The 144,179-nt window shown below is 43.3% G+C and overlaps 1 protein-coding gene, 1 long non-coding RNA gene and 1 pseudogene across 3 annotated transcripts; 1 reads left to right on the plus strand and 2 right to left on the minus strand.

The window, feature by feature from the left end:
• Nucleotides 1-6,133: 6,133 nt before the first annotated feature.
• On the minus strand, nt 6,134-58,541 carry LOC137350673 (tetraspanin-3). Its single transcript, XM_068015521.1, has 7 exons — nt 58,300-58,541; nt 38,843-39,034; nt 37,433-37,507; nt 35,511-35,612; nt 32,977-33,129; nt 29,125-29,208; nt 6,134-6,786 (listed from the first exon to the last, which is right to left on the minus strand). Exons 1-7 carry the CDS (start codon nt 58,360-58,362, stop codon nt 6,694-6,696), a joined length of 762 nt encoding a protein of 253 aa, XP_067871622.1. The 5' UTR covers nt 58,363-58,541; the 3' UTR covers nt 6,134-6,693.
• LOC137350674 (uncharacterized) lies at nt 58,211-61,727 on the plus strand. Of its 2 annotated transcripts, XR_010969472.1 has the most exons (4): nt 58,211-58,275; nt 59,905-60,003; nt 60,558-60,700; nt 61,231-61,727. It is a non-coding gene; the product is annotated as an uncharacterized lncRNA (long non-coding RNA). The 2 variants fall into 2 exon arrangements; XR_010969471.1 differs by having other exon boundaries at nt 60,558-61,727.
• Nucleotides 61,728-113,284: 51,557 nt separating this feature from the next.
• On the minus strand, nt 113,285-116,833 carry LOC137350540 (histone H2B 1.2-like; annotated as a pseudogene).
• Nucleotides 116,834-144,179: the final 27,346 nt, after the last annotated feature.

The raw sequence follows: 144,179 nt of genomic DNA on the forward strand, positions 1-144,179 counted from the left end.
TGGTGACCATGAAATCATTGTCGATTGCTGTAAAAACCCATCTGGTTCACTAATGTCCTTTCGGGAAGGAAATCTGCGGTCGTTACCTACATATGACTCCAGGCCCACAGCAACATGGTTGACTCTTAACTGCTCCCTGAAAAGGCCTAGCAAGCCACTCAGTTGTCAAGGGCAATTAGGGATGGGCAACAAATGTGCACATCCCACAAACGAATTTTAAAACAAAGGTGTGCTACAGTCAGCCACAGCACACCCAGGGCTAGGAATGGGTGATTAAAAACAAGTCAGCCAGAATTCCTACTCCTGATCACACCCCTATGCTGGAATGTGCACAGTGTGTACACAGGATTATACTTGGCTAAGGTGCGAGCCCCACCACCGCCCCTGCCAAATAGACTGACATCATTCATTGGTGAGGTTCAACCTAACTTGCTCTTATAATAGTGTCTTTTATGCAGTGAAATGGCCCAAAGTGCTTTAGCAGAAGCAAAATACTGACATCAAGTAACACTAAGGGAAGAATTAAGGGAGATGCAGGCAGGAATAAAGAAAAGGATGATTTGCATTTATATAGTGCCTTTCACAACCTCAGGATATCCCAAAGGGCTTTACAGCCAATGAATTATTTTTTTGAGATGTAGTCATTGTTGTAATGTAGGAAAGATGACAGCCAATTTATTTTTTTTTATTTCGAGATACAGCACTGAAACAGGCCCTTCAGCCCACCGAGTCTGTGCCGACCAACAACCACCCATTTATACTAACCCTACAGTAATTCCATATTCCCTATCACCTCCCTACGCTAGGGGCAATTTACAACGGCCAATTTACCTATCACCTGCAAGTCTTTGGATGTGGGAGGAAACCAGAGCACCCGGCGAAAACCCACGCAGACACAGGGAGAACTTGCAAACTCCGCACAGGCAGTACCCAGAATCGAACCCGGGTCCCTGGACCTGTGAGGCTGCGGTGCTAACCACTGCGCCACCCATAATTTACACACAGCAAGCTCCCACAAACAGCAATGTGATAATGACACCAGATGACCTGCCTTTGGTGATGTTGATTGAGGGATACATATTTGCCAAGACACTGGGAGAACTGCCCTGCTCTTATTCAAAATACTACCATGGGATTTTCTTTGTCCATGGCCAGACAGGGCCTCAGTTTAACATCTCATTTAAAAACTGCACCTCTGACCATGCAGCACTCCCTCAGAACTATGCTGGAGTGTCTGTCCAGATCTGGGAATTTATATCTCTGGAGTAGGACTTGAACCCACAACCTTCTAACTCAGAGACAAGAGTACTACCTACTGAGCCACAGTCAGGGAAAGGCTGGAATAATCAAATTCTATGCAGGCTAGAATGAGTAGCCTTTAGAGATTAGCAGGGTCAGGGGAATTGGGGAAGCAAAACTCACTGCAGTCCATTGGGCTGAGTATTGGCATTTGTGGAACCATAACTTAAGGAGTTAGCGTATTCAGGAAAAAAGGGCAGAATGGAAGGTAAATAGATGGGCTGAATGGCCTCCTGTGCTGTAACAATTCTGTGATCATGACACATACTTGAGAGCAAAGGAAGGAACCTGTATTAGGTCATAGTGCGTGTACAGTTAATCATTATGGGGCATCTTCATGACTGCCTGATAGAAGCAACGCTACTGAGACAGTCACAAAATCAGCCCGAGCATAACAACCTAACATCATTCAGTTACATACCAACTGTTTCAATTTCACGAGCAACCCTTTCTTATGCCAATAAGAACATATGGGTTAACAGCTCTGATGACGTCAAAAAAAGATTGTCATTGGTTAACAAATGCTGCAGTGTTTGCATACTTCTCACAGACATGAAATAAAACCCACTATGAACAATATACTTATAGCAAAGCAATGGAACAAATGGCCTCAGGATTGCTTGGTTGTACAAGACATCTGTTATTTTAGAATACAATATCTTGTATTGGATTACTGCAGTGACACCAAAGTGCCTGCAAGGATGCTCTTGATTGTTCTTACTGTGGTACCAAATGTAAAGTGTTGCATACTATGCATACAAGCTATGATCCATTCTTCTGTTTCTGTCCCATCTTCTCCCATGACCCTGTGAAGGTTCCGGGCACCGTTGCACTGGCACCAGCCACTGTCCCTTACCTTGCTCAAGTCATTTGTCCAGTGTGAGCTCAGTGACAGACTAGTTGACTGAGCAGTGCATCACAGCAGAGTGCAACCAGCTCCTCGCCTGATGCCCTTTCCCGCAAGTGTCAATGGATAGTGAACAGGAGCTGAAGCTCTGCTTGATTTTCTCTCCCACTACCACATAAACCATATTGAAGCTCCCATATTGCTGGCTCTATTGAGACCAATTAACTCAGTACAGAATGGTAATCAAACCTTGAAGCTTTCTGGTCCAAATGGCTCAATTTCAGAGTAAATAGTAGGAGTAGAATCAAAATGCATGAGATACAAGGGGAAGCTGGTGGAGGGGGCAAAGAAACATTTGATACTTGAAGGAGACAAACCCTACAGCAAAAAAAATGTACCAGAATTTCTTTTGAATGTGAAAGATTAACACAACTGCTGAAAATAATGAACTTGCCTGAGGCTCGAACATTATAGGTAGTGACTGTGGCTCATTAATAAGGGGTTACTCTATATCACAACATACGGTACTTGGCAAATCATTTATTTAGGACCTTGGCAATACCATGACTACAAATACGAAAAATACCACAGACAGGTGGAATGTTTAGTATAAATGGGTGGTTGATGGTCGGCACAGACTCGGTGGACCGAATGGCCTGGTTCAGTGCTGTATGACTCTACGACTCCAAGTTCCTGATGGACTGGTTGTTATATCCAGCTGGTGACTTTTCCAAAGACCGACCTGTATTTATATAGCGCCTTTCCCCACCTTTGGCATTAAAACACTTTGGAACGTCCTATGAAGTACTTTTGAAGTGGTCGCTGGTGTAATGTCGGAAATGTGGCAGTCAATTTGCGCACAGCAAGGTCCCACAATTGAAATAATTGACAAGATAATGTTTTAATGATGTTGGTTGAGGTTAAATATTGGCAGGGATACTGGTGCAAACTCACCTACTCTTCTTTGATTAAGCCAGATAAAAGAAGCCCAGATTAAATTCTGGGAAGTGTTGAGTTAGCTCATCTCAGCCAGGATGACAGTAGGGAGACTGTCAATGGCACTAATATAGAGGAAGAGTTTCCATTGCTGTTCACTGACTCTTGCACAGGTCAGATCACTGAGTACAGCACTCCATTTTGGACACTACACCACACAAAAAAAAAACTGATGTGGAACGGGTGCAAAAGAAAAGACTCAACCCAACTACAAAGCAAAGGACATGCGAAAGGATGGAGAAGCTTGAGGAAAGGCAATCACGATGGACAGCAAAGCATTAAGTGATGTAGATGAGATGCACACAGAATACAAGCCAGCCAGGAAAATAGGACACATTCACAACAGCTTGCAACAGCATTGCACACAGAAAAACATCCCAAGGCGCTTTACAGGAAAATGTAAGGAAAATGAAATGTCAAGCCGAGGAAGGAATAAGTAGGGTTTGGTGAAAGACGCGGGTTTTATAGAGGGTATCAAAGGAGCAGTGGGCTTTATGGATGCAATACCAGAGCATGTGGCCAAGGTGACTGAAAGCACAGCCATCAATAGTGGACGAAGGAAGGGAGGGAAGCACAAGAGGCTGAGCTAGATTCTTGATTAACAAGGGAGTCAACAGTTATAGCAGGTAGACAGGAAAGTAGAGTTGAGGCCACAAACAGATCAGTCACGATCTTATCAAATGGCAGAACAGGCTCAAGGGGGCAAATGGCCTACTCCTGCTGCTAATTCATAATGCATGTCCATATGAAAGTAGAAGGGCACAGATGCATTTAAGGAAAGCTGGATAAGTGCATGAAAGAGAAAAAAATAGGAGATGTTGATAGAATGAGGCTCAGGTGGAGCATAATATATGTCCACATGGGCTGAATCGCCTTTATGCTGTAATATTCTATGTAACTGTGTTTTGAGGATGTTGAAGGTCTGGAAGAGATAGGGATAGGAGAAGCCAACGAGGGATTTAAACAAAAGAATGTGAATTCACAAAGTTAATTTTTTTAATAATTGAGGGCATTGGAGATCCAATTAGTTTTTAAACAAAAGTAGGGACGGAGAACATAATTGAAAAATTAGCAAAAACTAAATTCAGATCTGATAACACTTCACTTAGTGATAAATGCTTGGAATAATTTACCAAACAGGGCAAGAACGTTGGGATTATTCAATACAAAGTGGCTAAGGCAAGAGTGTTAACATACTGAGGATGAACTTTGATGAGACAAATGGCCTTTTGTCCTGTTACTTCAAGTGATAAACTTTCTGAATAATCTGCCGACAGAGGAGCAGAGGCAAAAACAGTGGGATCTTCAAATTACAATGGAGGTTGTGGTGAGAGTTAGAATACTGGAGTAGAATGGGCCTATATTCTCTGGAGTTTAGAAGAATGAGGTGATCTCATTGAAACGTATAAAATTCTGAGGGTAGATACTGAGAGGTTGTTTTCCCTGGCTGGAGAGCCCAGAACTGGGAGTCTCAGTCTCAGAATAAAGGGGTCAGCCATTTAGCACAGAGATGAGGAGAAACATCTTCACTCAGAGGGTTGTGAATCTTTGGAATTCTCCACCCCAGAAAGCTGTGGATGCTCGGTTGTCGAGTATATTTAAGATTGAAATAGATCTTTGGACACAAAGGGAATCAAGAGATAGGGGGACAGGGTGATAAAGTTAAGTTGAGGTAGATCAGCCATGATCTCATTGAATGGTGGAGCAGGCTTGAGGGCCTGCATGGCCTATTCTTGTTCCTATTATGGTCTTCCAGAGATTTCAGTGGCAACTGGCTTTCCTATGCTGTGCAATTCCAACCTTAGTAAAACACTCCTATTGCTCCAGTGTAAGATTTCCATTCTGTAGAGAAACTACCCTTTATGGTAGTTTACATCATTGGCAATTAATTGGCGTATGGAGGGTCTTACTGACCTGCTAAAAAGCTAGAATGAATGTTTTCTGCTATTGAGATGAGTCTCGTTTTTATATGAACTGATACACAGAGAACTAAATGGGGACTGAACAAACTAATTCACTTAGTACTATTACTCATTAGAGAGGAGGCTTTCATTTCACCAATGCTGATTGCATTAAACCCAGATCATCTGAGATTAAAAAGTCAGTATTCCAACACATTGCATCACACACGCTGGCTGTAAACTGTTCCACCGTTCTGCTGGTGGGCTCCAACATGTGGGTCCTGTGCAGGTGACAGTGACACCAAAGATAGACTTACCCAATTCATTGTCAGCCACAGCAAACCTGGCAAGTTTAATCTTTGATGTTGCCATCAACTTAAGAATCTGTGGCACTTCAGTAATACAAAAGTGTCTCAAGGGTTTGATTGAAACGGTAACAAGAAAATCAAATGGCATTGAACACTAGTTAATGATACCTCCAAGTAGATTCCAAAATAGTCATCCGGCCTTTGCTTGAAACTCCTTCCTACACGGATTTGAAATGTAATTTAACTAGTTTAGATTTGCCATTTTTGGTTTGATGATCTTGTCTTATTTTGAAGTAATATTTAGGTTTTTCCTATTTAAACTTGCATTTATACAGCATCTTTCACAACATGGGGATGCCTCATTTCTCTTCACAGCCAATGAAGTATTGTTGATATATCATCAGTAACATAGGAAATGTAGCAGCTAGTTTGTGCCCACAAACAGCATTGAGAGAAATGACTAAATAACCTATTTTGGCAGTATTAGTTGTTGGCCAGGACACAGAGCTCCCCATCTCTTCTTTGAAAAGTGCCGTGGAGTATTTTACCTGCCATTGATTAGGAGCAGGAGTGAATAAATTTCCCCCCTCCTTAGGCGATGGATAGTGAAACCAATTGTGATACTTCAACATGTACCCTAGATGAGATCTGCCAAGTCAACAGAGCCCTGGAAACAAACCTGGGTTCACACGAGCTTCCCGGCTTAGTGCAGAGCAATCCTTTTTGGAAAGGTATGGCTTTTGCTCGTCCAATCACATTTAAACCAAAAAAAAAAAAACAACTTCAGTTTCAACAATCTTTATTTTCATTAATTCAGTTCACATACCCTATACTTGCTAAAAGGCTGCATTATTTCAACAGCCAACTTCAAACTTCATCAGATTTCGCTACACAGACAGCAAACTGGAAAAAATACTATACAATGCAAAATATCTTGATAGTACACACAGTAAAACTAAAACAAAATTCAGTTTATAGGCTAAGGACAATAAAGTTAATGCTTAAATCTTGGAAGATCAGGCTCACATACACTTGTCAGTTACTAGTGATTAGTTTCCTTGATTGCTACAGTATTAGTAGTCATTTTTTGTACAGTTTAATCTCTACTAGTTATACAGGGTCTCAGGTACACCCATCAAATGCGTACTTTCGTGCGACTATCCCCAGCAGTTCAGACCGTGTAAGATGTGCTTTAGGCTTACTTGCTATATACAAAAAGGAGAATGACTTTAGTGTCATAGACTGGTCTCTGAGCTTTCCAGTAGTGAAAATGGCAGGCTTGAGGATGGGGGTTGAGAAGGCAGGGGAGGAAAAAAAACGAACAGAACATTTAGGAAGCAGTTTATGCGTAGGTTCCTGCAGTGATGAGGAGCTCGTAGGCAGGGTCCCTACTCCTCCTGCACAGCACAACGAAGGCACACAGCATGCCCAGCAACTAGGAAGAAAACAGTAAACATTACTGGGGTGAACTGAAAAGCACCTTCTGCTTAAGGTACACTCAAATACCAAACTCAGTGGCCACCAGACCTTGCCTTCCATTACAGTGGCCTGCTGCTTAATTAGCATAAAACCCACCCCCCAAAAAAGTAATTTCCATAAAACTTCAAGAGTGAGATGAGCAAAAACAAATTACACAGCTTAATTTCACACCTGGCCAAACAAGATCACATTAACAGGTGAGGAAGGCCATTCGGCTCATCTTAGTTCAACCAACCTAAAGTTCGTCCACTGAAGCATCTAATTAGTTCCATGTGCTGATCATGATCAGTGGGAAGAGCCTTCCAATAGAATCGGTCTGAGATTTGCCTTTTACATGACCAACGTTGCAGAAATTTAGTTTTGCCAGTGGAAATGTGTGGGCCAGATGGATTCTCGCCCTGAATAGCACTGCCCAAGGGACTGGGTTGACGTTACCAGGTGATGTAATCATCTGCCAATTATGCATACAACAGGCACTCTGTCCAGCATGCAAATACTTGCAGAAAATGTAAAATATCAAATGTTTCAAACACAAGTGCCCTTAAAAAAAGTAATGGGGCTGTTGGAGATAAAAGACAAGTTTTTAGCAATATGCAGTATTTGCATGTAGAGTTTCCCTTCAATTTTTGCAACTCTACATCTGTACATGGCCTGGAGAGCTCATTATCTAACAGCATAATGCAAAAGGACAAGGTTTCCAAGTGTTAAATATAAACAATACACAGGGGAGTGTTCATCAGAAGAATGTAATTAACAGCATTGGCACTAAGCAGCAGCTCCAATATACAATTGCATCCATTATGTACTGAACTGGAGGATGGCCAATAAAAGGAGACACTTGTACGTTCTTTACTTTTATTCCAACATGGAGAAGGGGGCAAATTATGTAACTGAAGAAAGGCCATCAACCGATCTCCTTCTCTGAAATGATTGCATAGAATTTGCACCACCAGACTCTTCTCAGCTACACAATCCTTAAAGAGTATCTCCAAAATATAATGCAACCCAGAAGTTTGGCTTGAAATATTTCACTGAGCATGCTCAAGACAGAAATCAATAGATTTCTGGAGACAAATAAATAAAGGGAAATGGAGATAGCGCAGGAAAGTGGCGTTGAGGTAGATGATCAGCCATGATCTAATTGAATGGCGGAGCAGGCTCGATGGGCTGAATGGTCTACACCTGTTCCTATGCTCCTAAATTCGTAAAATCTGAGGCATGGAAACAGCTTGCATTTTATTGCATCTTTAATCGCAGTAAAACATCCCAGGGCGCTTCACGAGAACATTAAATAATTCAACACCAAGCACAATAGAGACAGGTGACCAACAGCTTGGTCTAAGAGGTAGGTTTTAAGGAAAGCCTTAAAAGGAGAGAGAGGGGTACTGAGGTAGCGAGGTTTGGAGAGGGTATTCCAGAGCTTAGGACCTAGACAGAGGAAGGCACGCCAAAAAGGTGGAGCAAAGGGGATCAGAATTGCGCGAGACCAGAATTGGAGGTTTTTTTTTTTAAATTCATTCATGGGATGTGGGTGTCACTGGCCAGGCCAGCATTTATTCCATCCAGGATGGCCCTTGAGAAGGTGGTGGTGAGCTGCCTTCTAGAACCACCACAGTCCTTGGGGTGTAGGTACAGCCACAGTGCTGTTAAGAAAGCAGCTCCAGGATTTTGACCCAGCAACAGTGAAGGAACAGCAATATTGTTCCAAGTCAGGATGGTGTGTGGCTTGCAGGGGAACTTGCAGGTGGTGGCTTTCCGCACACCATTAACATATTGTTTGCCTTTGCTCCATGACCTTCTGGTCAGCTATTCTGTGACCTTGTCCTATCAACACCTCTTGCATTATCTCTTTACTTGCTTAAAATCTTTTACATTTCTTATATCTGCCAGTTCTGAAGAAGGGTCACTGATCTGAAACGTTAACTCTGCTTCTCTCTCCACAGATGCTGCCAGACCTGCTGAGTATTTCCCCAGTGTTTCTGGTTTTTATTTCAGATTTCCAGCATCCTCAGTATTTTGCTTTTATTGCAGGTGGTGGTGTTCCTATGCATCTGCTGCCCTTGTCCTTCTAGGTGGTCGAGGGCGTGGGTTTGGAAGGTGCTGTCGAAGGAGACTTGGTGAGTTGCTGCAGTGCATCTTGTAGATGGTGCACAATGCTGCCACTGTGCGTCACTGCCATTGGTGAATGGACTGAATGTTGAAGGTGGTGGATGGGATGCCAATCAAGCAGACTACTTTGCCCTGGATGCTGCCCTCGAACCTCGAGTGTTGTTGGAGCTGTACTCATCCAGACAAGTGGAGAGTATTCCATCACACTCTTGACTTGTGCCTTGTGGACAGGCATTGGGGAGTCAGGAGATTAGTTACTCGGCGCAGAATTCCTACCCTCTGATCTGTTCTTGTAGCCACAGCGTGTGTGTGGCTGGTCCAGTTCAGTTACTGGTCAATGGTGACCCCCAGGATGTTGGTGGGGGAATTCAGCGATGGTAATGCCATTGAACGTCAAGGAGAGATGGTTAGATTCTCAGATTCTCTTTTTTGAGATGGTCTTTGCGTGGCACATGTGTTGTGTGAATGTTACTTGCCACTCATCAGCCCAAGCCTAGATATTGTCCAGGTCCTGCTGCATATGGATACGGGCTGCTTCAGTATCTGAGGAGTCACGAATGGTGAACATTGTGCAATCATCAGAGAACATCCCACTTCTGACCTTATGATGGAGGGAAGGTCATTAATGAAGCAGCTGAAGATGGTTGGGCCTAGTACACTACCCTGAGGAACTCCTGCAGTGATGTCCTGGGACTGAGATAATTGACCTCCCAACAACCACAACCATCTTCCTTTGTGCTGGGTATGACTCCAACCAGCAGAGAGTTTTCCCCGATTCCCATACTCGGTCAAATGCTGCCTTGATATCAAGGGCAGTCACTCTCACCTCACGAGTTCAGCTCTTTTGTCCATGTTTGGACAAAGGCTGTAATGAAATCAGGAGCTGAATGGCCCTGGCAGAATCCAAACTAAGTGTCAGTGAGCAGGTTATTGCTGAGCAAATGCACTTGATAGCACTGGCGACGACACCTTCCATCACTTTTCTGATGATCGAAAGTAGACTGATTAGGCGGTAATTGGCCGGGTTGGATTTGTCTTGCTTTGTGTGTACAGGATATTTTTGAGCAATTTTCCACATTGCCAGGTAGATGCCAGTGTTGTAGCTGTACTGGCACAGCTAGTTCTGGAGCACAAGTCTTCAGTACTATTGCCGCAATTGTTGTCAAGGCCCATAGCCTTTGCAGTATCACGAGACTTATTGACATTAATAGTATAATAGAGATGTTACTAACGAAACCACCAAATCCTAATCACATTTTATCTTTGCCTTCCAAATTAGGGGAGGGGAAATGAAAAAGGGGAAGAAGAAAAAAGCAAAAGGGGAAAGATAGCAAGCAAGGAAACAAAAGGGGGCAAAAAGGAGGACTGGTAGTCAGGAGAGTGCAGGAACCTGCACCCAGACAAGTCAGCAACTTCACAATATTTCAGAGAAAATCATACGAGGATGTTTCATTAAGAAAAGAATACATTCAACACATCATTAAGCATATTTGATGGTTGTCTGATCCTATCCATAGAAAGCCAATATGTACTATGTTTGTGAGGGCAGCATGGACTTAGAAGAACTTCTGTCTGGCTTGCTTCAGTCTAAAGGATTCACTGCTTTACAGCATTTCAAACAGCAACCCCACCAGATTTTCATCAGTCTCCAATTCATCAATATATTTGAGATTGGGTATATTCCAAAAAGATGGATGTTTCAATTGAGATGCAAGGGGATGCTACAATACAGCAGCTTACACCCAGTCTGCACCAGCATGAAACAGCATCACCCCTACAGATACATAACAATCCAGTTTGGAAAGCTCAAGTCTGACTCCTGAAATTTCCACATTAATGGGAACTCTGAATTCTGAATCACTTGATATCTTCAAAATGAAGCATGAAGACAAGAAACTTACAACCTCCGCATTCAATTACAGGATTCACTGAGTTTTACACAAACATTCCAGTATTTTATACCACTAAAGCAGTCATGGACTTCAAGGAATCTGTTGCTTTATGTCCTCCTTCTATGAGCAAAACTGAGGAATAGCCAAATGAAGACTTTAGATGTTTGAGAAATCTTGATTTCCTGGCAATACCCTGTTAACCTCATTAATGGATCATGGATCGAGCACATAGCCACGTTGACAAGTTAGCATCCTTACTGGCAGCAGCTGCTGCTGGAGTGAGAACACAAAGCCCAAACAAAATTGAAAAAGCATTAACTGCTGGGAGTGGATCAAGACTGTAATCCAATAGGTGGATTCAGACAGCAGTCAACCCAATTTAGCTTCACTCTGGCAGCTTGAAAAAGTAACAAGAACCTTAGATTACTACTTTGTAATCATTTCTAGCCAACCAGGGTTCTATATTTCAGTAACATCCAAGCAGACTAGATATGGTGGTCATGACTCATCTCTTCAAGAACAACAGGAAATTATGCACCCATTAAGGGTTTAAAATATGAACAGGTCTTACAGCTTTAAAAACAAAACATTCATAAAACATGGCAAAATAAATGTTCGTATAGTAATAGGCTTCCACATCAGACAGAGCCATAAATTTTGTTTATTTTTTTTTAAAAAGAAAACTTTTGGCAAGTCAACTCGTATCTAGGAGGGGAAAAAAGGTCAAGTTTACAATTAGTGAAAGCTAGCTTGGGAAGAGTTACATCCTGTTAGAGTTAAGATCAAAAAAAAAATTGCAAAGCAAAACTGCAGGTTGAGGCGAGTTCGACAAACATGCAGGGTAACAAAAAGATTAACCTTTGCTCCTCTTTGTAATATTAGCTCACGTACAACATCTTTTCCTCGAGCTGATTTAACCACTCATGCAGACTGTGCATTTACCACAACTTATCACAAACAAGTTTTAAAAAAGAGACTGCAGCTTTAAAGTCACTTTTTTTTTGTTCATGGGATGTAGGCATCGCTGGCTAGGCCAGCATTTACTGCCCATCCCTAATTGTCCTTGAACAGAATGGCTTACTAGGCAATTTAAAAGAGTTAACCACATTGCTGTGGGTCTAGAGTCACATGTAGGCCAGACTGGCTAAGGACAGCAGGTTTCCTTCCCCAAAGGACGTTAGTGAACCAGATGGGTTTTTACAACAATCGACAATGGTTTCATCGTCACCATCAGACTAGATTTTTTTTTTTTTAATTCCAGATTTATTAATTGAATTCAAATTTCACACGCCGATCTTTTTAATCAAGTAAAATGCTGTGCACAAGGTATGAAACCTACACCTAATCTAAAGTTCTATTTTTGTTCAAACACATCAAAAACCAAAATTTTTTTCTAGTTATTCACAGCTAGCTTCTCTCCAGCATCCCTCTCTTGGGGAGGAGAAACCATCCTTTTGAATATAGCTTCGGCACATAAAAACACCAGTGGCTTCTGCTACATGTCCCTGAATTGCTTATGGTTGAAGAAGCTGAATGTAGGGGTGAAGGCAAAGATCAATCTTGTAGGTGCCAAATGCAGAATTCTTCAATTTTATCTAATAGGAGTGAAAAACTGCTAAATTCTAAGGCGACTCCATTTAATAAATGTAACCTTAGCTTCTACTTGATGGCCACTTCAGAGGTCCCATTGGCTTCCACAAAACTGTAATCCTAAATGCACCACCTTTTGTGAGAAGCAATGGCAGGAAAAAAAAACAACTTTATTACAAACAAGCAAGCAAAAAAGTCAAAAACAATTTGCAGATGCTGTCTATGCTGCCAATGATGATGCTGGGTATAGCAATGAGCGTACAAGCACATTTTGCAGCCTTCAGTAGGGAGCACAAAGGATGCTGAATATACAAGTACTACCACTCCAAATTATAAAGAGGGCTGGAACTCTATCATGGGAAAGATATACTAACCATGGAGTAAATCCAGCAACAATTCACCTGAATGACATCTGACCTGAAGTGACTGAACTATGACAACAGACAGGGTAAATGTGCATTCTATGCTCTGGAGAATAAAGAAGTGGCCTGACTGAATTGTTTAAAATAATAATGAATTGTTGGGTAGATAGGATCCAACTCCTTTTTCCATCAGTGGAATAGAGGATGAGATGTTGGAATGCATAGTAAGTCTGTTAAAAGCAAAAGAAAATTGACAGTTAATCAATTGAGGTAAAAACAGAAAGTGCGGGAAAAACTCAGCAGGACTGGCAGCATCTGTGGAGAGAGAAGCAGTGTTAACATTTCAGGTCAGTGACCCTTCATCAGAACTGGAAATCAATTGAGGTGTTTAGTTGGGAAGCAAAAACATGAAAATATTCAGAGAAAGAGCAGAGATAAAAAAAGGAGGTATGGCTAATAAAATGGCAGAGCAGATTCAAAGAAACCAAATGGCCCACTCACAATGGGGAAGGTGGCGGCGTCGTGGTAATGTCCTGCAGTAGTAATCCTGGGAACATGGGTTCAAATCCCACCACAGCAGCTAGTGGAATTAGTTAACAGCAGCTAATTAATAAAAATCTGAAATTGAAAGTTAGTTATCAGTAATGATGCTGCGAAACTATCGATTGTTGTAAAAAAAAAATCTGGTTCACCAATCCCTTTAGGGAAGGAAATCTGCTGGCCTTGCCTGGCCTACGTACTATTCCAGACGCAAAGAAATGTGGCTGACTCTTAACTGCCCTCTGAAATGGCCTATAAAGTTCAAAGGCAATTGGGGATGGGCAATAAACGCTGGCCTTGCCAGCAACACCCACATCCCATGAAATGTTTAAAAAAAAATTCCATTCAGAAACCATACTACTTTGTGCTGGATGAGATGAAAATTAAAACCCCAAGGCTTTCATACATCAGGTCAGAGACAAAAGTTAAAGTCCAGAAATATTTGCAATACAAATACTAGGATTTCATAATAAAGCCTCATCTCCATTTCCATATTAAAATGAGCACAGCCATTGAAAATGTTTCCAATTTACATACTCATGCATATCACTTGAGCAAAATACTTCCCCCACTTGAACATTTAAAACATGTTGCCTGCCTACTGGATCACATAAATGGTTCCTCAAATTTCTATCTATTTTTGTAAACAGAGCATTTTTTCCCCCCATAGGTCCAACACAGTGCAGGCCAACATTAACCACAGAGGTTGAATAAGTATTTCAATTCACAGTTGCAACCATTGCTTCAATTGTATAGAACCTTGGTTAGACCGCACATGTGCGGTTTTGGTCCCCTTATCTTAGGAAGGATATTATTGCCATAGAGAGAGTACAACCAAGATTCACCAGACTTGTTCCCGGGATGGTGGGACTGTCCTATGAACAGAAATTGGAGAAACTGGGCCTGTATTCTCTAGAGCTGCAAAGAATGAATGAGAGGTGATCTCATTAAAACCTACAAAATACTTAAAGGGATAGACAGGGTAGATGCAGCTAAGATGTTTCCCCTAGTTGGGGAGTCTAGAACCAGCGGACAATTTCAAAATAAGGGGGAAGCCACTTAGGACAGAGATGAGGAGAAATTTCTTTACTCTGAGGGTTGTGAATCTTTGGAATTCTCTACCCTAGAGGGCTGTGGAAGCTCAGTCACTGTGTATGTTTAAAGCAGAGATTGACATATCTAAATGCAAATTATATAAAGGGATATGAGGATAGTGTGGGAAAAAGGCATTGAAGTGATCAGCCATGATCATATATAGAGGGTGGTAGATGGAAAGTATTCAGCATGGAGCTTGGTGACCAGTGGTGTTCCACAAGGATCTGTTCTGGGACCTCTGCTCTTTGTGATTTTTATAAATGACTTGGATGAGGAAGTGGAAGGCTGGGTTAGCAAGTTTGCCAATGACACGAAGGTTGCTGGAGTTGTGGATAGTGTGGAAGGCTGTTGTAGGTTGCAACGGGACATTGACAGGATGCAGAGCTGGGCTGAGAAGTGGCAGATGGAGTTCAACCTGGAAAAGTGTGAAGTGATTCATTTTGGAAGGTCGAATTTGAATGCGGAATACAGGCTTAAAGACAGGATTCTTGGTAGTGTGGAGGAACAGAGGGATCTTGGGGTCCATGTCCATAGATCGCTCAAAGATGCCACCCAAGTTGATAGGGTTGTTAAGAAGGCGTATGGTGTGTTGGCTTTCATTAACAGGGGGATTGAGTTTAAGAGCCGCGAGGTTATGCTGCAGCTCTATAAGGCCCTGGTTCCACCACACTTGGAATATTGTGTTCAGTTCTGGTCGCCTCATTATAGGAAGGATGTGGAAGCTTTAGAGAGGGTGCAGAGGAGATTTACCAGGATGCTGCCTGGACTGGAGGGCATGTCCTACGAAGAAAGATTGAGGGAGCTAGGGCTTTTCTCATTGGAGCGAAGAAGGATGAGAGGTAACTTGATAGAGGGGTACAAGATGATGAGAGGCATAGATCGAGTGGATAGTCAAGAGACTTTTTCCCAGGGTGGAAAGGGCTATCACCAGGGGGCAAAATTTTAGGGTGATTGGAGGAAGGTTTCGGGGAGATGTCAGAGGTAGGTTCTTTACACAGAGTGGTGGGTGCGTGGAATGCACTGCCAGCGGTGGTAGTAGAAGCAGATACATTAGGGGCATTTAAGCGTATCTTGGATAGGTACATGGATGATAGTAGAATGAAGGGTAGGTAGTTATTTAGATCTTGAGTAGGTTAAAGGTTCGGCACAACATCTCGGCCTTCATTTTGAGTGCAGCTCTCAGTGCTCCAACAGAAAAACAAACTTTGTGATTAACTTAAACAAAATTAGACATTACATGAACTCGAGCGTATAAATAGAACCGCATCACTGGATGAGATCAAACTGCTCGTTTGAGATCCCATGGCCCTATTCAAAGAGCAGGCAGTTCTCTCGGGGTTCTGGTCAACATTACTGCCTCAGCTAAAAGCATCAGCTCGTCATTCATTGTTTACAGGAATTTGCTACATGTTGACTTAAGGCCTGCAATTCAAAAGTAATTCAATGTTTCTAAAGTGCAGAGCCAACTGTGCAACAGCCCCAACAAACAAATTTCTCTGCAGCACCTGTGGAAGAGCCTGTCACTCCAGAATTGGCCTTTATAGCCACTCCAGGCGCTGCTTCACAAACCACTGACCACCTCCAGGCGCGTATCCATTGTCTCTCGAGATAAGGAGGCCCAAAAGAAAGAAGAAAGTGCACTACAATGCCCTGAGGACATGGTAAGGTACTATTGAATGAAGTTTCTTTTTCACTTAGAAATTGGATAAATCTATAGGTAAAAATCACAAAAGGAGATTCCTCAGCAAGAGGAAAACAAAGGAGTTTGGAGCTTAGTGGGGGAGGCCAGTGAAAAACTACAAAGCCATGCAAGAGAATTTCCAATTGTTCCATGCTGAGTTATTTACTAGTCTTATGGTTAGTCGTCCAACACAAATCAAATTAGTAAATAATGTGGAGTAGATTACAATGGGTAAAAGGATACCCTTTATGCCTTCTCGTTACAACCTTTCCCACACCCTGAATCAAATTCCAAAGCGCAAACTACTGCAAGCCAGCCGCCCATCAGCAAAGCAGTGACTGGAACAAGAGATCCAGCCTTTGAAGGCCATTGGAAAATTGACAAATTTACTGCAACAATTTCTTGATGTTGACCCAGCAACACCTCAAACAATTTTTTGTAGTTTTGCAAAATCCTCAAATAAATGGAGGTCAATCTTTACAGCTCCAAAGGGGAAATGAAAAGGGTGAGAGATCTTAAGTGGAGAGGACAACAACTTTTTCAGCACAAGACACTTTTAAATCAGAACAGTTTTAGGTGGGATTTCAGGATACCAGTATTTGTGAATCACCTTGCTGCATCTGTGATTGGGATAAGGCAGCTGGGTGTAGCGTAAACACAGTCAGCTCATGGATGCTGGACTTCAAGACTCCAATCCAAAAGTGGCTTTACTTCATTGCACTGCAGTAGGGAGCTCTCTATTACAATAAATAACTTTTACATAGCACCTTTCATGTCCTCAGAATGTCACAAAGCTCTTAACAAATGGCAACAACTTGGATTTATGTGGTGTCTTTAACATAGTAAAACGTCCCAAGGCGCTTCACAGGCATGTTATCGAACAAAATTTGACACTGAGCCACATAGAAGTTATTAAGGCAGATGATCAAAAGCTTGGTCAAAGAGACAGGTTTTAAGGAGACTCTAAGGAGTAAAGTCTACGGAGGAGATCGGGGTAGAGGGGTGAAAGGGTTTTGGGAAGGAATTCCATACCTCAGGGCCTAGGCAGCTGAAAGCACGGCCACCACTGCAGGAGCAATTAAAATGGGGATGCACAAAAGGCTGGAATTGGAGGAGTGCAGAGATCTGAGGGTTGCAGGGCTGGTGGGAGGTTAGAGAGAGGGAGGGAAAGGTCATGGAGGGATTTGAAAACAAGGATGAGAATTTTAAAACTGAAACGTTGCCAGGCCGGGAGCCAATGTAGGTCAGTCAGCATAGGGGTTATGGATGAATGGGACTTCGAGTGTTGAGATACGAGCAGCAGAGTTTTGGATGAGCTCAAGTTTATGAATTGAAGATGGAGACAACCAGAAGAGCCAATTAATTCTTTCAGAAATGTAATAACTTATTTTGCAGGCAAATGTGGCATATCTTGTAATGAAGGAAGAGGTTTCAGGAAAGGATGGCTTTGCAGAACCATGAAAAAGGTAGGTTTATAATTATGCAGGGTAAGGGAGCCTGTTTCAGTTATATGAATGCAGGAATTCCATTAGAAGTGGAGCCTAACATGCCTACGGACCGGTTCTTGAGTGATACACGGAGGTGGTTCTTTGAACAAGATTCAATCTTAAGCACCAAGTAAACTACTTACAGCCAACAAGTGGCCCAGTTCAGTTTTCTATAAAGGTTGAAAGTCAAAAAGCACCTTAACCAAAACCCTTTTTGAAAAACACCCAAGGAAGCAATTTCAACTGTTGGCTTTCTCATCAACGCATGATATCTGAACCAAAGTCTGCAGCAGAACAGAAAAAGAACAGTATCAAGCTGATTCATTCAGCCCTCTCACTATCAGAGCAAACTAATTTCTCCCTTCCTCTCCTGATAATTCCAACTCTCACTAGAATACAGTTCCACGGATGCTTCACTGGTCATTCATGAATTAACCTAGATTGTACACACTGCCAAACATCAGAGCAGATCGTCAAACACCTTGCCCAATGCCCACAGGTACACACTTTTGGGGGTCACTAGGCAACATTCATGAGAAAGACAGACAGACTTTCAGATGCATTTATATAGTGCTTTTCACATACACCAAATGTGTCAAAGGCAGTTTGCAGATAATGAAGTACTTTTTGAATTATAGTCACTGTTGTAATGTAGGAAATGCAGCAGCCAATTTGCACACAGTGAACACCCACAAATAGCAATGTGATAATGACCAGATAATCTGTTTTTGCGTTGTTGATTTAGGGATAATTATTGGCCAGGACACTGGGAGAACTCCCGTGCTCTTCTTCAAATAGTGCATGGGATCTTTTATATGCACCCAAGGAGGCTGATGGGGCCTTGGTTTATCATCTGAAAGACAGCACTTCCAACAGTACAGCACTCCCTCAGTACTGTACTGGAGTGGCAGCCTTGATTTTTGTGCTCAAGCCCTGGAGTGGGACTTGAACCCGGAACCTTGTGATTCAGGAGATAAAAGAGTGCTACCAATTGAACCACAGCTGGAAGAAACTGCTCCCTGGTCTGGGGACAGTGAAACACTCTAAGAGGCTATGAGATTAATAAAATATCCATGTTAACACCAGAAAGCAATTTGCTTGGAGGGGAGATGAAAACAGGAGGACACAGGTACAGGGATTCTCAATGACATTTTCCCAATTTCCCCTTCAAAGTTTCCTTGTAAAGATTCTAGGCTGGCTGGAGAATTTAATCCCAGATTGTCTGTCAATGAATGGGACCAGGTGGTATTTGTTGGGAGGTGCACAGCCTTGGGTAATTAGCTCGAAAGAGACAGTGTAAATCAAACACTCCAGTTCCTCCTCCTATGAACCTGGCCAGTCACAGACTAAAACATAGCCAAGTAATTAAGACATGTTTGAGTCACAGAGGACAAGTAATGTCATGGCACAACATCCTTTGAACTGCTACACATTTGCAGCCCCAGTAGACCTGGAAGTAGTTAAAACCGCATTCATTACTGAGCAGATTTGCTCCCGACATACCACACTCACTAATATAACATGCTCTTCCAACAGTCCAAGTTTTTAAGCTTCAGGATATTCTATAGGACGCAGCCTATTGTTTTGCAGCAAAATAAGAAAAAGATGGGAATAGAGGGGCTCTGAGGGAGAGTGTACACTCACCAGCTTACGAGCTTGCTGTCACTTTTAATTACAGGTCCAGTGTAGTTTGTACACAGGTGCCCCACCCTCATCACTTCCCCTAATCTAAAAGAACACCTCCAAGCAATAACGGCATGTTATCATCACTGCTGGAAATACTTGCAATTCAAGCAGAGATTCTAAAGCAATTCTGCACACATGTCCAGACAGACCAACTCCCGTGAATTAATTGCAAGAGGTGCAATTTCAAATTAAAATTAAGCCTCCCTCGCCAACCTGAGGTGGCTCTGAAATCTCTAGATTTTTCACATTCAAAAATCAGAATAACTACTTGCAAGGAGCATTAATCCTTCTGCGGATGTGCACTCAATCAGCCTTGCCAGCACTTGTGCCTAGACTCCGGATAGCGACTGTAGAGGAAACCTGATTGAGGCCAGTGAAGCATTTTGCCTCAAATAAAAACCAGACATGCTGGAAATAGTCAGCAGGTCTGACAGCATCTGTGGAGAGAGAAACGGAGTTAATGTTTCAGGTCAGTGACATTTCATCAGAACTGCCCTGCCTGTTACCTGAAATATGTGGAGCTTGAAGCTGCTTGCCTTGCCTAGAGCCCGAATCATAGTAGTGCAACTATTAGAAAACCACAACTCTTTCAAAGCAGCAATCAATCCAGTTGACGCATATGTGGCACCATAAATTGCAAACAAACTAGCTTTGGCAGATTCCACTAGACGGCTTGCCCGACTCCAAGCGCATGTACGGTCCCAAAACGGGTACGCTTGCGCAGAGCGACTGATATGCCTTGCAAGTAATCACTCTGCCCAGTTTTACAAAGTTTTTGGCTACAGTTCTATCAAATTAGAATATTCCCCTCATTCATCAACTCCACAAACCAGAGATGGTAGGCTGGTAAACATGACCCTCTGCCTCGTATGACAAGATACAACTGGTATTCGGTAGGATTATTAAAAAAGGTTTTTGTATAGCATTTCCAGATGCAGTAATAGTTCTTGTAAACAGCTCGGACCTGTTGGTTTATAAACCTCATTTTTAATCCAACTGTCGATTGATATTGGTTTGGATTTGAAAAAATAGCAACACGATTATAGCAAATCTCGATTTCCAAGTTTGTCTCGACTTACGAGATGGTGGATTTGGCATGTTTGGGTAATACTGAAATACAAAAACACCCATTGAATTTTTCTAAAATTATTTTCACTGACGAATTATAACTTTTATAGGCTGAATGCTGCCCTTCTCTGGGACGAACAGTAATTTCAATTCAAGTTACTTTCTTTCTAGCTGCTTGGTTTGAGTAAAGTTGCCACAGGATACTGTGTATTGTGGGAATATGACACAATGGGGTCAGTGTGCCTGCTCAAAGGCATGCATCAATAAAAAATAAAGGAACCCCTACCCAGCCTTGCACTACCAGGTCAAAGCAGAGCATCCAATATTCATCAGAATCTGTTGTTGTTAAAAGTTGAAACTTTTTAAACAGGAGAAAGATTTTCAGCATTTTTCTAATTTTTAAAAAATTAAGAACCAATAGGTCAGGTGGCTTTCGCAGGTTTGTACCATTGATTTATTCCCAAGCAAACGCAGAACTCTTACTGTCCACTGTTAATTTTCAGTAAAGCACAAAGGCTACCAGGTGCTGTCCCAAAAAGGAGGAATAAGGTGAATCACCCAGTCTGCAATCACATATCGCTTGTGGAAGTACAGTGGCATTCACAGCTCCATTGCTGCCTAGGAAACACTGTGCAATACAGGGGAGGGGTACATTAACAAGGTTTTTAAAAAAAATCCTTCCAAGCACCATTTGTTACTACAAGATGCTGTGTGAAAAACACAGCAAGCAGCAGCTGGCTTTTAAAGAGGGAAAAAAAAGTATGTGATTGAATCAAGCCTGGAGAAACCGCCGTTATCATTTGTAATTTTACAGACAGTTTTCTTAAAACTGTAATCCTTCTAACAGCATATAGTGTGTAAATATTCAGGACTAAAACTACTGTAATAATACTGGCTTTCATCTACATGAAAAGAGCTGGTCAGTGTTTAAACTGCATCAGATACAGCGACACTATATGGCAAATACTGGGATGCGAGTTAACCCATAAAAGTAGCTGATGAACGGTCTGGTCTCCATCTGAAGCACAAACCCATTCTCCCTCTTTTGGATGTCAATGGGTCTGTGATCGATTGCCAGCATTTTCATTTTACCTTTAACCTCTTTATAGATTTTGCTAAGCACTTGAGGCATTTTCTTCCTAGAATGGGAGGTACTCCCTATTCTTAGTAGAAATGAATTAATTCTTCAAAGAATCTTGGCACGGGCAAACAGTTTGGTCCATTTATCAGCACACTTATTGGGATACAGAGAGTCAGACACATACCCTTCACCTCTGGGAGTGATGGGATGAAAGCCTACTGGCTGTAAAATACACTAGGGAAAATGCTATTGGGCAGTCTCAACCCTGCTCCTAGCGATTATAGGCTAACCGCATACAACCATCCCAGATTCAGCACTAATTGTCAATATCATACAGACCTAGGCTAACTAATGGGAAATGGAAAATATACCACACTGATACAGTAAGGGTGGTCTACTGAAGTCAGGGCTGAGCCATGTTGGGACTGATTAGCAGGAGCTCTGCTGTGTCTTACTATGCTGTACCCGACCTAGGAGCGCTCGATTCAGACATCAGGCGCCTGAAATGGAAGATTCCTCAGCACCAACATTCCTACATTTGCAGAAAGTAAAGTACTTCTCCTAAACTAGGAGATGGAATTATTGCTGTTGAAAGCTTCATCTATTTTTACTGTCACCATTTCTTGGGTAGCAGTTATCAACAAATTATGGTTACAAATGTCAGATTTAAGACAATCTTGAGAAATTAAATATCACATCCACTGTATGGACAGTAGACACACCATGCAGAGATATACAAAGGTAAACCTTTTCAAAAAGTTCCCAGAAGGGCTAGTTTGCTAAAACTATAAATTGCCACTCACAGGTCAGTGAGTGTTTTTTTTTTCCAAATTCCCTATTTCAGGACAAACAGTATTCATCATGTGGAGATTTACATCATCTATTCTATTGATTTCTTGTGGCTTTAAGTCTTGTGGTTGGTTTCTATGGTTGGCATCCTACCACCTACGAAAGATGATGGACACGTAGCAAACAATCCATTTAGGTGGGGTGTCTTCTCTTGGTGCACCTTTGCTGATGGCAGTGAAGGCCAATCCTTGAGAGGCAGGTTCTGCCACAAGTGCTGCACATGAAGCAGCCAAGTGAAGCAGCGAGTTTTTGACATTGCCACCGGTTGCCAAGCTGCTTTAGCAACTGGTCATGGTAGGGCACACCAGTCCACAGGATATGTCGCATTTCCCTCTTTCATCAGCTAGTGACTCCCCGGTGTGATAGTCGACATTTAGGGTCTTCATGTCATGCTTGTAAGCATCCTTGAAGCAGAGTTTTGGGTGCCCCACTGGACGTCTGGCCCCTGCTACCTCACTATACAGAAAGTCCTTGGGTAGGCGACCGCCTTCCATCCTGCAGACATGTTCAATCCACCGAAGCCACCTCAGTTTGATTAGTGCCAACACACTTGGGAGCTCAGCCATGTTTGATATTGTCCTGCCAGGATATGGAAATTAGAGGAGTTTCTTTTCCTGGTAGCTGTAAGTCACCCATGTTTCACAGCCACACAGCAAGGTGCTGAGAACACAGGCCTTGTAAGCCATCAGCTTGGATTGGATTGGATTGGCGGCGCAGTGGTTAGCACCGCAGCCTCACAGCTCCAGCGACCCGGGTTCAATTCTGGGTACTGCCTGTGTGGAGTTTGCAAGTTCTCCCTGTGTCTGCGTGGGTTTCCTCCAGGTGCTCCGGTTTCCTCCCACAGCCAAAAAGACTTGCAGGTTGATAGGTTAATTGGCCATTATAAATTGCCCCTAGTATAGGTAGGTGGTAGGGAAATATAGGGACAGGTGGGGATGTGGTAGGAATATGGGATTAGTGTAGGATTAGTATAAATGGTGCAACAGCCCCGACAAACAAATTTTTCTGCAGTACCTGTGGAAGAGCCTGTCACTCCAAAATTGGCCTTTATAGCCACTCCAGGCGCTGCTTCACAAACCACTGACCACCTCCAGGCGCGTATCCATCGTCTCTCGAGATAAGGAGGCCCAAAAGAAAGAAAGAAGTATAAATGGGTGGTTGATGGTCGGCACAGACTCGGTGGGCCGAAGGGCCTGTTTCAGTGCTGTATCTCTAAAACTAAAACATGCACACTTCACAAGTCAGCCAAAAGGTGGTAGCTGCTTTCCCTAAATGTGCATCAAGTGACAGATTATGTCATAGATCCAAGGTAGCAGAATTTGTTAACCACTTCCAGTGGGATGTTATTTAGTGTGATCAGATGCAGAGATGCAACACTTTGTCCCATGATGAAAGTTTTCTTAATACTGATAGTCAACGAGAATAAGTTACAGACATGGGAGAGACAGTCCATCTGCTGACTTCAGGGGAGCAACTTTGGTGATGGCAGGGCCAAGTGCCCTCTTGATTCCTCCGTACATAGATTTCCTTTGTCATATGCAGTTTGGATTTCTTAACAAACTGATTCGGTGTTTGTTTGCACAGTATCTCCCTCTCCTTTGCATGGCTGTCTTGGCTACTTTCAGGTCATGTAGTGTCTTAGCTGTTGGGTTTATGTTATGCATCAATGACAGATATCATCTCAGCTGAGTAGGTCCCAAACAAAACCTTATTGTGGGTTCCGCCCTTACCAAATTATGCTTCTTCTGCTTCATAGATGATGGAGCTCATTGACTTGCAAGCTTCTATAGAGCTTTTAATACTTGCATTTACACTGTATCTAAAGCAGAAAAACATGCAATATCACTTCAGAGGGAAGAGAAAAAAACAAGGGTATGGACTGAGGAAGTCTTGGGAGAAGTGACGTAGTTTTAGTTTAGTTTAGAGATACAGCACTGAAACAGGCCCTTCGGCCCACCGAGTCTGTGCCGACCATCAACCACCCATTTATACTAATCCTACACTAATTCCATATTCCTACCACATCCCCACCTGTCCCTATATTTCCCTACCACCTACCTATACTAGGGGCAATTTATAATGGCCAATTAACCTATCAACCAGCAAGTCTTTGGCATGTGGGAGGAAACCGGAGCACCCGGAGAAAACCCACGCAGACACAGGGAGAACTTGCAAACTCCACACAGGCAGTACCCAGAATTGAACCCGGGTCGCTGGAGCTGTGAGGCTGCGGTGCTAACCACTGCGCCGCCCATAATTTACACACAGACTTGAGGCTTGGTGGAAGACCGGATTTGAGGAAAAGTGGTGGGGAGGAAGGAAGGAAGGAGAGAGAGTTTGAGATTAGGGTTGAGGTGGCTGAAAGAGTGAAGGAAAAGCAGGCTAGAGTTGTAGAATTGGATGTGAACCTGGAGTAATGAGGTAGCGGTGTTGGGATCGGACAAGGATATTGACTGGCAACCCAACAGCAGCAAATCTATGTAGGTGAACTGTACGCCCCCAATGACATTCAAGATGCCACATTGCTTAAGTCTCAAGGGCTGCTGTGGGAAGTAACAGAGCACAAGCCTCAAATCAGGTATAATGGGAATGAGCAACATACTGGGAAAGAAAAGGACCGGAGTAATGCGTGTAAGTCACAGGTTTCTACTTAACTATCCACCAATGATGCTGAGTGGTAGTCAACAGCTCATTTCCAATCTGCTTGGTAAGACTGTAGCATGGGGGGAGAAAAGGTGTTAGAGGAAAGCAAGCAAGCAAACAAACCAACTGTAGCTACTCATCTTGCCCAATGCGTTAAGCACATAGTTAGCTTTCAAAAGGTAAATCGACCCGAAACATTAATTTAGCTTCTCTCTCCACAGATGCCACCTGACGTAGCTCCAGCATTTTCTGCTTTTGTATCCGGTTTCCAGCATCTGCTGCATTTTGCTTTTGTCTTAATGAGAGTTATGGCTGTAAATTTTTACTATTTGCATTGAGACTAACTTGGAAGCCCACATCCTATAATAAAATGAGGCAGATAAAAAATCCTCAGCAATTTGGTCATTACACAGGGTCTTTAATAAGGATGAAATTGTAACATACCAATGTGCTGACACCAGGATTAAACCTGCTTACCCATAACATTCTTTACAGTAAGTCAGCAACATATCTTATCAGGGCAGCAAGAAACCAAAGATTACTGAGGCACCTCCTCCTCCTTTCCAAGTTACAGTATAGACAAGACAGTTCCTTGCTCAATGCCATCTTAGTAAATGTGCCAAACCAATAAAATATCTAATACTGGAAAAATAATCAAAAGCCAAATACAGACACACATTGCGTGGAAGGAAAAGTTTGTTACTTGAAAGCACAAGGTCCACTGTTTTCAAAAGAACAGATAATGTTTAATTAAACTAAGCAATTATACACGCCGTCAGCTGCAAGAGCATTGGCTGCCCAGCGGCTGCCCTTAGCGACAAGGCAAGTTTCCTCTGGGATTGTCGCTGATTGTGTGACAGTCAAGTGTAGGCAGTCAGTGCATCTAGCACCCCACCATGTGAAAAATAAAATGCAACTTATAACTCCAGACGATTCCAAAATGGAACTGTAAACTTTTACTTCTCAGCAACTCAATTTATTAATATAAAAATACAATTGCAACAAGGTCAATATTGACAACAGGAGATGGTGCTGCAGGAACATTCACGAGAGGATATAAAAGCTTGTGACAAAGCAAACCATATTATTCATAGGGAGGGAAACAATTTTTCTTTGTTTACACAGTAATTCAGTAGATGGTTTTGATAGTTTTGTTTGTAAAAATCCATTGGATGTCCATAGTTACGATCAATTTGTTATCTCTAATGATGCAATGTTACATTACCTACATGGCAGCACTTCCTGCCAAACATACCACACCGATCAACTTCACAAGTGATCAATTTCCTTCTCAATGATTATGGAGCCCAGTATTTGATTGCAAAAGAGCTGTGCCACACTGTATTAGAACACTGGCATCTACCCGACAAAGAGGAAAATTGCCCAATTATGTCCAATCCACAAAACGCAGGACAAATCCAGTCCGGCCAATTACTGCCCCACCAGTCTACTCTCAAACAAAGTGATGGAACGCATAGTCAACAGTGCTATCAAGTGCACGTACTCACCAATAATTTGCTCGCTGATGCCCAGTTTGGGTTCTGCCAGGACCACTCAGCTCCAGTCCTGAACAGCTTTGGTTTATACATGGACAAAAAGAGCCAAGTTCCATGTCAGGTGAAAGTGATTGTCAAATGCAGCCTTGATGTCAAGGGCAGAGTGTGGCATCAAGGAGCCCTAGTAAAATTGAAGTCAAGTGGAATCAGAGTGAAAACTCTCCACTGGCTGAAGTCATACCAAGCAGGTGTCCCAAGGCGAGCTCAGGGAGGACAGAAATCCCCTGTGGAGCAGAAGGGCAAAAGCTCGCTTGATCTTGATTTTCAGTGTGAATACGGACCGTGAAAGTGGGGCCTCACGATCCTTCTGACCTTTTGGGTCAAAGAAAGATAGTTGCAGCTGTTAAAGGCCAGCCATCTCAGCCCAGGACATAGCTGCAGAAATTCCTCACGGCAGTGTCCTAGGCCCAATCATTTTCCCTCCATGTCAGAAATATGGATATTCGCTGAGGACTGCATTGTGTTCTGTTCCATTTGCAACTCCTCAAATAATGAAGCAGTCTGTGCCCACATGCTGCAAGACCGAGACAACATTCAGGCTGGGGCTGATAAGTGACAAATAATACTTGTGACACACAATGTCCACAAAAGGGAGAGTCTAAGCATCTCCCCTTGACATTCAACAGCATTACCATTGACCAGAAATTGAATTGGACCAAACACATAAATAGTGTGGCTGCAAGAGCAAGCCAGAGGCTGGATATTGTACAGAGTTATTGACCTCCTGACTTCCCAAAGCCTTTCCACCATCTGCAAGGTAGAAGTCAGGAGTCTGATGGAATACTCTCCACTTGCCTGGATCGGTGCAGCTCCAATCAAGAAGCTCAGTGCCACCCAGGCCTAAAAAGCCCACCTGATTGGCACCCCTAACGACCACCTTAAAAACATTTAATCCCTTCACCAATGCAGCAACTCACCAAGACTATGATAGGCACCTCCCAACCCTCCCAGAAGGACAAGGGCAGCAGGTGCATGGGAACACCATCACCTCCAAGTTCTCCTACAAGTCACACATCATCTTGACTTGGAAATATGCCACCATTCCTTCATTGTCACTGGGTCAAAATCTTGGCATTCCTAACAGCACCTTGGGAGTACTTCCACCACGGGACAGCAGGGGTTCAAGAAGGTAACTCACAACTACCTTCAAGGGCAATAAATTCTGGCTTTGCCAGTGATGCCCACATTCTGTGAATGGATAATTTTAAAAAGTTTCTACTTATAAGCCAAGAATCAGATCTACTGGTCCTCTAAACTGGTAATCAAAAACCACAATACAACAGCAAGAAAAGAGTCGCTTGCAGATCAATGTATTATGAATATTTATGGCATTTTTTGGAACAATTTTGAAGATGCAGCATCTTTTGTTACTTGTGGGTTACTAGTACCTAGCGTTTTGAGAATGGGTTAACCATCAATAGCCACAATTTAATAATCCTAACTTTTTGATTGGAATAAAATAACTAGGACATTAAAGTAAAAACAAAATGCATCATTCTGAAAAGAAGAGCTTGAAAAGCTACAATTACACGATCTTCACAAATCATCCAACACACAAAAGAAATGTTCAAGTCCTGGAGACAGTTCAAAAGATAAACCACGAGCCCAATTCCAGTGTCAGTGTCAGAGAACTGAGCTTGAGGATAGATTACAGAAACTTACACTCGAGCTTTGAAAGGCAGCAAGTGAGGTAGTGGGTCAGAGCTGGGTGGGAGGGTTGGAGGAGAGGCAAGGGAATTTTACAAATCTTGCATACATTAAAACAGTTTAAAAATGCTAAAGGTGGAGCATTATTTCAAGGTAAACTATGCTAGGTTGGAGTTAGGTCTCAACTGTCTCCAGGACTTGCTCATTTTCCTTGTGACAGAGACAGATGAATCAAATTGCTGAAGGGGAATTTTGGACTGTCTGGAAGAATTTCTTCACAAAACCGTTTAACACAGAACACTGGAAAGAATAATGAAGCTGAAAACCTTGGAAGCCATTTCAATCTGAATAGATGGTGTGATTTGAGGGGGGCAGGGGGAAGAGGAGAACTGTACATTTTTCTTTTGAAGAGACAAAAAAGAATGAAAATTTACCATAATAAACCAAAAATAATGTAATTCCCCACCTCCTCTATGTACTCTCACCATATAGGAAGTTGAATTCTCTGTAGCAGCAACCTTGAATGCGACGGTGCCCTACATCAGCCACCAGGTATAATGCTTTTATTTTTTTTTAAAGTAAAGATAAAAGCAGTTTACCACAACTTCCATTAATGGTAACACCCATGCAGGTTATGACCTACAAAAACAAGAGTGCAGCCTAGTACGAGATCAATCGCTTACCAGATGGTACATAAAAGGCGTGGTTTACGACAAGCGTAGGCAAGTCAATTACATGCCAGTCGAAAGCAAACACACATGGTATCACTGAAGCTTCAGTTCTCAGTGCGAAAGATCTGCACAGCATGTGTGCTGCTGTTTTTAAATCTTGCAAAACAACCCAACATATTGCTATGTACTCCATTTCCACATTAGACCGGCATAAGTTCATATAAGAGCAGGGGAGCAATAGCTCTTTCACACAGCTGGCACAGGCATGATGGGCTGAATAGCCTCCTTCTGTGTTGTAAGGTTCTATGGTCAATACCAACTCATTCTTTAACCTTACCTGAATAGCTGCAAATGCCAGAGCAGCTGTAATAACGTACATCATGATTTCCTGTAGTTTATTCACCACCAGAAACTTGCATCCCTGTGTGTGGTTAAAAGGATAATAAAAATTATACTTTTTGTTTCTACCCCACAGGAATTCTGTCTCCATTTTCCCTTGGAATTCTCTTGTATCTCAGACAAGTAGTCATCCAGTGAGCATCACAGCCACAGCTGATCCTACCCTCACACATTTGTTGCTTGAGCCCTTGGATAGTGAATCAGGGAGCCTGGTTAATTTTTTTTCCCCACCCCTCCTCTCCAGTTCAAGGTACCAAGGCCAATAGCAGCACCACAACTGCCCTGGACCAAGATAAACTAACAGCACAGGTTAGCCACCATATGTCATTTAATACTACACCAGTTCATGCCTTTATCCACTACGTTATATGGAGTTAGGTCACAGATCAGTCATGATCTCAATGAATGACAGAACAAGCTTGAGGTGCTAAATGGCCTTTTGGTCCTATGTGCTCAGTTTGAAATTGTGGAAGCTTAAAAGAGAGGATATAGAGAAAAGGGAAGCTTATGGTAGATACAGAGGGCTCAGCATTGCAGAAAACCTAGAGGAGTATAAAAAAAAAAGTGTAGGAGGAAAATTAAAAAGGAAATTAGGAAAGCAAAGAAAGGGCATGAAAAAATATTGGCAAGTAAAATCAAGGAAAACCCAAAGATTTATTATAAATACATAAAGAGCAAGAGGAGACTAATGAGACGGCAGGACCTAATAGGGAACATAAAGGCAATGTGTGTGGAGGCATAGGATGTTGGTATGGTTCTTAATGAACACTTTACGCCACAAAAAAGATGGACGATGGAGACATTGCAGAGAGGAGGAATGTGACATATTCGATGAAATTAGCAGTGAAAGAGGAAGTATTAAGGGGCTTAACATCTTTGAAATCCCAAAACCTGTATGAAATGCATCCTAGGCTGTTAAGGAAAGCAACAGAAGAAATAGCAGAGGCTCTGACCATCATTTTCCAATCCTCTTTGGCTACAGATATGGTGCCAGAGAACTGAAGGACAGCCAACATTTAAAAGGGGAGAAAGGGATAGGCTGAGTAATTACAGGCCAATCAGCCTAACCTCAGTGGTGGGAAAATGATGGGAAAAATAAGGGACAGGATCAATCTTCATTTAGAAAGACATGGATTAAATCAAAGACAGTCAGCATAGACTTGTTAAGGAAAGACCATGTCTGACTAACATGATTGAATTCTTTGAGGAGGTAACGAGGAGGATTGATGACGGTAGGCCATTTGATGTAGACTCTGGATTTTAGCAGGCTTTTTATAAGATCCCACAGGGCAGATTGGTAAAATCCCATGGGATCCAAGATAAAGTGGCTCAGAGCAGGGAACAAAGCAAAAGTTGATGGGTGCTTTTGTGATTGGAAGACGGCTACCAGTGAGGTTCCTGGGCTCAGTACTAGGTTCCTTGCTTTTTGTGGTATCCATCAATGATTCGGACTTGAATGTAGGGGGGTATGATTAAGAAGTTTGCAGATGATACAAAAATTGGCTGTGTGGTTGATGATGAAGATGACTATTCATGTGGGCAAAACAGTGGCAGAGTTCAATCAGGAGAAGTTTGAGGTAAAGCACTTGGGAAGGTTCACAAGGCAATGGAATACACAATAAGTGGTAGGATACTGAAAAGTATAAAGGAATGGGAGGGACCTTGGAGTGCAAGTCCACAGATCCCTGAAGATGGCTGGACAGGTAGATAAGGTAGTCAAGAAGGTATACAGGATACTTGTCTTTATTAGTTGAGACAGAACATAAGAGCTGGGAAGTTATACTGGAACTGCATAAAACACTAGTTGGGCCGCAGCTGGAGTACTGCATGCAGATTTGGTCACTGCATTATAAGATGTGATTACACTAGAGAGGGTACAGGGGAGATTTACAAGGATGTTTCCTTGTAACTAAAATTCTCCAGGCAAGGTAAGATTGGATAGACTAGGGTTATTTTCTTAGGGGTGATAAGGATCTGGAACTCACTGCCCGAAAGGGTGGTAGAGGCAGAAACCCTCATCACGTTTAAAATGTACTTGGATATGCACTTGAAGTGCCATAACTACAAGGCTATGGACCAAGAGCCGGAAAGCAGGATTAGGCTGGACGGCTACTTGTCAGCTGGTGCAGGTACAATGGGCTGAATGGTCTCCTTTCATGCTGTAAATTTCTATGATTCTATGAACTCCACTTTTGCTTAGCAATTGGTGTCAGATTAGTAAACTGTGAAAGCAGTGCAGGTTTTTCAGGAAAGTTGGGAGATTAACCACAGAGTAGGAGCTGGCAGCCGCGTGGTACAATGTTATTAGATAATCGCTCAGTCTATAACCTCAACTATATCATTATGGGATAGTGACAAACAGGAGCCTAAGAGATGGAAGGAGGGGAAAAAAATCATCTGCAGGCCATTAATGTACATGTAGCAGCCAGTTTACAGGTGGATTGAACAAACCTATAACTAGTCAGTTGCCTTTTTCACAGGAGTTAGATGATGGCTCAGAGAAATGGATAAGGGATCTTAACCTACTTTGCTTTTGAAAAAGCAATGAGTCGAGGTTTGCAACTTTTATTGTGAAAGCAAAATTAACTAAGTTATGGCATAAATTGTAACAAATGTTATATTTCATGCAAACTTTTCAATTGCAAATCAAACTAATGCAGTTAAATTCATTTTGTTGAAAAAAAAACCCTTTCTGAAGTTATACAAAGAACATTCATGTGAAGTTCTTCTAGTTTAGACATTAACAGCTAAAAACATTGAAGCACAGAATTATATACTTGCTTTAAATAAAACATGATCAGTTTTAATTTTTTTTTAAATGCTCTTGCTATTTGAGTGATGCTGGCAAGTCCGCATTTACTGCTCATTCCTATTTATTGAGGTGGTGGTGGTGCTGGATCTTCGTCTTGAGTGATTGTTTTTACAACAGAATGGTCTTCCAGGGCACTAAGACAGCCGCAGAGCAAGACTGGAGTTACAGATACAGGTGGCAGCTTTCTTTCCTGAAGGTAGTTAGTGGACCAGTTGTGCTTCTGTTTTAAAATAAACTGCAATACAGCTACTTTTGTTACTTTTTTTCCTCCCCTGGTGACAGCCCACATGTAACCAAATTTACTCAAATCCATTGCGCAACTTGCCACGGTGGACCTAAACTGGGCTACAACTGGTCTCTGCTTCCTATGAAAATGCATCAAGTCAGCAATTTGTTGGGCCAAACTTAGTTTGCTTTGGCAGGAGAGGTTGGAAATAGTGTTGAACTTAAACTTGTGACTTTATATTATTAGACACTTCTTAAATATGTTTTCTTGAAAACAAAGGCACAGACTGCGTGGGGAGGGATGAGACAGGAAGACAACCCATCTTAAGTGGAGATACAGCACAAGCACGCACGAAAGAAAAAATGCGTTGAAAGACAGATGATGCACATGTGTTTAAAAACATGCAGAATGAAAAGACTGAGTAAGGAAAGGAATTCCAGTTTTGGAAACAAAGGAGTTAAAGTAGGAGGTCCTGCAAATGAGTCAAATTAAATAATGCAAGGGTGCAGATAGGAAGAAAAGTATGTGGAACAATACAATATAGGCTGAAAAGGGGTGAATATTTTCACAAATGTTGTTAACAGCCCACTGCTATGGAACAATCACTTCATTTTAAAAGTAGATATTTGGAATTTGTGGGACAATATATCCACACAGACTGCAATATGTGCCAAATGAACATTTTCAAATTGCAACTGATCAAAGTAATTTTCCTTCTCCAATGTCAGTTGCTTGCTCTCGTTCAGCCTTACCTCTGAATACAGGTCTGAAGGACGGTTCATGCTGCCTGTGCAGTTGCTGACACCCAATTTGCAGCAGCTTATTGGCACGCTGTTGTTCTTTGTTTGTCTGAACCACTGTGTATTTTCCCAATCAGAGTAATTGTGGATGCCACAACAGCGCAGCTATAAAAAAAAAAATTCACATTTAGTTAAAACTTGTAGTCATGGCATTCATTACACCATGTATTTTTCAAACTGGTGTCCCGAAATAATTGAAACAAGCAAAAACTTCAGATTTCTGCATTTTTCTTTATTTGACAAGTTGCTGGCAAAATTTCTGTTACCGTACACAAAATATATTTTCTGCAACAATATGCTCTTTTAGATAGGTAACCCAGCCTTTCAAATGTTAGGAGGAATCCCGGGGGAGTGCATGGATACTCACCTCCCCACCCCCACACGCACACAGTTTCCATTGGGGCCAGTATACAGCAAGCAGCCCTGTTTTAACTTCTCCTTAGCCCAGGGGCTTAGGAAGTAAATTGTAGCTTCCCAACTGCTGCCACAGCGAAGGTCAACTAACACTGTAGAGGTCACAGATTAAATGGAAAGTTTTCTACTATTCTTCACTTGCCACATACACTTGAGAAGGAACTGCCACAAAACATTTCAAGTAATAAAATTTTAAACTGGGTCAGACTATTCCAGTGAGTTTAATGTGGTCATTTAGGACAAAAGCAATAGGATTATATTGCATTATATAGTGGAACTAGAGGGGTTTGAAACACGTAAGCCACAAAAGCAGCCAAGTCATCTAAAACCTTAGGTGTACATTACTGTATTGCACATTAGCAGACAAAACTCATTGATTCTTCAACTCTTTTTTTTAAAAAATAGAGATACAACACTGAAACAGGCCCTTCGGCCCACCAAGTTTGTGCCGACCATCAACCACCCATTTATACTAATCCTACATTAATTCCATATTCCTACCACATCCACACCTTCCCTCAATTCCCCTACCACCTACCTATACTAGGGGCAATTTATAATGGCCAATTTACCTATCAACCTGCAAGTCTTTGGCTGTGGGAGGAAACCAGAGCACCCGGCGAAAACCCACGCAGTCACAGGGAGAACTTGCAAACTCCGCACAGGCAGTACCAAGAATTGAACCCGGGTCGCTGGAGATGTGAGGATGCAGTGCTAACCACTGCGCCGCCCTTCTCTTGAGAAGGGGAGTTCTTTTTTTTTTGCTATAAGTTATAAATATCAAGCTTTTGTGCAGTTTTGAGAGAGACAAGAGTGATTACAGCGACCCGAGTTCGGTTCTGGGAACTCCCTGTGCGGAGTTTGCAAGTTCTCCATGCATGGGTTTCCTCCGGGTGCTCCGGTTTCCTCCCACATGCCAAAGACTTGCGGGTTGATAGGTAAATTGGCCATTGTAAATTACCTCTCGTGTAGGCAGGTGGTAGGAGAATTGAGGGAAGGTGGGGATGCGAGCAGGAAATGGGATTAATGTAGGATTAGTATAAATGGGTGGTTGATGGTTGGCACAGACTCGGTGGGCTGAAGGGCCTGTTTCACTGCTGTATCTCTCTATGACTCTAACATATGTAATTGCAAAAGAGTAGGAAGGTACAATGTCTGCTCGGTGTCAAGGCAGTAGCTGCACTGCAATTAAACTAGCTTCAAAGCTACTGGGCTGGAGGCAAATGCTAACATTGGGTAAGGTTTCATACTCCTGACCGTCATCTATCCTTCAATTGAGACATTAAAACAGTCTGCCTCACCGGACAGATACTATGACATTAATTGAAGAGAAAGGAGTGCTCCCAGTGTCCTGACCAACATTCTCAATAAATAACCACACAAAACCAAGTAACTGGATATTCATCTAACTGGTGTTTGGCTTTAGTGCTTGAAGATAAAGTGATAAGCCTTTTGATAACATACATTTGCATAAACAGTATTAGACTTGGTACAATGCTTTTCCACTGAACAACTCTGCCAATATTACAATTATATCCATCATGGGGCTGATTGATGAGTACTGGAAGCAATATAAAAAAAAGTGTACAATTATTGAAAAATAATAAATGTGATTAAATATTCTGGTTACCACTCTGTTCAAGCCAACAATGAAAGAAACAGCACTGCCAGCTTGTGCACGTGGGCCAAGTGCTTAGTGCAACTACAACCAGAAAAACAGCGACCTGTAGTGGCTCACACCACTTGCATTTGCTAGCAGCACCATCTCTGCAATGCTGCCTCTTAAGGCGATGCATCTCGTAACTGGCAGAACTAGTCAGGAGTGCTGTAACACTAATGGGGAGTACAGCAAGAGAAGTGTTCACCAGATGCAAGGTTCTAATGGTAAGACGATCTAATGTCCTTGGATGCAGCCTACAGCTTTCATTGCAGCACAGAATAACTGGGATGGGATAAAGGAGTCTTTAAAATCCAAACGGCATTATCGGAAGGTATCTATCGAAGGACACACAAACTGATTACATTCCAATTGTGAAACAAACAGAACGTGTGCATTGTTTAGTTACTCCCACCTGTCTCTGGACGTAATCAATCGCACGGCTGGCAGCATCTGGGTATGTTCCATTGTACTCATTGTACACTTTCTGAATACTGTTATCAACCTCATCCTCCACCTGCATGGAATAGAATAAGGTTTAGGTACCTTGGTGTTGCATGGTTGACTAATTTCACAGCTGAGAAAAAGGGTGAAGCACAGTAGTTTTAAACTAATTCTTGCTCATTCTAGGTAGGAAATACAACAACCACGAGCATTTACTCTGCTAAATCTTCCCTTACCATCTCTTTTTTTAAAAAGAGAGGAGAACATAAAGTTATTACAACATATAGCTAGTTATAACCCAGTGTTCATCAGGTAATGCATGAATCCTGGAAGCGAACCAGAATACTTTACACACTAAGGTCACTAGACGACACTACTAGAGTAATATACAAAGTTAGTGCTGTTACAGTAATACAACAACATGACTCTACCCAGAGCAGCCTTACTCTGCAGAAGTACTGGATCTGTGTGCAAGATTACAAATACAGCATAGACACTAATTTTTGTAAATGAAATGAAATCTCTTGCAGCTGAATCTAATTCATTATCTGAAATTATTCTTGGGCAGTCATAATGGAATAAATTATCAAAGCAGATAAGCTTACATTATAAACTGCCTTACTTGCTGGTGCAAACGACCTTTCACATGATTTCAACCATTATAAACCCTCTTTTAATGGCCTAAAGGGTGTGGCACTGCTTGCATTCTTAACACAAAGTAAAACCTGGAAGAGTTTAAACAGTATAAGCCTCTTAGCTTTTAGCACCTGAACTCTTGGGAGAACAATGCAGGTGGCATGGAGTTCAACTGAAGACAATGTTAACAAACTAAGCCAGTGACATTGGCTTGCTGGTATCAAAGGCTGCCAATGAATTCATAGCTTGTTTTTTCAATTCTCAAATTTATTCACCTCCAAAGTTTTCCTTCAGTATCACCAACATGGTTCACCTCAGCGCACAGAATGCCACTCTTTGGAATAAGTTTTACAAACATTTTTGACCTTCCTCACACATCTGAAGACTATGCAATTTTGGTTAAGCACAACATAGGCACAGAGAAGGATGGCCCATTCCAGCTTTTTCATCCAGAATGATCTTGCAGCCCTATCACGGCATGCAGCTTCTTTTTTGGAATATAAATTGATTTCACAGTTTCACCACCACTACCCTACCAAACAGTCCATCCCATGCATTAATCACTGCAGAGTAGTCCCTGATGTCAAGCCTAAACTTGTCTTTTGCTGGTTTGAATTTGTGTTCCCTTGTCCTACTGCAACAGCTTTAACTCAGTGCATCTTTTCTAAACCACTCTTAACCACTGTCAAAGTTACCCTTTCAAATTCTGTTTCAAAGCTGAAAAAGGACCAAGGTACTCCAGTCACACCTCGTAAATCAATCCTACAATCCTAGCGAACAGTCTTCAAGCTCCTCTCTGTACATTCCCGAGGGCTTGAGTATCTTCCCTTTTGTCTGTGACAAGAAATGGATACAATACTCGGGGTATTATCTGACCTCACTGTACATGACTTATTCAGAGAGTTGTAATGCTGACAATATAACTTATCAGCAGAGCAAATTTAAAGCAAACACAAAATGTCAAGAAAGGCTGGGATCTGAACCTACATGCCATAGCTAAGTACAGGATGTATGCGACTTGAGGTTGCTGAACAAACAGCATAATTTAATTACACATACTAGAGGCAGTTTATCTAATTATAAATGCCAATTATGGTATAATTTTTGAATATTACATCAATGGCATTCTTTTGCCCTACAGCTGTGCAGTAGTGGAGAGGCTTTTTTTTTCCCCTTTTTCTGGAAATAAATATTAGCACCCCATCTCCAAAATAATAAGGAGTTAAAGCATATGTAGCCATGTGTATGTATATTTACCTTTGCTCTGTAGATATAGCCAAGTACCACGACAACCCACTCTGTGATGAAAACTAACAGGAGGATCAGCACAAACTTTTGGGAAAAGAGAAAAAAAGGCTTCAGTTTCTGCAGAATGCCATGACATTGTTAACCTATGTTACAATTTATTTTATTCATTCATAGGATGTGGGCATCACTGGCAAGGCCAGCATTTATTGCCCATCCCTAATTGCCCTCAAGAAGGTGGCAGTTGAGAGCCGCTTTCTTGAATACAACTGAGTGGCTTGTTTAGCCATTTCAGAGGGCAGTTAAGAGCCAAACACATAACTGAGGATCTGGAGTCACATACAGGCCAGACTAGATAAGGACAGCAGATTTCCTTTCCTAAAGGATATTCGTGAACCAGAAGGGTTTTTACAACCATCTAGCAGTTTCAAATGTCACCATTACTGATAGTAACATTTTATTCCAGGTTTATTTCATTAACTGAATTTAAATTCCTCAACTGTTTTCTTCAAGCAGCAAGTACTGATTGGGTGGATAAATAATGCAAGAGGGCTGATCAGCAGAATTGTGGAGCTATTAATAAAGGGTGTTTCAATTACCTAATCTGCTTTGCTGCCCTACATCATTAGGCTCAGTGACTTTAAGCCAGTTTCTTTCAACGCTGTCACCAGCATGCACCACCTATTCACGCAATCAACTGGAAACCAATTTCCCAAGTTTCACTTGCTCAAGATTGTGCAACTGAGGCAGACAGACCAAAAGGTCCCAAGTTTGATCCCCAATCTGTGATGAGTTAGCTGATTTAGCTGGGGAGGTAGCAAGTCGAGCACTGTAACTGGCTTCAAAGAAGGCAGCCAGCCGGTGTTCCAGCCAGTGTGTGGAACGAGCTCATATGCAAATGTACCCTAGCGTTAAGATTGCCTGCCAACTTGCACTCATTAGCCATTTTTATTAACGTACTGGAGGCCAGCTGGTATTGATGGAACCATACCTCAGTTAGAGGGGAATAAATTGGAGGGGGAGATGAGAGTCAACATCCTTTTTTAAAAGGAAGGGTAATCAGATGGTGTCACTCATGATTTTGTTCTACAAATGCTCGGCCGTACCGACAAAGGCCAGTATCTTGAGCTGTTCAGGATAAAGTGATTACTCCTTCGCTCATTAGTCACCATTTCTGCCACACAACATTCAAGTTGGTTCCTTCAGGCAGGTGATGCCCATTAAAGAGACCAGAAACTAAAACTCAAGCCAAGAATAATATCCAACCAGCATTTGATCCAACAAGGATCTTATTTCAAGACAAAAACATTTAACAAAATTTATTCTAATTGCAATTCCAACACTTTGATTACAATTATAAACCAGCAGCATATTTTACTTTGTGAATTTGTGTTCAGATATGGCATGATTCATTCTACTTACAGTTGCCAGGCCACAGCGGCTTTCCCGGATAGTGGCACAGCAGCCAATCAAACCGATTAGAAACAGGAGCGTCCCAACCCCAATGATGACAACCGCGGGAATCAGCGTGTACACATCTTCAAAGAAGTGATCATAGTCATCGTACGTAATGAAGACATAGGCGCCCACATAACACAGGATCCCTGCTGCCGCCTGTATAAAAATATATATTTTTTTAAAAACATTAAATAAGTTGCAATTCCATTTGCCTATAATTGAGGCTTTTCTGATTAGCTGTTTGATCTTTGGCCATAGTTTCCAGTTTTATTTTCTTGGATTGAGAGTGCTGGCAAGGCTGCATTTATCATGCATCACCAGTTGTCCTTACAACCAAAATGCTTCCTAGGCCACTTCAGAAGGCAGTCAGAGACAACCACACAGTGTAGGACGTGTATGCCAGACTAGATGGCGATTACATGCTGCCTTCTCTGAACAGCTGGGGTTTTAACAATCCTACGGATTTCATGGTTACTTTGTTCCAGTTCCAGCCTACAATTACTGGCTTCATTGAGTTCAATTTCACAACTTGCTAAGCCCGCTACCATAACTACTAAACTATTACAGCCTGAGTGTTCTGCAGCTGGTAACTAAATAAACTGGTTTGCTAAGGAAATCTCTTCACAGATTTTGACTCTTACCACGAATTTAACTTTGGCCACAAATTTCTGCATCGGGGGCAGAACAAACTACAAGGATGTTCAGAAATCCGGAATGCCGTGACGGTATATTATGATCCCATTATGTACATGCCTCCCATCCCACAATGGCAATACAATATGAAGCAAATCTGGAATGTTTTAAGTGATAATGATGTGATCAGTTATCATAACACACATTGAGCATGCACAGTGGGCAATTTTTCAGTGCACTGAATATGTGCAAACCCGCCACCTGAGCACACACTGGCACCAGTTCCAAGAAATGCTACCAATCTGAATTTATGAGCTGCACTCTTGCACTGATGTGCTACAAACCGGGTCTTTGGCAAACAGGAAATGGGAAATACAGAACAGGAAAAGACACTGCAGTCCATCTGCCTGGTCCCAAAAGCTGATAATCAGCTAATCGTTCAAATATCTACTCAATTGTCCCTTAAACTTTCCATGATCAGCCTCTACAGGCAGTTTTACATATTCACCATCTGCACAGTTAAATTTAAACTATCTGCACAGTTATCTTTTTCTAACTGTGAACACATGCTCCTGAATTGTAGCAATCTCAAAGTGAGGTTAAATTACCAACTCTGCTAAGAATTTTTAAGGCTTTAAAATCTTCCTTCAAACCTTCTTTTCTCCAGAGTAAACAAATCTGTTCAATGTTTCCTCTGAGCTTAGGAATGTTTAAGCAAGGTGCCATTTGGTGGACCTTTTCTGCACTGTTTCCCATGCCTGGACAGAGGTCATTAAGGGTTACTCTTGCTCTCTTGATCCACAATTTTGACGTGTTGGTACAATGAGCGGAGCTAAAGCACACCATTGCATTTCAATATAAAGCAATCAGGTTCGAGAACGAGAACTAGCTTGAATCACTTGAGTGGTGTTACTGAGATCAGTGGTGCCCAAGCTTGTTCTCGTTACGGGCCCTATAAGCATACACAATGGAGCCTCAGGTACTAACTAAAAAGTTTAAATCATTATTCCCATGAACTTGATACTTCAAGCTGCTGACGTGGACAGCTCTTGGTATATCCAATCAGGCAACACTGAGGGTAGCCCTTTGCTAACCACCTGACCCACAAAACTCCACCCAGCGAATAAGAAACAAACACAAACGTGACCAAGCTGTGAACTCAGGAGGTACAGGTCATCTCCACTAAGGAGCACAGAGGGCCCACAGGCTGCAGTTTGTACAATGTTGGCTTAAACTGTTGTGCTTCAGAGATGGTTCCCCGAGCAGACCGTCAAAGTCATTTGGCGGAATGCCTCATCACCAGAACTTTCAAACAAGCATCAAGACGTAGCTTGGCTGGTGATGAGAAGGGCCCTCCCCGTCAGATCCTTCATGCACACCCGAAGTCTCGCCCCCTCCGCACAGTGCCCCCGCGTTGGCTGTGGTGGGGAAGAGACGGTCGCCCACCTCCTCCTGGAATGTGCCTTTGCAAAGCAGGTGTGGAAAGAGATGCAGTGGTTTTTGTCAAGGTTCATCCCAAGCAGCTCTGTAACACAGGAGTCTGTGCTCTACGGGCTGTTCCCAGGGACGCACACCGAGACAAACATCAACTGCTGCTGGAGGACTATCAATTCGGTGAAAGACGCCCTTTGGTCTGCCCGAAACTTGCTGGTCTTCCAGCGCAAAGAGTTGTCCACCACCGAATGTTGCAGACTGGCACATTCCAAGGTCCAGGACTACGTGCTGAGGGACGCACTAAAGCTTGGGGCAGCCGCAGCAAAGGCTCAATGGGGAAAGACCACAGTGTAAGGTTCCCCCAACAAGCTGGACTGAGGGGCTGGATCAATGGGAAACCCCTCGAACTGTATCGTTAATATTCTCAATTGCTGTAAATGTAAAACTGTAATTGACATGACAATTGTGAAACGGAAGGGTTGGGAAGAAACTCATGACAGTATTGAAGGAAACTGATCTCCCTTGCAATGTTTGTATTTTCTGGTGCTGTTTGGAAACTGTTTGGCAATGTAATTTTTACAGATTTTTATGAATAAAGTATATTTTGGAAATAAAAAAAAAAAGTTGTGCTTCAGAGAGGGTGGTGGGGGTTGAAATCTGTAGCACAAGCTATTCCTTATGAGTAAGCATCAATGACACTTTAAAACGATTTAAAGGGCACTGATGCCAAGTCATATGAAATAGGTAATTAGAGTGCCTTATTAAAATGGAAAATTAAGCACTATGAAATGCAGAATGCTGGACATATGATAGCAAGAAATTTCAAGAGTGCCCAAGCTACTAGAATGCTTTCCATTCTTTATATTTTACAGAATCATGGCCAGTGAAAAGATGGCAGCTGGTGGCCAGGTACATTAACAGGTGTGCAGATAAGCAGGACTGGCCCCATGCCTTTAGCCTGCAGCAACAGGAGCCAATTATTCCGATGACAGATTCACAGATTCCTTTTCTCTAGGTTAGACAATTTATATTTGACAGAGACCAATGGTGGATAAACCGCATTCTTGCAGTTGTCCGCGTTTCTGTTTTGGTAATTAAGCAGAGCTACTGTACAGTGCATTCCATTCACCATCTCAAGAGTAAACACCATTCAATAGATTCCTAATTTTTTTGGGTCCAAGAGTTTCTAAGCAAAACATTTTCCCATGTTGTTCCCCCAGACACTAACACTTCTTGTACATTCAGAATTTTCTATTTTTATTTCACAATTTAAGATTTGTTAAGACCAGATCATGGGGTCGTCCTCCAATCCCTGAAGATTCACAATGAGTCTTCAAATTACTCTGTTCTACCTCAAAGAAGTTTTTGTCTACTACTCAAACTGCGCTTTACAGTTTTGTGCATTGAACCCTCCAAAATGCCAATTCAATGCGTGTTGGTAACTAAGAGTGCAAACAATTGACCAGATTTCCTGACAAGAGCTGGAACAAAACTTGTAAAGTTTCTGCAGTTTTCCCCAGTTTTCTTTTTACAATATATTCTCATTTCCATCAATTTGCTTATTTTAATAGATCAATTTTCCACTTTTCCAGATTTAGAAAGCGGTTTTGATTTTGTAATCTATCAAACTGTGCTTCTCGATCAACTGGCAGCCACAACAATTTTAGGCGCTACGGTTGTGTAAAAATTATTGAAGCTTTGCTCCGCTTCTAGTGCAAAAAGTACCTATTATCAGCTGAGCTCAATTTAGGTCTTCTATAACACCACACAAGCTTCAATAAAAAAGTTGAAAGAACTGTCCTGATAAAACTTCTCTCCCTAGCAGCTCACTCTTCTGACCAGCAAGTATGTGGCCTCAGTATCCTGTTGGTAGTCTCATCCATGCTCAGTTGGTAGCACTCTCACCTCATGGGTTTCAAGACCCACTCCAGTGACTCTAGCACAGCCAGTGCAGTTCTGAGGGAGATGGTGTCTTTCTGATCAGATGGCAAACCAAGGTCCCATCTGCTCTCAGGTGGGCATAAAAGAGCCCATGGCACTATTTTGAACTACAGGGGAGTTCTCCCCAGTGATCTAGCTAATATTAAGCCCTCCAACAATATCACTAAAAGAGATCATCTGGTTGTCATCATCCCATTGCTATTTGTGGCAGCTCGCTATGCACAAATTGGCTCCCATATTTCCCACATTACAATAATGACTACACTTCAGAAGTACTTCACTAGCTGTAAAGAGCTTTGGGAATTCTTCAGGTCTTGAAAGGCGCTACATAGATGCGAGACTTCCTTTCTTTCTTTCCCAGTTCAGCCATGAATCAAGGTTCAAATCCAAGATTATTTCTTTTCACCTCTTAACATTACCCATTTCTGCTCAACATCCAACAGAAACCAACATCATCCACGTTTTGTTGCTTCGGACTGAACATCTCCAACACTTGAAGCCAGTCTATACAAACAAACTCCAAAAATGTGACTGCCCAAATCCTGTTCTGCACATCCTTGCTCACCCATCAACCCCATTCACAGACCTCTTAGTACCCTGGCCCACAGTCCATCAAATTCATAATACTCTCAGACTTCTCCATAGCATTCCCCGCACCTACATAATGGTAATCTGTTCAAAAATATTCAGTGCCAGGCTCTATTAAAACTAGAGATTAAAAAAAGCAATGACAAAATTATTCAAAATGTTCAAGAATATATATATCCAGAGGAATATAACACGAACATGATCACCAGTTTGTAAAGAAAGGAGGGAAGGCAAATTGCGATTGTTCTGTGAAAAGGGGTCAGACTTCTTCCTGGCCTTTTCCTGTTCTTAAAAATTCAGGAGATATGAATTATTGATCTTTTGGTCCATCATGTCAGTACCAACCCCTTAAAAACCCGATCACTTTAGTCCCACTCCCCGACACCGTTCTCTTAAAATTCTTGATAGGAAATTCTTTAATAGAAAAAGTGTCTCATATCAAAACACAATTGTTCCATAGCAAGTTGTTTTTTTTATTCATTCATGGGATGTGGACATCACTGGCTATGCCAGCATTTATTGCCCATCCCTAATTGCCCTTGAGAAGGTGGTGGTGAGCTGCCTTCTTGAACCGCTGCAGTCCATGTGAGGTAGGTACACCCACAGTGCTGTTAGGAAGGGAGTTCCAGGATTTTGACCCAGCGACAGGGAAGGAACGGCGATATAGTTCCAGGATGGTGTGTGACTTGGAGGGGAACTTGCAGGTGGTGATGTTTCCATGCATCTGCTGCTCTTGTCCTTCGAGGTGGTAGAGGTCGCGGGTTTGGAAGGTGCTGTCTAAGGATCCTTGGTGCGTTGCTGCAGTGCATCTTATAGATGGTACACGCTGCTGCCACTGTGCGGTGGTGGTGGAGGGAGTGAATGGTTGTAGATGGTGTGCCAATCAAGCGGGCGGCTTTGTCCTGGATGGTGTCGAGCTTCTTGAGTGTTGGTGGAGCTGCACCCATCCAGGCAAGTGGAGAGTATTCCATCACACTCCTGACTTGTGCCTTGTAGATGGTGGACAGGCTTTGGGGAGTCAGGTGGTGAGTTACTCACTGCAGGACTCCTAGCCTCTGACCTGCTCTTGCAGCCATGGTATTTAGATGGCTACTCCAGTTCAGTTTCCGGTCAATGGTAACCCCCATGATGTTGATAGTGGGGGATTCAGCGATGGTAATGCCATTGAATGTCAAGGGAAAGATAGTTAGATTCTCTCTTGTTGGAGATGGTCATTGCCTGGTATTTGTGTGGCGCAAATGTTACTTGCCACTTATCATCCCAAGCCTGGATATTGTCCAGGTCTTGCTGCATTTCTACATGGACTGCTTCAGTATCTGAAGAGTTGTGAATGGTGCTGAACATTGTGCAACCATCAGCGAACATCCCCACTTCTGACCTTATAATAGAAGGAAGGTAATTGATGAAGCAGCTGAAGATGGTTGGGCCTAGGACACTACCCTGAGGAACTCCTGCAGTGATGTCCTGGAGCTCAGATGATTGACCAACAACCACAGCCATCTTCCTTTGTGCTAGGTATGACTCCAACCAGCGCAGTCACTCTCACCTCTTGAGTTCAGCTCTTTTGTCCAAGTTTGAAACAAGGCTGTAATGAGGTCAGGAGCTGACTGGCCCTGGCGGAACCCAAACTGAGCATCATTGAGCAGGTTATTGCTAAGCAAGTGCTGCTTGATGGCACTGTTGATGACACCTTCCATCACTTGACTGATGATCGAGAGTAGACCGATGGGGCAGTAATTGGCCGGGTTGGACTTATCCTGCTTTGTGTACTGGACATAACTGGGCAATTTTCCACACTGCCGGGTAGATGCCAGTGTTGTAGCTATACTGGAACAGCTTGGCTAGGGGTGCAACAAGTTCTGGAGCACAGGTCGTCAGTACTATTGCCAGAATATTGTCAGGACCCATAGCCATTGCAGTATCCAGTGCCTTCAGTCGTTTCTTGATATCACGCGGAGTGAATCGAATTGGCTGAAGTCCGGCATCTGTAATGCTGCGGACGTCAGGAGGAGGCCGAGATGGATCATCAACTCGGCACTTCTGGCTGAAGATTGTTGCAAATGTTTTTGCCTTATCTTTCGTACGGATGTGCTGGGCTCCCCCATCATTGAGGATGGGGATATTTGTGGAGCCACCTCCTCCAGTTAGTTGTTTAATTGTCCACCACCATTCACGACTGGATGTGGCAGGACTGCAGAGCTTAGATCTGATCCGTTGGTTATGGGATCGCTTAGCTCTGTCTATTGCATGCTGCTTATGTAGCTTGGCATGCAATTAGTCGGTTGTAGCTTCACCAGGTTGACACCTCATTTTGAGGTATGCCTGGTGCTGCTCCTGGCATGCCCTCCTGTACTCTTCATTGAACCAGGGTTGGTCTCCTGGCTTGATGGTAATGGTAGAGTGGGGGATACACCAGGCCATGAGGTTACAGATTGAGTACAATTCTGCTGCTGCTGATGGCCCACAGCGCCTCATGGATGCCCAGTTTTGCATTGCTAGATCTGTTCAAAATCTATCCCATTTAGCACGGTGATAGTGCCACACAACACGATGGACGGTATCCTCAATGTGAAGGCGAGACTTCGTCTCCACAAGGACTGTGCAGTGTTTTTCCTCATGTTGCTTCCCCCACCACCTGCCACAGACCCAGTCTAGCAGCTATGTCCTTTAGGACTCGGCCAGTAGTGGTGCTACCGAGCCACTCTTGGTAATGGACACTGAAGTCCCCCACCCAGAGTACATTTTGTGCCCTTACCACCCTCAGTGCTTCCTCCAAGTGGTGTTCAACATGGAGGAGTACTGATTCATCAGCTGAGGGAGGGCAGTAGGTGGTAATCAGTAGGAGGTTACCTTGCCCATGTTTAACCTGATGCCATCAGACTTCATGGGGTCTGGAGTCGATGTTGAGGACTCCCAGGGCAACTCCCTCCCTACTGTTGATCACTGTCCCGCCACCTCTGCTGGGTCTGTCCTGCCGGTGGGACAGGACATACCCAGGGATAGTGATTGCAGTGTCTGGGACATTGTCTGTCAGGTATGATTCCGTGAGTATGACTATGTCAGGCTATTGCTTGACTAGTCTGTGGGACAGCTCTCCCAACTTTGGTACAAGCCCCCAGATGTTAGTGAGGAGGACTTTGCAGGGTTAACAGGGCTGGGTGTGCCATTGTCGTTTCCGGTGCCTAGGTAGACGTCGGGTGGTCCATCCGGTTTCATTCCTTTTTATTGACTTCGTAGCGGTTAGGTACAACTGAGTGGTTTGCTAGACCATTTCAGAGGGCATGTAAGAATCAACCATATTGCTGTGGGCCTGGAGTCACATGTAGGCCAGACCAGGTAAGGACAGCAGATTTCCTTCCCTAAACAACATTAGTGAACCAGATGGGTTTTTACAACAATCGACAATGGTTTCATGGCCATCACTCGACTAGCTTTTAATTCCAGATTTTATTAAATTCAAATTCCACCTTCTGCTGTGGTGGGATTCGAACCTATGTCTCCAGATCAATACCCTGGGTCTCTGGGTTACTAGTCCAGTGATAATACCACTACGCCACCGCCTCCCCAAGTGGGAGGTAGGATCAGCGCAAGCAACAGCAGTTGTGGCACAAATCAATGTAACTTGTTACATGTGCACAAAGCAGGTCAAACGCAATTCTCAACAGAACATGAACAGGACACTTTGTCCAATATAACATACATACCAAATACCCGGATTTTTCATTATAACAGTACTGAAACAGGGAAAGGCACTTGCTACATGAACAGAAAAAGTAGGCACCTGATGATCCACAAGCCTCAAACATAAACCTTTCCAACATTCAAGAGATTTGGCTTTGAAGGTGAAGGAGTACTAACATGATGTAACTAGAGCAATTTGGTTATCGAATTCGCATAATTCCTTTCTACGTCCTTTTGATCTAAAGGAAAGCCTATGATTAGTGGTGCCAGTTTTCATACAAAACAAATAGCGATTCATCTTCCCTTTCCCCATCATAAAAATACCATTCAAGCTAGGGAGGGAGTAAAAGATTCCTGATCCAGTGATACCTGCTGGAAAGCATTAGAGGGCAAACATCAGGGAAGAGAGGATGCTAGGTGCTGAATTAGTGTATACTGTGGACAAAGTGTTAATATTCCAAAAGCTCAAAATGTCACCACAATTCAATTAAGAGAACTCCAAAGCAAACCAAATTATAAATCTGAAACTAAATAATTTCAGTAGGGTTGCTCAATCTTTTTTTTTGGCCAATTGTTTTCTTTCCTCTCCTGAGGGGTACAGATCTTTCGTGCCAGCAGCCCCCTGGTATCTCGCCCAAATGAAGTTGTGCGCATGTGTAAGTCAAGAGTGAGCCATTCAACAGTCAAGAGCATCGCAGCATAGCCCAATCCAGTCTGTACCCAACATCCACACACAAGTATTTAACTAAGACTCTCTAGAGATCAGAAGCAGTAATGCTGACCGATGCTTCCCCTCTCCCCAACGTTGAAGCAAAACATAGTTCAAAGTTAACTCAGCAGAGAAGAGAGATCTGGAACCTTCTATCCGTATGGCCTATTTCGGAGACCGCCTTTACCCACTAGGCTCTAGGTCACAGGAGGTGTTTTGCCACAATACTTGTAAGCTATCCCATAATTAAATTTTTGTACATCAAGTGAGAAAAATCAAAGATAATTTCACAATCTGGAACACTCAGTCTGTGATACATTATGCAGACATCAGCATCAAGTGCTCCCAGGTCCGATATGTCACAGTCAAACAGTTTGACAATACTTGCTAGATGCACACATGGGGAATTTGGCCATTTGACAAGGCATCAGAGGACAGACAACCATCATGAAACTATATACAAGCAAGCATCAGCATGTTCAAAAAGAAGATCATCTCAAATGCAAACTGTAAGCAACCCAATGATTGTGTGGAAATGCACTTTGAGGTATGGTATCATCTTTTCACTTACCTGCTGAGGTGGGGAGGCGAGCCCCGAGGGGCTCTTGCTTCTGGTCGGAAGTGCCTGGGCGATGGTGATCTTCTTGAAACAAGATTCTGAGGGGGGTAGACAGGGTAGATGCTGTGAGGATGTTTCCCCTCGTGGGGGAATCTAGAATTAGGGGGCACAGTTTCAAAATAACGGGTCTCCATTCAAGATGAAGATGAGGAGGAATTTCTTCTCAGGGGTCATTAATCTTTGGAATTCTATATCCCAAAGAACAGTGGAGGCTGTCATGCTTGCGGATCGAGCGGAGGTGCTCTGCAAAGCAGTCACCCAATCTGCATTTGTCTCCCCAATGTAGAGGGGACCAAATTGTGAGCAGCGAATACAGTATACTAAATTGAAAGAAGTAAATTGCTGCTTCAACTGGAAAGGGTGTTTGGGGCCTTGGATAGTGAGAAGAGGGGAGGTAAAAAGGCAGGTATTACACCTCCTGCGATCGCATGGGAAGGGGATGAGTTGTCAGGGGTGATGGAGGAATGGACCAGGCTGTCACGGAGGGAACAGCCCCTTTGGAATGCTGACAGGGGAGGGGAGAGAAAGATGCGTTTGGTGGTGGCATCATGCTGGAGGTGGTGGAAATGACAAAGGATGATCCTTTGGATGTGGAAGCTGGCGGTTGGAAAGCGAGGACAAGGGGAACCCTGACTCAGTTCTTGGGGTTGGGGGGTGGGGTAGTGCCGGGACCAGGGCAGAAGTGGGGGAAATAGGTCGGACACGGTTGAGTACCCTGTTAATCACAGTGTGGGGAAATCCTTGGTTGAGGAAAAAGGAAGACATGTCAGAAGCACTGTTGTGGAAGGTTGCATCATCGGAACATTTCTAACTTTGGCCAGTTCTTAAGAGTCACAGACCTGAAACGTTAACTCTGTTCCTCTCTACTCAGATGCTGCCAGACCTGAATATTTCCAAAACTAACATAGTACAGTTTACAGAAGACAAAATACAGATTAGTATTTCATTGCCACAAAAATCCATGAGTTAAACTCTTTCTCCATTGTAATCAAGCTCAATACAGATGAACTACGAATAAGACTGTCAAAGTTCAAACCAGCACCAAGGCTCCAAAGTGTTTCCATCAAGTAGAACCATTCCTTTCAGAACCGCAAGAACTGCGTAGCTACAGACATGTTCAGGCAAGCTTGGAGGAACACTGCAAAACAAAGGCTTAGACTCGCAATACGTCACAAAGTTACTTAAATTTTAAATCATAGCCCTGGGAGCTAAAGTACTGAGAAATTTACAGTATTTGTGTCACACCACTCTGATTTTAAAAAATATACGTTGACACCAGCTCAGTACATGTGGTAGTTGGTGCGCAATGGCCACCCTACGTTAAAAGAACCCACGCACATGCATGTTCCTCAAAATCAACTTCTGGACCTGCAGTATCAGGATTGGATTATTCAAGTCACCTAAGGACCCACTACTCTGGAGTGGAAGAAAGTCATCCTTGTTCCCAAGGGACTGCCTAAGAAGACGACGACTCTTCACAACGATTACTTTCCCATTTCTTTGGGGTAAAAAAGCAACATGCATTTCATCCTTTCAGTTTTACCAAGCAAATCCATGATTATCAGGATGGCTAGTTTACATTAACCAAATAAATTCTGTTTTCATTAGATGGCTGTCCAGATCTTTTCAGAGTAATGTTCCACAATTCTGTGGTTTTATTCCACAGAATCAAAATACAAAAAAGCCAAAAAATGGACAAAAGGGGTTTTTATTCCCTATAATCAAGGTTGGCTGCTTTATTGGGACTCTACATGCAGTTCCAAGATTTTTTTTTTTTTACTGGCATTTGGGGAAAATGGCATTCCACTAATTTGTCCATCTCCCCCCCTCCCCATCCATCGGATCATCCATCAAACTGGAAAACAATAGCTTTAGTGTTTAGAAAGTTACCTACCCCAAACAAAAAGGCTTAATAAATGGTTTAAACCTACTTCGTAAATCTTTTCAAAGCATGAACTCAAAAGCACCTCGATGCATCAGCAATTTTATCTAGAGTGAGGTGTGCAGAGCAGGAAGGTTCCAAACTTGATCCCCAGATTGGTCAGTTAATGCTGCACAGTCAGGACTATGGCTGCCAAGGCAGTGCAGAGGGAATCAAACCAGCTTGAGAACTTACCACCCCAAAGATCAACTAACTCAACAGACCAGCACTTGAATGCATGCCTTGGGCAGTACATCAGGGAAACATATCAGTTTTCATCCCAACAGCTGAGATATATACAGTCTGCTGCAAATCTGCTCCAAACATTTATACAAATCTAATCATTTGATAAATTATGAGTGATCACTCCACAAAACCATTGAGGCTCTTCAGAAAAGCATAAAAATCCTAAAATGTAACATTGATTGGAAGAGGAAAGGAATAATGTCCAAGGTGGGAAAGGGAAAGAAAACTGGACAAATCCATAAAATGAATAATTCCAGTGAAGAGTTTTGATCAGAATATTACTCTGCAGGAAATTACCCTAGGACCCTTTAACATATACATCTGATATTTTTCCATCCATCAACAGAGCCCGAACGCATTATTTAATCAGTAACTTCTAGGATTTGATTCTGTTCAATTGTATGTTATTTTTACTTTTTACATAGTTAATACCAAAACCTCACATACAATTATATTGGCCCAGTAAACATACAGGTTACCAATAATCAGTGCAAGCTGGTTGTTCTCACTTGGCTTTGTTTTTCTGTTTTCCTGAAGACAAAAGTTATTTACAACACTCCTAGAACTTTTTTTGTCTTTAGACTTCAAGAAATCTATGCCAAATGCTTGAATAAGTACTACAGGGAGTGCTATTAACCAAAGATAAATATCTAACATGTATACTGGCCCACACCCACCAAAGAGAAGGTGAGTTACACAGAACTCTGGATTAGGTAGGATTAATGCCTGTCATTTTAGGAGTGAAGACTTCAGGTTCAAATGATGTGCAAATACACTAACTAGACATAATGATATCTAAACTTCTAGCACACACAAGGGAGAAGTGCAAAATGTATTTCATTCTTCCTTTAACCCACTAGCACATGTACCATTTCCCAACCAGAGCAAGACGACATTCCATTTGACCCCATTCAACTGATAAGTCATTACCCAATTACTCAATCAATTCTACAGTCAATGTCAGTACCTCAGGTTAAGGAAGGAGAAAATGAAATTAAGTCTCCTGTTCATCCAGAAAGGAGGCAACAGAAGAGATTTACCGGAATGGTTACAGGGATGAGGCATTATAGCTAGTCAGTCATATGGCAAGCAGTTCAGACTTCTGCCATTGACTGGGACTTGTGCAGGGAAAAAAATCACTTCATACTTGTACTATCCATACTGAAGTTTACGTATTTATACCTCTAATCACAGTACAATCACTATGCTTCAATTACAGAACTGAAACTTAGTGGCATTTTGAGATAAGACATCATTTATCTCATCCAAACAGGAATTACATGGGAAGGGGGGGGGGGGGGGGGAGGAAAAAGAGGATATTATATGATTTATGTTGCACTGAAAGTAGAACATTCATATAACTACCTCAATGTTCACATTTTAACTATTAAATCTGGTTCCAATTAATCAGAACTGCTTGAAGAGTATCAGAACGTTCCACATTTGAACATTGAAGAAACTTCACCTTCCTGTTTACAGTAACACAATGCATTGTACAGATTGCCAACGACAGCTGGTACTGACAGGAAACCTAGCTTTCAAAGAACTTTCCACACATTCTTTTCTTTGGGATAAAAGATAGGTAGATTCCAGAATTTGCAGAAGATGCACAGTAAAAAGTTGATCCTGATTAAAAAGGGTAAATTTTAAATTGTAACTTGCATCCCAAAAAAGTTTAAAGCAGGACTGTGCAAGCTTTTTGGCTTTGTGCACTACTTATGTAAATATAATGAAGTCTTGTGGGTCACAATGTTCCTCTTAATTTCCATACATTACTAACAGATGGCTTGATTAAGGGATGTGGACCAATAAAGCAACTATATCAAGGACACACACAATCTGAAACAGCATAAACTAGCGAGTAAAGAAATACAGGACAAATAGGACTGTGCGGTCTGGACTTTGACAGTCAAATTGCCAAGGCCCTATAGGCAGGAGCTTAAACACCTCTGGTTTTAAAATGGATCTGCTCAAGCATTTCTGAATAAGATTGCAGTTTTATGGGGGCACACTCACTCAGTCCATTGCTAACATCAGTACTTTTAGTCAGTGCAGCCTATTGATGAGCAGATCAGATTATCTCTTAAGTTTAACTTATATATGTAGTAACAGAAAATTGCACCCTTCGTACAGATTAATAATTTCATGAATCTGCATATTATGATTAGGACTAAGAGTAAGCAAAAGACCAAGATGAACTAAAGGGACAAACATCAGACTTATTTTAACCAGTAGACACAAATGCAGTCCTTTGACTACAAACTGTTGTTTTGCATAATTAAACATTACTGTTGGTCTGCAACTGAGCAGGCGACAAAAGGAAATGTCTTGAGAAAGTTTAAATTCAGCTCAATAGCTCAGTGAGTTGATCTGATTAATAATGGGGCAATTCAGACCCCGAGATAGACCCCTGGTACAGTTACCAGTCTGTGCTCAGTTATTTCTCAGCTGAGGCTGCAGCAGGAACGTGATGGGGAAATTACATTTTCTCTCTAGGTTAGGGTGGAAATATTAGCCAAGCTTTGTTGTTGATCACTGTTGGCCAATCCCTGCTAGAAACGCAGACACGATTGATCAGGTAAGGTTGCTACATTCCTAGGCAAATATCTTGGAGACTCACCCTCGACACTCATACGGAATAATGACCACCTCTACTAGGTATCAATGCCAGAGAGCAACATGTGCCCTTAGAATGATGTCCCAGTAAGGAGACTCATGAAATGCCATAACATAGAAGTCCAGATAGCCACCATGTCAAATGGAGAAAGGATGTAACCACCACAACATCTTTATACATGTAAAAATGAAATATGCAACAATTTTTACTCAAAGCACCTTTATCTTAGACATGCACCCTGAGGCATGAGGAAAGATTATTCCTGACCATTATTTCAACTTTAAAAACAACTGCAAGCATGTTTCAAATAAGTAACAATAAATACTCAAAATGGTCCACTGGGCAAATACTGGAGGCAAAACCTCAAGTAACTCAGTAGGAAGCTCAGAAATTTCCTCCCTAAACCTCTTCGCTCCTCAACTGCTTTAAGATGTTCCTTAAAACCTCTCTCTTTGGCCAAGATTATGGTCACCTGTCCTAATATCGCACATGGCACTGCATCAAAAAAATTTTGATAATACTCCTTGTGAAGCATCTTAGGATGTTTTAATATATTAAAGGTGCTATATAAATACAGGTTGATGTTACAGGTTGCAATGCATGGGTGTTAACAAAAAAAGTAGATTTCTACGGAATGAAAAGTCCAAAAGACCTCAGCTTCACCTTGACTGTCTTTGCAAAGTAAAGTCAAAAATAAGGAATGATTTTTAGCATGTGGCAATTCCATAATTGCTGTACTCCTGCAGACCTTAATTTTAGTTTAGTTTAGAGATACAGCACTGAAACAGGCCCTTCGGCCCACCGAGTCTGTGCCGACCATCAACCACCCATTTATACTAATCCTACACTAATCCCATATTCCTACCACATCCCCACCTGTCCCTATGTTTCCCTACCACCTACCTATACTAGGGGCAATTTATAATGGCCAATTAACCTATCAACCAGCAAGTCTTTTGGCTTGCGGGAGGAAACCGGAGCACCTGGAGAAAACCCACGCAGACACAGGGAGAACTTGCAAACTTCACACAGGCAGTACCCAGAATTGAACCCGGGTCGCTGGAGCTGTGAGGCTGCAGTGCTAACCACTATGCCACCCGATCCTAACAATTCTCCAATTTACTACTGCAATCAATGGCAAACACCTTAAAGAATTTGGATTAAATGAATGTAATTTTTGCTATTGGGCAGTTCCATATCTTGTTGATTGCATTAACAATCCACAGCCCTGGAGGCAAATTTATCTGTCTGAAGCTCAAGAGTTCACTCATGGAGAAAAGAATCGCCCCCTAAAGACAGAGTGGGCAAATGCACTCATTGGTGCTGTTCAAAGACATTTAAGCCAGGAAGGTTTCAGGTTTAATTTCTGGCTACTAGGTTAGTTGATTCCTCACCAGTACATTTGGGAACAGCCATCACAGATGCCAGTCTTCAGCCAATCCGATCCATTCCATGCGTTATCAAGAAACGGCTGAAGGCACTGGATAATGTAAAGGTTATGGGCCCTGATAACATCCCAGCAATAGCACTGAAGGCTTGTGCTCCAGAACTAGCCTTGCCCCAGCCAAGCTGTTCCAGTACAACACTGGCATCTACCCGGCAATGCGGAAAATTGCTCAAGTATGTCCTGTACACAAAAAGCAGGACAAATCCAACCCGCCCTATCAGTCTACTCTCAACCAAAGTAATGGAAGGGGTCGTTGACAGTTCTATCAAACAGCACTTGCTCAGCAATAACCTGCTCACTGACGCTCAGCTTGGGTTCCACCAGGGTCACTCAGCTCCTGACCTCATTACAGCCTTTCTCCAAACATGGACAAAAGAGCTGAACTCCAGAGGTGAGGTGAAAGTGACTGCCCTGGACATCAAGGGAGCATTTGATCAAGTATGGCATCAGGAAGCCCTAGTACAACCAGAGTCAATGGGACTCAGAGGAAAAACTCTCTGCTGGCTGGGGTCATACTTAGCACAAAGGATGATGGTTGTGTTGGTCAATCATCTCAGTCCCAGGACATCACTGCAGGAGTTTCTCAGAGTAGTATCCTAGGCCCAAACATCTTCAGCTGTTTCATCAACTTCCTTCAATCAGAAGGTCAGAAGTGGGGACGTTCGCTGATGATTGCATAATGTTCAGCACCATTTGCAACTCCTCAGATACTGAAGCAGTCCGTGTCCATATGCAGCAAGACCTGAACACCCAGGCTTGGGCTGATAAGTGGCAAGTATCATTTGTGCCACAGAGGTGCCAGGCAATGACCATCTCAAACAAAGAGAATCTAACCATCTCCCCTTGATGTTCAATGGCATTACTATCACTGAATTCCCCACTAACATCCTGGGGGTCACCAATGACCAGAAACTGAACCAGTCACATAAATACTGTGGCTACAAGAGCAGATTAGAAGCTGGGAATTCTGTGACGAGTACTTCTGACCTGACTCCCTCGTGCCTGTCCACCATCTATAAGGCACAAGTCAGGAGCATGATGGAATACTCTCTGCTTGCCTGGATGGGTGCAGCTCCAAAGACACTCAAGAAGCTCGACACCAGCCAGGACAACGCAGCTCGCTTGATTGGCACTCCATTCACCACCTTCAACATTCACTCCCTTCACCACCGACACACAGTGGCAGCACTGTGTACTATCTACAAGATGCACAGTGGCAACACACCAAGTTTCCTTCGACAGCAGCTTCCAAACTTGCAACCTCTACCACCTAGAAAGGTCAAGGGCAGCAGATGCATGCAAACACCACCATCTGCAAGTTCCCCTCCAAGCCACACACCATCCTGACTTGGAACTATATCGCTGTTCCTTCACTGTCGCTGGGTCAAAATCCTGGAACTCCCTTCCTAACAGCACTGTGGGTGTACCTACACCCCAAGGACTGCAACAGTTCAAGGCGGCGGCTCACCACCACTTTCTCAAGGGCAATTAGGGATGGGCAATAAACGCTGGCCAAGCCAGCACCACCCACATTCCATGAATAAAAAGAAAACTCCTCATCTCTCAGTATAATCAGCTGAAATTCTAAGACTATCCATTATTTGTGACACTTCCATATAATTGGAGGATAACTTCTGAAGTAGTTCTACAGAGAGATTAGATACAAGCCAAAGCCATTGCAAGACTGAGGTTCCAGCCTAAACAGTCTTGAATTTTCATTCTTTCCATTAGAACACAGGAGAGCCAAAGAAAACTCCAAATAACCAGCATTTAACCAAAACTTCCCATTGATCTAAATTCCATGCTTTTAAAGTTGCCACATGCTTCAGCCCGCAAGACTAAAAGGGAATCAGCCTAAATCAGACACTGATGCATACCCCAGTTGGTTTCCATTGTAAATTAAATGCAAGTATAAAATACTTGGAACCAAATTTATTTTAATTCAGTCCATTCACCAAGATTGAACAGACTTGTTAAATAACTATCAACAACTTTTCCTTTTCATGATTAGTAGTGCACAAATCACATAATAGAGCAGACAATTAAATGGGGAATAGAGCTATTAGCACTTTTAGGAGCATCAGTTACATAGGATTATAGGAACAGGAAGCAGCCATTTAGCCCCTCAAGCCTGCTCCACCATTCAATGAGATCATGGCTGATCTGTGATCTAACCCCTTTGCCCCATATCCCTTAATCCTTTGGTTGACAAAAATCATTCAATCTGAGATTTAAAATTAAACAACTGACCAAGCAACAACTGTAATCTGCAGAAAAGTATTCCAAACTTCTACTACCCTTTGCATGTAGAAGTGTCTCCTAACTCCACTCCTGAAAAGGGCTAGCTCTAATGTTTAGGCTATCTTTCCAAGTCCAGGACTCCATAACCAGAAGAAAAAGTTTCTCTCATCTACCCAAAGAGTTTTCCTCAATATCTTGAAACCATTGATCAAATCACCCTCAACCTTTAAAATTCCAGGAAATTCAACCCTAGATTTTGTTGTAATATTTCAAATGAACTGAATCTACTATATACAACTAGGCAGATTAAAATGCCAAAAAGCTGTACTTAAACAAATTAAATTAACTTGTCTGGAAATTCAGTATAAAAGACACCCAAGGTTAGGATGATGCTGCAAACATTTGGGGATGGTCACCTCATCAACTATTTTTTCAATCATACTATGGCAAGCTATTTTGTTTGGAAATTATGAATTTAAAGATAGCAATTACAGTAAAGTTACATATTCAGTTAGGTAATGCTTTAGAATTTATTTCATTTCCAAAATTGCTTAAGTCTGAATAAAGAGCCTCTGCATTATTGAAGCCTCTCTAGAGGCACTGAATTCAGTAGGACACTGTACCAAATTACCCAGTAACTGTATCTAACTTGGCATATGAATCATTTAAAATGGAACTCGCCAGAGTTATTTTCATCCTGATTTCACATCCTCCCTTCTCCCTAAAATTCTTTGCTGCATGAATTTTTCCAGGGAAAGCAAGTTACCAGTTACAGCAAGAAAAAAATAAACTTGCCCTTATAAAATTGATGCATTGCACAGTTCTCACATGACCCCTACCCACACTCATTTTTTGAAATTCATTAGAAATAAAATCCATCAACGATATTAAAGAGAAAAACTAGAAATGTTAGAAAACAGAAACATTTAAGCATTAAATAAAAAAAACTTGGGGTTTTATTTCCAGTCAAAAGGATGTCAATATTTAAAGATATCGACAAATTATAACGGTTACAATATAAAATTTGCAAAAATTGAAATATAGTTAGAAGCGACTGAATAAAACCTGATATTATTAGGATATATCTTCCTTTATTCCACCGTGTGCCAGCTCCTGACAACCAGCCACAGCTGCAATACAACAGCTGAGTACATCCTAACATAACGCGGCGAAAATCCCACCCTCATTACCTAGCGACGGCATGCACAGCCAATCAAACCACAAGACGCCACATCAATCAAACCCATTCTCCACTTCCGGTCATCAGGTGCGGTTGCAAGAGCAGGCAGCCATGGAGACGGTACAATTCCTTCGCCGACGGTAAGCCCTTCCTGACCTACTTACCCAGAATATTAGGTTTAAAAACACCAGGACGGTTTTGGACGACGTTATGCCGCATTGTCCCATCTTGGCAAGGCAAGTTTATTTCCGCGCTCTCCACACCGTTTCCCCCCCCCCTCTTTCCCGACGCAGGTTGCTGCCTGAAACTGCGGCCTACGCGCCCTCAGCAAGCAATCACTGACAAGTGCAGACGACGGCAGCTGGAGCCCGGACTCAACCGGCGGCGCACGTGACCACCGCGTCACCAAAGCATTACGTCACCGGCGGGTGCCCGCTTGCGTGTCATCAGGGAAGCGGCTGGAATGTCACGTGATTTTCTACTGTACAAAATTGGCCCTAGTTGCACTTGCCCAGCAAGTTCTACTGCATTGATTTTTTTTTGTTGTTTTAACAGTTTCCCTTCTTCCTCTGAGCTGCTGACTTAAGAATCACCACCTGACCATTTTTATTTGATCACACAGTGCTTTAATTTGAATGTGAAATGAGCCACAGATGTATCTTTTGCTGGGTCTCTCAGCCCTCTGTTGCCTGGCGGGGCTACATTTGCACTACAACTGAAGCCTGTTTCAGCCCTGGACCATCGATGTAATTGAAGCATGTATATTTTGAGCCAGAGAAGAGCTTTCAGCCACATAGCCATGCTGCCGTTAACGCCGCCTATTTTCATCTTCGTAACATCACCCTTCTTTGCCCCTATCTCAGCTCTTCTGCTGCTGAAACCCTCATCCATACCTTTGTTACCTCCAGACCTAACTATTCCAATGCATTCTTGGCTGGCTTCCCACATTCTACCTTCTGTAAATTTGAGGTCATCCAAAACTCTACTGGAGGTGCCCTAACTCACACCCACCACGCCTGTGCTCGCCGTCTTACACTAGCTCCCAGTTACGTCTCGATAATAACATTTGCATCCTTGTTTTCAAATCCCTCCATTGTTGGCCTCTGCTTATCTCTGTAGTTTCCTCCAGTCCTACAACCCTCTGAGATTTCTGGACTCTTAATTCTGGCTTCTTGAGCATCCCTAATTTTAAATGCTCCACCATAGGTTGTCCTGCCTTCAGTTGCCTGGGCACTAAGTTCTGGAATTCCCTCCCTAAACCTCTCTACCTTGCTTTTCTCCTTTAAGACGCTTCTTAAAACTTTTGGTCATCTGCCCTAGTATCTCCTTATGTGGCTTGGTTTCATATGTTGTTTTATAATACCTCTGTAAAGTGCCTTTGGATTTTTTTTATTTGTTCGTGGGATGTTGGTGTCACTGGCCAGGCCAGTATTTATTTCCCATCCCTAATTGCCCTTGAGAAGGTGGTGGTGAGCTGCCTTCTTGAACCGCTGCAGTCCTTAGGGTGTAGGCACACCCACAGTGCTGTTAAGGGAGTTCCAGGATTTTGACCCAATGATAGTGAAGGAGCAGCGATCTAGTTCCAAGTCAGGATGTTGTGTGGTATATTAAAGGCACTATACAAATATAAGCTGTTGTTGAATGCAGTCTGAGACCAGCATTAAAGCCAAACCAAGATGAACAAGAAAACCCCGGAAGAGGTCTTCAATTTACCTTCAGTTCACAGTGCACCCCAGAATAACAAATCCACTTTTAAACTGTTCCTGCAGCTGCAGAACTGGAGGCTGAGTGCTACCCTCAGGCAAAGCAATCAGCATTTAAATAAGCATATCCCTATGCTAGTTGAATGTTGGGACCAGGAAATTCAGGTGAAATTATTTACCTTATTACAATTCTGTTTTTAAATAGTGCTTGTCCTAAGCTATGCCAGACCAGCCTTCTGTCCGGTTTGGAGTTTGGAACTTGTGCTCACCGAATTGCTTATGTTAAAATTTTTTAAATGGCTTTACATTAATCAAGTGCAATCAACCCACGATAATCACTATTTCTGGAACTAAAGCATTACTCTGTCAACTTTTGGCTGTCTTATTGGTTTCTGCACTAAGCTGTGGATCACTTCTGCAAATAAGGCTTGTAATATAATAAAGACCTGCACAATTTAGAAGACAATGATTCAGATTACCCATGTCAGCTAGCCTCAGTAGTAGTACAAAAACAAGAAATGCTGGATTCACTCAGCAGGTCTGGCAGCATCTGTGGAAAGAGAAGCAGAGTTAACGTTTCGGGTCAGTGACCCTTCTTCAGTAGTAGTACTCTTGCCTGTAAATCAGAGATTAAAGGTTCGAGCCCCACTACAGATTTGAGCACGTAAACTGGGCTGATACTGAGGGAGTGCTTAAATATCAGATGTTCTATGTTTCAGACAGGACATTAAACTGAGGCCACATCTGCCTGCTCAGCTGGACAAGGAACGGAGAGTTTGCCCAATATTCTGACCCTATTCCTCCCTCAACCAGCATTCATTCATTTGATGTTTGTGGGATCTTGCTGTGCACTGATGAATTGGTATGTTTGTCTGTCAAACAACAGTTACTGTACTTCAAAAGTAATCCATTGGTTGCAAAGGTATAACATACATGCTATAGAAATGCAGGCTCTTTCTCTTAAACTAATGCCAATGGAAACAAACATTTTCATCATGTAGACTCCATTCCTTTGAGCTTTGGGAATTATTGGTCACTGGGTTGGTGGGAGTGGTGGCAGAAAGGGCAGCATAGAGGGGTTGAGTGCCATGCTGAGCTTGGGTCCTCTTTATTATACACTCTCTGGAATCGCATCATCTTACATAAAAGGAATATCAGATTGAAGCTCAAGAGAACCATTATGAAGCAGCATTGTCACCAATGGATACTACAGGGAAAATGATAATTAAAATCATGTGCTTTGATGTTGAGACAGTCACCAAGCCATGTCAGCACTTCTGATCTAAAGAGAATCAGCAGATTCCACTGTCCAATTCCCCTTTTGGAAAGTTTATTTTAGATGAGAAGAGGACAGAATTGGGCTTGGCTGTGATGCTGTCCATGTTTGAATAGCCTGCAGACACTTGCCGTCTCAGCTTGCACACAAGGAATGGAGGCTTGAACAATGTGCCAGAGGATGAGTGGTGCCTGTGGAACACAACCACACCAAGCAGAGAGAGGAGGAAAACGTATGAAAAAAGGATGGAGATATACTATATCCCTTGTACTGTATGTCTCTATTTATGAAACCAAGGATCCCATATGTTTTTTTTTATAGCTTTATCAACTTGTCCTGCTACCTTCAGTGATCCAATTCTTCAGACTGCAATGCTGGGGGCTGCACATTTACTTTGCTAGAACAGGTGCCTTAACCTGATACATTATGGACCCACAAATATGTGAACCCCAGGTCTATGTGACATTATATCGACTGTGCCGACATCAGTAAATATGTCTTATTGCCTGAAATACAATTATATTTAATGCCTTTTTTGGCTGTGTGCTTTGGGACATGGTGATGTGAACGATGCTATACAATGTACAATAAAATTCTAATTAAAGATGCACTAGAAACAATAATCCTGTGTTTATCTTAATATCTATAATAAATCAACAGTTTTATGTATAGCATACAATCTCTGTAGGAGTTGCACTTACTGTTAAACTTTACCCATTGCACTTTATTGATAACATCCTTGTAGTTATAAAACAGCCTATCCTCTTGACTCACCATGTTCAGTGCCAATGGATTAGTTACACTATAAATGCTTGTTTGTCAAGCCACATTTCCTGTAACAAAAACAGAAAATGCTGGAAATACTCAGCAGGTCAGGCAGCATCTGTGGAGAGAAAAACAGAGTTAACATTTCAGGTCTGTGTGACCTTTCATCAGACCACATCTCCCACCTCACACTTTGGTGTCATACTTTCAGGGCCTGCATATTTTACAAATTTTTGATTGCAACAAATAGATGGGAAAAATAAAAATTGAAGAACACACCTAGGAAAACTGCCAGTGAGAAACTATTGAGGACATATGAAATGAAGTAAACAAATGAGTGGTGAAGTGAAGGGGCCCCATATGTTTTTTGAGAAACCTTCCAGCTATCATCTTGTTTCTCCACTAAACTGATGATTACGACTGAAAACAAGGTAAGTAATAAAGTTAAGACATAAAACGAATGATAACATTTGCAAGGAAATTATTAAACTTATGTCAGCTGTGGCTCAGTAACACTCTCATCCCTGAGTCAGAAGGCTGTGGCTTCAAGCACTTGAGCATGCAGTCAAGACTGACACTTCAGTGCAGTACTGAGGGACTGCTGCATTGCAAGAGGTGCCATCGTTTGGAGAAGACTTTAAACCGAGGTCCCATCTGGGCTTTGTGATGATTTTCCACCGAGGTTACACTGGATAATTGGGAGCAAAGATATTTCCAGCAGTGGTGTTTTGTAAGGATGTAGGTTTTAAAGGGAGTGCAGGAACAGAGCGACCTGTGGGTTCAGCTAGACAAATAATTGAAGGTGGCAGAACAACTTGATAAAGCTATTAAAAAGCATATGTGATCCTTCTCTTTATAATTAGAGACATAGACTATAAAAAAACAAGGTTTTTTAGATTAGAGATACAGCACTGAAACAGGCCCTTCGGCCCACCGAGTCTGTGCCGACCATCAACCCCCCCATTTATACTAATCCTACACTAATCCCATATTCCTACCAAACATCCCCACCTGTCCCTATACTTCCCTACCACCTACCTATACTAGTGACAATTTATAATGGCCAATTTACCCATCAACCTGCAAGTCTTTTGGCTTAAGGACATTATGGTAAACTTTTATAAATTACTGATTAGCCCTCAGCTGGAGTAGTGTGTCTAATGCTGGGCCATTTTCTTGAGGAAAGATGTCACGAACCTGGAGAGGATGCAGAGGAGATTTACCAGAATGATACCAAGGATGATGTGCTTCAGTTACGTGGAGAGACCAGAGAGGCTGGGATTGTTCTCCCTAGAACAGAGAAAGTTAATAAAGGTGTTCAAGATTTGGAGTTTTGATAGTGCAAATAAGGAGAATCTGTTGCCACTGGAGGGTGGGTCGGTAACCATAGGATGCAAATTTAAGATAATTGGCAAAAGAACCAGAAAAGGGAGAAGATCTTTTTAATGCAGTGAGTTGTTGTGATTTGGAATGTGCTGACTGAAATGGTGTTGCAAGCAGCATTAGGAGGATGGTAGCATAATGGTAATGCTACTGGATTAGTAATCCAGAAGCATGAATTTATGCTCTGGAGACATGAGTTAAAATCCCATAATGGCAGCTGGGGGAATTTAAATTCAATTAATTAATAAATCTGGAATTTAAAAAACAAATTTCATTAAATATGATCATGAAACTACCAGGTTGTCATTATAAACTCGGCTTGTTCGCTAATGTGCCCTTAGGGAAGGAAATCTACTGTCCTTACCCAGCCTGGCCTACATGTGACTCCAGAACCACAGCAATATGGTTGACTTTTAACTGCCCTCTGAAATAGTCTAGTAAGCCACTCAGTTTCAAGGGCAATTAGGGATGGGCAATAAATGCTAGCCTTGCCAGCGATGCTAATATCACAAGAACGAATTTAAAAAGCAGATTCAAATAGTAACTTTCAAAAGGGAATTGGATAAATACTTGAAAAGGAAAAATGTGCAGGACTGTTGTCATAGAGTTATTAAGGGACAAAAGGAGGTCATTCATCCCATCGAGTCCATGCCAGCTCTCTGTAGAGCAATCCAGTCAGTCCCATTTCCCCATAGCCCTGTAAGTTCATTTCCCTCATTTACCCAACCAACTTCCTTTTGAAATCATTGACTGTCTCCGCTTCCACCACCGTTGTAGGCAGCGAGTTCCAGGACATTACCACTCGCTGCATAAAAAAGTTCTTCCTCGCATCCTTGCTGTTTCTCTTGCCCAAAACCTTAAATAATAGGAACAGCTTTTCTTTGTCTACCTTATCCAAACCTGTCATAATCTTGTACACCTCTATCAAATCTCCCCTCAATCTCCTTTGCTCCAAGGAAAACAACCCCAGCTTTGCCATTCTAACCTTGTAGCTAAAATCCCTCATCCTTGGAACAATTCTGGTAAATCTCCTCTGCACCCTCTAAAGTGTGGTGATCCACAAACCACTGACCACCTCCAGGCGCTTACCCATTGTCTCTCGAGATAAGGAGGCCCAAAAGATACTCTAGTTTTTACACCCCATAGTATTAGTTTGTTACTGATGATACAATATAATCTTAGAGAACAAGAGCTAAAATAAATCCAGATCAGGAGCCTAAAACTTACAAATGCCAACAAGAATTGAACTTTAATTGTCCTAGAAATTGTATTTCTTTACAGGAATTAGACTTTGGCCCCTTAAAGGGGCAGGCCAAACATATGTCCACTTTAGTAGAAGACTAAGGCATTGTGCGTTACATGGTCTGATGCCTCTGTCATTATAAAGCAGCATGTTATCTAATTTACTGTAAGCAATCCCACAGGGCAACTGCTAGCAGGTTTATATTCAGCTGTCTTTTTTGCTTTGCTTCATTGTCACTGCACTCTGCTGGTCATATTTTTGAACTGCACCTTGTTTAGCGGAATAAAAACCTTGTAGATTACCTATTCAACTGGAGCAGAAGCATGAAGTTCCTTTATGCAATGTTTCATTGCAGTTATTAATCCATTTAAATGTATTAGACGGTGCGCTCCCAGAAATAAAACTTTTCATTGTGGTCTAATTCAACATTCTGTTTTCTCTCTGCGCACTTTAATCATATCCATAATTTAACTCCCTCGCTCGCACATGTGGAGAGAACTACAGCTGTTTCAAACCTTTTGCCTCAAAAGAAAAAAGGAAAAATGCGTGGGTTTTTTTTAAAAAGACCTTCAAGAAAGCATTCTCTTGGCTTTCAAGTTGTGACCCAATATATAGCAGCCGCGTGAGTGGGAATGTGTGAAGCAGCTGCTACTAACACAGGAAAGAGAAATCCGTGAGGAAGAGGAGCCGAGGCAAATGCTTTGATCGTTGGCAGTCTGTCACATTAAAGCATCCTCCCAGTGACTGCTTTTAGGTGAGCTTTCAAGACAAGCCCTTTTACCTCTTTTTGTGGTCAAGAAAGTTAAAATCATCAGAGGCAATTCAAAGTCCCGAAACCTTCAGAGAAGTAAAAGCAGATCTCAGTAGTTTCTTCAGTAAGGAATGAAGGCGGTGGGGGGGGGGGGGGGGGGGGTGTTTATTTTTTATTGAAGGAAGACATAGTGGGCATATAATTTTACCTACGCCAGCAGTAGCCTAAAAGGTTAACGGTCCATCTGTCTAGACCCAACAACACCACAGACATACAAAAATGTGAATCTGTCGGGTTAAAGCACCTGTTCCAGTAAAGTAAATGTACTTGCAGTCTGAAGAATCGTATCTCTCCCTTACACATCAGAGCTCACTAGTGCTAAAAAGGCCGGACGAAGGTCAATCTCCCAAAACTGGAAAATTACTTAGAAATTGTAACATGTAAACAAGCTGTTGGGGCTAACCAGTCTGTGTTGGTGTTTATCCTCCACATCAGCAGCAACGGGTCCTAATCCTGTGTACCTGCCCTCTGCCTCAATCCCCTTTATTTCCCTTTCCTTCAACCAACTATCTAATCTATTCTTAAATGTTGACATGTTCTCTACCCCTATCAGAGACTTAAGCATAAATCTAGTGTTACGACTGAGGTGGGATGAGTGCACTGTTTATTCTAGTTCCACTTCTCCACCAGTCACAACATATATTTACATTTTTCCCACTTACCAATATGGTCAATCATAGATTCTATTTTTATCCCAGAATAAAGCACACCAACCAGGTTTTTTTTAAATAACTAACAAAATTATCAGTTTATTATAAAACAAGTCTTAACCAGTAATGAAGTAAAGCATAAACACACAGATTGAAATATTAAAGTTCCCTTTGTACCCTAGCCCCTCACACACACTGGTTAACCAGAACAAAATAGAGATTCTTGTTTTTAGAGCTCTGTTACAGACAAAAAACACTTGGGCTGAATACTTGCTTATTCTCGAAGAAACAGCAGATGAGATATGTTATGCTCCAGAACTGGCATACAGTCTGGCCTCCAAGTACACATAGGAGGGTCACTGGGATCTGTTAGAACAGTTCTTTTCAGGCGACGTTGAGAATTCATTTAGTAGAGACGAGATGAGTTGACACAGTGGACTTCTCAGGGTTTTTTTTACAGAGGTGTTGGAAAGCTGAGCTGGGTTGTGGTTGTCTCTCCTTCCTTGGGAATTCTCTTCTCTCCTTGGAAGTTCACTTCTCTGCTCGGAAGTTCTCTCCGTTTTTATACCGTTCAACCCGAACTCGAAACAATTCAAAAGCAAGACCGACAACAGGAGGTCAACGTTTTGACCTCCATCAATCTTGACCTGTCACTTCTTTGTAAAGCACTTCTCTAAGTGTCCAAAATTCTCTGTTGTTTATTGAGCTGGAAGTCAGGTGGCTTCCCAGAAAGGCTTGCTGTTGTTGCTGGAAGTCAAGTGGTTTCCCGGAAAAGCTTGTTTTCCTCACAAGACCTCTCAGTACCCCTTTTAAAAAACATTTCCAGGGAGTGTTATTTCAAAGTCAAGTGGCTTTTACATGACCCCATTTGAAAACCCCAAAGTTTAACATTTCTTCAATCTTTGAAAAATGAAACCTCAAAAAATATATTTAACAAAACAGAATAACACTAGGATGACACTTCACTGCAGCACTAATGAAGTGCTGCACTGTCAGAGGTGCTGTCTTTCAGACAAGATATTAAATTGAGGCTCTATCTGCCCTCTCAGGTGGACGTAAAAGATTTCATGGCACTATTCGAAGAAGAGTAAATGAGGTTTCCTCAGTGCCCTGGCCAATACTTATCGCTTACCCTATATAATTAAGAAACAAATTAGCTGGTCATTATCTTATTGCTGTTTGTGGGAGCTAGCTGTGTGCAAATTGGCTGCAGCATTTCTTGCATTGCAAGAGACTTCTGTACCAGAAACCCTCACCTACAGACGTCCATACCAGAAGCAATGAGAGACAACAACTACAGATGAGGAAAGGAGAAATAAAATTCAATCATAGTTTGAAGATAAAGACAACACCTGGTAGGGTTAGGGTTACCAGCTGCAGGGGTTTATCACATGACTGCCAACTACCCTCCTGCTGTTGATCGTCTAACATGTCCATCCTCGCGACACACTGTCTTACCATGGCGATTGCAAAGCGGAAGGACTTTGGATAAATCTTGACTGTCATTCAAAAATCCTTTCCCCCGCTCCCTCCCCATTTCTAATACATTTAAAACTAGTAAAAGTATTTAAGGAAAATGAAAAAAATGCACATTTTTTTCAAATGCCTCTGTGATTTTTCTCCCAAGATTGTTCGCAGCTCTCCTGGATTGCTCGCAGCAGAGTTTTGGAGATTAATATTTAATTCCAGAATACTCCAGCACAATCCTTGAGGGGTTGACAACCCAAGGGAGAGATCCAAAACAATCTGAGCTCAAGGTAAGCTGCTTCAGCATTTTCATAAATCCCCACAAGGGGCCCTCATAAGACCTTAGAAGACTCAATCATAATGAAAGCATCACGGAAGAGATAAGGGAGAATAGCAAAGTCAAACCAGGAAGTAATAAAGCAATGAAAATAAATGTAACAATTAGGGATCCGCAATAATGTATTCTTTCCTTTAATCCCCCTCCCCCCCAACTGTTCTATAAAGCGCTTTGGGCTGTTTTCTACATGTAAGACACTATGTAAATGCAGAATTTTGTTGTTAGGGTACAGGATCCAATATGATTCTTCAGTAATATTCCTGGTCTCAACTGTACTGTCAGAAGGAGATTTCTATTTTTGTAGAAACCAATCCAAAGGGTCCAGGACATCACAGAAAAATTTGGAGAAAAGACAAGTCAAGAAGTCACGGTTATGTGACGCCAATCTTTTGAAGGAAGACTGAGAGAGGTGGTGAGTTCCAGTTTTGAAGCCCGAAGAAAGAATCAGTTATCAGTGGTGATGGTCCAATATGTTAATTTCAACAAAGTGAGGGATGGGAAAATCAGCCAGGGGTCCTCCTGAGGATCATTACCCTTGTTGGAAAGTCTGAAATGTGCCAACATCTGGTAAGGATGAGAGTGGGCTTGGCTGAGATGCTTGATGGTACCTGCAAATGAAATAATAACCCCAGTAAGAGCACATAATAGTAAATTCCACCCGCCACCCACATCTCCACCGCCCCCAAGTATCACACAGCTCAAACAGCTACCCGCTGGTAAAGAATGCCTGAGTAAAGCATAACAACATAATTCTTGCAAGGCTGTTTATGGAGGGGAGGTTCTCCTCGAACCATAGAGTCATAGAGTTATACAGCATAGAAACAGGCCCTTCGGCCCATCGTGTCTGTGCCGGCCATCAAGCACCTAACTATTCTAATCCCATTTTCCAGCACTTGGCCCATAGCCTTGTATGCTATGGCATTTCAAGTGCTCATCTAAATAATTCTTAAATGCTGTGAGGGTTCCTGCCTCTACCACCTCTTCAGGCAGTGTGTTCCAGATTCCAACCACCCTCCAGGTGAAAATTTTTTCCTCTAAACCTCCTGCACCTTGCCTTAAATCTATGCCTCCTGGTTATTGATCCCTCCGCTAAGGGAAAAAGTTTCTTCCTATCTAACCTATCAATGCCCCTCGTAATTTTGTATACCTCAATCATATCTCCCCTCAGCCTTCTCTGCTCTAAGGAAAACAACCCCAGCCTTTTCAGTCTCTCTTCATAGCTGAAATGCTCCAGCCCAGGCAACATCCTGGTGAATCGCCTCTGCACCCTCTCCAGTGCAATCACATCCTTCCTATAGTGTACGGAGGCAGGCAACAGATAGTTTGTTGTGCAAACCCAACCAAGGTGTTTTGTAAAGAGGGGAGAGTGAAGGTGGGCGATGTGACAGTTTGTTGTGAAAATAGTAATCCTTTGAAAAGGCTCGCAGGAAAAACTGATGAAATATCAACCAACATTTAGGGAATGGATTTTGAAATATGGACTAGTGGTGGGGAGGGGGAGGATTGAAGAAAAGCATACATTATTGTGGAACCCTAATTGTTACATTTATTTTTATTGCTTTATGACTTTCTCTTTTGACTTTATCTCTTCCATTATGTCTCGTCTTCATTATGATTGAGTCTTCTAAGGTCTTATGAGGGCCCCTTTGTGGGGATTTATGGAACTGCTGCAGCAGTTTGCCTTGAGCTCAGAGATTGTCTTGGAACTCTAGCTCGGGTTGCCAACCCTCCAGGATTGTGCTCGAGCCTCCTGGAATTAAAGATTTAAAAAAAAAAATTCGTTCATGGGATGCGAGCATCGCTGGCGAGGCCAGCATTTATTGCCCATCCCTAATTGCCCTTGAGAAGGTGGTGGTGAACCGCTGCAGTCCATGAGGGGTAGGTACACCCATTTTGCAGTTAGGGAGGGAGTTCCAGGATTTTGACCCAGCTACAGTGAAGGAGCAGCAAAGTCAGGATAGTCTGTGACTTGGACGGGAACCTGCAGGTGATGATGTTCCCATGCATTTGCTGCCCTTGTCCTTCTAGGTGGTAGAGATCACGGGTTTGGAAGGTGCTGTCTAAGGAGCTTTGGTGCATTGCTGCAGTGCATCTTGTAGATGGTACACACTGCTGCTACTGCTCTTCGGTGGTGGAGGGAGTGACTGTTTTTGGATGGGGTGCCAATCAAGCAGGCTGCTTTGTCCTGGATGGTGTCAAACTTCTTGAGTATTGTTGGAGCTGCACCCATCCAGACAAGTGGAGAGTATTCCATCACACTCCTGACTTGTGCCTTGTAGATGGCGGACAGGCTTTGGGGAGTCAGTAAGTGAGTTACCCGCCGCAGAACTCCTAGCCTCTGACCTGCTCTTGTAGCCACAGTATTTATTTGGCTGGTCCAGTTCAGTTTCTGGTCAATGGTACCCACCAGCCCCCTCGCCCCCAAAATGTTGATAGTGGGGAGATTTAGCAATCGTAATGCCATTGAACGTCAAGGTGAGATGGTTGGATTCTCTCTTGTTTGAGACAGTCATTGCCTGGCACAAATATTATTGCCACTTATCAGCCCAAGCCTGGATATTGTTCAGGTCTTGCTGCATTTCTACACAGACTGCTTCAGTATCTGAGTAGTTGCAAATGGTGCTGAACATTGTGCAATCATCAGGGAACATCCCCACTTCTGACCTTATGATTGAAGGAAGGTCATTGATGAAGCAGCTGAAGATGGTTGGGCCTAGGCCACTACCCTGAGGAACTTCTGCAGTGATGTCCTGGGACTGAGATGATTGACCTCCAACAACCAAAACTATCTTCCTTTGTGTTAGGTATGACTCCACCAGTGGAGAGTTTTCCCCCTGATTCCCTTAACTCCAGTTTTGCTAGGGCTCCCTGATGCCATACTCTGTCAAATGCTGCCTTGATGTCAAGGACAGTTACACTCACCTCACCTCTTGAGTTCAGCTCTTTTGTCCCTGTTTGAACCAAGGCTGTAATGAGGTCAGGAGCTGAGTGGCCCTGACAGAACCCAAACTGAGCGTCACTGAGCAGGTTATTGCTAAGCAAGTGCCGCTTGATAGCACTGTCGACGACACCTTCCATCTCTTTTTTGATGATCGAGAGGAGACCGATGGGGCAGTAATTGGCCGGGTTGGATTTGTCCTGCTTTTTCTGTACAGGACATGCCTGGGCAATTTTCCACATTGCTGGGTAGATGCCAGTGTTGTAGCTGTACTGGAACAGCTTGGCTAAGGGAACAGTAAGTTCTGGAGCATAAATCTTCAGTACTGTCGGTGGAATGTTTTCAGGGCTCATAACCTTTGCAGTATCCAGTGCCTTCAGTCGTTTCTTGATATCACGTGGAATGAATCGAATTGGCTGAAGTCTGGCATCTGTGATGCTGGGGACCGCAGGAGGTGGCCGAGATGGATCATCCACTCGACACTTCTGGCTGAAGATTGTTGCAAATGCTTCAGCCTTATCTTTTGCACAGATATGCTGGGCTCCCCCATCATTGAGGATGGGGATATTTGTGGAGCCACCTCCTTCAATTAGTTGTTTAATTGTCCACCATCAATCCCGACTGGATGTGGCAGAGCTTAGATAAAGGAATGAAAAAGGAATGAAACCGGACGGACCACCCGGCATGGACCTAGGCACCGGAAACGACAACGGCAAACCCAGCCCTTTCGACCCTGCAAAGGCCTCCTTACTAACATCTGGGGGCTTGTGCCAAAGTTGGGAGAGCTGTCGCACAGACTGACATAGTCATACTCACGGAATCATACCTTACAGACAATGTCCCAGACACTGCCATCACCATCTCCGGGTATGTCCTGTCCCACTGGCAGGACTGACCCACCAGAGGTGGTGGCACAGTGGTATACAGTAGGGAGGGTGTTGCCCTGGGAGTCCTCAACATCGACTCCAGACCATATGAAGTCTCATGGCATCAGGTCAAACATGGGCAAGGTAACCTCCTACTAATTACCACCTACTGCCCTCCCTCAGCTGATGACTCAGTACTCCTCCATGTTGAACACCACTTGGAGGAAGCACTGAGGGTGGCAAGGGCACAAAATGTACTCTGGGTGGGGACTTCAATGTCCATCACCAAGAGTGGCTCGTTAGCACCATTACTGACCGAGCTGGCCGAGTCCTAAAGGACATAGCTGCTAGACTGGGTCTGCGGCAGGTGGTGGGGGTACCAACATGAGGGAAAAACATACTTGACCTCGTCCTCACCAATCTGCCTGCCGCAGATGCTTCTGTCCATGACAGTATTGGTAGGAGTGACCACCGCACAGTCCTTGTGGAGACGAAGTCCCGCCTTCACATTGAGGATACTGTCCATCGTGTTGTGTGGCACTATCACCGTGCTAAATGGGATAGATTTCGAACAGATCTAGCAATGCAAAACTGGGCATCCATGAGGCACTGTGGGCCATCAGCAGCAGCAGAATTGTACTCAACCACAATCTGTAACCTCATGGCCCGGCATATCCCCCACTTTACCATTACCATCAAGCCAGGAGACCAACCCTGGTTCAATGAAGAGTGCAGGAGGGCATGTCAGGAGCAGCACCAGGCATACCTCAAAATGAGGTGTCAACCTGGTGAAGCTACAACCCAGGACTACTTGCATGCCAAACTGCGTAAGCAACATGCGATAGACAGAGCTAAGCGATCCCATAACCAACGGATCAGATCTAAGCTCTGCAGTCCTGCCACATCCAGCTGTGAATGGTGGTGGACAATTAAACAACTAACTGGAGGAGGTGGCTCCACAAATATCCCCATCCTCAATGATGGGGGAGCCCAGCACATCAGTGCGAAATATAAGGCAAAAACATTTGCAACAATCTTCAGCCAGAAGTGGCGAGTTGATGATCCATCTCGGCCTCCTCCTGAAGTCCCCAGCAACACAGATGCGAGACTTCAGCCAATTCGATTCACTCCACGTGATATCAAGAAACGACTGAAGGCACTGGATACTGCAAAAGCTATGGGCCCTGACAATATTCCGGCAATAGTACTGATGTCCTGTGCTCCTGAACTTGCCACGCCCCTAGCCAAGCTGTTCCAGCACAGCTACAACACTGACATCTACCCTGTAATGTGGAAAATTGCCCAGGTATGTCCTGTACACAAAAAGCAGGACAAGTCCAACGCGGCCAATTACTGCCCCATCAGCCTACTCTCAATCATCAGTAAAGTGATGGAAGGTGTCATCAAGCGGCACTTGCTTAGCAATAACCTGCTCAGTGACGCTCAGTTTGGGTTCCGCCAGGGCCACTCAGCTCCTGACCTCATTACAGCCTTGGTTCAAACAGGGATAAAAGAGCTGAACTCAAGAGGTGAGGTGAGAGTGACTGCCCTTGACATCAAGGCAGCATTTGACCGAGTATGGCATCAAGGAGCCCTAGCAAAACTGAGGTCAATGGGAATCAGGGGGAAAACCCTCTGCTGGCTGGAGTCATACCGAGCGCAAAGGAAGATGGTTGTGGTTGTTGGAGGTCAATCATCTGAGCGCCAGGACATCACTGCAGGAGTTCCTCATGGCCAACCATCTTCAGCTGCTTCATCAATGATCTTCCTTCAATTATAAGGTCAGAAGTGAGGATGCTCGCTGATGATTGCACAATGTTCAGCACCATTCATGACTCATCAGATACTGAAGCAGTCCGTGTAGAAATGCAGCAAGACCTGAACAATATCCAGGCTTGGGCTGATAAGTGGCAAGTAACATTCGTGCCACAGAAGTGCCAGGCAATGACCATCTCGAACAAGCGAGAATCTAACCATCGCCCCTTGACATTCAACGGCATTACCATCGCTTGATCCCCCACTATTAACATCCTAGGGGCTACCATTGACCAGAAACTGAACTGGAGTAGCCATATAAATACCGTGGCTAGAAGAGCAGGTCAGAGGCTAGGAATCCTATGGCAAGTAACTCACCTCCTGGCTCCCCAAAGCCTGTCCACCATCTACAAGGCACAAGTCAGGAGTGTGATGGAATACTCTCCACTTGCCTGGATGGGTGCAGCTCCAACAACACTCAAGAAGCTCGACACCATCCAGAACAAAGCAACCTGCTTGATTGGCACCCCATCTACAAACATTCAATCCCTCCACCACCGACGCATAGTGGCAGCAGTGTGTACCATCTACAAGATGCACTGCAGCAATGCACCAAGGCTCCTTAGACAGCACCCTCCAAACCCGCGACCTCTACCAACTAGAAGGATAAGGGCAGCAAATACATGGGAACACCACCACCTGCAAGTTCCCGTCCAAGTCACACACCATCCTGACTTGGAACTATATCGCCGTTCCTTCACTGTCGCTGGGTCAAAATCCTGGAACTCCCTTCCTAACAGCGGGTGTGGGTGTACCTACCCCACATGGACTGCAGCGGTTCAAGAAGGCCACTCACCACCACCTTCTCAAGGGCAATTAGGGATGGGCAATAAATGTTGGCCCGGCCAGTGACGCCTACATCCCATGAATGAATAAAAAAAAAGATCTAATCCTTTGGTTATGTGATAGCTTGGTTCTGTCTATCACATGCTGCTTACATTGTTTGGCATGCAAGTAGTCCTGTGTTGTTGCTTCACTGGTTGATACCTCATTTTGAGGTATGCCTGGTGCTGCTCCTGGCCTGCCCTCCTGCACTCTTCATTGAACTGGGGTTGGTCCCCCGGCTTGATGGTAATGGTAGAGTTGGGGACATGCAATGCCATGAGATTACAGATTGCGGTTGAGTACAATTCTGCTGCTGCTGATGGCCCACAGCGCCTCATGGATGCCCAGCTTTGAGTTGCTGGATCTGTTCGAAATATATCCCATTTAGCATGATGGTAGTGCCACACAACATGATGGACGGTATCCTCAATGTGAAGACAGGATGTCGTCTTCACAAGGACTGTGTGGTGGTCACTCCTACCAATACTGTCATGGACAGATGCATCTGCGACAGGCAGATTGGTGAGGACGAGGTCAAGTATGTTTTTCCCTCGTGTTGGTTCCCTTACCACCTGCTGCAGACCCAGGCTAGCAGCTATGTCCTTTAGGACATGGCCAGCTCGGTCAGTAGTGGTGCTACCGAGCCCCCTTGGTGATGAACATTGACGTCCCCCATCCAGAGTATATTCTGCACCCTTGCCACCCTCAGTGCTTCCTCCAAGTGGTGTTCAACATAGAGGAGTACTGATTCATCAGCTGAGGATGGACGGTTGATGGCAATCAACAGGAGGTTTCCTTGCCCATATTTAACCTGATGCCATCAGACTTCATGGGGTCTGGAGTCGATGTTTAAGACTTCCAGGGCAATTCTCTCTCGACTGTATACCACTGCGCCACCACCTCTGGTGGATCAGTCCTGCTGGTGGTACAGGACATACCCAGGAATGGTGATGGCGGTGTCTGGGACATTGTCTATAAGGTATGATTCTGTGGGTATAACTATGTCAGGCTGTTGCTTGACTAGTCTGTGGGACAGCTGTCCCAACTTTGGCACAAGCCCCCAGATGTTAGTAAGGAGGATTTTGCAGGGTCGACGGGACTGGGTTTGCTGTCGTCGTTTCCGGTGCCTAGGTCGATGACAGGTGGTCCATCCAGTTTCCTTCCTTATCGACTTTGTAGTGGTTTGATACAACTAAGTGGCTCACTAGGCCATTTCAGAGGGTATGTAAGAGTCAACCACATTGCTGTGGGTCTGGTGTCACATGTAGGCCAGACCAGGTAAGGACAGCAGATTTCCTTCCCTAAACGACATTAGTGAACCAGATTGTTTTTTTTAATGACAATCGACAATGGCTCCATGGTCATCATTAGACTAGCTTTGAATTCCAGATTTTGTTTAATTTTTTAATCTCCAGAGCACTGCTGCGAGCAATCCAGTCGAGCTAAGAGAAATCTTGAAAGAAAAATCTCTTCAACTTTATGGATGAAAAATAAATTGTCAGTGAGATTTTTAAACTGAGGAGTGCTGACTGTCAGAGGTGCTATCTTTTGGATGAGACATTAAACTGAGGAGGCAGTAATATAAAAGCAAAATACTGCAGATGCTGGAAATCTGAAATAAAAACAAGAAATGCTGGAAATACTCAGCAGGTCTGGCAGCATCTGTGGAGAGAGAAGCAGAGTTAACGTTTCATGTCAGTGACCCTTCATCAGAACCCCTTCATCAGTTAAACTGAGGCTCCTGTCTGCTCTTTCTCAATTGAACATAAAAGATCCCATGGCACCATTTTGAAGACGAGAAGAGGAGTCCTCCCCAGTGTCCTGGCCAATACTTATCCCTCAATCAACATCACTGAAGAATTATCTGGTCATTATCACATTGCTGTTTGTGGGAGCTTGCTGTGCACAAATTGGCTGCCATGTTTCTTGCATTACAACAGTCACTACATTTTTAAACATTGCATCTGTTTTCAGATTGACATTATTTTAACCTTGGACATAATGTCCTTTTATTAATTTGAAATATCAATATCATCAAATAGGAGACAGGGAAATTGAGTACCTCAGTTGGAGTGTTTTTCAATCCATTCATTGTGGAGTAGCAATTAACAAAGGTAACGGAATGCTGACTATCTGGGTAAAATTACCAGTGTAAAGCTGTGTTGAAAGATTTTTTTCTAAATTCCTTTTTGGGCTATGGTCAAGGCTGGCCTTTATTGCCCATCATTAATTGGTTGTGGCAAGTGTTCTCTTTGAACCACTGCACTCTGTGTGGTGCAGGTGCTCCCATAGTGCTGTTAGGTAGGGGGCTCCAGGATTTGGATTGACCAACTATGATGTGCAGGTAAGAGAATCAACACTGCCTTTTCATAGCCCTCTCTATGAAGCACACTGTTACCAAGCAAGGCTTCCCATTGGTTGGAAGCGCAGGATCAGTGAATTTACTGTATATCTCCAAATCGAGTAGAGTTCAAGTCTAAGAGTGTCACGCTGAATGTGGATTATGCTCTTCTCAGAATGCACCTTGAATATGTCACTGGTCACTCAGACATAAGAAAAACATCCAGGTCCCGGAAACAGAGCAGAGAAGAGCCATGGCATTGATCGCCAGGATCAGAGAGCTGAGTTTCAGGGAAAGGCGCAAATAATTTGGGCACTTCAGCCTTGAAAGAAGGCAATTTTCAGAAAACCTTGTAGCGGTATATAAGATCATACGTGGACTAGAAAAGATTACTCCTGAGTGCCATTTCAAGTTAAACCACGATTGCTGGACAAAGCAGACCTAGATTCCAACTCGCATCGTTCAGGACTGATGTCAGGAAGCACTTCTTCATACAGTGAGTGACCAATACCTGGAATTGTCTTTGGGTAAAGTAGTGGAGGCAAATATTCCGGAGCCAGTCAAGAAACAAATGGCTGCTGTGTTGAGAGAATTGTAGGCTTCTGTGGAAAGCCCAGCTAGACTGGCCGAATGGCCTCCCTCACCTGTGCATCTACTTGTCAGCCATGACACAGTGGTAGCACTCTCGCCTCTGAGTCAGAGGTTCCATTGCAAAGGCTTGAGCACCTAATCTAGTGCATTACTGAGGGAGTGCTGCACTGTTGGAGATGCTGATTTTGGATGAGATAATAAACCGAGGTCCTGTCTGCCGTCTCAGGTGGATGTAAAAGATCCCATGGCACTATATTACAGAAGGCGGGTTCTTCCCGCTGCCAATATTTATCTCTCAATAAACATCACTGAAAATAGACTGTCTGGTCATTATCGCATTGCTGTTTGTGTGATCTTGCTGTGCATCAATTGGCTGCCCCATTTCTTATAACAGACCACACACTTCAAAATTATTTCATTGGCTGTAAACCCTTTGAGATGTCCTGAGGTCATGAAAGTCACTGTATAAATGCATGTTCTTTTGTTCTTTATTTGCTAGAAAGAAAAATTTAAATAATTTAGGATAAAACATGGCAGAATCTAATATTTAACCTCCATCAAGAACATGTGTTTGGTAAATCTGTGCGTTATGAACCTTTGGAGCACTTCTGTAATTTCCGTCAAAATTAACTTGTGGGCAATGGCATCAATGCAAAACCAACAGATGAGCTTTCTGTCAATTTTCTCATTAATCTTTCCCTTTTTCCCTTGAAGACCTGACTCCTGCTGTGATAGGTTCCATGCGGCCATATTCACATGTATCAGCCTGGACTGTGAGTGCCAGAAGCTGTTCAGATGAGCTGAGCATCAGAGCCAGGCCAGATCCACAACCAACATCCACAAACGTGCTCTTTCCAACAGTGGTAGCAAGCAATCAGGGATGGGAACACTGGCTGATTTTCCCTCGTTAGCTCTGGGTGCAGAATCTATTTGTAATGGCCCCAACTCAGCACAAACTAGGAACTGAACCTGTTTAGTACTACTCTTAAGTATTGCATTTAACTGCTGAGATCAAAATACATCTGTGTATAAATAAAAGAAAAATACTGTAGATGCTGGATCACTTGATAGCTGTGGCTTAGTGGATAGCACTTTTGCCTTGGAGTAAGAAGGTCATGGGTCATGAGCACAAAATCAGGCTGATACTCCCAGTACCGCACTGAGGAGGTGTCATCTTTCAGATCAGGTGTTAAACCAAGGTCGTGTCTGCCCTCTCAGGTGCAAGTAAATATGGGATTAGTTTAGGATTAGTATAAATGGGTGGTTGATGTTCGGCACAGACTCGGTGGGCCGAAGGGCCTGTTTCAGTGCTGTATCTCTAATCTAATCTAAAAGATCCCATGGCACTATTCAGCAGAGCAGAATAGATTTAGGGGAGGTGGTGACATAGTGGTAATGTCACTGGACTAGTAATCCAGAGCCTGGGGCTATGGGGACATGGGTTTGAATCCCACCAGGGCAGATGGTGAAATTTGAATTCAATTAATAAATCTGGAATTAAAAGCTAGCCTAATGGTGTCCAGGAAGCCATTATTGTAAAAACCCATCTGGCTCACTAATGTCCTTGAGGGAAGGAAATCTGCCATGCTTACCTGGTCTGGCCTAAATGTGACTCCAGACCCACAGCAATGTGGTTGGCTCTTAAATGCCCTCTGAAATGGCCTAACAAGCCACTCAGTCAACAGCAATTAGGGATGGGCAATAATTGCAGGCCTTGCCAGCGAGGCTCACATCCCACAAAAAACAAATTTAAAAAAAACTATTTTGGAGAAGCGCAGGGGAGTTCTCCCCATGTGGCCTGGCCAATATTTATCCCTCAACCAACATCACAAAGCAGAATATCTGGGCATGTTACTGTCCCTTAGGTAAAATGTATACCTGCAGGACAGAAGCAGATTGGAAAGGGAAGGAAATCAAATTGAGCACAGAAATCAGAGTTGGCGTCAGCTGGATTCTTTAAACTCCAAATTTAAGCCTTGATTTTAACTGGGAGGCGCCAGTCGAGCTGGCAGGGAGCCAAGACATGTGGCAAACATTATGAGGCCTGGGAAATTGCAACACCATGGGTGTCAGCATCACAGAATTGTTACAGCACAGAAGGAGACCTCTCATCTGCATGGTGTCCCCAGGAGATCAGTAACCTGCCGGGGGGAGGGAGAGGGGACCCTCAGCAGCTGAGTCCCACAGGAGAATTTTCACTGACCCCACCCAACCCTACAACTGCCTGTTTGCTCTTTCCTACCCAAGAGGGCAGGGTTAAACTGTCCCCTTCAGTGTCCTTAGACTAGCAGGCAGCTGTAGTGCCTGGTCTGTTCCCATGTTCTGACTGACAGATTCCCGACTTGCTGAGAATTTAGCTGGAGACAGACAGCCATTCGCACTGTTGCACCCAATGGCTTATTTCCATTTTGAAGCCATTTACAGCCGAGCCTAATCCTGACTGACACTACATTCAGATTCAAATGTCTGCACCTTTGTTGTGAGCCTATTTCAGAGAATACTGGCACTTTTATTCATTTAAAAAAAGCCTTTTTTGAACTCATTCTCAGCAGGGCCTTTTCTATTCTGACTGAAACTCGCAAGGTTAACTATAATTTATTGGGCTGTGTTGCAGTTCATTTGTAGAGCCTGTGAAACAGAATCCTATCCTCAAAGAAGTAGAAAATTAAAGAGTTAATTGAATTATTGCTGCCCCCAGTGAAATCAGCAGTCCCATTCCAAGCTCCAACCTTCGACCTTTTCCCATAATAATTTCAAGCACATTCAATAAATGAGCTCTCGGTTTCCTCACATCCCACTCTTCCAGACGAATCCCCAAAGGGGTTTTCAGTAAACAGTTGCGGCGGGCGGGTGGAATTCCATCACCTGCAGCCCCGTGACAGGAATGCATCGCTGGGGAGTGGTGGGAAACAAAAACCGGATGATGCCCAGCTGAGAAAACTGGTGGGAAACTTCCAACAGCCAGACCTGTACCACTGAACTTCAGCTGATCTTTGAACTGTAGGTTTGTGAGCATTCTGAGTGTTTGGAATTCTTGGTCCAAATGAAAAGCAGGAGACTGCTTGCTTTTTCTCTGGAACTAACAACAACTTACATTTATACTGTGCGTACAGAGTAATATTGGTTATTAACAATGATTATTACCAGTGAATACAGGGACCCTGACATATTTAATATAGAGATAGCTGGATGGATTATCGTCTTTATAATACATCACGTACATCTCTTTCGCCAAGACCTGTTAAAACATCGTCTTCGACACAGACTGTTTTCCACATTACATGGTAAATAGATGTTAATTGACATTCGAATAAGGTGTTTAATAACGATTTGTCTGGTGCATTGGCACATGTGACAGCTGTAAGTACTTTGAGTCCTGCTTTCTCCAATGTATAAATTACACTTTTCTGTTTTGAAATATTTGCTTTAAAATGTTGCACTGAAGGAAATATTTTTTTGTATTACAGTAATGTGGGCTAACTGCTTTTTAACTTTTCACTTTTAATGTTCTTGTGATAATTTGCTCATTTAAGTCAACTGTTTCATGCAATGAAAACTAAATTGTTATTTTTAAATGATTATCTCTGGAAGTGGTTCAAGAGTTCACCTACCGAGGCTCAACTATCACCACTAACCTGTCTCTCGATGCAGAAATCAACAAGCGCATGGGAAAGGCATTCGCTGCTATGTCCAGACTGGCCAAGAGGATGTGGGAAAATGGCGCACTGACACAGAATACAAAAGTCCGAGTGTTTCAAGCCTGTGTCCTCAGTACCTTGCTCTACGGCAGCGAGGCCTGGACAACGTATGCCAGCCAAGAGTGACGTCTCAACTCATTTCATCTTTGCTGCCTCCGGAGAATCCTTGGCATCAAGTGGCAGGACCGTATCTCCAACATAGAAGTCCTCAAGGCGGCCAACACCCCCAGCTTATACACACTACTGAGCCAGAGGCGCTAGAGATGGCTTGGCCATGTGAGCCGCATGGACGATGGCAGGATCCCCAAGCACACATTGTACAGCGAGCTCGTCACTGGCCAACCCACCGACCGTCCATGTCTCCGCTTTAAAGACGTCTGCAAACGTGACATGAAGTCCTGTGACATTGATCACAAGTCGTGGGAGTCAGTTGCCAGTGATTGCCAGAGCTGGCGGACAGCCATAAAGGCGAAGCTAAAGAGTGGCGAGTCGAAGAGACTTAGCAGTTGGCAGGAAAAAAGAAAGAGGTGAAAGGAGGGAGCCAACTGTGTAACAGCCCCGACAACCAATTTTATCTGCAGCACCTGTGGAAGAGTCAGTCACTCTAGAATTGGCCTTTATAGCCACTCCAGGCACTGCTCCACAAACCACTGACCACCTCCAGGCACTTACCCATTGTCTCTCAAGACAAGGAGGCCAAAGAAGAAGAAGAACCATTGCTTAAAGTTACCAATGCAGCTGATAATGAATCATAATAAACTTCTCCAAACTCAATGACTCAGAGCAGATTCATGTTGAAGCAGAAAGATAATCCAAGGCATTTTTTTTTCTTTGTCTAAATTTAGCACAAAACCCTCTCAGCCTTGCATCAGAAGGTCCGGGGCCCAAACCCCCTCTCCCAGACCTGAGCAGATTTTCTGTGTTGATGATTTTCTGTGCATAGTGAGGGGGTGCTACATTGGTCTAACCATCTCCCCTTGACATTCAATGACATTACGATCGCTGAATCCCCCACTATCATCATCCTGGGGGTTACGAATGACCAGAAACTGAACTGGAGTAGCCATATAAATACCATGGCTACAAGAGCAGGTCAGAGGCTAGGAATCCTGTGGTGAATAACTCACCTCCTGACTCCCTAAAGCCTGTCCACCATCTACAAGGCACAAGTCAGGAGTGTGATGGAGTACTCTTCACTTGCCTGGATGGGTGCAGCTCCAACAACACTCAAGAAGCTCGACACCATCCAGGACAAAGCAGCCCGCTTGATTGGCACCCCATCTACAACCATTCACTCCCTCCACCACCACCGCACAGTGGAAGCAGTGTCTACCATCTACAAGATGCACTGCAGCAACACACCAAGGCTCCTTAGACAGCACTTTCCAAACCCGCGACCTCGGTCACCTAGAAGGACCCAGGGCTGCAGATGCATGGGAACATCACCACCTGCAAGTTCCCCTCCAAAGCACACACCATCCTGACTTGGAGCTATATCACCATTCCTTCACTGTCACTGGGTCAAAATCCTGGAACCACATGGACTGCAGCAGTTCAAGAAGGCAGCTCACCACCACCTTCTCAAGGGCAATTAGGGATGGGCAATAAATGCTAGCCTGGCCAGCGACGCCCACATCCCATGAATGAATAAAAGAAATTGGTGGAGATTCCATCCTTCAGATGAGATGTTGACTTGACGTTTCATCTGACCATTAATTATTTTTTCCAATTAGCTGACGGATCATCCTGCTCATTTCTAGCTTCGGGATTTAAAAAAATTTGTTCGTGGGATGTGGGCATCGCTGGCCAGGCCAGCATTTATTGCCCATCCCTAATTGCCCTTGAGAAGGTGGTGGTGAGCTGCCTCCTTGAACCACCGCAGTCCATGTGATGTAGGTACACCCACAGTGCTGTTAGGAAGGGAGTTCCACTATTTTGACCCAGCAACAGTGAAGGAACGGCGATATAGTTCCAAGTCACGGGGAGATGTTTGGATTCTCTCTTGTTGGAGATTGTCATTGTGTGGCACGAATGTGACTTGCCATTTATCAGCCCAAGTCTGAATGTTGTCCAGGTCTTGATGCATATGGACACGGACTGCTTCAGTATCTGAGCAGTCAAGAAAGGTGCTGAACCTGAAGCTGAAATTATCAGTGAACATCCCACTTCTGACCTTGTGAAGGAGTGAAGGTCATTGATGAAGCAGCTGAAGGTGGTTGGGCCTAGGACATTACCCTGAGGAACCCCTGCAGTGATGTCCTGGGACTGAGATAATTGACCTCCAACCACCACAACTTTGTGCTAGGTATGACTCCAACCAGCAGAGAGATTTCCTCCTGATTCCCATTGACTCCAGTTTTGCTCGGGCTCCTTGATGCCATACTCGGTCAAATGCTGCCTTGATGTCAAGGGCAGTCATTCTCACCTCACTCTTGAGTTAAGCTCTTTTGTCCATGTTTGAACCAAGGCTGTAATGAGGTCAGGGGCTGAGTGGCCCTGGCGAAACCCAAACTGAGCGTCAGTGAGCAGATTATTGCTGAGTAAGTGCAGCTTTATAGCACTGTTGACGACACCTTCATCACTTTGATGATCGGGAGTAGACTGATGGGCTGGTATTGGCCGGGTTGGATTTGCCCTGCTTTTTTGTGTACAGGAAATGCCTAGGAAATTTTCCATATTACCGGGTAGATGCCAGTGTTGTAAGTGTACTGGAACAGCCTAGCTAGGGGCACGGCTAGTTCTAAGCACAAGTCTTCGGTACTATTGGTGGAATGTTGTTTGGGCCCATTGCCTTTGCAGTATCCAGTGCTTTCAGCTGTTTCTTGATATCACATGGAGTGAATTGAATTGGCTGTAGCCTGGCATCTGTGATGCTGGGGACCTCAGGAGGATGCCGAGATGGATCATGTACTCAGCACCTCTGGCTGAAGGTGGTTGCAAATGCTTCAGCCTTGTCTATTGCTCTGATGTGCTGGGCTCCCCCATTGTTGAGGATGGGGATGTTGTGGGCTTGCTCCTCCTCCTCCTGTTAGTTGTTTAATTGTCCGCCACCATTCATGACTGGATGTGGCAGGACTGCAGAGCTTAGATCTGATCTGTTGGTTGTGGGATCGCTTAGCTCTGTCTATCGCATGCTGCTTCTGCTGTGCGGCATGACTGCAATCCTGTGTTGTAGCGACACCTCATTTTTAGGTATGTCTGGTGCTGCTCCTGGTATGCCCTCCTGCAATCTTCATTGAACCAGTGTTAGTAATGGTAGAGTGGGAGATATGCCAAGCCATGAGGTTACAGATTGTGGTTGAATACAATTCTGCTGCTGCTGATGGCCCACAGCGCCGCATGTATGCCCAGTTTTGAGTTGCTAGATCTATTCAAAATCTTTCCCATTTAGCATGGTGGTAGTGCCACACAACACGATGGAGGGTATCCTCAATGTGGAGATAGGATTTTGTCTCCACAAGGACTGTGTAGTGGTCACTCCTAACAGTACTGCCATGGATAGATGCATCTGCGACAGGTAGATTGGTGAGGTTGAGGTCAAGAAGGTTTTCCCCACTTGTTGGTTCCCTCACCACCTGCCGCAGACCCAGTCTAGCAGCTATGTCCTTTAGGACTCGGTAGCTCGGTCAGTAGTGGTGTTACCAAGCCACTCTTGGTAATGGACATTGAAATCCCCCACCCAGAGTACATTCTGTGCCCTTGCCACTCTCAGTGCTTCTCCCAACTGGTGTTCAACATGGAGGAGCACTAATTCATCAGCTGAGGGAGGGCGGTAGGTGGTAATGAGCACGAGGTTTCTGTGTCCTTGTTTGACCTGATGCCATGAGACTTCATGGGGTCCAGAGTCTATGTTGGGGACTCCTAGGGCAGCTCCCTCCCGACTGTATACCACTGTGCCGCCACCTCTGGTGGGTCTGTCCTGTCGTTGGGACAGAACAGATCAGGAATGGTGATGTTGGTGTCTGGGACATTGTAAGGTATGATTCTGTGAGTATGACTAAGCCCCCAGATGTTAGTAAGGAGGACTTTGCAGGGTCGACATGACTGGCTTGTCGTTTCCGGTGCCTAAGTTGATGCTGGGTGGTCCGTCCAGTTTCATTCCTTTTAGATTTTTCTCTAGTGGTTTGGTACAACTGAGTAGCTTGCTCGGCCATTTTAGTGGGCAGTTAAGAGTCAACCACATTGCTGTGGATCTGGAGTCACATGTAGGCCAGACCAGGTAAGGACAGCAGATTTCCTTTCCTAAAGGACATTAGATCTTGCTGTGCATATATTAGGAGCCACACTTACCTAAAAAAAAAGTATTTCAAAAATAATTCACTGGATATAATGTGCTTTGGAATGTCCTGAGGGCAGTAGTAAGGAGCTGTATGAATGCAGTTGTCTTTGTTAACACCTTACTAGTCCACTTCACTGAGCATCGTGTGCTGGTTGCTGCCACGGAAACAGATGTATCATGTATTTTCCAATATCTACTATTAAACTGTATATGTCACACAGAAGTGAGAAGGACATTACTTGTGCCACCAACTTTCTCCCCTTCTCCTCTCCTGAAAGTGTGATTTGCTGGGGAAAGTGATGAGGTCATTTCACCTGTAAAAGGTGGTGTCAATTCTTGGGTATGGTGCAGACAGGCTTGTGTGGCAGATATCTTCTGCAAGTGCTAGATGGAATCTGTTGTTTCAATGCTGTTCTGACCTTTTACAACAAGTTGCATTTTTATATAGTGCCGTTAATGCAGTAAAATGTCTCAAGGCTCTGCACAGGAGCGCAATCAGACAAAATCTGATACCAGTTCCACATAAGGAGCTATTAGGACAGGTATCCAAAAATTCATTGGTTTTAAAAAAAGGTAGGTTTTAAGGAGTCTCTTAGAGGAGGAAATAGAGGTAGAGAGGTGGAGAGCCTGAGGGAGGGAATTCCAGATCTTGGGACCTAGAGAGCTGTTGTCGCCCATGGTGAAGCGATGAAAATGAAGGATACACAAGAGGCCGGAGTTAGAGTTCTCCAAGGGTTGCATGACTGGAGGCGGTTACAGAAATAGGGAGGGGCAAGGCTATCGAGGAATTTGAACACAAGGATGAGAGTTGAAAATTTGTGGTGTTGGGGGCTGGGAACCAGTGTAAGTCAGTGGGCATAGAGGTGATTGGTGAATGTGAGTTCTGATATGGACGGCAAAGTTGTGGATGAGCTGAAGCTTACAGCAACAGGAAGAGATTTCTTAGTCCTTGATGTCAGTTAGTCAGCCCACAGCTGATGACATAGCTTATTTACTGCCTCTGCAGTGAAGCAAAGGCGATGAAGACAGGTCTCCTCTGACATACCCAGGATTGAGTGATGCTGTCTTGGGGTTTGGGAAGAGCAGATATGCTGCTTGAGATGTCATTGGGTACGGATGTTGTCTATTGAGAAGGACCAGTTTCAATGATTTCATGTGGGAATGGCCCAACTTGCTCAGCTGTGACTTATAAGGAGGCTGAAACTGCCTGAATTTCAAGAGAGTGTTGCCTAGCAACAAAAGGCTTTAGAAAAAAAGGGCACAAATAAACGGGAAAAGCAAAGTAGACAAGATATTCAATGCACATGTGAACAAATGCTCACTGCGGAAAGGAAAAGCTTAGCACAGAACATTCACTGAAACACCCATAACTTTGCTTTCAGAATTAAAGAAAAACTTGCACCTTTCATGACCTCAAAACATCCCAAAGCAGTTTTCAGCCTATTAAATACTTTTTGAAGTGTAGTCACTGTTGTAGAAAACACAACAGCCAATTTGTGCCTAGTAAGTTCACACAAACAGCAATATGATAATTTCTTTTTAGTGATGCAGGTTGAGGATAGATATTGGCCAGATCACCAGGGAGAACTCCTCTGCTCTTGACAAAATAGTGCCGTGGGACTTTTTACACCCACCTGCGAGGGCCGATTAGGCCTCAGTTTAACATTTTATCTGACAGACTGCATCTCCAACAGTGCAGCATTGGAGTGTCAGGCTAGATTTTTTGTGCTCAAGCTTTGGAGCAGGACTTGAACTCATAACCTTCTGATTTAGAGGCACATGTGCTACCAACTGAGCCACAGTTGACACCTTACATTACTCCAACCCAATTTAGCAGTCAAGAGCATTTGGGGAAAATCTCAGCTAAAATCATGGAATTGTACATAGGGCCTGATTTCTCTTATTGTTGGCCTCTCCCTCCACTGTTCACTCCCTCCACCTCTAGCACATCGTGGCTGTCAGTGTGTACTATCCAACTCGCCAAGGTTCCTCAACAGTACCTCCCAAATCCGTGACCTCCACCACCTAGAAGGACTGGCGCGTGGGAACATCACCAACTCCAAGTCACACACCAGTCTGTCTTGGACATCTATCGCTGTTCCTTCATTGTGACTGGGTCAAAAGCCTGGAACTTGCTACCTAACAGCCCTGTGGCATCTTCACCACACGGACTGCAGCGGTTCAAGAAGGATGCTTCCAAAGGGGCAATGAAGAATGGGGAATAAATGCCAGCCTTGTCAGCGATAGCCATATCCAGAGATTGAATTTTTTCTGCTCAAAGATCCATGCTGTCATAACAAGAATAACAACTTGCATTTATATAGCACGTTTAATATATTGAAAAATGTCCCAAGGCACTTCATGGAGCATAAACAAACAGAATTTGACACATAAGGGGATATTAGGACAGATGACCAAAACCTTGGTCAAAGAGGCAGCTTTTAAGAAGCATCTTAAAGGAGGAAAGAGCGGTAGAAAGGCAGAGCGGTTTAAGGAGAGAATTCCAGAGCTTAAAGCATCTGCAGCTGAAGGCACGACCACCAATGGTGACTTGCATTATGACCATTCATAAACAGCTAACGTTTCAATTACTGAGCTGGGGCAGAGCCTTCAGAGTGAAATAAACTAGTTAATAATATGAATTACAAAATATTCCATGATTCAGTCAATTTTCTTTCTTCTAATTCATAGCATTCAGATAGATTTATTGACTTTTTAAGAGAACATAATTTTCTGCAATTATTACATAAAGTGTTTTGAGTAGCTCTTTTGATGGCTTAGTGGATTGGTTCATGTCAAAATGACCCAGACAGATTAGAAATGTGCTGTTAGCTGACCTCAGCCTGACCAGCATTTGGGAGTTATAACTGGTCTAGGCACCCATGAGGTAAGGAGGGTGAAAATGAGCCATGTTTCCCCCTCTCTTGATCACTATCCAGTGACCTCACATTGGAAAGTGTGCATGTTGCACAGACTAAGCTTGTACTCCGTTGAGTATAGAAGATTAAGGGGGTGTTTAAAATGATTAAAGTATCTGACAAAGTAGATAGAGAGAAACTATTTCTCCTGGTGAGGGAGCCTGGGACAAGGCGGGTAATCTTAAAATTAGAGCTAGGTCATTCAATGCTAATGTCAGGATGCACTTCTTCACACTAAAAGTAGTGAAATTCTTGAACTCCCCCTCCTCAAAAAGCTGTTGGAGGCAGTCGGGTGGTGGGGTAGGTTTAATTGAAAATTTTAAAACTGAGATTGAGAGATTTTGTTAGGCAAGGGTACTAAGGGATATGCTGGGCAGAAGGAGTTGCGATGGCAAATCATTCTGATTTAATTGAGTGGTGGATCAGACATGAGGGGCTGAATGGCCTCCTCCTGTTCCTACATGGGCAGGCTGTTGGGTGACTTACAGGATCAGGCTGCATTGTGATGCGTCTCCCAATTGAATAGCTCAACCACAGAACCCGTGCCCCCAGCGAGAGTCAGCTCCTTCGGGAAGAAAGAAGGAAGAAACTGTCAGGGAGAGAAAAGATATAGTGGAAGCTGTTAAAAGATATTAGTTTCTGGAATGACTGACAGGAACAATAGCAAAATAGATGAATTGCAGCGTTAATGAACACAAACTGAAATGAAATTGAAGAATAGATCAATAGTGAATGTAAGGCAATTTTACACTCATGGGGCTGCTCTGAGCTCATGTGCGGTGAAACACTTAAAACAACTTGTTATCAGACTTTAGTTCTGTAAAGTTTTACTTGAAATCAGAGCCTGTGATTGTTACTGAGAGTCTGACAACTGGGTCTGGCTAATGGATACATTAGGGATCTACTGTCAGCTCATTCATTTTTTTTCCATCTTAATTGTACCTCTCTGCATACCGCTCTGTGGAATTCCAATCCATTAGGCCTTTTTTCTGTCTGCATCTAATCACATGCATTTCCTGAACCAGTTTGAAAATACACAATCTTGTGCTAATTCATCTACAAAATTATTTGCTCACTATTTCAGAATTCAGAACTTGTGGGGGAGGGAAACCACTAAACAGACTGGAAACCTGATTTTTAATTTAAAGCAAAGGAAGAGAATTAATTATGCTCTTTTGATCTCCGATACTAATGTAGTGCAGCATTATCAGAGGTGCCAACTTCCAGGTGAGAGGTTAAACCCTCTCGGGTGAACGTTGAAGATCCCACAGCTACTATTTTGAGGAAGAGCAGGGGAGTTCCCCCTGGTGTCCTGGCTAATATTTATCCCTCATCTAACACCTAAAACAGATGATCTGCTCATTTATTTCATTGCTATTTTTGGGATCTTGCTGTGCAGAATTTTGCTGCTGTATTTCCTCGATTACAACAGTGACTACACTTCAAAAGTACTTCATTGTCTTTCCTTCTCTTCTTGTTCTGGACTTCCCCACCACAGGAAATAGTTCTCCTCTCTCTAACCTATCAAATCCTTTAATCATCTTGAAGACCTCAATTATATCACCTCCTAATTTTCTAGGGAAGGCAGAAGGAGCCTGCCATTTCATAGAGGTTTCATTTGTGACTCCTTCTTACCTCGTTCAGTTTTCCACTGTCACCCTTAGCTAGACTGTTTCAGGTTTAGGGTGCAGGAACTTGCCAAGAACAGGGTTGCACAGCTAATGCATTTTCTTCAGATCCCGCTGCAAGTAACCACCAGGATAGATCTGTATCAAAACCAGACTTAAACTAAGCCAGACATTGCTGAAATGCACAGCATATCATTCAACATCTGATAGCACATCATGAGCCCAGATCCCACCCACGTTAACATACCTTTCTCTTTCACATGTTGTGCATTCACCACATTTTCTGGCTTTATTCAAGTCTGCAGCATATTTACAGTTTGCTTTCTATCACAAAGTAAGATTTGCCCTTTGGAGCTATGACCATTTGCCCCTCTATCCCATTGCACATCGCCTCACCAAACTTGCTGGACTGCACGCATTCCAACTTTGTGTCTTCAGCAGGGTGGTTTGCCTGCCAGGAGAACATCTCTTAAATACGGGCAAAAGTGGAAAGACCCAACCTGTGTCCTCTGACTATTTGACTGCAGGAGGCATCACAGTCGAGCCCAGTCCTGTTCTCAGCCAATGATCACACCTTTGCGCTTTCAAGAATAGCTCACCAAATGGTAATCTGGTACCTCCCCTCGCTACCCTAGGGTGCTGAGCACAATCGTGGTATCCCAACTGATGTGTGGCAACAATGAGCTAAGCACAGCTCAGGAATCAAACGTGGGAACAGCACTGCTTAGCTGCTCACTGCCTCAAATCACTGAGCCACTTGGGCAGCATTGTTGAGCCTCTCACACCCTTCCTGCTTCCCAAAAATTACTTAAAGCATATTCATGTGATAGGAAAAGGGGGGAAGAGAGGATGTTGACTTGAGATATAAAAAAACCCCCAATAATGGCAGCATTGTTATAAGGCTGCTCAACAAAGCACTGAGTTTAACTGTCAAGAATTTACTGAGACAGGAATTCAGTCCCATGGCCTCACCTCAATTACACTAGTATATCATATTAAGTTACTATGAAATGTACTCTGTAAATGTTGTAGGAATTCTATAATGCACAACAGCTTTTTTCCAAAAAGAAGCAATCATTTATCCATCTGTACATAACTTCACTCAGTAAGCTGATAGTCTTCTTAATAGTTAAAAATTAACTTTATAGTTTTCTTTGAGAATTCGAATTGAAGGCCCATAAAAAAGACCTTATATTAATATAGTTCCTTACCAGCATCTTAGAAACATCTCAAAGAGCCTCATGTGCAATAAATTTATCCTGAATTGCAGTCACGATTCTTATGCAGGCAAAGGCAGCTGTCATTTTGTGCCCAGCAAGAGGCCCCAAAAAAGTAAGAATATCAGCTATTAGTTTTTGATGGTGTTAGTTGAGGGAGACATGTTAACCAGAGCGCAGCGAGTGCTTTACTTTTAATGGTGCCATGGGGTCAATAACATCTAAGTGAACAGAAACAAGCACACAAGGCATTGTTTGGACAGCACTGTTATGTTTTGAGGGTTTTTCTGCTCCACTAGATGCTTTAGATTTTGTACTTTTAGCCTCACAGGTGAGTCTTGCATCTCTGTGATCTCCGGAGTATCTTCACTGGCCCGATGTCTGATAATGCAACGAACAGAAGACCTCTCTCAATTATTTTAACTATTGTAATTTTCCGAATATAATACGCACCCAACTATAATGTGCACTCCGATTTTCATGAACCAAGAGTCAAATTTACCTTATCACTATGTATAATATGCACTTAGACTTTTGCAATACTGCGGTCAAAGTGACCCTTTATTGACAAAAGTAGTGAGCAAACCCAATTAAGCTAAAGGGTTCGTTCCCACCCTAGTTTGCTCCCACAGCTACACAAAATGCATAATACTCAAGTAGACTGAATGAGCCGACAATGTTTATTGATCAATTGAACGTAGCATGTGGCATGCAGACAAGTTTCTCAGGCTAGCAGGGCGAGATTCTCCGTACTAATGTTTTGAGTCAAAAATTTTAACTGTTAACATGGCAGAGAAAAGAGCAAGTCACGCAGCCTTAGAAATAGGAAGAATAGAGAAAAGAAATACCATTGAAATGCAACATTTCTAGTAGGTATGCGTGATCATTCTCAACACGTCCAGCAAAGATGTTCTTGACCGACTGCAAAAAAATTCCCATTTGATATAACTTCTAGATAAATATTTAGGGAAAAATGCATATTATATTTGGAAAATTATGGCACTGAACCCATCCTCTACTCCCACAGGAACTTTCTTCCATCTTTCAGCATCACAATATCAGACTTCAGGTTAGAGTTTTAGCTTATTGAGTGAATTTAATGAATAAAAGCGACTATATATTGACAATATAATACAAATGTACTGTAGGTGCAATATAGACTACCTCTTTCAATGAAAAAGAAAAAATGGCCACATTCTATATACTAAGCTATTCCTTTGTAGACAACTCTTAGATGTGCAGAATTTCTTTTTGTAATCGTTACTAACTGCAGTATTCAACAAGCTGAAGCAATATTTCCCAGAAGGTTTCAACTGCTCTCCTCCTTCCAGCTCGCATCATACTGTAGCTACAACTCATTAAATAACCCCTAAAACAGTTGCCAGGACCTCTCAGCTAGTTTCAAAAGTAAGTAGTGGCCATACATATAACAGTGAGAATCACACTGTGGACCTGATTTTCTACTGCCTATGTGACTTGAGGTACAGATTGGTCATGATCTAACTGAATGGTGGAACAGTTTCAAGGGCTGAATGGTCTACTCCTATTGTTATGTTTCTATGCTGCCTGTTCCTTAGACAGCACGTGTATGTCCTGCTCCTAAGCCCCTGCCAATGTCCCTGCATCCAGGAAACAAAGACCACCCAGGTTTTCTCATCCAATGTTTCTTTTCCCTAGAGGGAGGCATCACAGCCTTTGCTAGGCACTCGTCACTTAATGTGGCTTGGATAAGGAGCTAAGTGGTGGTCTGTATCCATCTGTACAGCTCATAAAAATTACAGATTCTTATTTAAACATTGAAATATGATCATTTGAAAGTGAAATGTAAAATCAAATCTTCATCAAAATTCTCTCCAGCACAAACGTAGCCAAAACATCCTTTTTTGAGAACAGCCTTAAAAACCACAGCCCAACTGTAGAAATATGCAACCTATTCAATTCCCAAATGCTTTCCAGTGACCTTTTTTTGTTGCTGCTGGAAACCGTATATAACTAGATATCAGGTGTGGACAGGATTGGCATCAGCTGTGGGACCATTGCCCTCCTCCCACGGTCAAATAGCCTAGTGGAGTTGCTGTCTAGGTTCAAGTATTAAGAATGTCCACTTGGGTGATGTAGAAGAGAGTGGAGCCCTACTGCAGCATCCAAATTGAGATTTTCAAGAGACATTACCATAAAAAGATATGAAACTACTTAGAACAACAACCCTCTCCTTCCCAATAAGACATGTATTTTGGGTACATTATCCTAGACTCCTTTGAGAGAGTTTTATAACTATAGGGAACAGCCATGAGCTCTGAGAAAACTCTGTGGAATTTCTCCCTGACATTGCCCCTCCACCCACCAGAAAACAAGTGAGCAATAACTTCCAGAACATCAATCGCCATTATAGTCTATTCAAATAGGATTAATTGCATTCCACACATTCCAGATGCATTCCATATATTCCCACACTCTGTAAACTCAGTGTCACTTCCTGGAATCTATGTTCTATCCCTCTAATTATGCATTCTATTATTATAGAGTTTGTGACCTAACAATACTGAAGCCATGGGTATGGTAGTGTAGTGGAGATGCTGCTGCTCTTCTAACCCAGAGGTTATGAGTTCAAATTCCACCATGCCAAGTTATCTACTTGAATTCAATAAATCTGACAATTTGTGGGCTGGTACTAGGGGAAAAAATACGACCATGAAAGCTGCTGAATTGTTGTAAAGCTCAAATGCTCCAATAATACCCTTCAGTGACCTAGACAGGACTCCAGTCTCACACCGAGTGATTGAGTCTTAATGCCGTCTATCAGCTTGGCTCAGTTGGCATCACTCTTGCCTCTGCTTCAGAAGCCCCACTCCATGACTTGAGCAGAAAATCTAAGCCAATACTTCAGTTCACTACTGAGATAGTGCTAGCTTGTCCGATGCAACATTAAAGGACCCCCTGGCCCTTTTTGAAGGAACGGAACAGCAGGGATGTTTTCCCAGTGCCATGGCCAACACTCAATCAACACTACCAAAGATGGAACAATATCAATTACTTCCAATAGAGCTTAAATCAACAGAATCTCCAGTGTGACTTAAAATCATTCTTGGCAGAAAAGAATTGAAACAAAACAAAAAGTGCAGTCCTCTGGCAGGAGAATTGATGTTCCATTCCTAAAAAATGTAACTTTGTGTTAAGTGAATTCTCTGTTCTGCTATGTATTTGCTTAAAATAGCAAGAAAAAGAGACAAGAAAGATAGAAAGAGGGTAGACAGAGAGACTGACAAACAGAAAGGCAGAGATTGAATCATAGAATAGTACAACACAGAAGATGGCCATTTGGCCCATCAAATCTGTGCTGGCTCTCTCAAAGAGAATCCAATTAGTCCCACTCACCTACTCTTTTCTCATATCCCTGCAATTTCTTCTCCTTTATGTATTTACTCAATTCCCTTTTGAAGGTTGCTATTGAATCCATATTCACCACCCTATCAGACAGTGCATTCCAAATTCTAACCACTTGTTGCACTAAAAGAAGTTTTTCCTCATGTCATCACTGGTTCTTTTGCCAATCACCTTGAATCTGTGTCATCTGGTTATCGACCCTTTAGCCACTGGAAACAGTTTGTCTTAATTTACTCTATCTAACCCTTCATGATGTTAATCACCTCCGTAAAATCTTCTCTTAGTCTTCTCTGCTTTAAGGAGAACAACCCAAGCTTCTCCAGTAGATAGATGCAGAGAGGGATGGAGACATACAAAGACACAAAGAGAAATTGAAAAAGAATAGATAGAGAAAAGTGAAGAGGTAATGAGAATGAAAGACAGGTAGAGACACAGAGACAAGGATGGAGACAGATAGTGGCAGACAAAAAGAATCAGAGACAGGTTGAAGGAAGGACATTATTGTGGGGGGTGGGGGTGGTGGGAATAATTGGTCCATGGCATGCAGATGTAACTCGGTATCAATTTTAAATGTGCTTTTTGTATTTATTTTTATAAATTCATTACAAGTTCCTGTGTCCTCATTTACAATGGAAACGGGCTATGTAAACTTGTCACACTGTAATTAAATCCTTTTCCCAATGCTTTAGTGCCTCCAATGGCAGGAGGATGTAATTACAGCAAAACAATTTTTCATAGGCAGATACCATTATAATTGTGAAAGTATAATGGTAAAACCTGACAAGAAGTGTGCACAGATCTAAGGATTTTAATATATTATTAGCAGATGTTGGCAGAGACCACAGTGGTAGTTGGTGTGGGAATTACAAATATAGATTGGTGGTGTATGGATACTCTTTGAAGGGACTTTTTCCTCGCAAATTTTCTTTCCCCTCTCCCTTGCCCTTTGCTTAGGTACAGTTCTAGAGGTACCAGATGCCTTCAATATATTGCCCAGCAGTTGTTATTGAGATGTGAGCCTGATGTTGAGTGTTGGCATCAGTTGGGTCACAGTTGGCGTTACAACCAAACTTGATTCTAACCTCATCTGACACCCAACACGAGTTAAGAATCACTAAACAATACCCTGACCAACTTTCTACTACCTCACCCCGAGGTACTGAGACCAGACATGAAGCCCCCTACTACCAACCACTAGCTACACTTGCTGAACCTCTGCAAGAGTCCTTTTATTTAACAGCTGGTGTTTAATTTATAACCCAACATGGCTTATAAATTAAAAATAATTTTTTAGGGTAATTCTCAGCATGCTGTGAACTGAACAATCTATTTTCTTACAAAAATATTTGCCTAATTTTACTTCAGTGTCCAAAATTATAGAGATCAGTAAGTTGCTGCTTATTGATGAGAGAGAATGCAGATTTTCAGAGCTGCAAAAAGAAGTCCTGTGGCAATGAAAGGATTAAAGTGAAAACCTGGTTACCCAGCCAAGATTCAATTGGGTCACCCTGATATTCTGACACCAGCATTCTCTCATCCCTGCGTTGCAGCCACAAGGCGAATAGGCACTCAACAGCATGAAAGCCGCCCAAGTAGGCTGCTGGTGCCTGTTAATCACACAGTAATTGTAGGTTACATAAGCCACAGAATTGGAGCTGAGCCTATATGTTTTATTAGCACCTAACTTAGCCCTTTAAGGTCACCAGCAGTACCAATGCACTTAAGAAAATTCAACTCGCAACTAGTAGGTATATTGAAAAAATGAGGCCAATTAGGCTTATTCGTGCAAGTTTGGAGTCTGATTGTAGATTTTGGGACCAGCAACAGTTCAATCAAACAGCTAGTCGGCAAATATCTTCAATTCTCTTGTGACTACTACACAAAAGAATGGTTTAAACAAGCAGCCTTAAACTCTCTATAAGGACCAAACACAAAGGGAAATGAAGACCAAAGCCAAATTTGCTTTTGTATTCTCAAAAAAGACAGAAGCAGACAGAGCAACTGAATTTATTAGATATTTCATTGAAAACGCATGCTGAAGGGTCAAGGCCCATAGTGTAGAACAGCATTAAAGTTAATAAGAATGGGAAGAAATTAAGATGATTTAAGGAATAAAGATTGGCTAGCTGGAACAACTACCGTGGAATCTCCCTGCTCAGCATAGTGGGGAAAGTCTTTGCTCGAGTCGCTCTAAACAGGCTCCAGAAGCTGGCCAAGTGCGTCTACCCTGAGGCACAGTGTGGCTTTCGTGCAGAGAGATCGACCGTTGACATGCTGTTCTCCCTTCATCAGATACAGGAGAAATGCCACGAACAACTGATGCCCCTCTACATTGCTTTCATTGATCTCACCAAAGCCTTTGACCTCGTCAGCAGACGTGGTCTCTTCAGACTACTAGAAAAGATTGGATGTCCACCAAAGCTACTAAGTATCACCTCATTCCATGACAATATGAAAGGCACAATTCAACATGGTGGCTCCTCATCAGAGCCCTTTTCTATCCTGAGTGGCGTGAAATAGGGCTGTATTCTCGCACCCACACTTTTTGGGATTTTCCTCTCCCTGCTGCTTTCACATGCGTTCAAGTCCTCTGAAGAAGGAATTTTCCTCCACACAAGATCAGGGGGCAGGTTGTTCAACCTTGCCCTTCAAAGAGCGAAGTCCAAAGTACGGAAAGTCCTCATCAGGGAACTCCTCTTTGCTGACGATGCTGCTTTAACATCTCACACTGAAGAGTGCCTGCAGAGTCTCATCGACAGGTTTGCGGCTGCCTGCAATGAATTTGGCCTAACCATCAGCCTCAAGAAAACGAACATCATGGGGCAGGACGTCAGAAATGCTCCATCCATCAATATTGGCGACCATGCTCTGGAAGTGGTTCAAGAGTTCACCTACCTAGGCTCAACTATCACCAGTAACCTGTCTCTAGATGCAGAAATCAACAAGCGCATGGGAAAGGCTTCCACTGCTATGTCCAGACTGGCCAAGAGAGTGTGGGAAAATGGCGCACTGACACGGAACACAAAAGTCCGAGTGTTTCAAGCCTGTGTCCTCAGTACCTTGCTGTATGGCAGCGAGGCCTGGACAACGTATGTCAGCCAAGAGCGACGTCTCAATTCATTCCATCTTCGCTGCCTCCGGAGAATACTTGGCATCAGGTGGCAGGACCGTATCTCCAACACAGAAGTCCTCGAGGTGGCCAACATCCCCAGCTTATACACACTACTGAGTCAGCGGCGCTTGAGATGGCTTGGCCATGTGAGCCGCATGGAAGATGGCAGGATTCCCAAAGACACATTGTACAGCGAGCTCGCCACTGGTATCAGACCCACCGGCCGTCCATGTCTCCGCTTTAAAGACATCTGCAAACGTGACATGAAGTCCTGTGACATTGATCACAAGTTGTGGGAGTCAGTTGCCAGCGATCGCCAGAGCTGGTGGGCAGCCATAAAGGCGGGGCTAAAGTGTGGCGAGTTGAAGAGACTTAGCAGTTGGCAGGAAAAAAGACAGAGGCGCAAGGGAAGAGCCAACAGTGTAACAGCCCCGACAAACAAATTTTTCTGCAGCACCTTTGGAAGAGCCTGTCACTCTAGAATTGGCCTTTATAGCCACACTAGGCGCTGCTTCACAAACCACTGACCACCTCCAGGCGCTTACCCATTGTCTCTCGAGATAAGGAGGCCAAAGATTGAGTGTCAAGTTTGGGTTTGGAAAGCCTCTTGATTATAGAAGAAATGGGAGTTTTCAAATTCTGGAAAACAATGGGCTGAATTTTCCCGGGTGGGTCATGATGCTGATGCCGGCCTCCATTCCAGGCCAGGAACCTGGAAGTGGCTGTGGCGGGATGTCGGATGCAGTTTTCCTGGAAGCGGCTGATTAAAAGGCTGCCTATGGGAGCCCTGTCCAATTAGGGATGGCGGCAGGATCCCAGCATCAGGAAGTCCATTCAGTGCGGCCCGTGGGTAGGGACACCAGTGACCTTCACAGTGTTGGCGCTGCTGAGGGGCTGGCAGTAAGAGGCTGGCAGTAGGGGTGGCAGTAGCACCATGGAGGTACCTTCAGTAGGAAGACAGTGGTTGCCATTGCAGCAAGAGCTACATTAGTGGAGACATCAGGCTTCATGAAGTGGCTGCAATGGCATGCCTTCTACTTGGGGAGACATAAGTACTGCGATTGAATGCTGGCAACTTAATAAAAGGCCTCACATAGTTCATGGTTTAGACCTCCCACAGTGAAGCCACCTCTCCTCAATTTCTGGGCTCCTGATACAGCAGGGAGGCCCATGCGCCATTGGCAAAATTGCAATCTATTTCCACAATTTGGGCAGCACAGTGGCGCAGTGGTTAGCACCGCAGCCTCACATCTCCAGCGACCTGGGTTCGGTTCTGGGTACTGCCTATGCAGAGTTTGCAAGTTCTCCTTGTGACCGCGTGGGTTTCTGCCGGGTGCTCTGGTTTCCTCTCACAGCCAAAGGCTTGCAGGTTGATAGGTAAACTGGCCATTGTAAATTGCCCCTAGTGTAGGTAGGTGGTAGGAGAATGGTGGGGATGTGGTAGGGAATATGGGATTAATGTAGGATTAATATAAATGGGTGGTTGTTGGTTGGCACAGACTCGGTGGGCCAAAGGGCCTGTTTCAGTGCTGTATCTCTAAACTAAACTAAAATAGGGGCTAATTGCCCTATTTAGTGCCCTAATTGGCTACCTGTTGCTGCTGGGTGGGTAGCCGTTGTTGCTGAGAGCCTGCATCATGGAGGCGGGAACATGTCGCGGAGTGGCCCAACGTGAATCAATCACATCTTTTCTTGCAACCTGCCCGCAGGGCTGGGATAATTCAGCCCAAATGAGTTAGAGCCGGACGCCGAGGGAATTCAAGACACAAGAGTCAGATTTGACCATGCACAGCTGAGGGATCAGTGCAAGTGGAAAGCATAATGAATGACTTGCTCCAGATCACAGCAAGAACAGGCATCAGTGTAGGGAGGAAGAGAACTTGAAGAAGGATGGATGAAGGAATGTTCCGCATATCATAAGATGAAGATAATTCAGTTTTATACAAACCAGCCCAGATTTTCAACTGTAAGTATTTTCAATAAACACAGCCCACCCTTGCACCTCCAGAACCTAATCCTAGGTACCAGTTTAGTCATGTCTTGCTGTATCTATTTTAATAGAGCAACAAGAGTGCACACAGTACTCAGGTGTGACCTGACAATGCCGTATACAAATTTAGCATCATTTCCTGAGACCTATGTTGTCACCCTCCAGTAAAGGACCATACACCCATTATTTGTTTGGTCCCATTACGGCAGCAGCACTATGTCGGAATGGTTACTGTTACCTCTGGATCTCTCTGCTGCTTTGTGTCATATACACTGCTATTGTTTAATTTATATTTCAGTGGAATTTTGTCACAATTTTGTGACTGCATATTAAATGACATTTGCCCCTCGTCAACCCAACTTCCAAATCTATAAAAGTTACTCAGCATTTTGCCCACTTGTGATTTGCAAAACCCTCCATGTCAACTGTAAATAATGTGTTAACGTATATTTGTTCATGTCATCACTTTCAAATATTTTATGTACTTTGCCAGCAGCAATAGCCCTCACAGTTCTCCCTGAGGAATCCTACTAGTTCTTTTATCGGTACTATCATTATAAAAATCTCCAGCCTGAAACTGTGCCTTCAGCTGAAACTTAAATCACCACTCTTAATACGTGGTAACAGCTGTAGAGTAAGGAAGAGAGGACAAGTCAAAAACCTTGGTGGCAAAGAGTGAGCTTTCCAAAATCCAAATAAATTCTATCAGTTTTTTCATTCCAGTAATGCATCTCCCCAGTTACCTATTCCAAATATCTTCATTGGTAATCATGGTGGGAAGTCAGGACAAGAAGTTTTGGGTGGGAACTCTGCCAAGGTAATGTGAAACAACTTGACATGCTGTTGAGCACAAATGACACAATCCAATACATCTGATGAGTTGTTGCATAAAGCGTGTTCTTGAACAATGGCACATAGGAACAGGAGTAGGCCATTTAGTCCCTTGAGCCTTTTCTGCCATTCAATGAAATTATGGCTGATCTGCAACCAAACTTCATATGCCGACCCTTGACTTAAAATCAGAAAAATCAGTTTCATCAAAAGTTGACTAGGTAATTGATTTCGAAGATATTAAGCATTAAATTCTTGGACTTTGTTTACAGTATCTATTCATGCCTTCAATGGAGATCAAGCTAAATTGTCTAATTAATTTCAAATAGCCAAGTGAGCTCTTCCTATGAGTAACGAGCCCATACAGATCAGGAAGGGCAGAGACGTGGGGCGGAATTTTCATTTCAGGGATGGGAACCAGGACCGTTCATGGGTCCCACCTCCCTGGAGGGGAAACAGTCACTCTTTGGGGTTTTCACAGAGGCATCCTCTTAATTGACATGGAGGCAGGCTCCCTGTCCAATTAAAGGTGGTGGGTGGGCTCTACAAGCTGGACGGCCAATCAGAGGCCATCCAGCTTGCGAGGAGCAGCAGGCTGCAGTAAGGGGTAAGTAACTGAGAAAGTGCTGCAACATGGAAGCACCCTCTCACCAACTTTTTTAACTCTTTAAATAAAAAACAGATTCACTATTGGTGAAGGTGGAATTCCCTCTACAGAGCGGCCTTTGACTGCACCCACACCCTCATGGTGGCGGGTAGCCCTGCCATCCCTGAACCTGCTGTGGCAAAAATGGCCGATACCAGGAACGGGGTCCTGAAACAGACACGCAGGCTGGCACCGGTATTCTTGTGCACCGTCTGACTCCGTTCCCGACCACGGCAGAGCTCGAAAATTAAGCCTGCGATCTCTAGTCAGTTCCAATTTAGCTGATCAGCTGGGAGGGAATGGGGATGCAGTATGGGCACTACAATTGGTCTTGGCACTAAGTGTCCAAGAGAAGAAAATCAGATCATTTTTCTGCTAATTTTGACCCCTGCTAAAAGGGGATGTGTGGTAGAGTGAGGTGAGGACAGGACTGAGTTTGGCTGTGATCGCCTGCAATTGACTAACCTGTTGACATTCACTGTCAAGGCTCAGACATAAATAATGGCCACTTGAGCCAGGTACCAGAAGTTGCCTGACTGTCAAAGCACAGAGGCAACACATACAGGGAGGAAAGAAAATTTTTGAGAAAAAATTGGGCACTCAATAACATAAAGTCCCAACCTTCCCTTGCTCCACTCCACCTGAGCCATGCTAGAGCCTTGGATTATTGGTGGCCAGAGGAAGCGACTGCTGCTGAAGTAAAAGTCCTGGCTGCTGGAGCCCTGAAATAACTATGGCAACAGTATAAACCCTTGCCACAAATAGCCTTAAAAAATGTGGAATAATTAAAAGCTTATTAAGACTATCGTAATTTGCTATCTGCTTTGAAAGGATGTGTTTTGTATCAAATTTGAGAACAGCTGCTTCCTCTTGCAGTTCAAAAATACTGATATAAATTCAGTCCAGGTCTCATGTTAGTGGAAGTAGATATCAGCTGTGTTAATGAGAGGCCTGCAGGTGATGACAGCACTGCGTTAGTGGGGGGTTGGTGGAATGAGTAACAGATGCTATACGGAGAGGGAGGGATGAGGAGAGGGGCTTTATAAATGCAGCATTTCAAATCAATATTTCAACACTATGGCCATGGAGCAAACAATTGTTTTTTCTCTCAGAGCAATGCCAGGCGACCAGAACCAATTAAACAACCTCCAATTCCCTGACACAATACAATATTCAAAAAGGGAGAGAGACAGAAAGCAGGAAACAATAGGCCAGTTAGCTTAACATTTGTCATAGGGAAAATGTTAGAAGCTATTATTAAAGACATTATAGCAGGGCACTTAGAAAAATTCAAGGTAATCAGGCAGAGTCAACATGGTTTTGTGAAAGGGAAATCATGTTTAACCAATTTATTGGAGTTCTTTGAGGGAGTTACATGTGCTGTGGATAAAGGGCAACCGGTGGATATACTGTACTTAGATTTCCAGAAGGCATTTGATAAGGTGCCACATCAAAGGTTATTATGGAAAATAAAAGCTCATGGTGTAGGAAGTAACATATTGGCATGGACAGAAGATTGGCAAGTTAACAGGAAATGGAGAGTAGGCATAAATGGGTCATTTTCTGGTTGGCAAGATGTAATGAGTGATGTGCCACAGGGGTCAGTGCTAGGGCCTCAACTTTTTACAATTTATATAAATGACTTGCATGATGGGACCGAAGGTACAGTTGCTAAATTTGCTGATGACACAAAAATAGGTAGGAAAGTAAGTTGTGAAGAGGACATTAGGAGGCTGCAAAGGGATATAGATGGGTTAAGTGAGTGGGCAAATGGAGTATAATGTGGGAAAATGTGCAATTGTCCATTTTGGCAGAAGAATAAAAAAGAAGCATATTATCTAAATGGAGAGAGATATTGCAGAGCTCTGAGATGCAGAGGGATCTGGGTGTCATTGTGCATGAATCGCAAAAGCTTAGTATGCAGGTTCAACAAGTAATTAGGAAAGCTAATAGAATGTTATCGTTTATTGCAAGGGGAATTGAACACAAAAGTAGGGAAGTTATGTTTCCCCTTGTGGCAGAATCTAGAACTAGGGGGTCAATATTTATTATAAGGGGTCATCCACTCAAAACAGAGATGAAGAGAATTTTTTTCTCTCAGAGGGTTGTGAGTCTTTGGAACTCTCTTCCTCAAAAGGCGGTGGAAGCAAAGTCTTAAAATATTTTTAAGGCAGAGGTAGGTAGATTATTGATAAGCAAAGGGGTGAAAGGTCATTGGGGGTAGGCAGGAATGTGGAGTTGAGGTTACAATCAGATCAGCCATGATCTTATTGAATGGCAGGGCAGGCTCGAGAGGCCAAGTGGCCTACTCCTGCTCCAAATTTGTATGTTCGGACACAACAGCTTGCATTTATATTCGCACCTTTAACATAGCAAAAATTCCCAAGGCATGTCATAGGACTGTTTTCGAACAAAATTTGACACTGAGCCACATAAGGAGATATTAGAGCAGATGGCTGTGCTGTACTATTCTATGTTCTATGTTCTATGGGCCAAAGAGGTAGGTTTTAAGGAGTGTCCTCAAGGAGGAAAGAGAGGTAGTGAGTCAGAGAGGTTTAGGGAGGGAATTCCAGAGCTTTTGACCTCAGCAGCTAAAGGCATGGCTGCCAATGGAGGAGTGGTTATAATCAGGGAAGTGCAAGAATTCAAAATTGTTAGGAGTGCAGATTATCTTGGAGGGTTGTTGGACTGGAGAAGGTTACAGAGATCGGGAGGGGCAAGGCCACAGAGGGATTTGAAAACAAGGATGAGAATTTTAAAATCAAGGTGTTACCAGACCAGGAGCCAATTTAGATCAGCGAGCACAGGGGTAATGGGTGAATAGGACTCGGAGCAAGTTAGGTAGGGTACAGGGAACCGAGTTTTGGATGAACTTCAGTTTATGTAGGGTAGACGATGGGATGCTGGCCAGGAGAGCAGTGGAATAGTCGAGTCTGGAGGTAGCAAAGGCATGGATGAGGGTTTCAGCGGCAGATGAGCTGAGGCAGATATTAGGACAGGTGTTAAAGGAGGAGAAAGAGGTAGAGAAGCAGAGAGTTTAATGAGGGAACTCCAAACTGTAGAGCTTAAATGGCTGAAGGCACAGCATCAATGGTGGAGAAAAGAAAATCAGGGATATGCAAGAGACCAGACATCAAGATTAGAGCTGCAGCCAATGCCAAGCACCAGTGCTCTTACTGAAGTGTGCTTTGAAGCAAAGACGTTAGTTTCATGCTGCTACCTCCCTGATCCATGGAGCAGTCTTCTTCCTTCTTCACAAGAAGCTGATAGGAACATAGGAACTGGAGGAGGCCATTCAGCTCCTCAAGTCTCTTCCACCATTTAGTGTGATCATGGTTGATCTGTATCCTAGCTCCATCCACCCACCTTGGCTCCATATGCCTTAATAAGCTTGGCCAGCAAAAATCTATAGATCTTAGATTTAAAATGATTAATTGAGCTCACAGCTACCACTTTTTGTGAGAGTTCCACACGTCTGTCGCCCCTAGAGTGAAGAAATGTTTCCTAACTTCTTTCCTGGCTCTGATTTTAAGGTTACGTTCTCTTGCCCTAGACTCCTCCACCAGTGGAAAAAGTTTCTATCTATTCTGTAAATTTCTTTCAAGGTCCTAAAAAAAACCTCAATCAAATCACCCCTTAACCTTCCATATTCTAGGGAATGCAAGCCTAGTTTATTTAATCTCTCATAATTTAAACCTTTAAGTCCTGGGAACAATCTGGTGAAACTCCTTCCAAGGCCAATATATTCTTTTAAAGGTGTAGTGCCCAGAACTTTACATAGTAGTCCAAATGTGGTCTAACCAGGGCTTATGTATCTCTAGCAAAACTTCCTCCCTTTTATATTCCAGCCCTGTAAAGATAAAGGCTAATATTCAGTTATCCTTTTTGATTATTTTTTGTACCCTGATCTGTGTATGTGGACCTCTAAGTCTCTTTGGACATCCACTGTTCCCACCTTTTCACCATTTAAAAAATACTCAGATCTATCAGAAAGGATGGCCTTGCACTTAACCTGCACTGAAATCCATCTGCTGCAGGTTTTCCCACTCAATTAATCTATCAATGTCGCTCAATGTAATTTTAGTACATTACTTAGTATGCTACCGCTCTTTGTATCTTCGGCAAACTTGCATGGATGCTGCGGTATAGTTCCATGGGCACTGGTACCTCACTCAAATAACAACAATTACGTGTACCTCACTCAAATAACAACAGCAGAAGGGCGTCCCAGTAATGACTGCAGATCTTTGGTGGAGGTGGTCATTCTTCACAGGTGATGGTAGATAGTGAGTTGTCACACTTCTTCACCATTGGAGCATCACAGCTGAGCCCAAACCTCTCTTCATCCAATGTGCAAAAATTCACATCTTCCAGCAGGGGCCACTGCCAGCAACGGCATCCCTGCTGTAATGAAAAACACAGATAACAGCCCAGGTCTCAGCATTAACAAGGTATTTGGAAGACGGTGGGGGGGGGGGGGGGGCTCAAAAATTAAATTATAACATGCAAATAAAAAATATGGAGGAGGTCCACCAGCAGCCTCCAACCTATAGCTAATGAGTAAATATACCATATAGTAGGATATGAAGTCAGTTAGACAAAAAGATCCTTGGTTGGATCACCAGTTTGTCCAGAGTTACCTGACCTAATCTCAATCAGGTCAGCAGTTGAGGTGCTCCAACTGGCCTTGGCATCCCTTGGCTAGAGAATAGTAAGCAACAAGCCAGGACTTCTGCTCCCAATTGCTATCCAATAACCTCTTCTGAAAAATGCGTGTTTGGTTGTCAGGTGAGGACAAGGACCTTATCTCTGATACCCTCCATGAATAAATAGTCTTCCAAAGCTCACCCTTTAGGTTTATCAAGGAAGATGGGCACAAAGGTGAGGTATCAAAGGGTTACTGGGCTTCCAGTAAGGAATTGGAAGGGGAAGGGGAGAAACTGGGTGGGGAGGGGATTAATAGACACAAAACAAGGGCAAAGTCCAGAAATATTTTTCTATTATCCTAACTACCTAAACACAATGCTGTTAGTTGTTTAATAATGGTGCAACTTTGATTTTCATTCAAACAAATTTTCAAAGCAATTTAGTGTAAATGGAGCATCAATTCTGCCTACAGCAGAGAAGAAAAAAAATGTATCCTGTAATTAGAATCTCCTGACGCTTAAAGAGCTTTGGACTTTGGGACATGCAATTGGATTGAAGCCAGTGGGAGGTCAAAATCTTATTAAAAGTTAAAAGACGTTTAATTCCCTTCACATGTAATCCTTTTCTAACCTACTGGCATCAGTCCTTTTCAAGAAAGACAGTCTGGCTTTTATGTTGCATTATTAGGTCATTAGGGCAAGAACATGAGAGGTTGCTTTTCCGTCAAAGTCCTGAGCTCATGTTCAAGACCTGCCAGATACCCAGACTTGTTTGAGTCACATGAGTTTTGTCAGATCTTGAATAATATGTTTGCCACAGTGCCACAAAGCATTCTATTTCGAGAAGGAGAACAGCAGATCCCAACAAATCCCTGTTTGAACTGTACTGGCTGTAGCCTTGTAGCACTGACCTTTCTCAAAGCAACATCCTTCTCAACTCGCTGAGGGGGAGTGCCAGTTACCCTGGAACAGGGAAGGTTTTCTCTGCCAGAATCTGAGTTGAAGCAGTGGCTTGGTCTTCAGTTAGTTGTCTTTGCCTTAATGTTCTTAAACATTCATTCCCTCCACCACTGGCATGCCATGGCTGCAGTGTCTACAAGATGGAGTTTAGAAGAATAAGAGGCGACGTGATTGAAACATATAAGATTCTGAGGGGTCTTATCAGGGTGAATGTGGAATGGATGTTTCCTCTTGTGGGAGAATCTAGAACTAGGGGTCATTGTTTAAAAATAAAGGGCCACCCATTTAAGACAGAGAGGAGGAGAATTTTTTTCTCTGAGGGTCATGAGTCTTTGGAACTCTCTTCCTCAAAAGGAGGTGGAAACAGAGCCTTTGAATATTTTTAAGGCAGAGGTAGATAGATTCTTGACAAGCAAGGAGGTGAAAGGTTATCGGGATAGGCAGGAATGTGGAGTTGAGGTTACAATCAGATCAGCCATGATCTTGTTGAATGGCGGAGCAGGCTCTAGGGGCCTACTCCTGCTCCTAATTCGTATATTTGTATGTATGTATGCACTGTAGCAACTCAGTAAGGCTTCTTTGACAGCACCTCCCTAACCCGTGACCTCTACTGCCTAGAAGGACATTGGCAGCAGGTGTATGGGAACACCACCATCTCCTAGGTCCCCTCCAAGCCACACAGCATTCTGACCTGGACATCGACACTGTGTCAAAATCCTGGAACTCCCTACCAAACAACACTGTGGCAGCATCTCACCACATGGACTGCAGTGCTTCAAGACATCAGTGCTGAGCTCACCACCACTTTGTCATGGGCAACTAGGGATGGGGAATGGCCTTGCTAGTGATGCCCACACCCCATGAATGAATTAAAAGAAATCTCCTTACCCTCTGGCGATCTGCCTGAGGTAGATCCTTGATCTCAGTGAACACCATTATTACGGCTCTGATACTCAATCAATACCTCTAATGATAGTCTAGGAGACTGTCACATCTTGCTGTGTTGACCTTCTTTCAGTGCGCACAACTTTATGCTCCTAGACAGCTACTGGCAATATCATGCATCCAATGGGTGAAACTCTTTGGGCTGTGAGTGTGCAATTTTGCAATATGTGCTCCCAGCAAAGGCCAGCAGAGGTAGTTTCCAACAGCCTCTTCCTTCTTTTCAAGTATGTCACTATCCTTACATAGAATAAAATCAAGCATTGGAAAAGAAAGAAGGATTTGCACTTGTATAGCTCCTTTGACAATCTCAGGATTCCCTGCAGCGCTTTATAACCAAATGAAGTAAAGTGCAGTCACAATTGTAATGTAGGAAACGCAGCAGCCAATTTGCACTCAGCAAGCTCCCACAAACAGTGAAGAGATAATGATATTGCAGCAATGCAGTAGTGATGTTGGTTGAAGGATAAATATTGGCTAGGACACTGGGAAGAACTCCCCTGTTCTTCTTTAAAATAGTGCCGTGGGATCTTTAACGTCCACTTGAGAGGGGCCTCACTTTGATGACTCATCTGAAACTCAGAACCTCTGACAGTGCAGCACTCCCTCAGTACTGCACTGGAGTGCCAGCCTGGATTTTGTGCTTAGAGTGGAACTTGAACCCACAACCTTCTGACTCAGGGGGGAGAGTGCTAAATAGCTGACACACAATACTTCAGACAGGATCTCTATAAGGGTTGAGACAATTAGGAAAGTGACTTCCGCAACATACATGACAAATATAGATTGACTTAGAAGTGTATAACGACTGCGAGTGAAAATGTTGAGAAGATCTCCCATTCTATGGAGCACATGAAAAAATAAAGAGGGTTCAGGATCAGTAGCAAGAGAGGTTTCCTGAATGGCTTAGTCAGGAAATGCACTAGTAGTGTGGTACTAAGCTGTACAGACCAGAAGATCCCCGCTTTGATCCCTGGTCTGTGCTGAATTAACTGATCCCAGCCAGGGCAGCAGTCTTTAGTGATGCTGGGCTTGGCAGGATAAATATTGGCCACTTCTGATTGCTGTTTGGTCACACCTGCTGTAAGGTGCTCATTAATGGCCATGGCTGTGATGCCTGTTACAGTAGAACAGCCTGCCGACACTCAAAAAAAGAGGGGAAAAACGGAACATTCTTGACGTGATAACTTTCTGTTGCAGTGAAAAATTTTAATGGAAATACTTTACTTTCCAGACTTCCCTGTGAAGCTAGGTCCAGCTCCTGCCTCTGAACTGAATGAATTCTGATTCATGACTCTAGTCACTACAAAAATATTTTGGTGATTTGGTTCCAAATCTTTTGCCAGAAAAACTGTTACTAATTGGTGCTGAGTGATTGAGATACCCTACAGAAAAGCAACGTCTATACAAAACACAAGTCTCTGAAACCTATGTAATTAAAACACTATAAATACTCTGCAGATATACTGGAACATATCAGTGAGTGGAACCAGTCCCGTGCCATTTGGATACAAATTACAGCCTTACTGTTCAATGTCTCTCATTTTGATTTATCAGCTATTTCTGATGGCCTAGTTGGCAACTGGCATGTTCTGGTCTCAGTTCATAGCACTCTCTTCTAAGTCTTGGGGTGTTATGATTTCAAGGTTTGCTCTGAGACTTAAGTGTATAATCTAGGCCAACAGTCCAGTGCAGTACTGAGGGAATAACTACTTTTTGCATGAAAAGTTTAACCAAGTTCTCATCTGTTAAAACAGTATTTAAAATAGGGGAGGCAGCATACCCAATATCCTAGCCTAAATTCCTCTCTCAATCAACACCATCAAAAAAGATGAACTGGTTATTTATTTAATTGCTGACTATGGGATATTGCTGCACAGAAAATGGCTACATTATAGTCTCTACAGCTCAAAGTAATTCACTGTGTGAAATGCTTTGCAAAGTTTCTGAGAGATGTGGTAAAGTGCGATATATAAACCACTCTTTCAGTGTAGAACTAAGTCATAGAGATCTGACGGTCTCAACTGGTCGTACTCTCACTTCTGAGACCAAAGAATGTAACTTCACACCCACTACAAATCTAGGCTAACACTTCTGTTCAGTATTCAGGATTTGCCGCAGTGCCTACTTTCAAGTGAGAAGCCCCATCTAATACTCTGGTGGACATAAAGTTTGAAAAAGGACAGCATACTATGTTCGCTGCTCACGATGTAGTCTCCTCTACATTGGGGAGACCACAGACTAGTTGACCTCTTTGCAGAACACCTCTGTTCAGTCTGCAAGTGTGACCCCGAGCTTCCAGCCGCTGGAATTCTCCCACTTTGACCTTGGCCTGCTGCAGCAATCCAATGAAGCTCAATGCAAGCTTGAGGAACAGCACCTTACCTTTCAATTGGGCACTTTATAGTCTTCTGGACTTAACACTAAGTTGAACTATTTAAGATCACAACCTCTGCCCTCATTTTGTTTCATATTTCTTTGCTGGTTTGTTATTTTTCCTCTCATTTCTCTCCTGTTTCCTTGGCTTTGCTTTCGAATGGCAGCTATTCAGGATCCTGCCATTCACACCTCCTGTAGACACATCTTTGGTTTCTTTACTTGTCCCATTACCACTCCCTGTGGCCTTGCATCATGAAACCTTTTCTCATTTAATCTCACCTGCTCTCCACCCTATCACAGACCTTCCCGTTTGTTCTTCTTCCCACTCTCTCCCCTTTTACTTGCTCAAAAACTATTACCTTTCTAATTTTTCCCAGTTCTGATGAAAGTTCACACCCCTGAAACATTAACTCCATTTCTCTCTACACAGATGATGCCAAACCTGCGGAGTATTTCCAGCATGTTTTGTTTTTACTTTATATCATTGAATAAAGATAGATTGGGCTTGGTTCTAATGTCACATACAGTCAATAAGCACTAAAATAAAAGCAAAATACTGCGGATGCTGGAAATCTGAAATAAAAACAGAAAGCTGTGATGAAAGCTCACAGACCTAAAACATTAACTCTGCTTCTCTCTCCACAAATGCTGCCAGACCTGATGAGTATTTCCAGCACTTTCTGTTTTTATTACTGTCAATCAGCCTTCTGTTTAGGATACAATTTGAAGGTGAGGTACCAGAATGCTGCTGGTGCCTTTGGAACCATGTCCCAGCAAGAGTTAGACCTTCTGGACAGGAGGAGAGAACACTGCAGAAAAGATCCAGTTATAAACACAATTCTTTGATGGGAAGGATTATGACCTAACGTATTTTAGTTCAAATACACCGTACCATGGAATGGTTGGACGTGCCCATGTAATGAGTCACCATTGAAAGGCATTTCCTTACATAAAGGAAAATTGTAAAACCTTAAGAAAAAGACAAGCACTAGTCAAGACCATTTGACTATCTTGTCTCCCTAGTTTCAAAGTCACTTGCCTAGCAACCATTTAAATTTTGAACTCCTCCAGTATCTTTGTCTCTATTACCAACCTGGATACTTACCACCATTTTAATTCATTTTTTATAAAGCTACTTCAATCCAATTTAAATTTATGCCCTCTTGTCTTACTGGCAAGATGTATCTTTAAATAATATTCTGGGCTCACCTCATCAACACCATTTATTGTGATATACACATTGATGTGATCACCCCTTAACCTTCTTCACTCTGGAGAATAGAGTCTGTGATTCTCTCATATTTCCTCAGAGTTCAACACCTTTCTGCTTGGGATCATTCTTGTTGCTTTTCTGTGCACCTGTTGCAACATATGTTGCTTTTGAAGTGTCACTGAAGGCTGTTCTTGTGTGTCACATTGAGAACACCGGAGAGCAGGCTGCACCAGAAGCTGGAGACACTGTAAGTGCTATGTAATGTGGGAGGAAAGAGTGACACAAAAATATTACAGTTCAGATAAAAAGGAGTTTTGTTTTCACTAAAAAATACACTAATAAGGCCAATTTGGCAAAACTAACATTCCATTACCCCTATGCTCGCTGACCTACATTGGACCCTGGTCCCCAAACGCCTTAATTTTAAAATTCTCATCCTCATGTTCAAATCCCTCCAATGGCCTCACCCCTCCCTATATCCAGTAACCTCCTCCAGTCCTCCAAGAACACTGTGTTTTTCCAATTCTGGTCTCTTGTGCATCCTCCATTTCCTTCACCCTGACATTGGCAGCTGTGCCTTCAGCTGTCTCAGTCCTAATTGTTAAATTACAGAAAGCTTGTAGTGGAAGGATGATGCTGGAGCCTATCTTTACTCAGTTTCACATTTATTGAGCAGAGTAAAAGGATTACAAACATATAGCTCCTCACTCAAAAAACCTCCACCAGTGTCAGTAAGTGTCAACTGATAAATGCTCAAGTAAGACCCCAATTTATACCCTCCACCTGCATATAATTAAACTATTGATACACAATTAACAGATTAACACTAATCTTTGGAATTCCCTCCCTAAACCTCTCCACCCTCCTTTAAGGCATTTCTCAACACCTACCCGTTTGACAAAGCTTTGGTTAGGTGTCCTAATATCTCATTATGGGGCTTGGTGTCAAATTTTGTCTGATAATGTTCCTGTGAAACGCCTTGGGAAATTTTACTATGTTAGAGGGGATATATAATTGCAAGCTGTTGTTGAAGGAGCATGCATTAAACAAAATATTTCAAAAAGCTTTAACTAAAAGGTTGTCGGGGATGTGCTAATTAATCTAGATTAGTTAATAAAGGTCCGTACAAGAACATGTATTCATATGGTGCCCTTGAGGTGGAAAAATATTTCAGGTGAGTAGGAGAGCTTTGAGGAAAGAAACAGACACTGAGCCAAAAAAGAGGAGCTTGGTCAAAGAGATGGGTTTTAAAGTAGGAGAGGGAGCTGAAGATGCAGAGGATTTAAAGAGAGAATAGCGAGAGACAGATTTAGGCAACTGGAGGCATGGTGACAAAGGTGCCCAAGGGAACAGAGAGCTGGGACAGAAGTAACAGAAATAGGGATGGGTGAGGACATGAAAGCATTAAACTGGCACAATTTCTGTTGACTTACAATTAAATGGCTCAAGTTACGACATACTGCTAAATTACCAGCTAGGACCCAGGATGATACCATAGAAATGAATTGCTGTAATGTTATTTGAGGTTGGTTGTCATGGAACTGCAAATTGCTTTCAGTAAATCACATGGGATGTTCCTGCTAGGAAGCTATGGATGGTGGGTAAAATGCCAGATGAGCAATGTGGGTTCTGTAGTATCCTGCTCCTGTGAGCTGCTTGCAAAATAGATGTTAAACATGTGCACACAACTCGCTTGATGGGCTTAGCGCGATCAAATGTGCTACCTAGCCGACAAACTGGAAGGTGCCAGACTTAATTTTCAGTCTTTACTAATTTGGCTTATCTGAGCCAGGGCAACAATTGCAGTGTTACATTGATCTTTTTTAAATGGGTGTGGGCAACTCTGACAAGACCACATTTCATTGCCCAAGATCTGTTGCCCTCAGAAGGTGATGGTAGGCCTTTTTCTTGTACTCCTTGTGGTAATGGTGCTCGCTTGATGGTGTTAGGTAGGGAGTTCCAAGGTATTGATCCAGTGGCAATGAAAGAAGGGAGGGGAACTTGGAAGTTAGGCCATACCCCTGATATTGCTACTGTTATGATTGTCAGTGGTAGAGATCGTGAGACTAGGAGCTGCTTTCAAAATGAGCTTTGTTTGGCAGGAGATTAAATTAACAAGAAGCTCCACTCCTGATCATTTTCTGGTGATCCCTGCTGAAAAGTGCATGTTTGGATGCCAGGTGAGGACAGAATCAATTTAGGGTGCTTTCCACACAGCCCATCATCAAGATAGGCACATGAACAATAGGCACTTCAATTGGCTTTTGGGTTTCTTTATGAGTACACTGTGGTGTTTTACTTGGAGCTGCTGTACTTGGTCATTGCCTTTGTCCTTTCTGACATGGTGTGCTTGACCGACTCCATGGGCAACAGTGGATGAACGATGGTCTGAATTTCCTGGGAGCTGATTGTTAAGAGCTTGTTCTAATGGGCCAAGTGGGAAGCTTCACCAGTGATGTGCTCAAAAATATAGTTGACAAAGGAGCTCATGATGCTCACAGACCTAGATGAGATACTGGTGTTGGGGTCAACCTGCTTCATCACTTTGTAGTTGGAGCAACTCTCCTTCCTTGACATTCTCTGCTTTCTCTGCTTCTTACCATCCTTTGCTGGCATTTTATTCAAGGCTTTCTTGGAGCCCTTCTTGGGAGCTACTTTCTTCTCCTCACATATTTTCCAAATCAATTTCAGACACAATGAGCACTTGGGGAAGGTGCAAATCTCATTAACATAGTTTAGTGATGCAGACTATGGATAAGCAGATAAAAGAGATGGCCTTTAATTACCAATAATTGGAGACTGGGATAATGGCAAAGTATCTTTAGTACATGCAAACTTATATTGCTAGATTTGAGCCTAAATCCACCCTTATTTTTCAGAATTAATAATTTATTTGTAAAAATTACTTCACAGCTTGTTAGACTATTAGATTCTAAAAAAAAGACTATAGGATTAAAATCTACACCATTTTGTAGTTGGTGGCTGTATTATCAAGTACTTTTGCTATTCAAATTTTGAATTAATTCGGTCCTCTGTTGCAATCATTCATGCATGTGTTTAATTGGCAAGATTGGAGAATTTGTCAAGGTTCTGAAAACAGGTTGATAAGTTGGTTATTCTCACTTTTTTTCCACCATTCTTCTCCTAAAGCCTCGCTCTGTGGTACGATTCCACTCTGGGATTCAATTCCACAGGTGCCAGCAGCCCAGTGACCATTCTCCACAGGTGAGTCTAGACAGTGGAACATTAGTTATGTTCAGATCCTAATGTCATCTGATGTCCATATGTGCAGTTGGAGTCACAGGATGGGGATCTGAAGCAATCGCTCAAGTAGCTTGGAGATGTTAAAGACAATGGAATAGCCCCATTACCACCCTATCTGATGTTACCACACTTGAAACAAACCAGGTACCAAACCTGGGGCAAGTGTGACTGTTACACACTGAGTAATTCATTCATTCAAGTATCATCACCTCATTCCATGACAATATGAAAGGCTCAATTCAACATGGTGGCTCCTCATCAGAGCCCTTTCCTATCCTGAGTGGTGTGAAACAGGGCTGTGTTCTCGCACCCACACTTTTTGGGATTTTCTTCTCCCTGCTGCTTTCACATGCGTTCAAATCCTCTGAAGAAGGAATTTTCCTCCACACAAGATCAGGGGGCAGGTTGTTCAACCTTGCCCGTCTAAGAGCGAAGTCCAAAGTACGGAAAGTCCTCATCAGAGAACTCCTCTTTGCTGACGATGCTGCTTTAACATCTCACACTGAAGAATGCCTGCAGAGTCTCATCGACAGGTTTGCGTCTGCCTGCAATGAATTTGGCCTAACCATCAGCCTCAAGAAAACGAACATCATGGGGCAGGATGTCAGAAATGCTCCATCCATCAATATTGGCGACCACGCTCTGGAAGTGGTTCAAGAGTTCACCTACCTAGGCTCAACTATCACCAGTAACCTGTCTCTAGATGCAGAAATCAACAAGCGCATGGGTAAGGCTTCCACTGCTATGTCCAGACTGGCCAAGAGAGTGTGGGAAAATGGCGCACTGACACGGAACACAAAAGTCCGAGTGTATCAGGCCTGTGTCCTCAGTACCTTGCTCTACGGCAGCGAGGCCTGGACAACGTATGCCAGCCAAGAGCGACGTCTCAATTCATTCCATCTTCGCTGCCTTCGGAGAATACTTGGCATCAGGTGGCAGGACTATATCTCCAACACAGAAGTCCTTGAAGCGGCCAACACCCCCAGCTTATACACACTACTGAGTCAGCGGCGCTTGAGGTGGCTTGGCCATGTGAGCCGCATGGAAGATGGCAGGATCCCCAAAGACACATTGTACAGCGAGCTCGCCACTGGTATCAGACCCACCGGCCGTCCATGTCTCCGTTATAAAGACGTCTGCAAACGCGACATGAAATCGTGTGACATTGATCACAAGTCGTGGGAGTCAGTTGCCAGCATTCGTCAGAGCTGGCGGGCAGCCATAAAGACAGGGCTAAATTGTGGCGAGTCGAAGAGACTTAGTAGTTGGCAGGAAAAAAGACAGAGGCGCAAGGAGAGAGCCAACTGTGCAACAGCCCCAACAAACAAATTTCTCTGCAGCACCTGTGGAAGAGCCTGTCACTCCAGAATTGGCCTTTATAGCCACTCCAGGCGCTGCTTCACAAACCACTGACCACCTCCAGGCGCGTATCCATTGTCTCTCGAGATAAGGAGGCCCAAAAGAAAAGAAAGAAAGAATTCATTTATACACTTGAATTATGAGGGCTGCTGCCAGTGAGGGTCTAGTTAATAAAAATGCTTGGTTCAATGTGCCTGGTGTTGACAGATCACAGAAACTAGTCACTAAACCTTTGTTTCAGTAGACCTTCATCACTGGGTTCATGTACAGCCCCGGAAATAGTTAATTCTGGAAAGAAACCTTCCCTACCATAAAAGTAGATCATCAATGATTCGAAAACAGGATGAAACCAACCACTTGATCCATTTTAATGACTCAAACATGGTTTCTAATCAAACAGCATTTCTGCCTTCAGGTAAACAGAAGCTGAGTTAATATACACAGCTGAAACTGTACAGGTGACCAAGTATCCAGAGCCAGTGACTGTATTTACTGGTGATGGTTCAGTCATACTGTAGTACCCATTAACTCTTCTCAGCCAGTTTCTCTCCATTTAGCTCAGAGCTTAAACAAAATATATATTTATATTAAAAACTGCTGATATTCACATATATTATGAAGCCAGCACATATTAAAGTTTTCCTGGTCTAGCAACGTCTCAATTTGAAAGTTCTCATCCTTGTTTTCAAATTTCTCCAAAGCCTCCTGTCTTGGTAACCTCCTCCAAAACTACAACCTGCCAAGATCTCTCTGCTCCTCCAATTCTGACCTCTTGTGCATTTTTGATTTTCATTGCTCCACCTTCAGCGGCTGTACCTTCAGCTGCCAAGGCCCTAAACGACTCCCTTTTCCTTTAAGGTGCTTCTAACTCTTTGAACAAGTATTGGTCATTTGTACTAGTATCCCCTTATGTGGCATAGTGTTGAATTTAGTTTGATAATACTGCTGTGATTCATCTTGGTATGTTTTACCATGTTAAAGCCACAATATCAGTGCAAGTTGTTGTTGGTTTCTTGTGCTTACACTGGGAGCCTTGCATGTTTAAGATTTAACAAAATGTATTTGTTGCTGGTTCCTGGAGTTGAGATGTGTTGGGAACCAAAGAGGACGACTGACTCGTAATCCCATTGGCTGGCGTGGCTGTTGCAGCTTGTCTACCAGTGGCTGGTTTTTTGATCTACTTTCAGCTCCCGGGCAGTGGTTAGGATTAGCTTTAGACATTATTGCTAAGTGAGTAAATAAAACTATTCCAAAATATGGACAAAAGTTGACATATTACTGAGTAACAAACTGGGGCAGTGTATTTGCTGAGGGCAGATTGTAGATTGGGATTCCCTGGTACGATGTGATCACAGCCATGTCAATGAGGGAGGCATCAAGCCTCCCTATAATTATATATCAGGTTTAATATTAGTTATGATGCCCCCATAATAATAGGTGCTATTGGTCTTACAATTAGGCAACCACTTAGATCTAGACTGGAGTCAGTCAATAAGCTGCTGAACACTGATGTAAGGTACAAAAGCAAAATACTACGGATGCTGAAAATCTGAAAAAAGAACAGAAAATGCAGGAAATACTCAGCAGGTCTGGCAGCATCTGTGGAGAGAGACACAGAGTAAATGTTTCTTTCATCAGAACTAGGAAAAGTTGGAAATGCAATAGGTTTCAAGCAAGTGGAAGGTGGGGGAGGGTAGGAAAAAGAACAAAAGGGAGGGTCTGTGATCGGGTGGAGGGCAGGAGAGATTAAATGACAAGAGGGTTCACGGTGCAAGGCCAAAGGGAGTGGTAATGGGGAAAGTAAAGAAAAGAATGTTTCCAGAGGAGGTGTGAATAGCAAAATCATGAACAGCTGCCATCCGAAAGCAAGAATGAAAAACTGATGTAAGATATGTTGTTTTCAACCTGAAAATAATCTAATTTATCACAAAGATCGCTGAACACAGAGTACAATTGGAAGATACCAAGAAGCAGATCAACTATCATCTGTAGGTAGGATTATTCACACTGATTGGACGCATTCCTGGAGATGTAATCACATGACCACTCCGCCTAAACAGACATTTTTACCTCCATTTTCTTTCTACCTAATAAAAGTATTCAAAGAAAACAAAAAGCGCATCATTTTATCTTTAACGCAGCTATACTTTTTCTCCTGGGTTGCTCACTGCAGTGTCCTGACAATTAATCTTTAATTCTGGATACTCCAGGACAATCCTGGAGAGTTGGCAAACCTATCTGTACATGGCTAACAGGAATTTCTCTGCACCTCCTGGCAGTGTAACAGTTAAATGATATTTCCAACACCTCTGATCTTTTTACAAGGTTTCAGACGATTAAGTTACATCGCTTTATTGTCCCTATATTGGTTATGAAGGACAGCAGCTGTAAAATGTCAAAAAAGCACAAGACATGCTTGAAAACATTAAATATTCATGAACGTCATCTTAGATACTCAAATAACCGATCTGAAAAGTAATGCTCTGTATCTTTGAGAGTTTTGTATATTTTTCTAGTTAAAGGTCTAAGTTTTTGGCTGTTTATTATTTTTAGTTATGTCACAAAGTACTATTGTTCTTCTGAGTCTGATCCACTGCGCAAGTTTCTCCCGCCCCCACTCCAGCATCCCGGTTACAGCCTTCAGCCAACAGACCCCATATTAAACCCCTCCATTTCATTACCTCACACTCTACCTTCTCAGGAAGTCCAGGGAAATGCAGCAGCCAATTTGTGCAGAGCAAGCTCCTCCAAGAAATTGGATCATGGTTTATCTGGGGGTATTTTTTGGTGTTGGTTGAGGGATAAATATTGGCCAGGACTCTGGGGAGAACTCACCTGCTCTTCTTTGAATAGTGTCATGGGATATTTTAGTTCCATTTGTGAGGGCAGACGAGGTTTGGATTTTAAGCCTCATTCCAAAAGTTGAGATCTCTGACAGTGCAGCTCTCCCTCGGTATGCACTGGGAATGTCAGCTTGCATGTTTGTGCTCAAGTCTCTGGAGTGAGACTTCAGCCCACAACCTTATGACTCAGGGGGGAGAGTGCCACCCACTGAACCAAGCAAGAACCGGACACTGGGATCAATCTTAGATTACTCTCGCCAAGATATGGCACAGATACAATGGGCCAAAAGGCCTCCTTTTGTTCTCCAAATTTCTATTGGTTTTGACCCCACCTTCAATCAGCTGCCTTAATTCCCCTTCCACTTCATGTTCAACAACAACTGTTCCTGCTGGAAAGCCCCCTGGGATGTTTCATTGTGAAAATCACATAATATCTAAAAGTGTGTTAATTGATAATGAGTTTCCCATTTGCAGTCAAGGACTGATTTGCAAAAGGAGCAGTCCTGAAATGTTTTAATTGATTAAAACCTGAGCTGCCACCCAAGGGAACAAATTGTAATTTTTTTCTCCCGATTCAAAGCTGAGAAACATAAAAACCTGATACCAAGCATGCTGAAGTTTATCTACAGAGAGAGGCAATTGGGAATTAGATGGCGATGATTGTTTATTTTGCAGTGGAATGTTACTTTCCCATTTCCTGATCGGCTAATCTCTCTTCTGGGTCTAATTGAATACACATAGTTTTCTGTGTTATTTCACAGGGCTCAGGAAATTGTTCTCAAAGGGAATATTCTTATGAAAATGTGGCAATCAGCTTTCTACAGTCATTAAACACAGAGAACAAGCAGAAGGTTCACATTTGATAGACCTTCTAATGATGGTTCCTGCTTAAATCATCATGATTTGATGGGCTGCACAATCTCAAGTGGATTGATGGTCTCTTCCTCAAAACTGACATCCGGGTCTTTACCTGCGTGAGGCATGAGTGTGTCATCCAGGCTGACACTCCACCGCAGATCTGAAGGAATCTGCATTATTAGAGGTGCTGTCCTTCAGGTGAGACATTTAACCATAGTCCCCTTTATCTATTCAGCTGGATGTTAAAGATGTTATTTGAAGCTGATATAAATGCAAGTTGTTGTTGGGGCATGCTTTCAAACCCAGCAACAACTTACATTTATATAGCGCCTAAAACGTCCCAATGCGCTTCACAGAAGCACCACTGGACAAAATTTCACATAGAGTCACATAAGGAGATATTAGGACAGGTAGCCAAAGCTTGGCCAAAGAGGTTAGTTTTAAGGAGCATCTTAAAAGGAGGAGAGAAATATGGAGGGGAGGTTTAGGGAGAGAGTTCCAGAGCTCAGGGCCCAGGCAGCTGAATGCATGGCCACCAACGGTGGAGCAAAGGAAATTGGGAATGTGCAAGAGACCAGAAGTGGTGGGAGTGCAGTGATCTTGGAGGGTTGTAGGGCTGGAGGTTACAGAGACAGGAAAGGGTGAGGCCATGGAGGAATTTGAACACAGGGATGAGAATTTTAAATTTGAGGCAAGCCGGGCTGAGAGACAATGTAGGTCAGAAAGCACAGGAGTGATGGGTGAGCGGGACTTAGTGTGATTTAGGGTACTGGCAGCAGAGTTTTTGATGAGCTCAAGTTTGCAGAAGGTGATAGGATGAAAGTCCTCTCTGCTGGTTGTATGGTTCTTATATGAAATGGATTTGGGGCATTCTCAATCCAGTACCTAGTGTGCACGGGCCTACGGCATTAAAAACTGCTCCAAATTCTGAATAAATTATAACTAAATCTGCACTGTTACCTGCGGTGCTCACAAGATAGCTGGTGCAGTAAAGGCTCCTCTTTGAAATTGGGACTGAGGCACATTATTAGGGTAGGGTAGAGGGAGCTTTGCTTTGCATTTAACTGTGCTCCACCTGACCTGAGAGTTCTTGATGCTGACTTGAGAAATGGAAAGTGCTCTAATCTCCAGCGCTAACATCTCTCATTTCAATAAGCTATGTGTTGTATGGCCTGAGAATAAGCTGTGATATCCTGGCCCTGCATGTACCTCATGATGAGTTAATGCTTTCAGAAGGGGAGAAAGACTAATGCATCGGATGGAAAGGGTTAAAAAAAAAGACCAAACAACTTGAAGGAATTCCTTTCTGTTGCCTAAGTGGTCTGTTCTCATTTCTAGCCATCCATTGTTCTAAACAAAATCTTTAGCTATTGTTGCTATTAAAGTTAATTAGGTAATTCAATTGAAGAATTTTTCCCCAACTTTAGGATTTGGTGGTTCAGACTATTGACCTTCTGCTGTGTCTGTTGTTTCACTTTCAGACAGGTCACTCATTAAAGCCAGATTCTAACCACTGCAAGAAGGAATTCTTTTGGGAAAATCTTATATTGTTTGTCTATTAAACACAACCATTTTCAGCTAATACAGACACTTGGCCAAGGCCCAAGAATGCTAATATCACAAACAGCCTAACTGTAATCTGCACTTTGTGCATTGCCCAGACTCATTGTTATGAAGTATTTATAATGGCGTCCCAGGAAATTTATAAGAGAACTTGAAAAAGTCAAGTGAAGTTGAATAGAGCACAGTGAGGAAATGAATAGAATGGAGGAATGGGATGGATAGGAGAGGTTCGATAGGATGGGGGAGAGAATGAATAAGATGGAGGAAGGAGACAGAAGGAGTGAAGGTGAATAAGATGGAGGGAGGGGATGTATAGGATGGAGGGAGGAGATGAATCAAATGGAGGGAAGTGTTGGATAGATTAGAAGAAGTCATTATATGGCGACCCATGTTGCATGCATCAAGTGAGGACATGATCTGACTCAGCTGGTGCCTCCACAGTTGGACTGCCCACCAACACCAAGCTCACACAGGAAAAAGTGAACAATGCTTCTCCCAGTCACTGTTGGACTTGCAGCCCACACACTATATATCTCATACCCCTCAACTCCTCTTTGCCAAATGTCTATCCAGTTCTCTGTATTAACTTTTAACTTTGGCAGGGAAGGGTGGGTCATGGACAGTCTGTTCTACACCCCCCTCAATTCTTCCTTCCTTTTGAAGTTTGTCTGCACTGTCTTCCCAATTAGACTGTTCCATGCATTCATCAGCCTCTCTAAAGTAGTGAAAGGCTGTTCATCTTTCTTTGCATTACAGAGAAACATCAATGTTATGAGAAACTTAAGGCAAAAAGAAAATTATTAAAAGATGTCAGACAGTCAAGGAATGCCCTACATTCTCTCCAGTCCCCCAATGCATTCAATTTAAATTCCTCATCCTTTAGTCCCTTGCCAACCTCCTCTCACCCTATCTCTGCAATATCCTCCAGCCTTAAATACCTTCCTGCACTTTTCAGTACTTACATTCTGGCCATTTGTGCTCATCCCTCCCTTTTACCTGAAAGAGACAGAGCCTCTAAACACTCTCTGGAATTCCCTCCCTAAAAATCTTTCCGCACCCCCGCACCACACCCCCCCCCCACTACTGTCTCCCTATTTCTCTCCATCTTTACAGACCTTCCCAAAAATCATTTTTCAAACAAGCTCTCAGTCCCCCATCTAATATCTTCTTCCATGGCCTACCATATGTTCCCTTAACGTATTAGCTACATTAGCTGTTCTAAAATATTGTTTATTAAACTTACTCGCTGGAACTTACAACATGGTCAGGGGCACAGATAGCCAGGAGCTGACCTGTCACCCATTATACTTGCAGGCAATTTTCCAATCCACTGAGACATAGGCCGGAATTTTATCTTCCGAAATCAGGTGAAGTTGGAGGCATCCGGGTGGTGAAATGGCGTCTGATGATGTCGGGTCGGGTCCCCGGTGTCATAGCGCACTGACGCCATTTCACGACCCAGGAAGTAGGGCGAGATTAAGTCGCTTCTTGCCGCCCGACTGCAAGTAATTTAAAGGCAATTACAGTCCTTGGAAACCCAATTGACTGCGAATTTACGTGGGCCGTCTGATTTTACGGCCGTAATTCGGGGCATTGAGCGTGTCGGGAACCCAGCAACTTTAAAAGGGCGGAAGGCAGGCAATCGATGAGGGTTTTGGAGGTACTGCTTTTGGTGTTTATTTGTGTGAGAGATTTTGTGTGTTATATAAATTGTAGACATTTGTAGCTTGTGCAGAGGGGTCCAACTGAGTCTGACTCACTGAAGCTCAGGGCCCATCTGTTCTGAGTAAGTGAGTGGGAGGAACGGGGTTGTGTGTGCCTGTCCTGACAGCTGGAAGGTAAGATATTTTATAATTGAATCTGGTAACCAGTCCATTGATGGGAATTGTGCATACTGGAGGCAGCTCTTCAGATGAGGAGGACTATGCCCCAAGCAGGGACAGAAGGACTGCTGGGCATGGGAACGCGCAACCAGCTGGTCAAATGCCTCCTCATTATGTGGGAGGGAGAGCAGGTGGCAGAGTCGGCCAAGAGCGAAGACATGTCAGGAGACGCGTCTACACAACAGGCAGGGTATACCGGCCGCGTCTGAGCTACCTGCACCCGTTGGAACGCCGGTGCAGAAGAAGACTGCGTCTGTCACGTGAGACTGTGACAACTCTGTGAGATGATGGCAGTGGATGTTGCCTCAAACTGCCTCGGTGGCCATCCAATGCTGGTTGCTCTAAAGGTGACTATAGCTCTTTAGTGTGTGTGGCTCTTTCCAGGCTTCAACGGCAGACTGTGCAGTCTCCCAAGCAGCTGTGCACCACTGCATAAAGGTTGTGACTGATGCATTGTTCTGACATGCTAACAGTTTCATATCTTTCGAAACGGACAACACCAGCCAGGCTGAAAGAGCAAGAGGTTTCAGCACAATAGCTGGGTTCCCAATGGTTCAGGGTGTGATAGACTGCATGCATGTGGCAATTAGATCACCAGCAGGTCAGTCAGGGACATTCATTAACCGAAAAGACTCCCAGTCATTGAACGTTCAGCTTGTATGCGATCATCGGAAGAGAATCAGGCAGGTTTGTGCACGGTACCCAGGGAGTTGCCACGATGCATACGTTCTCAGAAACTCTCAGGTGCCTGCTCTTTTCAGTCCCCTGGACAGACTGGAAGGTTGGATACTTGGTGACCGGGGCTATCCTCTGAAGACATGGCTGATGACCCCGTGGGAATCCGAAAAGGTGAGGCTGAGGAACGCTTCAATGAGATCCATGCGGCCACCAGAGTGACAATGGAACAAACAATTGGCCTGTTAAAGATGAGATTTAGGTGTCTGGACCAGTCAGGTGGATCACTGCAGTACGCGCCAGCACAGGGCTCCAGGATTATTGTCGTTTGCTGCGCCTTGCATACCCTAGCGATGGAACAGGGAGACGCCATTGAGGAGGTTCAAGGTAACCGTGAGGCGTCATCAGATGAAGATGGAGTTTCTGTTGAGGACGAAGGGCAGCACCCACATGATGGAAGGAGAGAGGAAGCAGAATGTCCTCTGAAAATAAGAGCAAGAGAGACCCGGGAGGCCCTAATAGGCTGGTGTTTCTCTTGAGAGGATTGCTACATGCAAAGATTTTACATTGCGGTATGAAATGAGTCATTGTGGGATTTCGAGAGGGGAAAAACATGCACATCAAAGGGAAGAGATGGTCTGATTAAGAACAACATCATGTCATGATGAACCCAACCCAAGTGTGTGACATTGCATATATAACCTATTGAGCCGCGCAACCATATCTGATGCAACCTCATGGATGACATAAGCAAAGTTAAATTATCAAAGCACAAATTTATTTACAATTATCTCATGTGCAATTCAAATAAATAATTGGAAAGTAACCCAGTGAACTAGATGTGACCTTACAGTGATTTCTTAATGCACTGGCGAGTGCTCTTGGGTGTGGACGATCCCTCGCCACTGGACTCACCAGAGGCAGGTGGCTGATCAGGCTTCCGCCCTGCTCTTGATGACTTTGGTGGATGTCTTCTGCTTGCTCACGGCCGTGCAGGCTGCAGCATATCAGAGTGCTCATGAGAAATATCAGCGCACCCTCTAACACCCTGGGAGTTTACGGTTCACATGTCACTAGTGGAGGGAGCAAGGGGCTGCAGGATGCATCAGGAGCGCACTGAGAGGAGCTCCCATGTGCTATCAGCTGCTGCCCCTGTTCCCTCCTGAGGCTCAGCTGGTCCTCCAAGCTAACCTCAGAGGGATGAGCAGCCGCGACCTGCTGCATGCGCATCTGAGATTGCACTCTGATGGCCTGGTCTAGGGAGGCTACACTCCTCCTGAGATCACGGATAGCTTTCAGTACTGGCCCCTGCACTGCAGCCGCCAATCTCTCAATGGAGAATACCAGATGGACAAATGCCTGAGAGTTTGCAGCTGACATGCTCTGGATGGACGTTTCCAGAGTATGAGATATAGCTCACAGCGTCTCTGGCAACTCTGCCAGATGCCCATGCACCGCATGCTGTACCTGCAACATCTCCCGTCGAATGGATGTTCTCAGAGGCTTGCAGCTCTGCACTGGCCTGGCCTCCCACACTGCTCAGAGTGTGTGAGGCATTGGCCAGTTCTGGCTCTGGTGGCTGGTCGGGCAACTGTGTGCTAACATCTGTCAGTGAAATCGTTTCCGCGGATACACTAATCCCAACCGTGGTGGAAGTCTCTGCACTGGCCCTTGGTGAGGTGCGATGATGTGACGGTACACCCTCTGAGGCGATGTCCTCATCCTCAGAGATGGACTGGTGAGCCCCCAGGACCCCTCCTGGCCACTGATGTGTTTCACCTGCAGGGAAAATCAGAATGATCAGTTTGATCAGCACCACAGATTGAAGCACATGCCCCTTACTGCATTTTGGTCACATTTGTGTGATTCAGCTTTTATTAGCACACTTCAGTGCAGGAGACGATCACTACTTCAACTGCCCCCCCACACCCCCACCACATTATGGGTTACTCACTCTGATGGCCAGGTCCGCCAACCTCGCCATCTGCTACGGCACGTTCTCCGTCCTCCCCTGCCAGCATCAAGGCACCCTCCTCCATCCTGGTTAGATATGCCTGATTGCCAACACCACAACCGCTCTGGGACGTCTCTCGGGCATTATGTGCCCTCGTTTCCTATTTAAACAAACACACCTAGTTTAGACATATTATTTGGTGTCTCACACACTCACCCATTGGGTTTGTTGTTGCATTTCACTGCTACTGCAACACGGTGCCCAATTTGCACACCTCTGGATCACCATGCATCCCAGACCTGTCCATCTTGCGTCCTAATACAATGCCGCAGGGAAGGACTGCTTGCTGCTGGCTTCCACCTTGCCTCGTTAGGAGAGACTGACCCTTCCCTGACACATTCACGATGAGATTAATGAGGAGTACCCATTACCAGGGCAGAGCAGAGCAGGTCATTGACCCGCTTGCAGCACGGGAGCCATGTCCACCGCACCACACCGCGGCTGCTGACCTCCTCCGTGACCTCCAGCCAGGCCCTTTTGGTCACTTATGAGGACCTTCTTCTGCCATCAGCATTCTGCCATTAATATAGAAAGTGTAGGGGGGGGGGGGGGGGCGGTACTTAAAAAAGTACTTAGGAGAGCGAAGAGGGGACTTGAAAAAACACTGGTGGGCAAGATCAAGGAAAATCCTAAGGCCTTTGATTAGTATATTAAGGGCAAGAGGATAACCAGGGACCAACGTGGCAATGTGTGTGTGGAGCCGGAGGACATAGATGAGGTTTGAAATGATTACTTTTCATCTGTGTTCACTATGGAGAAGGACGAAGTAGGTGTAGAGATCAGGGAGGGGGATTGTGAACATATTAGCATTGAAAGGGAGGAAGTGTTAGTTGTTTTAGCGGGCTTAAAAGTAGATAAATCCCCAGGCCCAGATGAGATGTATCCCAGGCTGTTCTGTGAGGCAAGGGACGAGACAGCCAGGGCTCTGACACATATTTTCAAATCCTCTCTGGCCACAGGAGAGCTACCAGAGGATTGGAGGACAGCGAATGTGGTACCTTAATTCAAGAAGGGTAGCGGAGATAAACCAGGTAATTACAGGCCGGTGAGTCTAATGGTAGGGAAACTATTGTAAAAAATTCTGAGGGACAGGATTAATCTCCACTTGGAGAGGCAGGGATTAATCAGGGATGGTCAGCATGGCTCTGTCTGGGGGAGATCGTGTCTAACTAACTTGATTGAATTTTTTGAGAGGGTGACTAGATGTGTAGATGAGGGTAAAGCAGTTGATGTAATCTACATGGACTTCAGTAAGGCTTTTGATAAGGTCTCGCATGGGAGATTGGCTAAGAAGGTAAGAGCCCATGGGATCCAGGGCAATTTGGCAAATTGGATCCAAAACTGACTTAGTGACAAGAGGCAGAGGGTGATGGTCGAGGGTTGGATTTTGCGAGTGGAAGCCTGTGACCAGTGGTGTACCACAGGGATCGGTGGTGGGACCCTTGCTATTTGTACATTAATGATTTAGATGTGAATATAGGAGGTATGATCAGTTAGCTAGCAGATGACACGAAAATTGGTGGTGTCGTAAATAGTGAGGAGGAAAGCCTTAGATTACAGGACGATATGTTTATGTTTATGTTTAGAGATACAGCACTGAAACAGGCCCTTCGGCCCACCGAGTCTGTGCTGACCATCAACCACCCATTTATACTAATCCGACACTCATCCCATATTCCTACCAAACATCCCCACCTGTCCCTATATTTCCCTACCACCTACCTATACTAGTGACAATTTATAATGGTCAATTTACCTACCAACCTGCAAGATGGGCTGGTAAGATGGGTGGAGCAGTGGCATATGGAATTTAATCCTGAGAAGTGTGAGGTGATGCATTTTGGGAGGACTAACAAGGCAAGGGAATATACAATGGATGGTAGGACCCTCGGAAGTACAGAGGGACCTTGGTGTACTTGTCCACAGATCACTGAAGGCAGCAGCACAGGTAGATAAGGTGGTTAGGAAGACATATGGGATACTTGCCTTTATTAGCCGAGGCATAGAATATAAGAACAGGGAGGTTATGATGGAGCTGTATAAAATGCCAATTAGGCCACAGCTGGAGTACTGTGCACAGTTCTGGGCACTACACAATAGGAAGGATGTGATTGCCTTGAAGAGGGTGCAGAGGAGATTCACAAGGATGTTGCCTGGGCTGGAGCATTTCAGCTATGAAGAGAGACTGAAAACGCTAGGTTGTTTTCCTTAGAGCAGAGAAGGCTGAGGGGGGACATGATTGAGGTATAAAAAATTATGGGGGGCATTGATAGGTTAGATAGGAAGGAACTTTTTCCCTTAATGGAGGGGTCGATAACCAGGGGGCATAGATTTAAGGTAAGCGGCAGGAGGGTTAGAGGGGATTTGATGAAAAAGTTTTTCACTCAAAGGGTGGTTGGAATCTGGAACGCACTGCCTGAAGAGGTGGCAGAGGCAGGAACCCTCACAACATTGAAGAAGTATTTGAATTCACATACACTTGTTCACCTTGAAATTTCCAGCAGTATCACTCAAAGCGCTTCATCTGATGGAATACCATACGCAGCCGGTCAATTTCAATGCTGTACACCTTTTTAAAGGGCTTACATTATCCATTCCCAGATTTTGCCCCACCCCCAAAACTGATTAACCTGCCCGCGCGCGCCCTTTCGGGTGCTGAATACTCTGCGGGGCCGCTAATTGGCTGCCCTGCGCGTGATGCCGGTGGGCAGGAGGTGCGGAGCGGATTCGGGTTACTCGGCTGCTTCTGCATTGCCTGCCCCGGAGTCGCCGAGGGTCGAAAAATTCCGGCCATAGAAAGGAAGATCTGGTGGGGAGTATAACAGGCTGATTGGCTACCATGCTGTTTTACATTCCCACCGAAGTTTGGCCTACTTCGCCCGTACACGATGCATTCTTTCCTTGATGAATGTACAGCGTGTGTTAGATTCAAATATTGTAATAGTATAATTACTTCCATGCTTCTCTTAGGCATGAATAGGAAACAAAAATGCAGAAAAATGTGTCAGAATAACTCAAAGACAAAGCAAGTTGTTGTCTCCAAGAAAAGTCTAATCATGATGATTTGGAACATTGTGTCATGTAGCTTAGCAACCCACAAGGACTATCAGCATCTTAGCAACTGACAGGGTCTATCACATCTTTAAGTACAATCTTTATTTGTATTTTCCCATTTTCTCCTTCTCATGAAGGTGATGATTTTTATTGCTGCATGAATATTTCCAGTGGAATTTATTATGTTAAAATTAGGTGGCGAAATAGACAAAAAGAGCTTGCATGGAGGTGTTCTCTCCTCACTGACCTCTAGTAACTCTTCCACAAAGATTTGATGCCGACTGGATATAGTAGCATAGTGGTTATAGAGTCATAGAGTCTGTTAGTGGATAAGTAAATTCAGAGACCTGGACTAATGATCTGGAGGCACAACTTCAAATCCAATCACAACAGCTGGGGAATTTAAATTCAGTTCATTAATTAAATATATCTGGAATGAGAAAAACAGTATCAGTAATCGTGACCATGAAACTACTGTATTGTTGCAAAAACCCATCTGGTTCACTAATTCCCTTTAGGGGAGGCAATCTGCTGACCTTAATAAAAGCAAAATACTGCAGATGCTGGAAATCTGAAATAAAAGCAAGAAATGCTGGAAATACTCAGCACGTCTGGCAGCATCTGTGGAGAGAGAAGCAGAGCTAACGTTTCAGGTCAGTGACCCTTCATCAGAACCTTACCTGGTCTGGCCTAAATGTAAGTCCAGACCCTCAGCAATGTGGTTGATTACCAACTGCCCTCTGAAATGGTCACTAAGTTGAATCAAAACCAATATGACCTTCACCACACATACTGCAGCGGTTCAGGAAGGTCGGCTTGGCAAATATTGGCATTGCCAGCAATACTCACATCCTGTGAATGAATTTAAAATAACAACTTTCTTCCTCTGTGAAAAGAGAGAGGAGAGGGCTTTGGAGCAGAATGAGACAGGAAGGGACAGAGAATTTAACAAAAATTGTACATTGGCAATTAAGGTCATTGCAGGGAATAGAGGTTAAAGAAAATGAAATTAAAGTTCCTTTATCTGAATGCACGAAGGATCTGTAATAAGATATATGAACTAGTGGCACAAATAGAGGTAAATGATTTAGATCTAAATGCCATTACTGAGACATGGTTACAAGGAGATCAAGATTGGGAAATGAATATTCCAGGGTACACAATATTTTGGAGAGACAGAATGGAAAAGGAGGAGGGGTAGCCCTGATGGGAAAGGACGACATAAGGACATTAATAAGAAGGGATCTGGCCTCAGAAGATCAAGATGTTGAATCACTTTGGGTGGAAATTAGGAATAGCAGGAGTCAGAAAACACTGGTGGGAGTAGTTTACAGGTCCCCTAACAGTAGTTATATTATTGGGCAGAACATTAAACGGGAAATTATTATAGCCTGTAAAAAAGTTAATATATTAATTGCGGGGACTTTAATCTGTATATAGACTGAGACAATCAAATTGGCAACAGATGAATTTGTAGAATGCTTTCCTGACAGTTTCTTGGAGCAATATGTTGTAGAACCAACTAGGATAAAGCTCTCTTAGATCTTGAATTGTGTAATGAAGCAGGGTTAATAAGCAATACCATGGCAAGAGAGCCACTGGGAAATAGTAATCATAATATCACTGAATTCCATGTTAAGTTTGAAAGTGACACATTTCAATCACAAACAAGAATCTTAAACTTAAACAAAGCCAATTACGAAGGTATGAGGGGAGAACTGGCTAAGGTAAATTGAGTAAATAGACTGGAAGGTATGGCAGTAAATGAACAGTGGGAAACATTTAAAGAAACAATCCAAAGGGTTCAACAAAAGTACATTCCATTCAAAAACAAAAACTTGTCCAGAAAGACCCATCCGTGGCTCACTCAGGAAGTTAAGGAGAGTATTAGACTAAAAGAAGAGGCTTACAATGTTGCAAAAAATAGTAGCAAGTCTGAGGATTGGAGTGTTTTAGAAACCAGCAAAGGGCCACAAAAAAGTTGATAAAAAGGGAAAAAATAGAATGAAAGTAAACTAGCCAGCAATATAAAAAACAGATTAAGGAAGAGAGTAGCTAAAGTAGACGTTGGTCCCTTAGAGACAGAGACAGGAGAAATCATCATGGGGAATGAGGAAATGGCAGAGGCATTGAACAAATATTTTGTGCCTGTCTTCACAGTAGAAGACACAAGTTCCATACCAGAAATAAGCAGTAACCTAGGGGCTAAAAAGAGTGAGGAAATTAAGGATATTGATATCAGCCCAGAAAAAGTATTGGAGAAACTTGAGGGACTAAAATCTGACAAGTCCCCTGGACCAGACGGCCTACATCCTAGGGTTCTAAAAGAGATAGCTGCAGAGAAAGTGGAAGCACTGGCTATGATTTTCCAGAATTCCTTAGATTCAGGAATGGTCCCATCAAATTGGAAATTGGCAAATGTTACATCACTTTTCAAGAAAGGAGGGAGAGAGAAAACAGGGAACTACAGGCCAGTTACCCTAACGCCAGTCATTGGGAAGATGCTGGAAACTATTATTAAAGAAGTTTTAACATTGTACTTGGAAAAGCATAGTATGATTAGAACAAGTCAGCATGGTTTTACTAAAGGGAGATCCTGTTTGACAAATTTATTAGAGTTTCTTGAGGATGTAATTAGTAGGGTACATAAAGAGGAACCAGTAGATGTAGTATACCTGGATTTTCAAAAGGCATTCGATAAGGTGTCACATAAAAGATTAATAGGCAAGATAAGGGCTCATGGAGTTGGGAATAATATATTAGTGTGGATAGAGGATTGGTTAACAGACAGGAAGCAGAGAGTGGGCATAAATGGAGCATTTTCAAGTTGGCAGGCAGTGAATATACAGTGAGTGCCACAAGGATCAGTGCTGGGGCCTCAGCTATTTACACTCCACATTAATGAATTGGATGAAGAGACAGAGAGTAATGTATGTAAGTTTGCCATTCATACAAAGCTCAGTGGAAAGGTAAGCTGCAGAGAGGATGTAAACATAGAAACATAGAAAATAGGAGCAGGAGTAGGCCATCTGGCCCTTCGAGCCTGATCCGTCATTCAATATGATCATGGCTGATTATCCAACTCAGTAGCCTGTTCCCGCTTTCGCCCCATACCCTTTGATCCTTTTAGACCCAAGAGCTATATCTAACTCCTTTTTAAAAACATTCAATGTTTTGGCCTCAACTGCTTTCTGTGGTAGCGAATTCCATAGGCTCACCACTCTCTGGGTGAGGAAATTTCTCATCTCAGTTCTGAAAGGTTTACCCAGTATCCTTAGACTATGACTCCTGGTTCTGGATTCCCCCACCATCGGGGACATCCTTCCTGCATCTACCCTGTCAAGTCCTGTTAGAATTATATAGGTTTCTATGAGATCCCCCCTCACTCTTCTGAACTCCAGCGAATATAATCCTAACCAACTCAATCTCTCCTCATATGTCAGTCCTGCCATTCCAGGAATCAGTCTGGTAAACCTTCGCTGCACTGCCTCTATAGCAAGAACATCCTTCCTCAGATAAGGAGACCAAAACTGCACACAATATTCCAGGTGTGGTCTCATCAAGGCCCTGTATAATTGCAGCAAGACATCCCTGCTTCTGTAATCGAATCCTCTCGCTACGAAGGCCAACATACCATTTGCCTTTTTTACCGCCTGTTGCACCTGCATGCCTACCTTCAGCGACTGGTGTACGAGAACACCCAGGTCACGCTGCATATTCCCCTCTCTCAGTTTATAGCCATTCAGATAATAATCTGCCTTCCTATTTTTGCTACCAAAATGGATAACCTCACATTTATCCACATTATACTGCATCTGCCATGCATTAGCCCACTCCCTCAACTTGTCCAAATCACCCTGAAGCATCTTTGCATCCTCCTCACAACTCACCCTCCCACCCAGTTTTGTGTCATCTGCAAATTTGGAGATATTACATTTAGTTCCCTCATCTAAATCATTAATGTATATTGTGAATAGCTGGGGTCCTAGCACCGATCCCTACAGTACCCCACTAATCACTGCTGCCATTCAGAAAAAGACCCATTTATCCCTACTCTTTGTTTCCTGTCTGCCAACCAATTTTCTATCCATCGCAATACACTACCCCCAATCCCATGCGTTTAATTTTACATGCTAATCTCTTATGTGGGACTTTGTCGAAAGCCTTCTGAAAGTCCAAATAAACCACATCCACTGGCTCCCCATCATCAACTCTACCAGTTACATCCTCAAAGAATTCTAGTAGGTTTGTCAAGCATGATTTCCCTTTCATAAATCCATGCTGACTCTGCCTGATTCTACCACTGTTCTCCAAGTGCTCTGCTATAAAATCTTTGATAATAGACTCTAGAATTTTCCCCACTACCGACATCAGGCTGACTGGTCTATAATTCCCTGTTTTCTCTCTATCTCCCTTTTTAAATAGTGGGGTTACATTAGCTACCCTCTGTAGGAACTGTTCCAGAGTCTACAGAATCTTGGAAGATGACCACCAATGCATCCACTATTTCTAGGGCCACTTCCTTAAGTACTCTGGGATGCATACCATCAGGCCCTGGGAATTAATTGGCCTTCAATCCCATCAATTTCCCTAACACCATTTCTCTACTAATACTGACTTCTTTCAGTTCCTCTCTCTCACTAAGCCCTGTGTTCCCCAACATTTCTGGTATGATATTTATGTCCTCCTTTGTGAAGACAGAACCAAAGTATGCATTTAGTTGGTCAGCCATTTCTTTATTCCCCCTAATAAATTCCCCTGTTTCTGACTGTAAGGGACCTACATTTGTCTTCAACAATCTTTTTCTCTTCACATACCTATAGAAACTTACCTGTACATACCTGTAGAGAGGCTGCAAAGAGATATAGACAGGCTAAGTGAGTGGGCAACACGATGGCAAATTAAATTTAATGTAGGGAAGTGTGAAGTTGTTCACTTTGGTCATAAAAATAGAAAAGCAGAATATCTTTTCAAAGTTGTGAAACTGGTAAGTGTTGATGTTCAGAGAAACTTGGGGGTACTCGTACAAGGAATGCACAAACTTAACATGCAGGTGCAGTAGGCTATTAGGAAGGCAAATGGCACATTGGCCTTTATTGCAAGGGGATTGGAGTACAGGAATAAAGAAGTCTTACTAAAATTGTGCAGGGCTTTGGTGAGACCGCACCTGGAATACTGTGTGCAGTTTTGGTCTCCACATTTAAGAAAGGATATACTTGCACTGGAGGCAGTGCGGCAAAGATTTACTAAATTAGTCCCTGGGATGAGGGGGTTGCCCTATGATAGGCTGAATAAATTGGGCCTATATTCTCTGGAGTTTAGAAGAATGAGAGGCGATCTAATTGAGACATAAAAGATTCTGAAAGGGCTTGATAGGGTAGAAGCTGAGAGATTGTTCCTGCTGGTCAGGGAATCTAGAACACGGGGACACAGTCTCAGGATAAGGGGCCAATCATCCAGGACTGAGATGAGGAGAAATTACTTCACTCAAAAGGGTTGTGAATCTTTGGAATTCTCTACCCCAGAGGATTGTGGATGCTCCATCATTCAATACATTTAAGGCTGGGATAGATGGGTTTTTGGTCTTGCAGGGAATTGAGGGATATGGGAGCGGGCAGGAAAGTGGAATTGAAGCCCAAGATCAGCCAGGGTCGCATTGAATGGCAGAGCAGGCTCAATGGGCCGAATGGTCTACTTCTGTTCCTATTTCTTGTATAAGGAAATACTCGGGTAGAAACCAAAAGCTTGGTCAAAGTGCAAAGTTTTAAGGAGCATCTTAAAAGAGGAGAGGTGGAGAGGTTGATGGAGTGAAGTCTGAGCTTGGGGCCCAGGAAGCTGAAGGCACAGACACCAATGGGGGAGCAATTAAAATCAGGAATGCTGAAGAAGCCAGAATTGGAGGAGCCCAGAGATCTCAGAGTGTCGTAGGGCTGGAGAGGGTTACAGAGATAGGGAGGGTTGAGGCCACAGAGAAATTTGAAAACAGGAATGGGAATTTTAAAATTGAGGCGCTGATTAACTGGCAGCCAATGTAGGGGTGATAAATGAACAGAACTTGGTGCAAGTTAGGACACGGGCAGCAGAATTTTGGATTACTTCAAATTTACGGAGGATAGAATGTAAAAGGCCGGCCAGGCGTAGGTTGGGACAGTCTTAATTATGTTAGTTTCAATTATTTTAAGTAGAAGATTCTTTTTACTTTTCAGTAAATGCCATCAAAGCTTTTCCTTGTACAGAAGTGTATTAGAGGCTTCTGAACGGCTCAGTGGATAAATGCAGTGTGCTATGTTAGCTAATGTCAGTTGAGGCATTAGCTGGGGTGCTACAAGTGGCCTCTTATGTCCATGGTTAAGGGGAGCAGAGAAAAGATTAGAGGGGGTTTCAGCTCCTGACAGTTTACTCGTCATTAGATGAGGACATGGTTAGGCTTGATTGTCATTCTGCCAGGGTTGAATAGCAATATTAATACTCTGGGCTCACACAAGAAAAGTGGCTGCTTTGATGAGCTGCTGAAGGACAGCTGGTGCCCTGGGAACCATACCCCAACATAAGGCAGCAACTTCAGGGGAAGTGAGGCGGGAGGAAACTAGTGGTCTTTAATTTCTCCCATAAGAATATTAAACAGAACATTGTTTAGTGTGTGTTTTGGCAGGGAGCCTGTCCCACTATAGGCTGGCAGGGCGGACGTAGTTAGACTACTGCCATTTCCTGTGACACACAATGGTGTCAAACCAGTTCTATGGGCGGAGAGGAGAGGAGGAACTCTGGGCCGACCTGGCTAATTCCAGGAAAAGCCAAGGATTGTTAACCATTTGCATGCGGTTGTGTCCTTAGTATTTATTTGCACTTTTCTTGAATTTTCTCAATACATTTTATGAATTTTATTTATTTTACGTTCAATATTAACAAATTTCTGACAGACATTTTTTTTTGCTGTGCTTTTTTTGGGGGCCGGGGGGGGGTTTATTGCAGTGTTCTTTTTATCCCGTGTTTACATTCATTTGATCTTACACAAAAAGCTTACATTTCTATAGCGCCTTTCACAACCTCAGAATGTCCCAAAGTGCTTTAGAAACATAGAAAATAGGAGTAGGTCATCAGCCCTTCGGGCCTGCTCCGCCATTCAAAAACGATCATGACTGATCGTCTAATTCAGTACCCTGTTCCCGCTTTCTCCCCATATCCCTTGATCCCTTTGGCATTAAGAAATATATGTAGCTCCATCTTGAATATATTTAATGACTTGGCCTCCACTGCCTTCTGTGGCAAAGAATTCCACAGGTTCACCACCCTCTGAGTGAAGAAATTTCTCATCTCAGTTCTAAATGGCATTCCCTGTATCCTGAGACTGTGACCCCTGGTTCTGAACTCTCCAGCCATCGGGAACATCTTCCTTGTATCTAGTCTGTCTAGTCCTGTTAGAATTTTATAGATTTCTATGAGATCCCCTCTCATTCTCCTAAACTGGGGGCTAGTCGACTCAATCTCTCCTCATACGTCAATTCTGTCATCCCAGGAATCAGCCTAGCAAATCTTCTTTGCACTCCCTCCATGGCAAGAACATCCTTCCTCAGATAAGGAGACCAAAACTGCTCACAATAGTCCAGATGTGGTCTCACCAAGGCTCTGTATAACTGCAGTAAGACATCCTTCTCCTGTACTCTTACTCGTGACAGCCAATGAAGTACTTTTTGAAGTGTAGTCCCTGCTGTAAATTAGGAAATGCAGCAGTCAAATTACACACAGCAACGTGATCGTGATAAGATAATTTTTGAGGCATAATTATTGACCACGACCCCACGGAGAACTCCCCTGCTCTTCTTCAAAATAGTGCCACCAGAGAGAGCAGACGGGACCTCACTTTAATGTCTCATCTAAACAACAGCATCTACCAGAAGAATATCGAACAGAACATTATGCAGAGTGTTCTTTGGCAGGAAGACTGAGAAGGTGGATCAGACAATCTTTCAATTTTTCCCAGTGCGTGTTGCTCCACCAGTAGCAGTGCTAAGCTGCATAGAGCTAGACATTCCTGACACCTGTGTTCTGATGAAAGGTCATTTACCTGAAACGTTAACTCTATTTCTCTCTCTACAGATGCTGCCAGGCCTGCTGAGTATTTCCAGCACTTTCTGTATTTATCCCTATTGTCTATTTGGAGTGAAATATTAAACTCTATGTCCCCCGCCGGCCCTCCCCACCACCCTAACCTCCGTTTTCTCCATCTTTGCAGAGTCATGGTTCAGGAGGCACCAGGTGTCCTCTGTTCAGCTGCTATGTGGCCATTCTTAATGCCTTGAGCCCAGTCACTAGGCATCGGCAGGCTATTTAACTGTGGTGGACATCACATCAAAGCCCAACACTACAATCAGACCACATTCAAAAACACTGGTTTACCAATCAGGACTTTATCCCCTCCCGAAATCAAAGGGCACGTAGGTTAATTGTAACATCTAACTGCTACTCTATCCCATGATAAATTAGCACAGCCCACAAATGGAACCTGGGAGCTTCTGTCTTTCTGGCAAATTAATGAACAAAAAACTATTACAAAAACTTCCATTTCTATAGTGCCTTTAGCGCGGTCTTAATATCACAAGGTACTTCACAGGAGCATCATCAAACAAAATCTGACACCAAGCCACGTAATATTAGTACTGGGATGAGAAAGAGGGAAAGAAGCGGAGAGGTTTAGGGCAGGAATTCCAGAGCTTAGGGTCCAGCCAGCTGAAGGCACAGCCACCAATGAAGGAGCGATTAAATTCGGGGATGCACAAAAGGCCAGAATCGGAGATCACCTCGACAGGTTGTCAGGCTGGAGGAGGTTACAATAGGGAGCCGATGAAGCTTTACCCCACCAGGCCATTGGAGGAATGGGGAGAGCTTCCATTTTCATTTTAATTGAGTTTTAGAGTTTCTCAGCTTTTATGTAGACATTCAAAGCTCAAGAAATTGTTTGAAATTGCTTTAACATGGGAGCAGGTAAATGCTCTGACCCAGAAATCACACTGTCACCCTGATTGTCTCAGTATTTTGAAAAGAAAAACATAAAAGTAGGTGGGTGTATGTGTATTTACTCAAGCTTTTCTGCTGGCGTAGCAAGTAAAGGCATCACCTATTGCAGCAATGAGCCATACAGGCTGATAACCAGTAATTGAAACAGCTTCCACCATGCAGCAAAGTGTATTAATCCAGAGTCAGGTCCCAATTTGATTCCAGAGTGCGAAATGCTTCACACCAGGTGCAGTGTGGCACAAAGTCGCCTTTAACAAATCCTCAGGCGCTCTGTTGCTTTATAGAGAGTTTTGTCTTGCTGTTTGGAGAGAATGGATATCCCTGAACACTTCCTTCAAAATTTATCAGTTGAAAAGTAGAGTTCCTTATGTGTAAACGTGAATGTACAGAGCAACAGGCAAATTGTGATTCAAAGCTGGGCAATATAACAGAGGCCTCGATGGCTGTATTCTGAAGCTATGGTGGTCTCAGAGTGGTTGTGCAGGCTGTTCTTTGAAATAGTGCCATTCATGGGATAGTTTACATTCAGCGGAGGACAGATGGGGCCTCGGTTTAACGTCTCATCCAAAAACGGCACCTCAGACAGCGCAACACTCCCCCAGTACTACACGGGGCGGGGGGTGGGGTCAGTCTAGATTATGCACCCAAGTCTCTGGAGTGAGACACTTGAATCCACAACTTTCTGTGATGTGCTGCATTTTGGCAGAAGAAATAGGGAGAGGCAATATATACTTAATAGCACAGTTCCAAAGAGTGTGCAGGAACAGAGGAACCTGGGGGTGCATGTGCATAGATCTTTGAAGGCGACAGGACATATTGAGAGAGTGGTTAGTAAAGCATATGGGATCTTGGGCTTCATAAATAGAGGCAAAAAGCAGGGAAGTTATGTTGAACATTTATAAAGCTCTGGTTAGGCCCAGCTGGAGTATTGGTCACCACACTTCAGGAAGGATGTGAGGATCCTTGAGAAGGTGCAGAGGAGATTTACCAAAATGGTTCCAGGGATGGGGGATTTTAGTTACAAGGTTAGGTTGGAAAAGCTGGGGTTGTTCTCCTTAGAGCAAAGGAGACTGAGGGGAGATTTCATAACGTGTACAAGATTATGACAGGCTTAGTTAAGTTAGACAAGGAAAAACTGTTCCTATTAATTAATATACAATGTCTAGGGGACACAGATTGAAGGTTCTGGGCAAGAGATGCAGGGGGAATATGAGGAAGAACTTTTTTATGCAGAGGGTGGTAATGACCCGGAACTTGCTGCCCACAAGGGTGGTGGAAGCAGAGACAATGATTTCAAAAGAAAATTGGATGACCACTTGAGGGAAATAGACTTGCAGGGCTACGGGGATTGAGATGGGGAGTGGGACTGAGTGGATAGCTCCGTGGAGAGACGGCAAGGATTTGATGGGCTGAATAGCCTCTTTTTGTGCCGTGAGAGTGCTACCCTCTGAGCCAGTGGTGAAACTGCACATTACCACAACGTCTGAAAAAGACCCTGGTGTAAGAAGCTGTTGAACCTGTTCTCACAACTTCAGGAATCTTCTGTCAAACACGTATTTAGACCCTGGCTTCTCATTTCATTAATAAATTTCACAGACATCTTGTCTTAGGTGATTCAAAATATACAAGTTAATTATTCAGAAAAAAAGCTTTAATAAATACTTTAAAAAGATGTTGCTGAGAACTGTGCAATGACTGTAACAGATTCATCCCACAGACCCTACAATGGTAAAAGATCACAGCGCTCCATTTAGATCACATCATAAATATTCACAAGGCATCATTTACTGGACTTAAAACTCTCTACGTATTCCTATCTCTTTCAAACCAAAAGCACTTTGTGATCATATGCTATTAACCCACAGGGAGGTATTATATTTCTTTTTAAAATAGACATATTATATCTGGAGGAAATGCTTTGAAGTGGCAAGTTGCAATTTTTCCAAATTCAAATGATATCCATCCTGGATTTTGATTCTCAGTCAGTGCTGAGTTACCTGATCTCATCTCGGGGTGGCTGTTGGGGAGCTAATGTTTGTGCCAATACCCCTGGTTAATGGGGCAGGGCGGGAGGGGGGGGGGGGGGGGCGGTGGTGAAAAAAAAATTCAGGGTTCCTGCTCCTTTATATTTGCAAACATTGGGTGAAGACAGGGTTGGGTTTGGCTCTGATTTTTCTCCACAGTTAAATACCCTGCAAAACACTCACTGTCTAGGGTTACCCAGGGTCTGATAGCAGAGGACTACCAGTGCAGGTTGAACTGCATCCCAGCGAGAGTCAGCACCTGGAGGAGGAAACACCAAGAATATTAGCAAAAAGACCATGCTTAGAAGGTACAAGCGACTGCCCTTCAAATCCCAAGAGCTGAAAAGAGCACACTGCCCTTCTGGATTGGAAGATGCTAAACCATATTGCAGTGGGTCATAGGCAGCACCAAATACAACAGGACTATGACCAAGACTACCCCAGAACAGTCCATGAGTGTTTGTTTTTATGGGGATATTTTTATATGTTGCATCTCTGTATTAAAAAAAATATATATTGTACTTTATTTAATGCTCATAGCTGAGAATGGTCGGGAGTGGGGGTGGGGGGGGGGCGCAGGGCACAGCCTGTTTTTGGGCTGTCGTCACTGCCCCCTTCCAGGCAGTGCTTTAGTGTGATAGGGACTACCTAGGCTTTGCTCACCCCCCACCCCCTCCAGCTGCTGCTCAGCAGCACTCATTAATTTTTTCTTTTAATTTTTACATTTGTAGTCAGCCATGGTTCAATGGGTGACCACTCTCGCCTCTGTAGGTTGAGGGTTCAAGTCCCACTCTAGAGATCTGAACACAATCCAGATCTGACACTCCAGCATAGTACTGAGGGACTGCCGCACTGTCAGAGATGCTGCCTTTCGGATGAAACCCTCTCAGGTGGAGCTAAAATATCCTATGGCACTATTTTGAAGAGCAGAGGAATTATCCCCGCATCCTGGCCAATATTTATCTCTCAAACAACATCATTAAAAGCATATTATCTGGTCATTACCTGGGGGAGACTGCTGAGTTTTTTTATATTACAAACAGGGACTACACCAAAAATACCTCATTGGCTGCAAAGTACTTTGGGATCTGCTGTGGTCATGAAAGGTCCTATAGAAATGCAAGGCTTTATTTCTTTTTAAAACTTTGTATTTATTTTACAATGGATTGCCGCAAGACGTGTACTCCTTAAGCAATTTATTCTGGTTTTGTGGCATTTAGGGGGTGTTCTGCTGTGTTAACCCAGGGTTACAGCAAAACTTCATGGAATTTTCATTTTTAGAGCCAGTAGACAATACATCATCGTTCAGTATTTACATAATTCTCACTGTAAGGTATTTGCCTGAATTTATTGCACTTGGTGACAACTCTTCAAGCACTCCATAGACAAGGATTAAATATAGTGGAAACCTACCTCTATGTACCCCAATAATGTGCCCCAACTCCAAACTTCAGAGGACTGCCCTTTGCTACCACAACAGTGGCATCCCCATTTTCTATTTTTATGACCTAAAGAGATTATTCAACTTGTGTCAAGTTTGTGTCATTTTGTGCTGTGATTCACAGCTCACTGGGAACAGGTTTGAGACTGCCCAACCTTAATACACATAGGAGTCTTAATGATGATTAGAGAAGAGAAACTTTCAGCCTATTTCCCTGATTTCTGACTTAGCTCCCAGAGATGAAATATTAACATTCTGACACACTACAGGATCTATTCCTCTAACAAGAAATTTCCATCTCACTGCTCAGCACAGATCCCAGGAGTTTTCTGTTGCATTCCACCACCCAATTGCTGTGAAACATCTGGGCTAAGATGAGATGAGAGGGTGGTCTTGACATGCTGTTTCCGAACACACTCCAGCAGCGAAGAGATTTCCATCCCATTCATCTGAACCGGATTTAAACCTAGTTCCCAAAGGTATCTTTATTCTCGATTTTCCTCTGGAAACCTATTTGACTAATAACTACGTGCAGTAGTGTGAGGAAAGGAAACCTGAATAAACTTAAAATGAGACAAAATTGTGCAGTTGTACTCGAGTGTCATGCAGGCCGCCACCTGCCAAGAATGAGGTATATTAATTTCGCTTCATGGACATTAAAATTTAAATTGTTGCTGGGAAGAAGAGAAGGCTTGATACAAGGGGTTGCCAGGGCCCTAGCTAGAAAGACATTTTTGCATAATAGCAGTGTTGGAACAGAGGAGCTATCCCCTGCTCCAATGCAATACACAAAACAGACCTGGTCAAACCAGTCAGTCATATGACCACCCTGCTGGCCAACTTAGGAAGTTTTAAATTGTAGAGATAGTGTTTGAACTGGCAGAAAGCAGAATGCTCCTGGACTGAAGAAGACCTCCTGTCTGCCTCTCTGCTCCCATCTCTTTCTCACGGAACTCCAAACACACTGAAGACACATGAACCCCAATCAAGAGAGAAAGGTCTCCTACAGTGAACAAGATTTAAGAAGAATACTGGGCCCCAACGAAAAGCAAGATCTACCTACAAGCAAGGACTATACAGTGAGCTCAAAGACCCATAACAAAAACTCTTCAGATATTGCCTCAAACTTTTCCACTTTATTTCTTCTGCTCTTTTCTGTTCCTATCTGCTTGTGTGTATTGTGTTTGCATGTGAGCATGGGTACGTCGTGTATCTGTAGGCGTTAACCAAATTAGAGTTTAAGTTTAAGAAAATTTCACTTTTCTTCTTTAAACCTAAGAAAACCCATTTGTGCTTGTTTCTTTACCTTAATTGGAAAGTGGTGAACAAGGGTTCTCCAAGGGGGAGCTAAAAACAATGTGTTAAAAAAAATAAAATCCTGTTACAGTAAGACCAGGTGAAGGCTGAAAGGGAACCCCTGACCTCTTTCTCAGTCGTAACACAGGAATATATATGCTGAAACTCCAGCTGGAGTTAGAATTGATTACTTAAGAAAAGAACTTGCATTTATACAGAGTCTTTGATGACCTCAGGGCATCCCAAAGCACTTTGCAGCCAATTAGGTATTTTTGTCGTCACTGTTGTAGGATAGGTGGCAGTCAATTTGTACACAGCATGGTCACACAGCAATATGATAATGACCAAATTATATGTTTTATTGTTTCAGCAATATTGAGGGATATATATTGGCCAGGACAGCGTGGGCAACACACTATTCTTCTTTGAAATAGTGCCAAGAGATTTTTTACATCCACCTGAGAGGGCAAATGGGGCCTTAGTTTAATGGCTCATTCGAAAGACAACACTTCCAAACAGTGCAGTACCTCCCTCAGTACTGCACTGGAGTATCAGCCTGGATTATGTGCTCAAGTCTCTGGAGTGGGGCTCCAACCCACTCAGAGGCAAGTGCGCTACCCACTATGCCACGGATGAGAAGATAAAAGCTACCGAGTTCCCCAGTTTACATGAACTGCTGGTTGTAACACTGTACTACATAGAAGAAAGACTCGCATTGATATAGTTCCTTTAATGACCTCAGGACATTCCAAAGTGCTTTACAGCCAATGAAGTACTTTTGAAATGTAATCACTGTTGCCATGTAGGAAAGAGCACGGCACCTCTCTCTCCCCCCTCCTCTAAATTTTCTCACCAGAAGGCACTGTTTCTTGTTGCTGTGTGGAATCACAGCTGACTCCAGACTTCCAGTTCCTCGTCCAAGCAGCCTTTCTACATGTGTGATCCTGGACAGTGAGAATCAGCGGGATATCTGGGAGAGCAATCCTAGCCAACTTTGAAGCTGCTCTTAATCACTGTCCACAGATGTACACTTCCCAGCTGGACCCCCAGTGCCTTGGATCAAACATCGAGAATGACCATTTGGGAAAAGATACTACAGCCAGCTGAGAGAAAATTTAAAAAAAGACACACAAGTCCATTCATCTTTTCAGACCACCTTACAAATGGTTTTGCATGGATTCTAATTGATCCTTGGGTCAGTCAGTGACTCAACAAGTCATGAAACACACACATGATAATAAAAATAAATTTTTGCTGAATGTGCAAGGTTATTTTTGCCTGCGGATACAGGCCCTGGTGAAACTATGGAGCATGTCCGCATGGAATGACTTAAACATCCTCAAGTGCAGTAAGGAAATTTGTCAGACCTGTGATACATGTGTCCTGGGAGGTTTCCTGCAGCTTGGCTTTCTTCTCCCCCCACCATTAAAAATTTTTTTTTAGGTTTCCTGGCAACGGAAAATGTGGCTTAAAAATTTTCAATGCAGTATCACTACAGGAAACAACTGCGGCAGAGCAGGAACTAGGCGCAGTCAATTACTTACACTCACTGCAAGATGCTCCCTGTTCAAAACTGAAGTCTTACTGAAAACTATCCTATTTTATATTCCCAATCCTCCCCAACCACAGTTTCTGTTTTCATTCAATAACTTATGCACCACTGAAAATGCCACATCTTTCCACGACTGTTGCCAACCCTCCAGGATTGTCCTGGAGTCTCCAGGAGTTAACGATCAATCTCCTGGACATTGTGGCTGGCAGTCCCCGGGAAAAAGCACTGGGGCATTATAAAAAAATGTTTTGTTAATTTTCTTTGAAGCATTTTATTTCTTAGTTATAAAAATATTGGCGATGGGGGAGGGGAGAGGATGTTTGATTGGGTAAGACAGTTGGAGGTGATG

This window comes from Heterodontus francisci, chromosome 35 (genome assembly GCF_036365525.1).
Source record: "Heterodontus francisci isolate sHetFra1 chromosome 35, sHetFra1.hap1, whole genome shotgun sequence".
NCBI lineage: Eukaryota > Metazoa > Chordata > Chondrichthyes > Heterodontiformes > Heterodontidae > Heterodontus > Heterodontus francisci.

Bases quoted from the DNA above. Each gene is read 5' to 3' on its own strand.
- LOC137350673 (XM_068015521.1), bottom strand. From the start codon at position 58,362: ATGGGACAATGCGGCATAACGTCGTCCAAAACCGTCCTGGTGTTTTTA. The intron at 37,508-38,842 runs GTAAGTAGAATG...TTTTCCCAAAAG, and splicing joins GCCGCTGTGGCCTGGCAACT to TTTGTGCTGATCCTCCTGTT. The intron at 35,613-37,432 runs GTAAATATACAT...TATTCCATGCAG, and splicing joins GCTATATCTACAGAGCAAAG to GTGGAGGATGAGGTTGATAA.